Raw genomic sequence first — 143438 nt, 5'->3', positions numbered from 1 at the left:
GGGGCAGTGATCGGGAGAGGGAGGGGCAGTGATCGGGAGAGGGAGGGGGAAGTTATCGGGAGAGGGATGGGCAGAGATCGGGAGAGGGAGGGGGCAGTGATGGGGAGAGGGAGGGGGCAGTGATCGGGAGAGGGAGGGGGCAGTGATCGGGAGAGGGAGGGGCAGTGATCGGGAGAGGGAGGGGGCAGTGATCGGGAGAGGGAGGGGGAAGTTATCGGGAGAGGGATGGGCAGTGATCGGGAGAGGGAGGGGCAGAGATCGGGAGAGGGAGTGGGCAGTGATGGGGAGAGGGAGGGGCAGTGATCGTGAGAGGGAGGGGGCAGTGATCGGGAGAGGGAGGGGGCAGTGATCGGGAGAGGGACGCCAGTGATCGGGAGAGGGAGGGGCAGTGATCGGGAGAGGGAGGGGCAGAGATCGGGAGAGGGAGGGGGCAGTGATCGGGAGAGGGAGGGGCAGTGATCGGGAGAGGGAGGGGGCAGTGTTCGGGAGAGGGAGGGGCAGAGATCGGGAGAGGGAGGGGGCAGTGATCGGGAGAGGGAGGGGGCAGTGATCGGGAGAGGGACGCCAGTGATCGGGAGAGGGAGGGGGCAGTGTTCGGGAGAGGGAGGGGCAGAGATCGGGAGAGGGAGGGGGCAGTGATCGGGAGAGGGAGGGGGCAGTGATCGGGAGAGGGACGCCAGTGATCGGGAGAGGGAGGGGCAGTGATCGGGAGAGGGAGGGGGAAGTTATCGGGAGAGGGATGGGCAGTGATCGGGAGAGGGAGGGGCAGAGATCGGGAGAGGGAGGGGGAAGTTATCGGGAGAGGGATGGGCAGTGATCTGGAGAGGGAGGGGTAGTGATCGGGAGAGGGAGGGGGAAGTTATCGGGAGAGGGATGGGCAGTGATTGGGAGAGGGAGGGGCAGAGATCGGGAGAGGGAGGGGGCAGTGATGGGGAGAGGGAGGGGGCAGTGATCGGGAGAGGGAGGGGGCAGTGATCGTGAGAGGGAGGGGGCAGTGATCGGGAGAGGGAGGGGCAGTGATGGGGAGAGGGAGGGGGCAGTGATCGGGAGAGGGAGGGGCAGTGATCGGGAGAGGGAGGGGGCAGTGATCGGGAGAGGGAGGGGGCAGTGATCGGGAGAGGGAGGGGGCAGTGATCGGGAGAGGGAGGGGCAGTGATCGGGAGAGGGAGGGGGCAGTGATCGAGAGAGGGAGGGGCAGTGATCGGGAGAGAGAGGGGTCACTGATCGGGAGAGGGAGGGGGCCGTGATCGGGAGAGGGAGGGGCAGTGAGCGGGAGAGGCAGTGGCAGTGATCGGGAGAGGGAGGGGGCTGTAATTGGGAGAGGGAGGGGGCAGTGATCTGGAGACGGAGGGGCAGTGATCTAGAGTGGGAGGGGCAGTGATCAGGAGTGGGAGGGGGCAGTGATCGGCAGAGGGAGGGGCAGTGATCGGGAGAGGGAGGGGCAGTGATCGGGAGAGGAAGGGGCAGTGATCGGGAGAGGGAGGGGGCAGTGATCGGGAGAGGGAGGGGGCAGTGATCGGGAGAGGGAGGGGGCAGTTGTCGGGAGAGGGATGGGCAGTGATCGGGAGAGGGAGGGGCAGTGATCGGGAGAGAGAGGGGTCAGTGATCGGGAGAGGGAGGGGGCCGTGATCGGGAGATGGAGGGGGCAATGATCGGGAGAGGGAGGGGCAGTGATCGGGAGAGGGAGGGGGAAGTCATCGGGAGAGAGAAGGGGCAGTGATCGGGAGAGAGGTGGGGCAGTGATCGGGAGAGGGAGGGGGCAGTGATCGGGAGAGGGAGGGGCAGTGATCGGGAGAGGGAGGGGGCAGTGATCGGGAGAGGAAGGGGCAGGGAGAGGGAGAGGGCAGTGATCGCGAGAGGGAGGGGGCAGTGATCGGGAGAGGGAGGGGCAGTGATCGGGAGAGGGTGTGGGCAGTTTTCGGGAGAGGGATGGGCAGTGATCGGGAGAGGGAGGGGCAGTGATCGGGAGAGAGAGGGGTCAGTGATCGGGAGAGGGAGGGGGCCGTGATCGGGAGATGGAGGGGGCAATGATCGGGAGAGGGAGGGGCAGTGATCGGGAGAGGGAGGGGGCAGTCATCGGGAGAGAGAGGGGGCAGTGATCGGGAGAGTGAGGGGGCAGTGATCGGGAGAGTGAGGGGGCAGTGATCGGGAGAGGGAGGGGCAGTGAGTGGTAGAGGGAGGGGCAGTGATCTGGAGAGGGAGGGGCAGTGATCGGGAGAGGGAGGGGGCAGTTATTGGGAGAGGGACGGGCAGTGATCGGGAGCGTGAGGGGCAGTGATCGGGAGAGTGAGGGGCAGAGATCGGGAGCGGGACGGGCCGTGATCGGGAGAGGGAGGGGCAGTGAGTGGGAGAGGGAGGGGCAGTGATCGGGAGAGGGAGGGGGCAGTTATCGGGAGAGGGACGGGCCGTGATCGGGAGAGGGAGGGGCAGTGATCGGGAGAGAGAGGGGTCAGTGATCGGGAGAGGGAGGGGGCAGTGATCGGGAGAGGGAGGGGGCAGTGATCAGGAGATGGAGGGGGCAGTGATCGGGAGAGGGAGGGGGCAGTGATCGGGAGAGGGAGGGGGCAGTGATCAGGAGATGGAGGGGGCAGTGATCGGGAGAGGGAGGGGCAGTGTGCGGGAGAGGGAGGGGACAATGATCGGGAGAGGGAGGGGGCAGTGATCGGGAGAGGGAGGGGGCACTGATCGTGAGAGGGAGGGGGCAGTGATTGGGAGAGGGAGGGGCAGTGATTGGGAGAGGGAGGGGGCAGTGATCGGGAGAGGGAGGGGGCAATGAACGGGAGGGGGAGGGGCAGTGAGCGGGAGAGGGAGTGGCAGTGATCGGGAGAGGGAGGGGGCAGTGATCAGGAGAGGGAGGGGCAGTGTTCAGGAGAAGGAGGGGGCAGTGATCGGGAGAGGGAGGGGGCGGTGATCGGGAGAGGGAGGGGCTGTGATCAGGAGAAGGAGGGGGCAGTGAACGGGAGAGGGAGGGGGCAGTGATTGGGAGAGGGAGGGGGCAGTGTTCACGAGAAGGAGGAGGCAGTGATCGGGAGAGGGAGGGGCAGTGATCTAGAGCGGGAGGGGCAGTGATCGGGAGAGGGAGGGGTTAGTGATTGGGAGAGGGAGGGGGCAGTGATCGCGAGAGGGAGGGGGCAGTGATTGGGAGAGGGAGGTGCAGTGATCCAGAGCAGGAGGGGGCAGTGATCGGGAGAGGGAGGGGTTAGTGATTGGGAGAGGGAGGTGCAGTGATCTAGAGCAGGAGGGGCCAGTGATCGGGAGAGGGAGGGGCAGTGATCGGGAGAGGGAGGGGGCAGTGATCGCGAGAGGGAGGGGGCAGTGATCGGGAGAGGGAGGGGTAGTGATCGGGAGAGGGAAGGGGCAGTGTTCGGGAGAAGGAGGGGCAGTGACCAGGAGAGGGAGGGGGCAGTGATCGGGAGGGGCAGTAATCGGGAGAGGGAGGGGCAGTGATCGGGAGAGGGAGGGGCAGTGTTCGGGAGAGGGAGGGGGCAGTGATCAGGAGAGGGAGGGGCAGTGATCGGGAGAGGGAGGGGGCAGTGATCGGGAGAGGGACGCCAGTGATCGGGAGAGGGAGGGGCAGTGATCTGGAGAGGGAGGGGCAGTGATCGGGAGAGGGAGGGGGCAGTTATCGGGAGAGGGATGGGCAGTGATCGGGAGAGGGAGGGGCAGTGATCGGGAGAGGGAGGGGGCAGTGATGGGGAGAGGGAGGGGGCAGTGATCGAGAGAGGGAGGGGGCAGTGATCGTGAGAGGGAGGGGGCAGTGATTGGGAGAGGGAGGGGGCAGTGATCGGGAGAGGGAGGGGCAGTGATCGGGAGAGGGAGGGGCAGTGATCGGGAGAGGGAGGGGGCAGTGATGGGGAGAGGGAGGGGGCAGTGATCGAGAGAGGGAGGGGGCAGTGATCGTGAGAGGGAGGGGGCAGTGATCGGGAGAGGGACTTGCAGTGATCAGGAGAGGGAGGGGGCAGTGATCGGGAGAGGGAGGAGGCAGTGATCCGGGGAGGGAGGGGCATTGACCGGGAGAGGGAGGGGGCTGTGATTGGGAGAGGGAGGGGGCTGTGATCGGGAGAGGGGGCAGTGATTGGGAGAGGGAGGGGGCAGTGGTCGGGAGAGGGTGGGGGCAGTGATCGGGAGAGGGAGGGGCAGTGATCGGGAGAGGGAGGGGCAGTGATCGGGAGAGGGAGGGGGCAGTGATCGGGAGAGGGAGGGGGCAGTGATCGGGAGAGGGAGGGGGCATTGATCGGGAGAGGGACGGGCAGTGATCGGGAGAGGGAGGGGGCAGTGAGCGGGAGAGGGAGGGGCAGTAATCGGTAGAGGGAGGGGGCAGTGATGGGGAGAGGGAGGGGGCAGTGATCGTGAGAGGGAGGGGGCAGTGATCGGGAGAGGGAGGGGGCAGTGATCGGGAGAGGGAGGGGGCAGTGATCGTGAGAGGGAGGGGGCAGTGATCGGGAGAGGGAGGGGGCAGTGATCGGGAGAGGGACGCCAGTGATCGGGAGAGGGAGGGGCAGTGATCTGGAGAGGGAGGGGCAGTGATCGGGAGAGGGAGGGGGAAGTTATCGGGAGAGGGATGGGCAGTGATCGGGAGAGGGAGGGGCAGAGATCGGGAGAGGGAGGGGGCAGTGATGGGGAGAGGGAGGGGGCAGTGATCGTGAGAGGGAGGGGGCAGTGATCGGGAGAGGGAGGGGGCAGTGATCGGGAGAGGGAGGGGGCAGTGATCGGGAGAGGGAGGGGGCAGTGATCGGGAGAGGGAGGGGCAGTGATCGGGAGAGGGAGGGGGCAGTGATCGGGAGAGGGAGGGGGCAGTGATCGGGAGAGGGACGCCAGTGATCGGGAGAGGGAGGGGCAGTGATCTGGAGAGGGAGGGGCAGTGATCGGGAGAGGGAGGGGGAAGTTATCGGGAGAGGGATGGGCAGTGATCGGGAGAGGGAGGGGCAGAGATCGGGAGAGGGAGGGGGCAGTGATGGGGAGAGGGAGGGGGCAGTGATCGGGAGAGGGAGGGGGCAGTGATCGTGAGAGGGAGGGGGCAGTGATCGGGAGAGGGAGGGGGCAGTGATCGGGAGAGGGAGGGGGCAGTGATCGGGAGAGGGAGGGGGCAGTGATCGGGAGAGGGAGGGGCAGTGATCGGGAGAGGGAGGGGCAGTGATCGGGAGAGGGAGGGGGCAGTGATCGAGAGAGGGAGGGGCAGTGATCGGGAGAGAGAGGGGGCAGTGATCGGGAGAGGGAGGGGGCAGTGATCGGGAGAGGGAGTGGCAGTGATCGGGAGAGGGAGGGGGCAGTGATCGGGAGAGGAAGGGGCAGGGAGAGGGAGAGGGCAGTGATCGCGAGAGGGAGGGGGCAGTGATCGGGAGAGGGAGGGGCAGTGATCGGGAGAGGGAGGGGGCAGTTGTCGGGAGAGGGATGGGCAGTGATCGGGAGAGGGAGGGGCAGTGATCGGGAGAGAGAGGGGTCAGTGATCGGGAGAGGGAGGGGCCGTGATCGGGATATGGAGGGGGAAATGATCGGGAGAGGGAGGGGCAGTGATCGGGAGAGGGAGGGGGCAGTCATCGGGAGAGAGAGGGGGCAGTGATCGGGAGAGTGAGGGGGCAGTGATCGGGAGAGTGAGGGGGCAGTGATCGGGAGAGGGAGGGGCAGTGAGTGGGAGAGGGAGGGGCAGTGATCTGGAGAGGGAGGGGCAGTGATCGGGAGAGGGAGGGGGCAGTTATCGGGAGAGGGACAGGCAGTGATCAGGAGAGTGAGGGGGCAGTGATCGGGAGAGGGAGGGGCAGTGAGTGAGAGAGGGAGGGGCAGTGATCTGGAGAGGGAGGGGCAGTGATCGGGAGAGGGAGGGGGCAGTTATCGGGAGAGGGACGGGCCGTGATCGGGAGAGGGAGGGGCAGTGATCGGGAGAGAGAGGGGTCAGTGATCGGGAGAGGGAGGGGGCAGTGATCGGGAGAGGGAGGGGGCAGTGATCAGGAGATGGAGGGGGCAGTGATCGGGAGAGGGAGGGGGCAGTGATCGGGAGAGGGAGGGGCAGTGTGCGGGAGAGGGAGGGGACAATGATCGGGAGAGGGAGGGGGCAGTGATCGGGAGAGGGAGGGGGCACTGATCGTGAGAGGGAGGGGTAGGGATTGGGAGAGGGAGGGGCAGTGATTGGGAGAGGGAGGGGGCAGTGATCGGGAGAGGGAGGGGGCAATGAACGGGAGGGGGAGGGGCAGTGATCGGGAGAGGGAGGGGCAGTGATCGGGAGAGGGAGGGGGCAGTGATGGGGAGAGGGAGGGGGCAGTGATCGAGAGAGGGAGGGGGCAGTGATCGTGAGAGGGAGGGGGCAGTGATCGGGAGAGGGACTTGCAGTGATCAGGAGAGGGAGGGGGCAGTGATCGGGAGAGGGAGGAGGCAGTGATCCGGGGAGGGAGGGGCATTGACCGGGAGAGGGAGGGGGCTGTGATTGGGAGAGGGAGGGGGCTGTGATCGGGAGAGGGGGCAGTGATTGGGAGAGGGAGGGGGCAGTGGTCGGGAGAGGGTGGGGGCAGTGATCGGGAGAGGGAGGGGCAGTGATCGGGAGAGGGAGGGGCAGTGATCGGGAGAGGGAGGGGGCAGTGATCGGGAGAGGGAGGGGGCAGTGATCGGGAGAGGGAGGGGGCATTGATCGGGAGAGGGACGGGCAGTGATCGGGAGAGGGAGGGGGCAGTGAGCGGGAGAGGGAGGGGCAGTAATCGGTAGAGGGAGGGGGCAGTGATGGGGAGAGGGAGGGGGCAGTGATCGTGAGAGGGAGGGGGCAGTGATCGGGAGAGGGAGGGGGCAGTGATCGGGAGAGGGAGGGGGCAGTGATCGTGAGAGGGAGGGGGCAGTGATCGGGAGAGGGAGGGGGCAGTGATCGGGAGAGGGACGCCAGTGATCGGGAGAGGGAGGGGCAGTGATCTGGAGAGGGAGGGGCAGTGATCGGGAGAGGGAGGGGGAAGTTATCGGGAGAGGGATGGGCAGTGATCGGGAGAGGGAGGGGCAGAGATCGGGAGAGGGAGGGGGCAGTGATGGGGAGAGGGAGGGGGCAGTGATCGTGAGAGGGAGGGGGCAGTGATCGGGAGAGGGAGGGGGCAGTGATCGGGAGAGGGAGGGGGCAGTGATCGGGAGAGGGAGGGGGCAGTGATCGGGAGAGGGAGGGGCAGTGATCGGGAGAGGGAGGGGGCAGTGATCGGGAGAGGGAGGGGGCAGTGATCGGGAGAGGGACGCCAGTGATCGGGAGAGGGAGGGGCAGTGATCTGGAGAGGGAGGGGCAGTGATCGGGAGAGGGAGGGGGAAGTTATCGGGAGAGGGATGGGCAGTGATCGGGAGAGGGAGGGGCAGAGATCGGGAGAGGGAGGGGGCAGTGATGGGGAGAGGGAGGGGGCAGTGATCGGGAGAGGGAGGGGGCAGTGATCGTGAGAGGGAGGGGGCAGTGATCGGCAGAGGGAGGGGGCAGTGATCGGGAGAGGGAGGGGGCAGTGATCGGGAGAGGGAGGGGGCAGTGATCGGGAGAGGGAGGGGCAGTGATCGGGAGAGGGAGGGGCAGTGATCGGGAGAGGGAGGGGGCAGTGATCGAGAGAGGGAGGGGCAGTGATCGGGAGAGAGAGGGGGCAGTGATCGGGAGAGGGAGGGGGCAGTGATCGGGAGAGGGAGTGGCAGTGATCGGGAGAGGGAGGGGGCAGTGATCGGGAGAGGAAGGGGCAGGGAGAGGGAGAGGGCAGTGATCGCGAGAGGGAGGGGGCAGTGATCGGGAGAGGGAGGGGCAGTGATCGGGAGAGGGAGGGGGCAGTTGTCGGGAGAGGGATGGGCAGTGATCGGGAGAGGGAGGGGCAGTGATCGGGAGAGAGAGGGGTCAGTGATCGGGAGAGGGAGGGGCCGTGATCGGGATATGGAGGGGGAAATGATCGGGAGAGGGAGGGGCAGTGATCGGGAGAGGGAGGGGGCAGTCATCGGGAGAGAGAGGGGGCAGTGATCGGGAGAGTGAGGGGGCAGTGATCGGGAGAGTGAGGGGGCAGTGATCGGGAGAGGGAGGGGCAGTGAGTGGGAGAGGGAGGGGCAGTGATCTGGAGAGGGAGGGGCAGTGATCGGGAGAGGGAGGGGGCAGTTATCGGGAGAGGGACAGGCAGTGATCAGGAGAGTGAGGGGGCAGTGATCGGGAGAGGGAGGGGCAGTGAGTGGGAGAGGGAGGGGCAGTGATCTGGAGAGGGAGGGGCAGTGATCGGGAGAGGGAGGGGGCAGTTATCGGGAGAGGGACGGGCCGTGATCGGGAGAGGGAGGGGCAGTGATCGGGAGAGAGAGGGGTCAGTGATCGGGAGAGGGAGGGGGCAGTGATCGGGAGAGGGAGGGGGCAGTGATCAGGAGATGGAGGGGGCAGTGATCGGGAGAGGGAGGGGGCAGTGATCGGGAGAGGGAGGGGCAGTGTGCGGGAGAGGGAGGGGACAATGATCGGGAGAGGGAGGGGGCAGTGATCGGGAGAGGGAGGGGGCACTGATCGTGAGAGGGAGGGGTAGGGATTGGGAGAGGGAGGGGCAGTGATTGGGAGAGGGAGGGGGCAGTGATCGGGAGAGGGAGGGGGCAATGAACGGGAGGGGGAGGGGCAGTGAGCGGGAGAGGGTGTGGCAGTGATCGGGAGAGGGAGGGGGCAGTGATCAGGAGAGGGAGGGGCAGTGTTCAGGAGAAGGAGCGGGCAGTGATCGGGAGAGGGAGGGGGCAGTGATCGGGAGAGGGAGGGGCTGTGATCAGGAGAAGGAGGGGGCAGTGAACGGGAGAGGGAGGGGGCAGTGATCAAGAGCGGGAGGGGCAGTGATCGGGAGAGGGAGGGGGCTGTAATTGGGAGAGGGAGGGGGCAGTGATCTGGAGACGGAGGGGCAGTGATCAAGAGCGGGAGGGGCGGTGATCAGGAGTGGGAGGGGTTAGTGATTGGGAGAGGGAGGTGCAGTGATCTAGAGCAGGAGGGGGCAGTGATCGGGAGAGGGAGGGGCAGTGATCGGGAGAGGGAGGGGGCAGTGATCGCGAGAGGGAGGGGGCAGTGATCGGGAGAGGGAGGGGCAGTGATCGGGAGAGGGAGGGGCAGTGACCAGGAGAGGGAGGGGGCAGTGATCGGGAGGGGCAGTAATCGGGAGAGGGAGGGGCAGTGTTCGGGAGAGGGAGGGGGCAGTGATCAGGAGAGGGAGGGGCAGTGATCGGGAGAGGGAGGGGGCAGTGATCGGGAGAGGGACGCCAGTGATCGGGAGAGGGAGGGGCAGTGATCTGGAGAGGGAGGGGCAGTGATCGGGAGAGGGATGGGCAGTGATCGGGAGAGGGAGGGGCAGTGATCGGGAGAGGGAGGGGGCAGTGATGGGGAGAGGGAGGGGGCAGTGATCGAGAGAGGGAGGGGGCAGTGATCGTGAGAGGGAGGGGGCAGTGATCGGGAGAGGGAGGGGCATTGACCGGGAGAGGGAGGGGGCTGTGATTGGGAGAGGGAGGGGGCAGTGGTCGGGAGAGGGAAGGGGCAGTGATCGGGAGAGGGAGGGGCAGTGATCGGGAGAGGGAGGGGGCAGTGATCGGGAGAGGGGGTGGACAGTGATCGGGAGAGGGAGGGGGCAGTGATCGGGAGAGGGAGGGGGCAGTGATCGGGAGAGGGAGGGGGCAGTGATCGGGAGAGGGAGGGGGCAGTGATCGGGAGAGGGAGGGGGCAGTGATCGGGAGAGGGAGGGGGCAGTGATCGGGAGAGGGACGGGCAGTGATCGGGAGAGGGAGGGGCAGTGATCGGGAGAGGGAGGGGGCAGTGATCGGGAAAGGGAGGGGGAAGTTATCGGGAGAGGGATGGGCAGTGATCGGGAGAGGGAGGGGCAGAGATCGGGAAAGGGAGGGGGCAGTGATGGGGAGAGGGAGGGGGCAGTGATCGTGAGAGGGAGGGGGCAGTGATCGGGAAAGGGAGGGGGAAGTTATCGGGAGAGGGATGGGCAGTGATCGGGAGAGGGAGGGGCAGAGATCGGGAAAGGGAGGGGCGGTGATCGGGAGAGGGAGGGGGCAGTGATCGTGAGAGGGAGGGGGCAGTGATCGGGAGAGGGAGGGGGCAGTGATCGGGAGAGGGACGCCAGTGATCGGGAGAGGGAGGGGCAGTGATCTGGAGAGGGAGGGGTAGTGATCGGGAGAGGGAGGGGGAAGTTATCGGGAGAGGGATGGGCAGTGATCGGGAGAGGGAGGGGCAGAGATCGGGAGAGGGAGGGAGCAGTGATGGGGAGAGGGAGGGGGCAGTGATCGGGAGAGGGAGGGGCAGTGATCGTGAGAGGGAGGGGGCAGTGATCGGGAGAGGGAGGGGCAGTGATGGGGAGAGGGAGGGGGCAGTGATCGGGAGAGGGTGGGGCAGTGATCGGGAGAGGGAGGGGGCAGTGATCAGGAGAGGGAGGGGGCAGTGATCGGGAGAGGGAGGGGGCAGTGATCGGGAGAGAGAGGGGGCAGTGATCGGGAGAGGGAGGGGGCAGTGATCGGGAGAGGGAGGGGCAGTGATCGGGAGAGGGAGGGGGCAGTGATCGAGAGAGGGAGGGGCAGTGATCGGGAGAGAGAGGGGTCAGTGATCGGGAGAGGGAGGGGGCCGTGATCGGGAGAGGGAGGGGCAGTGAGCGGGAGAGGCAGTGGCAGTGATCGGGAGAGGGAGGGGGCTGTAATTGGGAGAGGGAGGGGGCAGTGATCTGGAGACGGAGGGGCAGTGATCTAGAGCGGGAGGGGCAGTGATCAGGAGTGGGAGGGGGCAGTGATCGGCAGAGGGAGGGGCAGTGATCGGGAGAGGGAGGGGCAGTGATCGGGAGAGGAAGGGGCAGTGATCGGGAGAGGGAGGGGGCAGTGATCGGGAGAGGGAGGGGGCAGTGATCGGGAGAGGGAGGGGGCAGTTGTCGGGAGAGGGATGGGCAGTGATCGGGAGAGGGAGGGGCAGTGATCGGGAGAGAGAGGGGTCAGTGATCGGGAGAGGGAGGGGGCCGTCATCGGGAGATGGAGGGGGCAATGATCGGGAGAGGGAGGGCAGTGATCGGGAGAGTGAGGGGGCAGTGATCGGGAGAGTGAGGGGGCAGTGATCGGGAGAGGGAGGGGGCAGTGAGTGGGAAAGGGAGGGGCAGTGATGGGGAGAGGGAGGGGCAGTGAACAGGAGAAGGAGGGGGCAGTGAACGGGAGGGGGAGGGGCAGTGAGTGGGAGAGGGAGGGGCAGTGATCTGGAGAGGGAGGGGCAGTTATCGGGAGAGGGAGGGGGCAGAGATCGGGAGCGGGATGGGCCGTGATCGGGAGAGGGAGGGGCAGTGAGTGGGAGAGGGAGGGGCAGTGATCGGGAGAGGGAGGGGGCAGTTATCGGGAGAGGGACGGGCCGTGATCGGGAGAGGGAGGGGCAGTGATCGGGAGAGAGAGGGGTCAGTGATCGGGAGAGGGAGGGGCAGTGATCGGGAGAGGGAGGGGGCAGTGATCGGGAGAGGGAGGGGGCAGTGATCATGAGATGGAGGGGGCACTGATCGGGAGAGGAAGGGGCAGCGATGGGGAGAGGGAGGGGGCAGTGATCGGGAGAGGGAGGGGCAGTGATTGGGAGAGGGAGGGGCAGTGATTGGGAGAGGGAGGGGGCAGTGATCGCGAGAGGGAGGGGGCAATGAACGGGAGGGGGAGGGGCAGTGAGCGGGAGAGGGAGTGGCAGTGATCGGGAGAGAGAGGGGGCAGTGATCAGGAGAGGGAGGGGCAGTGTTCAGGAGAAGGAGGGGGCAGTGATCGGGAGAGGGAGGGGGCAGTGATCGGTAGAGGGAGGGGCAGTGATCGGGAGAGGGAGGGGCAGTGTTCGGGAGAGGGAGGGGGCAGTGATCGGGAGAGGGAGGGGGCAGTGAACGGGAGAGCGAGGGGGCAGTGATTGGGAGAGGGAGGGGGCAGTGTTCAGGAGAAGGAGGGGGCAGTGATCGGGAGAGGGAGGGGCAGTGATCTAGAGCGGGAGGGGCAGTGATCGGGAGAGGGAGGGGCAGTGATCGGGAGAGGGAGGGGGCAGTGATCGCGAGAGGGAGGGGGCTGTAATTGGGAGAGGGAGGGGGCAGTGATCTAGAGCGGGAGGGGCAGTGATCAGGAGTGGGAGGGGGTAGTGATTGGGAGAGGGAGGGGCAGTGATCGGGAGAGGGAGGGGGCAGTGATCGCGAGAGGGAGGGGGCAGTGATCGGGAGAGGGAGGGGCAGTGATCGAGAGAGGGAGGGGGCAGTGTTCGGGAGAGGGAGGGGGCTGTGATCGGGAGAGGCAGGGGCAGTGACCAGGAGAGGGAGGGGGCAGTGATCGGGAGAGGGAGGGGCAGTGATCGGGAGAGGGAGGGGGCAATGATCGGGAGAGGGAGGGGCAGTAATCGGGAGAGGGAGGGGGCAGTGATCGGGAGAGGGAGGGGGCAGTGATCGGGAGAGGGAGGGGGCAGTGATCGGGAGAGGGAGGGGGCAGTGATCAGGAGAGGGAGGGGCAGTGATCGGGAGAGGGAGGGGCAGTGTTCGGGAGAGGGAGGGGGCAGTGATGGGGAGAGGGAGGGGGCAGTGATCGGGAGAGGCAGGGGCAGTGATCGGGAGAGGGAGGGGCAGTGATCGGGAGAGGGAGGGGGCAGTGATCGTGAGAGGGAGGGGGCAGTGATCGGGGGGGGGGGGCAGTGATCGGGAGAGGGAGGGGGCAGTGATCGGGAGAGGGAGGGGGCAGTGATCGTGAGAGGGAGGGGGCAGTGATCGGGAGAGGGAGGGGCAGTGATCGGCAGAGGGAGGGGCAGTGATCGGGAGAGGGAGGGGGCAGTGATCGGGAGAGGGAGGGGCAGTGATCGTGAGAGGGAGGGGGCAGTGATCGGGAGAGGGAGGGGCATTGACCGGGAGAGGGAGGGGGCTGTGATTGGGAGAGGGAGGGGGCAGTGGTCGGGAGAGGGAGGGGGCAGTGATCGGGAGAGGGAGGGGCAGTGATCGGGAGAGGGAGGGGGCAGTGATCGGGAGAGGGGGTGGACAGTGATCGGGAGAGGGAGGGGGCAGTGATCGGGAGAGGGAGGGGGCAGTGATCGGGAGAGGGAGGGGGCAGTGATCGGGAGAGGGAGGGGGCAGTGATCGGGAGAGGGAGGGGGCAGTGATCGGGAGAGGGAGGGGGCAGTGATCGGGAGAGGGACGGGCAGTGATCGGGAGAGGGAGGGGCAGTGATCGGGAGAGGGAGGGGGCAGTGATCGGGAAAGGGAGGGGGAAGTTATCGGGAGAGGGATGGGCAGTGATCGGGAGAGGGAGGGGCAGAGATCGGGAAAGGGAGGGGGCAGTGATGGGGAGAGGGAGGGGGCAGTGATCGTGAGAGGGAGGGGGCAGTGATCGGGAAAGGGAGGGGGAAGTTATCGGGAGAGGGATGGGCAGTGATCGGGAGAGGGAGGGGCAGAGATCGGGAAAGGGAGGGGCGGTGATCGGGAGAGGGAGGGGGCAGTGATCGTGAGAGGGAGGGGGCAGTGATCGGGAGAGGGAGGGGCAGTGATCGGGAGAGGGACGCCAGTGATCGGGAGAGGGAGGGGCAGTGATCTGGAGAGGGAGGGGTAGTGATCGGGAGAGGGAGGGGGAAGTTATCGGGAGAGGGATGGGCAGTGATCGGGAGAGGGAGGGGCAGAGATCGGGAGAGGGAGGGAGCAGTGATGGGGAGAGGGAGGGGGCAGTGATCGGGAGAGGGAGGGGGCAGTGATCGTGAGAGGGAGGGGGCAGTGATCGGGAGAGGGAGGGGCAGTGATGGGGAGAGGGAGGGGGCAGTGATCGGGAGAGGGAGGGGCAGTGATCGGGAGAGGGAGGGGGCAGTGATCAGGAGAGGGAGGGGGCAGTGATCGGGAGAGGGAGGGGGCAGTGATCGGGAGAGGGAGGGGGCAGTGATCGAGAGAGGGAGGGGCAGTGATCGGGAGAGAGAGGGGTCAGTGATCGGGAGAGGGAGGGGGCCGTGATCGGGAGAGGGAGGGGCAGTGAGCGGGAGAGGCAGTGGCAGTGATCGGGAGAGGGAGGGGGCTGTAATTGGGAGAGGGAGGGGGCAGTGATCTGGAGACGGAGGGGCAGTGATCTAGAGCGGGAGGGGCAGTGATCAGGAGTGGGAGGGGGCAGTGATCGGCAGAGGGAGGGGCAGTGATCGGGAGAGGGAGGGGCAGTGATCGGGAGAGGAAGGGGCAGTGATCGGGAGAGGGAGGGGGCAGTGATCGGGAGAGGGAGGGGGCAGTGATCGGGAGAGGGAGGGGGCAGTTGTCGGGAGAGGGATGGGCAGTGATCGGGAGAGGGAGGGGCAGTGATCGGGAGAGAGAGGGGTCAGTGATCGGGAGAGGGAGGGGGCCGTCATCGGGAGATGGAGGGGGCAATGATCGGGAGAGGGAGGGGCAGTGATCGGGAGAGTGAGGGGGCAGTGATCGGGAGAGTGAGGGGGCAGTGATCGGGAGAGGGAGGGGGCAGTGAGTGGGAGAGGGAGGGGCAGTGATGGGGAGAGGGAGGGGCAGTGAACAGGAGAAGGAGGGGGCAGTGAACGGGAGGGGGAGGGGCAGTGAGTGGGAGAGGGAGGGGCAGTGATCTGGAGAGGGAGGGGCAGTTATCGGGAGAGGGAGGGGGCAGAGATCGGGAGCGGGATGGGCCGTGATCGGGAGAGGGAGGGGCAGTGAGTGGGAGAGGGAGGGGCAGTGATCGGGAGAGGGAGGGGGCAGTTATCGGGAGAGGGACGGGCCGTGATCGGGAGAGGGAGGGGCAGTGATCGGGAGAGAGAGGGGTCAGTGATCGGGAGAGGGAGGGGCAGTGATCGGGAGAGGGAGGGGGCAGTGATCGGGAGAGGGAGGGGGCAGTGATCATGAGATGGAGGGGGCAGTGATCGGGAGAGGAAGGGGCAGCGATGGGGAGAGGGAGGGGGCAGTGATCGGGAGAGGGAGGGGCAGTGATTGGGAGAGGGAGGGGCAGTGATTGGGAGAGGGAGGGGGCAGTGATCGCGAGAGGGAGGGGGCAATGAACGGGAGGGGGAGGGGCAGTGAGCGGGAGAGGGAGTGGCAGTGATCGGGAGAGAGAGGGGGCAGTGATCAGGAGAGGGAGGGGCAGTGTTCAGGAGAAGGAGGGGGCAGTGATCGGGAGAGGGAGGGGGCAGTGATCGGTAGAGGGAGGGGCAGTGATCGGGAGAGGGAGGGGCAGTGTTCGGGAGAGGGAGGGGGCAGTGATCGGGAGAGGGAGGGGGCAGTGAACGGGAGAGCGAGGGGGCAGTGATTGGGAGAGGGAGGGGGCAGTGTTCAGGAGAAGGAGGGGGCAGTGATCGGGAGAGGGAGTGGCAGTGATCTAGAGCGGGAGGGGCAGTGATCGGGAGAGGGAGGGGCAGTGATCGGGAGAGGGAGGGGGCAGTGATCGCGAGAGGGAGGGGGCTGTAATTGGGAGAGGGAGGGGGCAGTGATCTAGAGCGGGAGGGGCAGTGATCAGGAGTGGGAGGGGGTAGTGATTGGGAGAGGGGGGGCAGTGATCGGGAGAGGGAGGGGGCAGTGATCGCGAGAGGGAGGGGGCAGTGATCGGGAGAGGGAGGGGCAGTGATCGAGAGAGGGAGGGGGCAGTGTTCGGGAGAGGGAGGGGGCTGTGATCGGGAGAGGCAGGGGCAGTGACCAGGAGAGGGAGGGGGCAGTGATCGGGAGAGGGAGGGGCAGTGATCGGGAGAGGGAGGGGGCAATGATCGGGAGAGGGAGGGGCAGTAATCGGGAGAGGGAGGGGGCAGTGATCGGGAGAGGGAGGGGGCAGTGATCGGGAGAGGGAGGGGGCAGTGATCGGGAGAGGGAGGGGGCAGTGATCAGGAGAGGGAGGGGCAGTGATCGGGAGAGGGAGGGGCAGTGTTCGGGAGAGGGAGGGGGCAGTGATGGGGAGAGGGAGGGGGCAGTGATCGGGAGAGGCAGGGGCAGTGATCGGGAGAGGGAGGGTCAGTGATCGGGAGAGGGAGGGGGCAGTGATCGTGAGAGGGAGGGGGCAGTGATCGGGAGAGGGAGGGGCAGTGATCGGGAGAGGGAGGGGGCAGTGATCGGGAGAGGGAGGGGGCAGTGATCGTGAGAGGGAGGGGGCAGTGATCGGGAGAGGGAGGGGCAGTGATCGGCAGAGGGAGGGGCAGTGATCGGGAGAGGGAGGGGGCAGTGATCGGGAGAGGGAGGGGCAGTGATCGGGAGAGGGAGGGGGCAGTTATCGGGAGAGGGATGGGCAGTGATCGGGAGAGGGAGGGGCAGTGATCGGGAGAGGGAGGGGGCAGTGATGGGGAGAGGGAGGGGGCAGTGATCGTGAGAGGGAGGGGGCAGTGATCGGGAGAGGGAGGGGGCAGTGATCGGGAGAGGGAGGAGGCAGTGATCCGGAGAGGGAGGGGCATTGACCGGGAGAGGGAGGGGGCAGTGATTGGGAGAGGGAGGGGGCTGTGATCGGGAGAGGGGGCAGTGATTGGGAGAGGGAGGGGGCAGTGGTCGGGAGAGGGAGGGGGCAGTGATCCGGAGAGGGAGGGGCATTGACCGGGAGAGGGAGGGGGCAGTGATTGGGAGAGGGAGGGGGCTGTGATCGGGAGAGGGGGCAATGATTGGGAGAGGGAGGGGGCAGTGATCGGGAGAGGGAGGGGGCAGTGATCGGGAGAGGGAGGGGCAGTGATCGGGAGAGGGAGGGGGCAGTGATCGGGAGAGGGAGGGGGCAGTGATCGGGAGAGGGAGGGGGCAGTGATCGGGAGAGGGAGGGGGCAGTGATCGGGAGAGGGAGGTGCAGTGATCTAGAGCAGGAGGGGGCAGTGATCGGGAGAGGGAGGGGCAGTGATCGGGAGAGGGAGGGGGCAGTGATCGCGAGAGGGAGGGGGCAGTGATCGGGAGAGGGAGGGGCAGTGATCGGGAGAGGGAGGGGGCAGGGTTCGGGAGAGGGAGGGGCAGTGACCAGGAGAGGGAGGGGGCAGTGTTCGGGAGAGGGAGCGGCAGTAATCGGGAGAGGGAGGGGGCAGTGATCGGGAGAGGGAGGGGGCAGTGATCGGGAGAGGGAGGGGCAGTGATCGGGAGAGGGAGGGGGCAGTGTTCGGGAGAGGGAGGGGCAGTGACCAGGAGAGGGAGGGGGCAGTGTTCGGGAGAGGGAGGGGCAGTAATCGGGAGAGGGAGGGGGCAGTGATCGGGAGAGGGAGGGGGCAGCGATCGGGATAGGGAGGGGGCAGTGATCGGGAAATGGACGGGCAGTGATCGGGAGAGGGAGGGGCAGTGATCGGGAGAGGGAGGGGGCAGTGATCGGGAGAGGGACGCCAGTGATCGGGAGAGGGAGGGGGCAGCGATCGGGAGAGGGAGGGGGCAGTGATCGGGAAATGGACGGGCAGTGATCGGGAGAGGGAGGGGCAGTGATCGGGAGAGGGAGGGGGCAGTGATCAGGAGAGGGAGGGGCAGTGATCGGGAGAGGGAGGGGGCAGTGATCGGGAGAGGGACGCCAGTGATCGGGAGAGGGAGGGGCAGTGATCTGGAGAGGGAGGGGCAGTGATCGGGAGAGGGAGGGGGAAGTTATCGGGAGAGGGATGGGCAGTGATCGGGAGAGGGAGGGGCAGAGATCGGGAGAGGGAGGGGGCAGTGATGGGGAGAGGGAGGGGGCAGTGATCAGGAGAGGGAGGGGGCAGTGATCGTGAGAGGGAGAGGGCAGTGATCGGGAGAGGGAGGGGGCAGTGATCGGGAGAGGGAGGGGGCAGTGATCGGGAGAGGGAGGGGGAAGTGATCGGGAGAGGGAGGGGCAGTGATCGGGAGAGGGAGAGGGCAGTGATCGAGAGAGGGAGGGGCAGTGATCGGGAGAGAGAGGGGTCAGTGATCGGGAGATGGAGGGGGCAGTGATCGGGAGAGGGAGGGGCAGTGAGCGGGAGAGGCAGTGGCAGTGATCGGGAGAGGGAGGGGCAGTGAGCGGGAGAGGCAGTGGCAGTGATCGGGAGAGGGAGGGGGCTGTAATTGGGAGAGGGAGGGGGCAGTGATCTGGAGACGGAGGGGCAGTGATCTAGAGCGGGAGGGGCAGTGATCGGGTGAGGGAGGGGGCAGTGATCGGGAGAGGGAGGGGCAGTGATCGTGAGAGAGAGGGGTCAGTGATCGGGAGAGGGAGGGGGCCGTGATCGGGAGATGGAGGGGGCGGTGATCGGGAGAGGGAGGAGCAGTGAGCGGGAGAGGCATTGGCAGTGATCGGGAGAGGGAGGGGGCAGTCACCGGGAGAGAGAGGGGGCAGTGATCGGGAGAGTGAGGGGGCAGTGATCGGGAGAGGGAGAGGCAGTGAACAGGAGAAGGAGGGGGCAGTGAACGGGAGGGGGAGGGGCAGTGAGTGGGAGAGGGAGGGGCAGTGATCTGGAGAGGGAGGGGCAGTGATCTGGAGAGGGACGGGCAGTGATCGGGAGCGTGAGGGGCAGTGATCGGGAGAGGGAGGGGCAGTGAGTGGGAGAGGGAGGGGCAGTGATCGGGAGAGGGAGGGGGCAGTTATCGGGAGAGGGACGGGCCGTGATCGGGAGAGGGAGGGGTCAGTGATCGGGAGAGGGAGGGGGCAGTGATCGGGAGAGAGAGGGGTCAGTGATCGGGAGAGGGAGGGGCAGTGATCGGGAGAGGGAGGGGGCAGTGATCGGGAGAGGGAGGGGTCAGTGATCAGGAGATGGAGGGGGCAGTGATCGGGAGAGGGAGGGGCAGTGTGCGGGAGAGGGAGGGGACAATGATCGGGAGAGGGAGGGGGCAGTGATCGGGAGAGGGAGGGGCAGTGATTGGGAGAGGGAGGGGCAATGATTGGGAGAGGGAGGGGGCAGTGATCGGGAGAGGGAGGTGGCAATGAACGGGAGGGGGAGGGGGCAGTGATCAGGAGAGGGATGGGCAGTGTTCAGGAGAAGAGGGGGCAGTGATCGGGACAGGGAGGGGGCAGTGATCGGTAGAGGGAGGAGCAGTGATCCGGAGAGGGAGGGGCAGTGATCGGGAGAGGGAGGGGAAGTGATCGGGAGAGGGAGGGGCAGTGATCGGGAGAGGGAGGGGGCAGTGATTATGAGAGGGAGGGAGAGTGATCGGGAGAGGGAGGTGCAGTGATCGGGAGAGGGAGGTGCAGTGATCGGGAGAGGGAGGGGCTGTGATCAGGAGAAGGAGTGGGCAGTGAACGGGAAAGGGAGGGGGCAGTGATTGGGAGAGGGAGGGGGCAGTGTTCAGGAGAAGGAGGGGGCAGTGATCGGGAGAGGGAGGGGCAGTGTTCGGGAGAGGGAGGGGGCAGTGATCGGGAGAAGGAGGGGCTGTGATCAGGAGAAGGAGGGGGCAGTGAACGGGAGAGGGAGGGGGCAGTGATTGGGAGAGGGAGGGGGCAGTGTTCAGGAGAAGGAGGGGGCAGTGATCGGGAGAGGGAGGGGCAGTGATCAGGAGTGGGAGGGGGCAGTGATCCGGAGAGGGAGGGGGCTGTAATTGGGAGAGGGAGGGGGCAGTGATCTGGAGACGGAGGGGCAGTGATCTAGAGCGGGAGGGGCAGTGATCAGGAGTGGGAGGGGGCAGTGATCGCGAGAGGGAGGGGCAGTAATCGGGAGAGGGAGGGGGCAGTGATCGGGAGAGGGAGGGGGCAGTGATCGGGAGAGGGAGGGATCGGGAGAGGGAGGGGGCAGTGATCGGGAGAGGGACGGGCAGTGATCGGGAGAGGGAGGGGCAGTGTTCGGGAGAGGGAGGGGGCAGTGATCAGGAGAGGGAGGGGGCAGTGATCGGGAGAGGGAGGGGGCATTGATCGGGAGAGGGACGCCAGTGATCGGGAGAGGGAGGGGCAGTGATCTGGAGAGGGAGGGGCAGTGATCGGGAGAGGGAGGGGGCAGTTATCGGGAGAGGGATGGGCAGTGATCGGGAGAGGGAGGGGCAGTGATTGGGAGAGGGAGGGGGCAGTGATCGGGATTGGGAGGGGCAGTGACCGGGAGAGGGAGGGGCAGTGATCGGTAGAGGGAGGGGGCAGTTATCGGGAGAGGGATGGGCAGTGATCGGGAGAGGGAGGGGCAGTGATCGGGAGAGGGAGGGGGCAGTGATGGGGAGAGGGAGGGGGCAGTGATCGGGAGAGGGAGGGGGCAGTGATCGGGAGAGGGAGGAGGCAGTGATCCGGAGAGGGAGGGGCATTGACCGGGAGAGGGAGGGGGCTGTGATTGGGAGAGGGAGGGGACAGTGATCGGGAGAGGGGGCAGTGATTGGGAGAGGGAGGGGGCAGTGGTCGGGAGAGGGAGGGGGCAGTGATCGGGAGAGGGAGGGGGCAGTGATCGGGAGAGGGGGGGGACAGTGATCGGGAGAGGGAGGGGGCAGTGATCGGGAGAGGGAGGGGGCAGTGATCGGGAGAGGGAGGGGGCAGTGATCGGGAGAGGGAGGGGCAGTGATCTAGAGCGGGAGGGCCAGTGATCAGGAGTGGGAGGGGTCAGTGATCGGGAGAGGGAGGGGGCAGTGATCGAGAGAGGGAGGGGCAGTGATCGGGAGAGAGATGGGTCAGTGATCGGGAGAGGGAGGGGGCCGTAATCGGGAGATGGAGGGGGCAGTGATCGGGAGAGGGAGGGGGCAGTGAGCGGGAGAGGCAGTGGCAGTGATCGGGAGAGGGAGGTGGCTGTAATTGGGAGAGGGAGGGGCAGTGATCTGGAGACGGAGGGGCAGTGATCAGGAGTGGGAGGGGGCAGTGATCGGGAGAGGGAGGGGCAGTGAACGGGAGAGGGAGGGGGCAGTGATCGGGAGAGGAAGGGGCAGGGAGAGGGAGAGGGCAGTGATCGCGAGAGGGAGGGGGCAGTAATCGGGAGAGGGAGGGGCAGTGATCGGGAGAGGGAGGGGGAAAGTGATCGGGAGAGAGACGGGCAGTGATCGGGAGAGGGAGGGGCAGTGATCTGGAGAGGGAGGGGCAGTGATCGGGAGAGGGAGGGGGCAGTTGTCGGGAGAGGGATGGTCAGTGATCGGGAGAGGGAGGGGGCCGTGATCGGGAGATGGAGGGGGCAATGATCTGGAGAGGGAGGGGCACTGAGCGGGAGAGGCATTGGCAGTGATCGGGAGAGGGAGGGGGCAGTCATCGGGAGAGGGAGGGGGCAGTGATCGGGAGAGTGAGGGGGCAGTGATCGGGAGAGGGAGGGAGCAGTGATCGGGAGAGGGAGGGGGCAGTGATCGGGAGAGGGAGGGGGCAGTGAGTGGGAGAGGGAGGGGCAGTGATCTGGAGAGGGAGGGGCAGTGATCGGGAGAGGGAGGGGGCAGTTATCGGGAGAGGGACGGGCAGTGATCGGGAGAGGGAGGGGGCAGTGATCGGGAGAGGGAGGGGCAGTGATCTGGAGAGGGAGGGGCAGTGATCGGGAGAGTGAGGGGCAGGGATCGGGAGCGGGACGGGCCGTGATCGGGAGAGGGAGGGGCAGTGAGTGGGAGAGGGACGGGCCGTGATCGGGAGAGGGAGGGGCAGTTTTCGGGAGAGAGAGGGGTCAGTGATCGGGAGAGGGCGGGGCAGTGATCGGGAGAGGGAGGGGGCAGTGATCGGGAGAGGGAGGGGGCAGTGATCAGGAGATGGAGGGGGCAGTGATCGGGAAAGGGAGGGGCAGTGTGCGGGAGAGGGAGGGGACAATGATCAGGAGAGGGAGGGGGCAGTGATCGGGAGAGGGAGGGGGCACTGATCGTGAGAGGGAGGGGGCAGTGATTGGGAGAGGGAGGGGCAGTGATTGGGAGAGGGAGGGGGCAGTGATCGGGAGAGGGAGGGGGCAATGAACGGGAGGGGTAGGGGCAGTGAGCGGGAGAGGGAGTGGCAGTGATCTGGAGAGGGAGGGGGCAATGATCAGGAGAGGGAGGGGCGGTGTTCAGGAGAAGGAGGGGGCAGTGATCGGGAGAGGGAGGGGGCAGCAATCGGTAGAGGGAGGAGCAGTGATCCGGAGAGGGAGGGGCAGTGATCGGGAGAGGGAGGGGGCAGTGATCGGGAGAGGGAGGGGGCAGTGTTCGGGAGAGGGAGGGGGCAGTGATCGGGAGAGGGAGGGGCTGTGATCAGGAGAAGGAGGGGGCAGTGAACGGGAGAGGGAGGGGGCAGTGATTGGGAGAGGGAGGGGGCAGTGTTCAGGAGAAGGAGGGGGCAGTGATCGGGAGAGGGAGGGGGCAGTGATCGGGAGAGGGAGGAGCCGTGATCCGGAGAGGGAGGGGCAGTGATCGGGAGAGGGAGCGGCAGTGTTCGGGAGAGGGAAGGGGCAGTGATCGGGAGAGGGAGGGGCAGTGATCAGGAGAAGGAGGGGGCAGTGAACGAGAGAGGGAGGGGCAGTGTTCAGGAGAGGGAGGGGGCAGTGATCGGGAGAGGGAGGGGCAGTGATCGGGAGAGGGAGGGGGCAGTGATCGGGAGAGGGAGGGGCAGTGATCAGGAGAAGGAGGGGGCAGTGAACGGGAGAGGGAGGGGCAGTGATCGGTAGAGGGAGGAGCAGTGATCCGGAGAGGGAGGGGCAGTGATCGGGAGAGGGAGGGGGCAGTGATCAGGAGAAGGAGGGGGCAGTGAACGTGAGAGGGAGGGGCAGTGATCGGTAGAGGGAGGAGCAGTGATCCGGAGAGGGAGGGGCAGTGATCAGGAGAGGGAGGGGCAGTGTTCGGGAGAGGGAGGGGGCAGTGATCGGGAGAGGGAGGGCCAGTGATCAGGAGAAGGAGGGGGCAGTGAGCGGGAGAGGGAGGAATCAGTGATTGGGAGAGGGAGGGGGCAGTGATCGGGAGAGGAAGGCATTCAGAGCACCGTGGTATAAGACCTGTGGTTAGGCAGCTTATAGGCCATGACGTAATAATTCGATATCGTTAAAACCTGCTGGTGCCACCGTGAGACCGTGTTAACAGCTGCCGAACATTGGCGCTGGGCCTGCACTAAACTCACCGTGCAACACCATTCTGATAGAGATTATCCCAGCAGAATGTCAGCTGTGGCTCAGTGGGTGGCACTCTCTAGGTGTGAGGGGCTAGGAGTAAACAGGTGCTGCTGGTTGCCTGACTACTGCAGGGAGTTGGAGTGAGCTTGTAAAAAGTTGGTGGTGGTTTTTTTGGGTTTTCTTTCAGGTTTTCGGGCCTTTCTGGACCATAAACATCAGCCACATGGCCGCTGAAAGGCTTGGAGTGCTGGGGAGAAAATGTTGGGGGAAGGAAGTAAAAATGGCCCAAAGATTTGGGCTGGGACCCCAGGAGGTTTGGAAAAGAAAACACGGTGGTGGTTCAGTGCGAGAATAAGGAGATACGAGCTTGGGATATTATCCAAGCGGAACATGAGGACTGTGGCGAGGGAAGCTGCTTTGTCTGCCGGCCAAAGCCGAATGTTGGGTTCGAGGTGACCGTCAGTGACCGAGAGGAGGTGGAAAGACTTTTACTCAGTTTGAAGCTTGGCGATAAGTTCTTCGAGGTATCTCTGCTATATTCGGAAGAGGTGGTGGTCTCATTCTTAAACTTGCCAGTTTATATTGAGGACGATGTGCTAATCAAAAAGTTGGAGTCGTGGGACATTAAAATTTGCTCGGCAATAAAGAGGAGATACTATCCAGGAATACGGGTAGCAGATGGAACTCATTATGTAAAGGTGCAGTTCCCAGAGGAGGTGAAGTCATTGCCATACAGCATGTAATTTGAGACAATGGAAGGAGTGCAGTACTTCCGGTTACTGCATGATAACTGTAGTGTATGTATCTTAAGGGGAGAACTACTTTTTACAGCTTCTGTATACTGTAGTACTGGCAGTGACCACACCTGTATATAAACCCTGAGTAGGGATCTGTACTGTTAGTTTTTAGTGTAACCCTCATCCAGTAAACACCTGTTGATTGTTCCTCTGCAGTCTCTGCCTATTTATTAAAGAACACCTACATCAAGATACACGGCGATGAGCAGATTCGAACCTACCTGCAACTCTGCAGAAGAAGGCCGATTCCAGGGCTACGGGCGTCGACCATCTGGAGAGGACTTGAGCATTGCAGAGGAGGCTGTGGAGAGCTGGGCTTGGTTCTTCAGTCACGACGATCCAGCGCAACGGGCTGGCAACAGGTACGGCGCAGGCCCTTCCCAGACAGCGGCGGCTGGAGCCGACCGACGGCACAGAAAAAGGCCGAGCAGCGTCGACGGGGTAAGAGAGCAGGTAGAGCGCACAGGGCGCGGCCAGGGTTGAAGACTGACCGGCGTCGTCGGAAAGAAAAGAAGGAAAAGAGGGAGAGGGTAAAGCGCATGGGGCGCAGCCGGTGTTCAGGACCGAGAGGTGCGCAGGAAAAATGCGCAGAGCGCGCAGCCGGTGTTCAGGCCCGAGCGGCGTCAGCGAGAGAGGCGCGCAGGAGAAGTGCGCAGAGCGCGCAGCTGGTGTTCAGGGGCTGAGCCGCAGCGGAGAAGAAGGGAGAGCGCGGGAGATGCCATTTTTGAGCCGCAGCGGAGAAGAAGGGAGAGCACGGGAGATGCCATTTTTAGCCAGTCTAACCACATCCAGGGATGCCGAAGAGTGGCAGTGTCACAGCGTTCGACAATGATGTCGAAGATCGGGTGACATATGTAGAACGCATAGAAGTGTACTGCAAGGCGAATTAAGTGCCTGAGGCCAGGAAAGCACTGGTATTGTTGAATTCCATGGGTGCAAAAACATATGGCTTACTGCGAAACCTAGTAACCCCAGAGAAGCCAGTGGAAAAGGATTTTGAAAGCATAGTGGCAATCCCACAGGTCCACTTAAACCCCACACCGCTGCTGATAGCAGAAAGATTTAAGTTTCACAAAAGGAACCAGCATAAAGACGAAAGTAATGCTGAGTATTTAATGGAACTGCGCAAGCTATCGAAACACTGCCAGTTTGGAGTGGGACTAGCAGATACGTTAAGGGACAAGTTTGTGTGTGGGCTTCAAAGTGAAGGAACCCAGAAACGGCTTCTATCAGAAAAGGATCTTACGCTGGACAAGGCTTTCAGCATGGCAGTGTCACATGAAGCAGCCGCACAGGGCGTGGCAGAGATACAACGGAGACCGCAAGAATATGGCACAAATGAAATGCCATATGGAGCAGTGAAGTGTTATAGCTGCGGCAGAACAACACACGACCATAAGGATTGTTGGTTCAAGGACCAAGTGTGCAGACAGTGTGGAAAAGTAGGACACATAGCAAGAGTCTGCAGGTTGGGAAAGAAAACCAGCAGCAAGAAATCTCCACAGGAGAAGTACAAAAAGGTACATAAGGTGCCAGAGAGTAGTTCAGACGAACAGAAAAGTGATACAGACTCCGGAAGCAAGGAGCTGGGTTGTCTGAAACTACATAATGTAATCAAAATGGAGGATCACCAAACTATCTGGGTCACGCTCAAGATAGACGGAGTCCAAGTGAAAATGGAATTGGACACAGGATCAGCCCTAACATGCATAAACCGAAGGGACTACAAGCGGCTATTCCCCCACATACCCTTGAGAGATACAGAGATTGTCTTGAAGACGTACACGGGGCAAAAAGTCTACCCAAAGGAAAAATAAGGGTGAACGTGATATACAACGGCAAGGAAACACAAAAATTGACATATATGTATTGCCAGATGGAGGACCACCACTACTAGGACGTGAATGGATCCGGAAGATACAGTTAGATTGGCATTCCATACAAGCACTGACGGTAGATGCCAAAAAGGATGACGACATCACACCTGGACAACTGTCAAAAATGCTAACTGACGCACAAGAAGTGTTCCAGGAGGGACTCGGAACACTAAAAGGCATAACAGCAACGATCAAAATAGAGGAAAATGCAAGCCCAAAGCTTTTTAAGGCCAGACCGGTGCCTTATGCTATCCGCCCAGCCATCGAAGCAGAGCTAGAAGGTTTGGAACGTTCTGGAGTACTGTCCAAAGTGGACTGGAGCGAGTGGGCTACACCCATCGTTCCTGTAATGAAGAGGTCGTTGAGTAATACGCCTGGGGAACCAAAGAAGGTTCACATCTGTGGGGACTTTAAGGTGACAGTGAATCCAGTCCTTCACATGGTACAATATCCGCTTCCGCGGATTGAAGATATTTTCGCCTCGCTATCTGGAGGAAAACGCTTCACTCAGATCGATCTGGCCCAGGCGTACCTGCAAATGGAGGTAGAAGAAGCCTCAAAACAGTACCTCACGATCAACACTCATAAAGGTCTCTACCAATACAACCGGCTTGTGTTCGGGGTAGCATCAGCTCCGGCTATTTGGCAAACGGCAATGGATCAAGTCCTGCAAGGGATTCCAGGGACCCAGTGTTATTTGGACGACACCCTGGTCACGGGCGAAAATGACAGTGATCACCTCGCCAACCTGGAGCAGGTGCTCACTAGATTGAAGGAATATGGGCTCCGAGCTAACCGCCACAAATGCGACTTTTTCCAAAAGCAGATCTCGTATTGTGGCCACGTTATTGATGAAGAGGGGTTACATAAGTCCCCTGAAAAGATTGAGGCAGTAGTCAAGGCTCCAGCACTGGAAAATGTGTCACAACTGAGGTCGTTCCTCGGGCTGGTGAACTACTACCATAAGTTCTTACCGAATTTGTCTACAGTACTACACCCACTGAACACCCTACTGCAAACGGGGGTACCATGGCAGTGGAATGTCGAATGTAAACGAGCTTTCCAGAAGTGCAAAGAATGATCACATCAAAAGAGGTGTTGGCTCATTTCAATCCAGCACTACCAATTCGGTTGGCGTGTGATGCATCACCCTATGGTATTGGAGTGGTGCTGTCGCACAAATTCCCGGACGGCTTGGAGAGGCCAGTAGCCTTTGCGTCTCGGTCACTAACCTCAGCCGAGCGCAACTACGCCCAGATTGACAGGGAGGCCCTCAGCCTAGTGTGGGGAGTGAAAAAGTTCAACCACTATCTGCACGGGCAGAAGTTCACCTTGCTGACGGACCACCAACCACTTGTCTCCATCTTTAATCCAAAGAAGGGCGTTCGGGTGATGACTGCGCAACGGCTACAAAGATGGTCCCTTTTTCTAGGGGCGAACCAATATGACATAGAGTATAAGGGCACGAAACAGCATGGAAACGCTGAGGGGCTATCACGCCTGCCACTGCCTACTGCGGAGGAAGCACCAGCAGTGGACCCTGTCGAAATATTTTATTCGACTATAATTGAACGCTTGCCAGTAACTAACGCGAATATAGAGAAGGAGACCCGAAATGACCCGACACTGTCTCGGGTATATGATTTGACGGTGAAGGGATGGCCAACACATGGTGACTCACTGTTGCCAGTATTCTCATTCAGAAGAGAACAGCTGTCAGTATGCCAGGGGACCTTGATGTGTGGATCCCGAGTGGTAATTCCACCCAAGTTAAGGGAGAGAGTGCTCAATGAGCTTCACGAAGGCCATCTGGGCGGGGTGAAAATGAAAAGCCTTGCTAGGGCTTATGTGTTGTGGCCGGGGATCGATCAGCAAATCGAGGACCTGGCAAAGAGCTGCTCAGGATGCCAGAAGGTCCAAAATGCACCACCACATGCCCCTTTACACCCATGGGAGTGACCCTCCTCTCCATGGCAACAGGTGCATATTGATTTTGCTGGTCCATTCATGGACTCAATGTAAGAACATTGCCGTGGATGCGCACTTGAAATGGCCTGAGGTGATCAAAATGTCCTCCACCACCACGGAGAAAACGATTGCAGTCCTACGGACCATATTTGCCAGGAACGGCTTGCCAGAGCAGATTTGCTCTGATAACGGACCACAGTTTGTGTCCGAAGAATTTCGGAAGTTTATGAAAAGGAATGGGGTAAGGCATTACACATCCGCCCCGTATCATCCAGCCACAAATGGATTGGCTGAGAGGTTCGTACAAACCTTTAAAAAGGCAGTAAGGGCCATGTGCGATGACAACATTCCACTGCAGCATAAGGTGGACAATTTCCTGTTAGCCTACAGAAATGCGACACATGCAGTTACCAACCAGACCCCGGCCATGATGTTCTTTAACCGAAGGTTGAGATCTCGTCTGGATTTGCTCAGACCAAATGTACGAAGAGATGTTGAGAATAAGCAATTCCAGCACATCAATGAGAAGCCGACAAGGAGCTTCAATGTAGGGCAACCAGTCTTGGCCCGCGACTACCGAACAGAGAAATGGCAACCAGGAACGATATGCACACGGCAGGGGCCACTAATGTACACAGTGGATGTTGGGGAGAACATTGTGAGACGCAATGTCGACCAGATCCTAGCGTCGCAGGAACGAGTCAACCCCATATCTCGCGTACCTGGTGATGAACCCGACATACAGGTAGCATCTACCCCAGAAACAGTAGCATCGGAAGCTGATGAACGAACCGACGACAGGCGGGCAGAATCGCCTCCGCACGAAGAGCAAGACACTCAGGAAAGGCGCTATCCAGAAAGGATCAGGAAGCCGCCCCAAAGACTGAATTTATAAATGGACTATTTTCAGTTAATGTTGCATGTTAAAAGTGTTAATTGTTAAATGAATGTTATGGCACTGTTAATCTAAAAGGGGAGGAATTGTAGTGTATGTACCTTAAGGCGAGAACTACTTTTTACAGCGTCTGTATACTGCAGTACCGGCAGTGACCACACCTGTATATAAACCCTGAGTAGGGATCTGTACTGTTAGTTTTTAGAGTAACCCTACGCTTATCAATTACTTCATAAAAGGTGATGAGTCGAAGAAGAGATGATGAGTCGAAAGAAGAGATGAATAAGGCTTTTATTAGCTAAGAAGAGACCATGCTTCTTCGTGAGTGACTGAACAAGTCTGAACGAAACCCACACAGTGGTGGGTGGAGTCAGCTGAGGCATGCCTCCATACACAGCGCCACCCAGAGGTGGCAATATACAATACAGTGGTTTACCACATTCACCCCTTGTTTAATGTGAAGTCCGGCGGGGTGAAGGGTACTACAAGTTAAGTCTATCAGGAGGCCTTGTCTGACGTCCTGATCGTCGTGGTGGCGGCGGTGGTGTTACAGCATCCGACGTCGGGTCTGGTGTCTGGGTGGTTGGCGAAGATTCCTGGGGCTTTGGCATACCGTCTGCAAGGGTTGGGTTGGGAGGGGTGGTGGGGGATAACAGTGGTAAGGGGGATAACGGTGGTAAGGGGGATAACGGTGGTAATTCAGGGGTACCCGAGGGTGCGAGATCTCGTATGGAGACCGTGTCCTCCCGCCCGTCTGGGTATGTCACCCAGGCATACTGGGGGTTGGCGTGTAGGAGGTGCACCCGCTCGACCAGGGGGTCCGTTTTATGCGTCCTCACGTGCCTCCGCAGTAGGACGGGCCCAGGAGAAGTCAACCATGCCGGTAGCGAGGTTCCCGATGTAGACTTCCGGGGGAAAACGAACATTTTCTCATGAGGGGTCGCATTAGTGGCAGTACAAAGCAGTGACTGAATGGAGTGGAGCGCTGCAGGGAGGACCTCCTGCCAGCGGGAGGTCGGAAGGCCCTTAGATTTTAGTGCTAAGAGGACTGCCTTCCAAACCGTCGCGTTCTCCCTTTCCACCTGGCCGTTCCCCCGGGGGTTGTAACTGGTGGTCCTGCTCGTGGCGATACCTCTTGTTAGCAGGTACTGCCGAAGTTCGTCGCTCATGAACGATGAGCCCCTGTCGCTATGTATATAGCTGGGGAACCCGAACAGAGCGAAGATGTCATTCAGACACTTGATGACCGTGGTACTGGTCATGTCTGGGCAAGGGATGGCAAAGGGGAAACGGGAGTACTCATCAACTATGTTGAGGAAGTACACATTGCGGTCAGCGGAGGGGAGGGGCCCTTTAAAATCGACGCTCAGGCGTTCGAAGGGGCGGGTGGCCTTGATCAGGCTTGCTCTGTCCGGCCTATAGAAGTGCGGTTTGCACTCGGCGCAGATTTGGCAGCTCTTGGTCATGGTCCTGACCTCCTCGATGGAGTAGGGCAGGTTACGGGATTTGATAAAATGGAAAAACCTGGTCACCCCCGGGTGGCAGAGGTCATTGTGGAGGGACTGCAGCCTATCACTCTGCGCGTTGGCGCATGTACCACGTGATAGGGCATCTGGGGGCTCATTGAGTTTCCCTGGCCGATACAAGATATCATAATTGTAGGTGGAGAGTTCGATTCTCCACCTCAAGATCTTGTCGTTCTTGATTTTACCCCTCTGCTTATTATTAAACATAAAAGCTACTGAACGCTGGTCAGTGAGCAGGGTAAATCGTTTCCCGGCCAGGTAATGCCTCCAGTGACGCACCGCTTCTACAATAGCCTGGGCCTCCTTTTCGACGGAGGAGTGTCTCGTCTCGGGGCCCTGGAGGGTCCTTGAGAAAAAGGCCACGGGTCTGCCCGCCTGGTTAAGGGTCGCGGCTAGGGCGAAGTCGGAGGCATCGCTCTCCACTTGGAAGGGGATGGACTCATCCACCGCGTGCATTGCGGCCTTCGCGATATCGTTCTTGATAAGAGTGAAGGCTGCACACGCCTCTGGTGTTAGGGGGAAGGAGGTGGCTTTGATGAGGGGCCTGGCTTTGTCTGCATAGAGGGGCACCCACTGGGCGTAGTAGGAGAAAAACCCCAGGCATCTCTTCAGTGCTTTTTGGCAGTGGGGAAGGGGTAGCTCCATTAGGGGGCGCATTCTGTCGGGGTCGGGCCCGATGACTCCGTTCTCCACCACGCAGCCGAGGATGGCCAGGCGCTTGGTGTGAAACATACATTTTTCCTTATTGTACGTTAGGTTCAGCCGTTGGGCCGTACGGAGGAAATTTGCTAGATTAACGTCGTGGTCCTGCTGGTCGTGGCCGCAGATGGTGACGTTATCCAAATAGGGGAAGGTTGCCCGCAGCGCGTTCTGGTCAACCATTCGGTCCATCTCCCTTTGGAAGACCGAAACCCCGTTGGTGACGCCGAAGGGGACCCTAAGGAAGTGGTAGAGGCGGCCGTTTGCCTCGAAGGCAGTATACTGGCGGTCCTCATGGCGGATGGGCAGCTGGTGGTACGCTGACTTAAGGTCGATGGTGGAGAATACTTTGTATTGCGCAATCTGATTGACCATATCAGATATGCGAGGGAGGGGGTACGCATCCAGCTGGGTGTACCGGTTTATGGTTTGGCTGTAGTCGATTACCATGCGGCGTTTTGCAGTGGTTTTAACGACTACAACCTGGGCTCGCCAGGGGCTAGTGCTACCTTCGATAATGCCCTCCTTCAAGAGCCGCTCCACCTCAGAGCTGATAAAAGCTCTGTCCCCGGCACTGTACCGCCTGCTTTTGGTAGCGATGGGTTTACAGTCGCGGGTGAGGTTAGCGAACAGGGGAGGGGGGGGGACTTTTAATGTGGAAAGGCTGCAGGTGGTTTGCAGCGGGCGATTTAAAAGTTGTTGGTTGCAGACTGTGAGTGGGGGGAGGGGTCCACCGTATGCTAGTGTGACACTCTTAAGGTGGCACTGAAAATCCAACCCTAGCAGGACGGCAGCGCAAAGACGGGGCAGGACTAGCAGTTTAAATTTTTTATATTCAGTGCCCCCTACTGACAGGGTCACCACACAGTAGCCGCTGATGTCCATTGACTGGGACTTGGACGCCATAGAAATGCGATGGTGCGTTGGCAGAATCGTGAGGGAGTGGCTACGTACCGTGTCGGGGTGGACGAAACTCTCTGTGCTCCCGCTGTCGATCAGGCAACTGGTGGCGCGGCCGTTTACCGCGATATCCATCATGGAGCTGGATAGATGGTGAGGGAGGGCTTGATCCAGCGTCACGGAAGCCAGTATGTGGCTTAGTGAGTCACTATAGTCATCCGCCGAGACGGTGGTCGGTTCCGGTGACGAAATGGCGGTTGAGTGCGTTGGATACGATGGCGGCGGATGCCATGCGGCCGGGGGTACACAAAATGGCGGATAAGATGGCTGCACCCACGGCCCGCACGCTGCGCTGCTGGCTGGCTTCCCCTTGCAGGCGTTAGCGTAATGGCCTTTCTTCCCGCAGCCCGAGCAGGTAGCTGTCTTAGCTGGGCAGTGCGCTCTGGGATGTTTTAACTGGCCACAGAAATAGCATTTTTGGGCCTGGTTACTGGGCATCGAAGCAGTTCTTACCGGAGGCTGCTGTCTCGGTTGGGTCGCTGCAGCGGTTGGTGCCGGGGGCGGCGGTCCCGTGTCCCACGGTTTCGATTGCCATGTCTCGGCGCCGTTACGGGGGTATGCCTCGAGGTTTCGGTGGGCCTCCTCTAACGAGAGCGCAAGTGCAATGGCCGTCTTCAGGTCGGGTTCCTTGCTTTCTAGCAGTCTCTGCCGGGTGTGGTCTGACTGGAGGCCCCTGACGAAGGCATCACAGGCGAGTCCCTGCGCGTGCTCCACAGCCGTTACCGCTTTACAATCGCAGTCTCTGCAGAGTGCCAGTAGCGCCCGTGCAAATGCCCCTACCGATTCTCCCGGTTGCTGCCTGCGGGATCCCAAGAGGTGTCGGGCGTAAATTGTGTTCACTGGGCGCGTATATTGCCCTTTTAGTAGCTCGAGGGCCGCCACGTACGTATTAGAGTCCCGGATTAGCATATATACTTGATGGCTCACCTGGGCGTTCAAAATTTTCAGTTTGTGATCCTCCTCTGTAACCTGTGAGATTGCGAGGAAGGATTCAAAGCAGCTCAGCCAGTGTTCAAACTTGGCTGATGCACCCACATCTTGAGGGTCGAGGTCCAGGCGTGGTGGTCTGAGGGCTCTCAGCAATGTCTGCTGTATCCGTTGCTGTTGTTGCTCCTCAGGTGTCGCCATTTAACTTTTAGCTAATAAAATTGATACGCTTATCAATTACTTCATAAAAGGTGATGAGTCGAAGAAGAGATGATGAGTCGAAAGAAGAGATGAATAAGGCTTTTATTAGCTAAGAAGAGACCATGCTTCTTCGTGAGTGACTGAACAAGTCTGAACGAAACCCACACAGTGGTGGGTGGAGTCAGCTGAGGCATGCCTCCATACACAGCGCCACCCAGAGGTGGCAATATACAATACAGTGGTTTACCACACCCTCATCCAGTAAACACCTGTTGATTGTTCCTCTGCAGTCTCTGCCTATGTATTGAAGAACACCTACATCAAGATACATGGATTTAACAATAACCAAGTGAAGGTTTGTTATTATTGTCTTCGACACGACCATCTTTTAAGGCACTGTCCGGACTTGTACTGTTATAATTGCGGCGAATCTGGACACATCACTCGCAGCTGCAAGGTGGCGAGCTGTGGGGTGTGTCACAAAAGCCCCACCCGCTGTGAGTGTGAGGCAGAAGGAAGCCCCTTGAGTGACGAGGAGATGGGAGTAGGAGCAGGAGGTGTGAGTGGAACGTCCGGAGGAGGGGAGCAGTCGGAGGACAGAGCTGGTGAATTGAAGGAGAAAAGAGCGCTGGAAGGGGCAGAAAACTGTGGAGCAGAGAACAGGATGGAGATGGTGGAAAACACACCAAGTACAGTGGAAAATGACAAAGTCAGCAGAGGACAGCACAGTTCGAGGGCAGAGTCGAGCCATAATACGGTTCAGCTCTCCCTAAAGAATCTGGTGTCCGTGGGGGGAGAGGAGGCGGGAGCGGGGTGCGTGGTAAATGTAAGTACTCCAAAGAAAGACGGGGAGTCAAACATCTCGGTGAGCAGGAGGGGGCAAGACAAGGAGAGGGTGCAAGAGGCAGGAGCCTTAAAGGGGCAGCAGGACGGGAGCGGCGAGACAAAGACGCCAGAAGGGAGCAATATAGGTGCGCCATTGTCACAGAGAGGGAAGGATCAGGGAGCAAGGGTCAGCGGTGACGATGAGGCCGAAGGAGGCGGTACTGTTGGAGAAACCGCAATAGCAGGAAGACTCTCTATGGGAGATGATGTATCTGACAGAGAGAAGGATTATGTATCTGACGAGGAGCAGGAACAGAAGGTTACAGAAGAGCTTCAGAGTGGGGAATCAGAGGGGGACAGAGACATGGAAGTGAGGTGGGGTGGCATCATGTGGAAAGGGAAAGGTTAGTGAGGGGCAGAAGGACGGAGAAGGGGCAGCTCCTCGGCCCAAACCTAATGCAAGAAAGAGGCTGAAACAGCAGGGAAGGTTCAAACAGGAGGTGAGAAAGAGTCGGAGGCTGCAGGAAAAAGCAACAGCTGCCCGAAAAGTTGAGAAGGAGCATGAGAGGAGGGAAGAGCCAGAGATTAAATGAAGGGGGAATTATCAGGCATACTTCCCTTATTCGGAGCCATGATTACATTGGTCTCGATTAATGTGAACGGACTGAGGGGTGAGAAGAAATTGCAGCCGTTGTTGCAGGGTTTTAAAGGCACTGACTTGTGTCTGCAAGAAACCTTTTGGGATGAGGATATCCTAGAAAGAGTTCAGAAGGTTTGGAAGGGAGAGTGTTTGCAAGTTGTGCAAACAATAACTGTAGAAAGGTGGCTGTTTTGGTGAGTCCGTCCATAAAAGAGAACCTTGCCTTGGTGGGCAAGAACACTGAGAGGAGATTTTTTTGTCTAAGGGTAAAAATGGAGGAATTTAATTGCGATCTCTTTAATATCTATGCACCGAACGACCATTGCAAGCGGCGCGAGTTTTTTTCGGGGGTTATTCACTGAAGTGGCAGAGGTGGAAAACCCTTATGTAGTGGGGGATTTTAATGTATTTTTCTCTCAGATGGACATTTCAGCCCAGATGACCTTTAAGGATGATAACTCCAGAGGGATAATTGTAAAAATGACGGCAAATCTAAATTTGAGAGACTTATGGAGGGACCGGAACCCCATAAAAAGGGAGTTCTCCAGAGCAGGTTGGGTGGGTGATGTTTTAAAAAAGAGCCAAACAGATTTTGTGTTAATGCGGGATGGGTTAATTTCTGAGGTGATGGAGATTTATCACAAAAAAGTATTTTTTAATGACCACTCGGCTTTGACTCTTAGGGCGCGATCTTGCCAGCCCCGGGGAGGTGGGTATGGAGGCGGGACTGCCAGGAAAATGGCAGAATTTGGGGGTGGGTGCCCAACCCGCCCCGAACCCGCCTCCGTGCCATCTTGTCTCCTGTTAACAGGTAGATAAGAGGATTATCCCCATTTTACCCACACATGTGCAGGCTTCCCGAAGGCTGCGAACCCTGCCAGGGTCACTGAGGTGAGTCGTGGGTCTGCAGGGTTCGGGAGGGGTGCAAAAGTGCGCTGTGAAGGTAAGTGATGGGTGCAAGGGCGGAGAGGTGAGTATATGAGGTAAGTGGAAAGTGTTAGAAAAAGTTTACTTACCTTTGTTTCTTGCTGCAGGCTTCAAGAGTTGGGGATGTGGAGAGTCTCGCACCTCCGTGGCAGAGATGACAGGTGGCTGCTGCATTCTCCAATGCAACAACCATCTAATTTCTGCTGAAGAAAGAGGTTTGATGAGTCTTGAATTCAAGAACTCATCAAACTACAGAGAATGTCAGTGTTTGACAGCTTCACAGAGCTGTCAAACAATGACAATTCGTCTGTCAAAAATTTTTGACAGATGAAACGTCATACGCTGACGTTCTCTGTAACCGGCTTTCCCTTAATCGGCCTGCTAAGCCCACTGGGCGGGCTTAACAAGGTCAATCAAGGGAAAATAGCGCGGGTTGGCCACAAATCGATGGAGGCGGGACATCAACCCGACAAGTGGGAGTCCCGCCTCCAATGGACCCCCATTGGCAAAATCGCCCCCTTAGAATTAGGAACAGCAGAGTTAAGATCGATCCAGGGGTGTGGATTTTAAACAATCAATAGCTGAAAAAATTGCTTATAAAGAAGAGATTTTAAATATAATAAAGAATGCTCAGAAGGAACCTTTGTTCTTGAAAGAAAGAAGAGTTTGGTGGGACAATTTCAAATATGAGGTAAAAGTTTTTTCGGTACGTTATGGGAAAGAGAGAGCGGCAGCTAACCGACGTCAAGAAGAGAATGGCCCATAAATTCAGGTGGGGGCTTCCCGCGGGTGCAAGCCCCCGACCTGCACTTACCTTGCGCGCCGGCCGTTGAGCTGTGGGCCCGCGTGGGATTCCAACCCTGGGCCTCCTCCAACTGCCGGTGCGCAGTGCTTGCGTATCCCAGGGGCGCAGTTAGTTCGATGCATCCCCTGGGATCACGTGGGCCATGGGGAGCCAATCGGAGCAGGGAACGCTTCATTCATAAGTTTGACAGGAAGAGCTGTCAAACCTATAAATACTATAAGCCCCAAAACTTCACTAAAACTTGAAATAATTTTTTTTTACAAATCACATTTTTAAAATAACTATAAATTACATGAAATAACTATTTTAAACAATAATTTAAATTTTTGAAAAAATTAATTACATTTTCTAATGGGGCTAAAAATAAACTTACCTTTCTTTAAAATATTTAAAAATAATAAACCTGTAGAAAAAATGTTTGAATTTCAATTAATTCACCACTTACCTTGTTAAAAGCAGGCCTTGCGACTGCATTTTAAAAGTGTAACTGCTGGAGACTTACCCTCCCGGAAAAACCTGGAAAAAGAACGTAAGTTCAATGCGCACGCGCTGCCTCTCCGGCACACGCATTCCACCTGTCAACCCCTTCTTTCAGGGGAACGGAAGTGCCGGTTTCCCGCGCATGCGCAGTGCATGCACGAAACCAGCACTTTTGTTGGGCCTACACGTGAGTACCCAGTGTGTACTCACGCGTTGGGACCTGAATTTCTTGGCCATTATGAAGAAAAGGTTTATGGATGTCTATAAAGCAGTTGACGGAGGGGATAAGGGAGCTGAGACTCGTTCCGGGTTTTAAAGGAAGAGTGGGAATTATTGCAAGTTGAAAAATGCAAGGGGGCCATTCTCCGTGCAAAGGCTAAAGATGCATTGGAGGGCGAAAGATGTACTAGATATTTTCTAGAGTAAGAGAAGCTGCGACAGAGATTGTCATTAATTGGAGAGTTGAAGGTTGGGGAGATCATTAATGAAAGTGGTGAGATTTTAGAGGCGGCTAGCAGCTTTTATCAAGAGTTATATACAAAAGAAGACATTTCCAATTTGGCGATGGAGAAGGTTAGTGCTTTTATTGAAGGAGGATGAGAAGCAGCATGTGTGACAAAGAAGTAGGATTAGCGGAAATAAAAGTAGCAATAAGTGGAATGAAGGGGGAAAAAGCCCAGGGTCCGATGGACTAAGTGCAGAATTTTATAAAGAATTTTTCGAGATTTTAAGCCCATTGCTCTTAGAGGTTTTTAAGGAGATTAAAATTGAGGGAAGCCTGGCCCCATCTATGAGGAGAGGTGTCATAAGCTTAGCTTATATAAAAATAAAGGGGATAGAAGGGATCTGAAGAATTTGAGGCCCATCAAATTATTAAATGTGGATTATAAGATCTTGGCGAGGGTTATGGCAAATCGTATGAAGGAGGTGTTGCCGCAGATAGTTTTGCCTTCTCAGTCCTATGGAGTCATAGGGGGGAATTTTGCCAGCCCTGGGGAGGCGGGTATGGAGGCAGGACTGCCGGGAAAATGGCCGAATCTGGGGGTGGGTACCCAGCCCACCCCCAACTCGCCTCGGTGCCATCTTCCCAGGAGGCAGGTACCCGACCCGTGCTGGGAGCCGCCTCCTCGAGGCAGGAAGGGGATTAGTGCCAATTAAATGCCTGTTACCAGGTAGTTAACAGGCAGTTTTTTGGATAATCCCTATTTCGCCACCAAAAGTGTGGGCTTCCCGACGGCTCCGAACCTCGCCAGGGTCAGCGAGGCGAGCCGTGGATCTGCGGGGGTCAGAGGGGCCAAGATATCCGGTGTGCAGGTGGGTGATGGGTGCATGTGTGCAGAGGTAAGTGTGTGAGGTGAGTGTTGAGTGTTTTAATAGCTTTACTTACCTTTACTTCTTCCTCCAGGCTTCACCCCTTCAGGTCTTGGGAGTCCCTCAGCTCACCGGCAGAGAAAGCAGAATGGCCGCTGCATTCTCAAATCAGCCTTCTGCATTCTGCTCAGGAAGGCTTTCTAATTGAGTCTTGAGTAAAGACTCAACTTAGAAGACAGATTGTCAGTGTTTGACAGCTTCACAGAGCTGTCAAACGATGACAATTCATCTGTCAAAAACACTTGACAGATGAAACGTCACGCGCTGACGTTACCAATGACCGCCTTTCCCTTAATTGGCCTGCAAAGCCTGCTGGGCGGGCTTAACAAGTTCACTCAAGGGAAAATATCGTGGGTTGGCTGGACATCGATAGAGGCGGGACTAAAACCCGACAAGCAGCAGTCCCACCTCCACCATGTCCCCATTGGCAAAATCACCCCCATAGGCCGGGACATCGCAGACTCTGTGGTCTCAATCTGAGATGCGATAGAGTTCATGGAAGAGAGTGGGAGGGAGGCTTATGTATTAAAGATAGATCAAGAGAAAGCCTTTGATAGTGTCTCTCATGAGTTTTTATTAATGGTTTTGGAAGCATTTGGTTTCGGGGAAAATTTAATTGAGTGGATAAGGATTTTTTATACAAAAAATGTAATGGTTTTTTATCCAAGTATTTTCCGATACAGAGGTCAGTGAGACAGGGTTGTCCCCTGTCGCCATCGTTGTACACATTGGTAACAGAACCATTAGGTTACATGATGCGAAAGAAACAAGGTGTAGTTGGGATTGCGGTTCCCAGTTCCAGGCTGCTGTCGGTGATACACCAATATGCAGATGACACAACCTTAACATTGAGAAATGGGGAGTAATTGAGGAACGCTATGGACGTTGTGAAGGAATATTGTAGAGCTCCAGGAGCCAGAGTGAATTATAGTAAGTCCCAGTGCCTGGTTGCAGGAAGGGTTAGGGGGGAATGGTTGGAGGAAAGTCCCTTTAAGGTGGTGGAGGTTTTGGAAGTTTATGGGGGTGCATATAGGGTGCAAAAAAGACAGGGATGAAGTGGATTGATTAAATTAGGAACCGAAGGTTATGAAAATTAAAAAGATTTTGGGAAGATGGGAAAGAAGGTGGTTGAAAGTGCAAATAAGAGCGACAGTGGTGTCTGCTCTCCTGCTATCTAAGCTATGGTACTTATTGACGGTGGAGGATATTCCTGAGTGGGCAGAAAAATCCATCCGAGAGGCTTGTGTGAGGTTTTTATGGGAAGGGAAACCAGTCTTGGTGGCTTACAATACCATCATTGGATGGAGAAATCAGGAGGACTCAATTTCGCAGATATTGATTTGAAGAAAAAATCCTTTAGAATCAAATGGGTGAAGAGATTTCTTCAGAAGTCAAATACAAGTTTTTGGAAGAGTTGTTTTGAGCATTTTTTTTAATGAAGTGGGTTAGGAGGGCTGGGGATATTATATATGGAATACAATAATATGTTTTTGAAATTGATTAAACTTCTCCCTAGGTTTTATAAGGGGGTTGTAGAGACTTGAGCCCAATTTTTTTAACGTGTGCAGTTCATGCCCAAGGGGGCTGAGGAAATTTTAGAACAGCCCTTATTTTTGAACAGGTGGGTCAACATTGAAAGAGAGGTTTTATTTAATCAAGCTTTCATAAAAGCTGGTATTATATGTGTGAAAGATGTATTATACGAGGTAATTCCAGGTTGGTTGTCGGAAGCGATAGTGAGGGACATGGTGTGGGAGGAGGATCAGGAGGTAGAGGAAAAAGCAATAGGGATCATGTATGAGAAGATTGTGAGGGCAATGCCACAGGATTGGATGGAAGAAATAAATGTGGAAATCTCCAAAGGAAGTAAAATGCATTCCACTTTTCCAAGCTTTCTGTTGGAGAAAGGGGAGAGTTGGTCCAATTTGACAACTGTAATACTCGAGATTTCTATGAGGTATTTAGAGAATGGAGATTCAAGACACCTGCTGGTCAGGAGTTTTGGCAGAGTATATACCCACAGCTGGACTTCAATAGGATTTGGAAGGGAGTGTGGGCGAATTTTAAATGTCCAGAGTGGATTGAACTGGATTTCAAATTGGCTCATAACTGAATTTTTACCATGACGGTCTTGTGCAAGATTGGGCAAGTGGAGGGGGCAACTTGCCCAGTGTGTGTGACACGGGATCAGACTCTGTCCCAATTACTGGTGTTATGTCTGCAGTTAAAGGATTTTAAGTACTATGTTCGACAGTTGTGTGAAGTGTTTTTGCTGGCTGGGGACTGTAGAGCGAGAATGGGAATCCCGTGGGACTCAATTTTGAGATGGGGATGGCAGGAGAGTTTCCCCAAGTCTAGCGGAGCAGTAACTAATTTAATGTTCAGTTTGGCTAGATTCGTGATTGTGCAAAGAAGGAATGCTCTGCTTTTTATGGGGAGGAGAATCAATCTAAAAGAGTATCTTAAATATAAGCTAAAAGATCATTATATGGCTCTGTGGATGTTTAATTCAGAAAGGAATTTAAAGATAGTATTTTACGATCAATTTTAAAGTAAAATCGATTAATATATGTTACGGGAGACAAATTAAACTTCAGGTTTTGATGTTAATATGTGATGGAGGAATGGCTGTGCAGAGCGGCGGAATGGATTTGTATGATACAATGGAATGATCATGATGTTGTAAATGTTCTTAATGTCAGAAGTTTGTGGGTTCAAGTCCCACTCCAGGGACTTGAGCACGTAAACAAGCACATAAGCAAGCTAGACTGACACTCCAGTGCAGTGCAGAGGGATTGCTGCAGTGTTGGAGGTGCCGTCTTTTGGATGACTCCATGGCACTATTTCGAAGAAGAGCAGAGGAGTTCTCCCCAGTGTCTTGGCCAATATTTATCCCTCAACCAACATACTAAAAACAGATTATCCGATAATTATCACATTGCTGTTTGTGGGAGCTTGCTGTGCGCAAATTGGCTGCCATGTTCCCCACATTACAACAGTGACTACACTTCAAAAGTACTTCATTGGCTGTAAAGTGCTTTGGGACGTGTGGAGGTCGTGAAAGGCGCTATATAAATGCAAGTCTTTCTTTTTATAGGCAAAGGCACACTGAAGGCAGGCACTAAGGGAATGCACAAGAAGGATTAGTTTCATTTTGTATGCATTACTTAATGGGTGAATGTATAAAATTGGATTTGAATGTGCATTTTCTGGTGGTTTTTACTTTTGTGTTGTCAGAAAGAGGACAATGTGATGGTCAGTGATAGAGGAAATGTAACAAGTGTGGGACTGTTACATCAGCGGGAGCGACCAACCTGTGAGGGAGCAGGCGAAAGCGGAGTGACTAAATAAAGCCCAAGGCTCGAGGCCCAGACCAAGCTATTGGGAGCAGCAGCGAGTGTGGGCCGACCTGTGAGGGAGCAGGCGAAAGCGGAGTGACTAAATAAAGCCTGAGGCTCGAGGCCCAGACCGAGCTATTGGGAGCAGCGGGAGTGGACCAACCTGTGAGGGAGCAGGCGAAAGCGGAGCGAGTAAATAAAGCCCGAGGCTCGAGGCCCAGACCGAGCTATTGGGAGCAGCAGCGAGTGTGGACCGACCTGTGAGGGAGCAGGCGAAAGCGGAGTGACTAAATAAAGCCTGAGGCTCGAGGCCCAGACCGAGCTATTGGGAGCAGCGGGAGTGGACCAACCTGTGAGGGAGCAGGCGATTTAAAGAATTACATAAAACAAGGAGTGACGCCACAGGAAAGCAGGGAAGTGATTGCTTGGTCAGTATTTCTCCCTTTTTCTTAGGATTTGTTTTAAATTAAGAGCCGGGATTAAAAACTAAACATTCATAACTTAAACACTTAATTAATTAAATACATTAGAGATAGCAGGGCAGGCGATGTGATACTGCTGCAACATGTGGGAGCTGGTGGACACCATTGTGGTCCACAGGGACCACATTTGCAGTAAGTGTTGGTTGCTTGAGGAACTTCGGCTCCGTGTTGATGAGCTGGAGTCCGAGCTTCAAACACTCCGACACATCAGGGAAGGGGAGAGTTACCTGGACGCTGTGTTCCAGGAGGCAGTCACACCCCTTAGATTAATTAATTCAAATTTGGTCCGTGGTCAGGGACAGGTGGGTGTGACTATGAGCAAAGCAGGCATGGGGACCCAGGAGGTCGTGGTGGAGGAGCCTCAGCTCTTGCTCTTGTCCAACAGTTACGAGGTTCTTGCAACCTGTGTGGACGAGAGCAGGGACTGCAGTGAGGATGAGCAAACTGACCACAGCACCATGGTACAGGGAGCTATTCAAGAGGGGGAGCAAAAAGAAATGTGGTAGTGGTAGGGGACAGTATAGTTTGGGGGATAGACACTGTTCTCTGCAGCTAAGAGCGTGAGTCCCGAAGGCTGTGTTGCTTGCCCGGTGCCAGGGTTAAGGACATCTCCTCTGGGCTGTAGCAGAACTTGGAGTGGGAGGGGAAGGAGCCAGTTGTCATGGTCCATGTAGGTACCAACGACATAGGTAGGACTAAGAAAGAGGTTCTGCTGGGAGAGTTTGAGCAGCTAGGGACTAAATTAAAAAGCAGAACCACAAAGGTAATAATCTCTGGATTATTACCTGAGCCACGAGCAAATTGGCATCAGGTCAATAGGGTTAGGGAGATGAATGCATGGCTCAAAGATTGGTGTGGGAGAAGTGGGTTTCGATTCATGGGGCAATGGCACCAGTAATGGGGAAAGAGAGAGCTGGTCTGTTGGGACGGACTACACCTGAACCATGCTGGGACCAGAGTTCTAGCGAATCGAATAACTAGGGAGGTAGATAGGGCTTTAAACTAAATTCCAGTAGATTAGTCAACATACCATTTGCCTTCCGAACTGCTTGCTGCCCCTGCATGTTTGCTTTCAGTGACTGGTGTAGAAGAACACCCAGGTCCCTCTGTACATAAACATGGGTGTTAATTTATAGGCCGAGAAATTGGGTATAGCCCCGCTTGAGGCGTTAGAACTGGCGCTGCGCAAAGTTTATAGCCAGATGAAACTTATCGCCGCCTGGCGCGATATTGGGTTGCATCGCCCCTAAAGGGGATTGAGGCGCGAATTCAGGCGTTACACGGGTCTCCTAAGGTGCTAAACCTCCGGTGCAACCCAATATCGGAGCAGACGGGCGCAGCGCAGGTGCTCTCAATTACCGATGACCACGAGACTTCCAGGCGCCGGCCAGCTCTTAAAGGGGTGGGTCAGTCAGCTTCAGCATCCACACTCTTCGCCTTGCAGGCCTCAGAATCGGCGCAGGCCCTTCTCTGGCGCTAAAAACTTGGACCAGATGGAGAAGGTGAGACAGAGAGCAGAGCGCTTCACCAATGAGGCTCTGGAGCAATTGGTGGCCGCAGTGGAGCGCCGGCGAGATGTTCTCTACCCAAACAATGGCACAAGGCCGAATCATAAGGACTACCGACGAGCTTGGAGGGATGTATGCCAGAGGGTCAACTCCAGCAGCATGGTGACCAGGAGCCCTGTCCAATGCAGAAAGAAATTCAACGACCTCACTCGGGTCGTGAGGGTGAGTGTTGTTTCTGCAAACTTCTGCATCCCTTCATTTGCACCTGACTTTATGGCTACAGGGTGGGCTGTGCCTTATTGGCCATCTGCCAGCAAGCACCCATGGCCCTTTCTGGGCACACACATGCACATTTGACTCAAGGCGTCATGTAAGGGCTCTTGCACCATGGGGGGCATGAGATGATCACTCAGGGCATCATGTAAGGGCTCTTCCACCATGGGGGCATGAGATGATCACTCAGGGCATCATGTAACATAACTTCCCCTCCTTTCCCCTGCAGTCCAAGCTGGCGAGGATTGGCAAAGACCAGCTTCGCACCGGTGGAGGACCTCCACAAGTGGTCACTCTCACGGATCTCGAGGAGAGAGTCCACCAGATTCTTGGAGGACGTCTGAGTGGTCCTGTAACCATTGCAGCTGCCGACCCCATTGTCGACAGCGATGGTAAGGTTCTCACCTTTTACAACTGTCTCCTTCCACTTGTTCCCCCCGCCAGCATGCTTTCTCACTGTGGACCCATGTCATAGCCTTGCCGCAATCTGGCATCCCTTGCTGCCAAGCTGTCCGTTTGCTAAAGCCACTCTTCCACCTCCCTGCTTTCAGATGCTGCATCACCAGCTTGGGAGCCGGGCCCTCAAGCTGCCAGTGCCAGTGCCTCCGAAGGCTCAATGAGAAAATTACTGTGCAACAGAAGGTCAGCAACTCTCTCCAGCAACGATCAGAATGGCCAGCCCAAATGGCTGCAGCTTTTATACTAGTGCTGTCCCCTTTAAATAGCGCCCCCCGAGTCCGAGAAGGGCCTGGGAACGCTCCATCCAACTGTCACTAATAGTGCCAGGCGAAAAGGTTGCGGGCGCCACCGAATATCCGGTCTGGGGCGCCAAAAAGGCGTTGCACACTGAAATGATGTCATGATCTGCCTGCGCTCGCGGGCGAGCGAAAAGAGTAAGCGCCGGCGCTAAAAGGATACTCAATATGGGAGGTGGTGCTATATTCACTGCGCCCGCCCGAAAATTGGGTAACGCCCCAATTCTCGGGCTCTTTAGGCGCTAATCTCTGGCGCTACCAACCGAATTTCTAGGTCATAGAGTTTACCTACATAGTGCTGAATGAATGCAGCTGTAAATGGTGAGGTGCAAACTAATTTTTATGTACTCTTGGATTTCCTCCATAATCTTAGATGACAGACAGAGATTGTGTCATTTTGGGACCACATATGCCTTTATAGTGTGCTATTAATTGCAAGTACCGTGATACAAACCTGATGTACCATCTACAGTTAGCCTTGTTTTGGGTTCTACTTTACACATGATCCATTGTTTTTGTTTTTGAACCAGAGCTCTGATAAAGGGAAATAAATTACTGATACAAAAAAAAAACAGGGAGGATGTTTCCTCTGACTGGGAGGGTCTAAAACGAGAGGTCAGAGTCTCAAGGTACGGGGTAGGACATTTAGGACTGAGATGAGGAGAAATTCTTCACTCAGAGGGTAGTGAACCTGTGGAATTCTCTACCACAGAAGGCTGTGGAGGCCAAGCCACTGAATATATTTAAGAAGGAAATAGATAGATTTCTAGACACAAAGGGCATCAAGGGGTATGGTGAGAGAGCAGGAATATGGTATTGAGATAGAGGATCAGCCCTGATCATATTGAATGGCGGAGCAGGCGCGAAGGGCTGAATGGCCGACTCCTGCTCCTATTTTTCTATGTTTCTACTGCACTCCTTTCATTGTCTCGACTTCACCCCCTCTGGGAGCCGCACCCTAACGTAACAGGTTCCATCTGCTAACCGTGTTCCTGGATAGTATCTCCTCTTTATTGCCGAGCAAATTTTAATGTCCCACAACTCCAACTTTTTGATTAGCACATCGTCCTCAATATAAACCGGCAAGTTTAAGAATGAGACCACCACCTCTTCCGAATATAACCGAGATACCTCGAAGAACTTATCATGAACCTTCAAACTGACTAAAAGTCTTTCCACCTCCTCTCGGTCACTGACCGTCACCTCGAACCCAACATTCGGCGTTGGTCGGCAGGCAAAGCAGCTTCCCTCGCCACAGTCCTCATGTACCGCCTGGATAATATCCCAAGCTCGTATCTCCTTATCCTCGCACTGAACCACCACCGTGTTTTCTTTTCCAAAGCTCCTGGGGTCCCGGTCCAAATCTTAGGGGCCTTTTTCTCTCCCTTCCAACCACAGTTTCTCCCCTGATTGAATTCATTTTGGGAACCCTGTCCTCTCAGGGGCCCGGCACTCTGGGACCCTCAGCAGCCATTTGGCTGCTGTTTATGGGCCAAAAAGGCCCTAAAACCTGAAAGAAAAACCACCACCAACTTTTTACAAGCTCACTCCAACTCCCTGCAGTAGTCAGGCAATGAGCAGCACCTGCTTACTCCTAGCCCCTCACACCAAGAGAGTGCTACCCACTGAGCCACTGGCTGACACATGATCGCGTTGCTGTTTGTGGGAGCTTGCTGAGCTTAAATTGGCTGTTACATTTCCTACATTACAACAGTGACTGCACATCAAAAAGTACTTCATTGACTGTAAAGCGCTTTGGGACGTCCGATGGTTGTGAAAGGCGCTATATAAATGCAAGTCTTTATTTTTTAACACCGTGTTCAACTGTGCGAGGTTAAGACATGGTGTTGGCTGGAGTGAGGAGTTTCAAAATAGCAGAGGTGGCTTCAAATCAGCATTGCACTCTGATTCACGTCATCATCTCGCTGTTCTACGTGCTGCCGGCAGTCGTGTAGGATTCGCAAAATTGGACTTCATATTAATATGGGTCAAATGGCAGAAGAGGCCATGATTTTAAAGACTGTTTTAAAAGAAGCCCAGAAAAAGGGGCATACAAAATGGCCGCCATACCATGTGACCAGCTTATTGGGACACTTTGAAATGGTTCCTGCACAACCTCAGACAGATTTGTGGATTCAACCCACAGTAAGTTCTGGAAGCCGTTTCTGAGAGAACGAAACCAGACCCACACGTATGCATATGGATTAGATGCAGATCTAGTCCGAGATCAGCCTGGAGACAGAGGCCATCAAAATGTTGACCCAGACAAAAGGGGACAATATCATATTCATGAGAACAGCACCCAGGACTAGATAACAAGATCAGCAGGACATTAAAAACAATGAAGGTAATTCCAGACCAGAGATGGGCCTTTTACCAGCCGTTTAAGACATTTTAAAATATAATGACTACCCCACTCTGCTCCCAGCCCGCCAAAATTAAAACAAAGACTAACCTGATTTTGGGCGGGAGACGGAGGTTTCTGGAAGAAAGTATATCTGGAAGACTTTTTCGGCAGTTGGAGGGAGCTTGAGCTGGAACTCAGGGCAAGCAGGCTTGGAGAGCTGGAAACAAACAGCTTGAATCCGGACACCCAGAAGAAGAAGCAGGCAATCGCAGGAGGAAGAAGAAAGTCAACATCGAGAAGGACATCTCGAAACCGGCGTTCCGCCCCGGGGAAGCACATCGGGAGATCATCGGCCATCCCCAGGCCGTTGCCGGAACGAGAGGCCATCGACCCAACTTGGGAGAAGAGACAAAAAAATAAAGGTCCCAAGAGAAGAAACCTTCCAGCCACCCCGGCTCGGGAGAAGAGAAAAGAAACTGAAGAAGCGATGGGAGCCAGCCCAAGGCTCCTCTAACCAGGGTCAAGCCGACGATCCTCGACCCCGCCGACATCCAGACCCGCCGGTGTCCAGCCGCCCCCGACCCCCACCTCAAGAGAGAGGTGTGGCGCAGCTTGCAGGGGCTCCACGATCCACGTGGAGACGAAACGCCTGAAAGGACCAAACACAGACTCGATTTCAAAACCTTGCACTTCCTAGTGGGATTGGTGAGCATGTTTCTGGCCCTTCATAATCAGATCTAGTTAGGTTTAATAAGGGGGTGGATTTAAGGGTACAATTAACATGAGTTGTTGTCCCTCGATGGGTTCCGTGTGTTTCCTTATTTCATGATGATCTTTGTAGAGTATAAGATGCCTGTATTTGCTTTAGTTAGTACTGTGTCATTATGATTTGTTTGTGTGTTTTTCCCTCCCATGTACTCCCTCATCTGCTTGCATTTGATTTGATATTTTTCCTTATGCAATAAAATTTCATTTTGTTTCGTCAAACTTGGTCTACAAGAGTTTTCTCTACATTTAGTTCCTGCGCCTAAGTCCAGAGTATAGAATCTAAGGGGCGAGTGGGTCGAACCACTCAAGGTTTTACTGTGCAAGAGAGAGAGGCCTCTAGAGAGAGAAACCTCAGGGAAATCTCTCGAGGAGAACCCCTTACAGAAAATGGCGACCGCGGCAGGTCTCTGGCAGCAGGATTGCAATGTAGTAGATCCAAGTTTGAATGGTCGAAATGCAATGGGTGAGAGGATAGCGGATTATGTCTTTGGCAACGTAAATCTCACTAAACAGTGGATTTCCGATCTCTTGCTGGATGGGCGTCCGGTGGGCGCAGCCATCAGGTGGACTGAGAGCAAAGAGCATAAGAAGTCAGTGGAAAAGGCAGTGTGGCTGATGTGTTACAAGAAGCAGGTCCAAATCTTGGACCGGGTCATTGCAGCACAGGCAGCCAAGATCACAAACCAGGCAGCAGAGATAGAGGAAAAGGCCATGGGTGGGGAAAAACTCATCACAGCGCTTCACGCGCTGAATCAGGAACGCCAAGTGGTAGCTAGTCAACATCAGGCTAGGATAGAGTACCTGGAGTGCCAGGTTACTGAGGCAAAGATTAATGAAACGAGGATACGGGAGAAAAGCGCCCACCTCGCACAACAGCTAAGAGCGCAGGAGGAGAGAGTAGCGGAGGTTAAGGCAGCTTACAAGCTAGCCCTCGAGCACGGATTTGAGAGCACAGACCACGGACCCTGCCAAAAGACCACAGAGGACCTAAGAACGGCCCTGGTTAAGGCAAGAGGCATGGTGTGTCTCATCAGCCCGAAAGCCAGTCACATGGACTTTTTAAAGGAATCAAAACAGCCGATTCCAGCTGAGGTAATTGTGGTACCAGCCACTGAGCCCTCAGCACTGCCGAGCTATAGTGAGACTTGGTCGGAAGAGGAGGGCGTAGCGAAAGAGGAGGTAGCCGAGGTGGAGTGTGTGGAAGAACCACTGGTAGCGAAGCCGGGACCGGCACCGATGTGTCCCGCTTGGCACCAGACGTTCTGTCCCAACGCTGCCGATGGCAGTGTCGGACCCCACCAGAACCAGCTCGTGGTGCCCTAAGCTGGCCCGCAATTAAGGTCCATGGTGAGCCACCTCACACGACTCACCGTAAAGGGAGATCCCTCGATTCATTTCAGGGAGATAGAGGAAACAGCAGCAATCAATGACTGTGATGATCAGGAACAGGTCAAACTGTTGCTTTTCTCCCTGGATTCCACAATCCTTCAGTGCCTCTCAGAGGATAGTAAGAGGGGACTGAAAGTGTATGCAGATCTCAGGGAGGAAGTTTTAGAAGTAATGGGAGTGGACGACGGTAGTCCGTTCGACCGTGTAGAAGGGACCATGCAGTTATCTGGAGAACCCCCACGGGTTTTCGCAGAGAGGCTGTGGCCAGTATATCGACACAGCTGTCCGGGTATGCCTGAACGGGCTGTAATGAGCAATGAACAGCGGGTTCATTGGCTCCGTTGCTTGGTCACCAACAGCTTGCCACAGATACGGGCCCTAGCCAGATCATGGTTTGATCCCCAAGGTCCCGGTGTCATGGAGGAGACGGTACTCCGTCAGCTAAATGTGGCGTACAAGAATTGCAGAGGTCAGGAAACACCTCCCCAGAAGGGAAAGGGGCATGAGGCAAAACCCGCAGCCCCAAGCCAGAAGGAGTGGCGTCAGGAGGGGAATCGCCCTGTCCAAGCCAAGCTCAATTGCTACGGGTGTGGGAAGGATGGACATTGGCGCAAGGACTGTAGAAATCCGTGGAAGGAAAATAAAGGGAGATTTCCCGCAGCCCAAGCCCAAGCCCAGACCGCCGCCCCAGCACCAGCCAAAACCCAAGCCGTAGCCCCTGCCCCAGCGCAAGGAGCTGGTGCAGTTATGAATCCTGCTGTGATTGAGTCAATCATAGAGACAATGCGGTCTCTGATGACCTCGCAGGGGAAAATAGCTGTCACCACCGGCCTTGTCGCTCCCGAAACTCCGATCGCTGTGCCCAAGTGACTAGAGTCGGCGCAGCCCGTCTACCTGTGTGTGCTGCGATATGATGTATGGAGACGACCCCTCGTGGAGATGGAGGTGGAGGAGGTGAAAGGAACCTATCTATTGGACACGGGAGCATCGTGCACCGTAATCCACGCAGATAACCCCACCACCTCGCCTCTGTCCACCGGGGTCCCATATCTTCTGTCGGGCTTCACGGGCGAAGAGCAGGCTGGCACACATTCCCTTCCCCTCTCCATTCGTTTAGGACCACTCCGCACCACGTGGAAGTGTACCCTAATGAAGTGGGAGGTGGGAGGTGGAACGGGGGTCCTGGGATCTGATTTCTTGGCAGCCCACGGGATCCACGTGGACCTGAGAAATCATTGTCTCTGGGGAGAGGGTACGAGTGTGAAGAAGATAAAGAGTGTTAAGGAAACCCCTACGAAGGCGCGGGTCGGCCGGCGAGAAGTAAAATTCTTGGGTCTAACCCTGTGCGCTGGCGAGAGAACCGTAGACCAGGAGGATGAGCCGGAATCAGTGCAAAATCTGCTGGTCCACGCCACTCGCACAGTGGAGGTGTCCCGACGCAACAAATGGTTTCACATCAATCAGTGTAAACTGTTTAAACCGGGTGCAAGTGCATCAGCAACCGAAGCCAGGTCTGAGGATAAAGATCCTCAGCCTGAGGCGCGCGATGCGTCACAGAGCACACAAGCTGGCGTCGTAGCCTGCTTGGAAGGAGAAGAGGTCCCGTCCACCTGGGACTCGGACGAGGAGGGGCCCGAACAACAAGGTCCCGCCCTCGACACGATTCTGGAAGAGGTGGAGTCGGAGGACGGAGATCCCACCCTCGACTCGAGCGTGGGGGAGGTAGAAATTGGGGGCAGAGATTCTCCACCTGTAGGGACAGGGGAGGAGGAGCCGTCTGCCACAGGCCCAATTCCCGAAGGGGCGGAGCCTGAGGGGAGGGAGCCGAAGCCTACAGTCGTGGAAGAGCCACGGGCTGTGAGAGCTGAGGTCCCACCCGAAGGTCCACTCGCCAAGGGAGCCTGCCCGAATCCCAAAGGGTCAGAGCCTGAGGGGAGGGAGCCGAAGCCTACAGTCGTGGAAGAGCCACGGGCTGTGAGAGCTAAGGTCCCACCCGAAGGTCCACTCGCTAAGGGAGCCACGCCCAAAGTACCTTTTCGCAGGTCGACTCGAACGCCTCAGCCTGTAAAACCTTGGCCCAAGTCCCCCGTTCCCAGTAGGCACCGACTTCAGAAATCCATGAAAAAACACAGTCCCTGATTAACAGCAAAAGGCTGCGGGGAACCAGAGCCACAGGTCACTGCAGCCCCGCCACAGGGAGCGGCGAGCTGCAGTCCAATCAGGGATTAGGCAAGCCGCCCGGGGACGGGCAGCGCTGTACATAAGTTTAGGTTTAAGTTTAAGGTGTGTATATATTAAAATGATTAGAGTTTAAGTAGTTTTAAATCTGCCCAGTATGTGTGTGTTTTGGATCGAGGTCGAAAGACCCGATCATGCCGTCACCTAAGCCAGAATTACTCGGGAGCCTGGCTATATTGTTTGATTTATTGCAGGAACCAGAAGAAAGATGAGAGGGATCCTCATCGCGTACGTGGTAATCGGATGGAGCTGGGCCTATCGGGGCCGCACCAAGGGCTCCACCATATACGGGTGCTCTGGAAATAGAGGCCCCATCACTGTAATGTCCGTGTGTAATTGAGACACGGACTGCAGAAGTTGGTTATAACAGGTGTTTACTGAATGGAGACAAAACTGGAACTACTATACAAAGTGACTACACAGGCTTATATACAGGGGTGGTCACTACTGGTACTGCAGTATACAGGGGCTGCAGAATATAGTTCCTTCTTCAAAGTACATACACTACAATCACGACTGACGGAACCGGCTCACGGGACGCTGAAGAGACTGCTGCCTACTTCCATGAAGGGAGATGGCCAGGCTGGCTGGGGTCGAACTCTACTGAATACTCCAGCCAGACGGGGTTTGCATACAGAGAAACGTCTCTGATGTGCCCCAGGGTGTGGATCATTGCGCCCAGAATCAGTGTCACCGTGGGCAAGAAGATTTGCCTTGTTTGTTTGGGACATGTACCTTTGGACCACTGGTGGTGGCTGCACAAGTTGAGCAGCACCATGAAGAACTCGACGGTGGAATGGGAGAGATTGGGTAATAACACCCATCGGGCAATAACGGGAACACACGGGGGGTTAAGTGTCTGTTGGGACAAATGGTGGGAACCAGATGAGGGGATCTACATCTGTATGTGGGGTTCAGAACGCACTTGCCCCACAGGCGTCTCCATCTTTTTCCAAAGACAGTGGCAGGATGCTGGACAAGGAATGAGGTGGGACGTCAGCTCACGGGCGTGCGGAGTCCCATACTCACAGATCCCAGTAAACGCCACTGAGCTCATCACCCGACCCCGCAAGCCCCTGCCCACAGTTCCGGTAGCTAAAGCCCTCCAAGAAGGGTGCCCCACCACGACAAAGGGACCCGGGAATGGATTGGTATTGGTACCCACAGATCAGGTACTGTACCAAGGGGTCCACTACGCGGTGGCTTCAGTGATTTTAAACCTCACCGACGTACGATTGCCAGCGTGGTGCCCCAAGGAAACGGAGCAATTATACCAGGTCCTGTTAACAAACATGTTTAAACAGTTTTACGAATTCGACTTTGCCGATGTCGACAGAGCCGAATTGTACACCACACCACATGAGGTTTTGGACAGAGTAGGGAGACAAAGAAGGGGTACAGTAAACGATATTTTCACAGCTTTTAACACAGGAAATTCCGTCATCAACACACTGGATGACGTGGAGCTGCAAACCCAGATCAATGGTTTGAAAACACAGCTAAGAAAAATACTGACTGATGAGAATAAGGTAGTGGGTTCTGAGTTACATGAGGACAAGGCCATGACACTACACTTAAAAGAGATAATAGCTGAGCTGGAGAAACACGCCAGAACGGTAAATTCCCTCATTAGGGAGGATCGGAATGCGTCCAATCAAGCTGCGCAGGACGAAGCTTGTGTGCTATACGGGGCATGGTTACTGGGCGAGGGCTGCAGTAATCTGGAGGATTTAAAGCAAGGTTTAGTCCCCTCCTGGATCAGCAACAAGCACCTCGCAGCCCTCCACCCTTTTGAGAATACATTGAGTCCGTACCAACTCAGAATAGCTTCAGAGGCCTACCCAGTCCCAGTGGACTGTGGGCGGTCTAATCATACCATTATGGGTATAGTGGTAAGAATGCCGGTGATGGGAAAGACAGCAAAACCCGCCCCGGTCTACAGGGTGGAGAACATTGGAGTCATTTGGGGGGGTGCGCACATTCACTACACGGGGGTCCCACCTTACGTTATTCGATGGGAGCGTGCAATGACGGGTACCGACCTCTCGGGGTGCCGGAGCCGGGGAGCACACTTCATCCTGTGTCCCCAGCACTTGAATGCCCATTCAAAACCACAGTGCGGGTTCAGAACTGCTGGCGCGAAGCCTATAAATTGCACCATGGAGGCAATGGCACAAGGCCATGTGCCCCCTCAGGTGGCATATATAGGAGGTGGGACATACTGTGTCACCACTGCAGCGCCCCACTACCAACATGGACAGCACGGTTGGTGTCCGGTTAGTGACAGCAGCTTCTGTTTCAAGCCCAGGGCAGAAGTTCAAGTGGCCCAAGAGCGAATTGTCCCCATTCCTGAACCTTCCACTGTTCACATCACTGTGAAAGAGAATTTCACCGATCTGCAGCGATTCATTTCACATTTTGGATATATCATTCCCCCTCTCCCTGAACACCTCACCAAGATATTAAAAGCCGTTGTTGTTTCACAGGAACACTTCTACACACTGGAGCAGAAGACTTTAGAGATACGGGCAGACATATTGGATATAGTGACCCCACCGTGGTGGGACCTGTTCACTAATATAGAAGTCCCTTCCTGGATTAGGATAGCCTCCCACATTCTTGTAGTGTGCCAGGTTGTCATTGTAGTTTATTTACTGTTTGTACACTGTAAAAAGGTCAAACATTCGCAAAAGTATGAGAATAGAGGGGAATGGAGGGAGCATTATGTGCGGGTAGAAGAAGAGACACCCATTTAGATTTAGCTGCTTTGTACAAAGTTAAAAGTTTTCCCTCCCTCCTCTGTATTATTTTTGATATGTATTCATGTGCTTTTGAATTTTTCGTGCATGTACTTTATTTTTATTATTGCATTTGAATTAGATGTGATGTTATTATTAGAAGGTAATGTGTATACACTAGGTGATGTAGGGGTATAGGCCCCCCTCCAAGCCTGGAAGTAAATTGTTGGATTTTTAACTCCAAGTTATTGCCATCTATAGATGCTTAATGTACACTAGATTTTTCTGAAATGGGAAATGCATGTGTCGTGGAGTCATAGATAGGTAAATACTGGGGATGGTCAGATTGTGGAAAGTCAGAAAATTTTGCTCGCCCAGAATTATGATACTTCAAGCGAGTTACAATATCATCAGGGAGGAGTGTAGGATTCGCAAAATTGGACTTTATATTAATAAGGGTCAAATGGCAGAAGAGGCCATGATTTTAAAGACTGTTTTAAAAGAAGCCCAGAAAAAGGGGCATACAAAATGGCCGCCATACCATGTGACCAGCTTATTGGGACACTTTAAAATGGTTCCTGCGCAACCTCAGACAGATTTGTGGATTCAACCCACAGTAAGTTCTGGAAGCCGTTTCTGAGAGAACGAAACCAGACCCACACGTATGCATATAGATTAGATGCAGATCGAGTCGAGATCAGCCTGGAGACAGAGGCCATCAAAATGTTGCCCCAGACAAAATGGGACAATTTCATATTCATGAGAACAGCACCCAGGACTAGATAACAAGATCAGCAGGACATTAAAAACAATGAAGGTAATTCCAGACCAGAGATGGGCCTTTTACCAGCCGTTTAAAACATTAAAAAATATAATGACGACCCCACTGTGCTCCCAGCCCGCCAAAATTAAAACAAAGACTAACCTGATTTTGGGTGGGAGACGGAGGTTTCTGGAAGAAAGTATATCTGGAAGACTTTTTCGGTAGTTGGAGGGAGCTTGAGCTGGAACTCAGGGCAAGCAGGCTTGGAGAGCTGGAAACATACAGCTTGAATCCGGACACCCAGAAGAAGAAGCAGGCAATCGCAGGAGGAAGAAGAAAGCCAACATCGAGAAGGCAGCACGGTGGCATAGTGGTTAGCACTGTTGCCTCACAGCGCCAGGTGACCCGGGTTCGAATCCGGCCTTGGGCGACTGTCTGTGTGGAGTTTGCACATTCTCCCCGTGTTTGCGTGGGTTTTCTCCGGGTGCTCCGGTTTCCTCCCACAGTCCAAAGATGTGCGGGTTAGGTTGATTGGCTATGATAAATTGACCCTTAGTGTTAGGGGGATTAAATATGTGGGGTTACGGGGATCGGGTGGCATATGTGTCGGTGCAGGCTCGATGGGCCGAAATGGCCTCTATCTGCACTGTGGGGTTTCTGTGATTTCTGTGATTTCTGTGAAGGCCGTCTCGAAACCGGCGTTCCGCCCCGGGGAAGCACATCGGGAGATCATCGACCATCCCCGGGTCGTTGCCGGAACGAGAGGCCATCGACCCAACTTGGGAGAAGAGACAAAAAAATAAAGGTCCCAAGAGAAGAAACCTTCCAGCCACCCCGGCTCGGGAGAAGAGAAAAGAAACTGAAGAAGCGATGGGAGCCAGCCCAAGGCTCCTCTAACCAGGGTCGAGCCGACGATCCTCGACCCCGCCGACATCCAGGCCCGCCGGTGTCCAGCCGCCCCCGACCCCCACCTCAAGAGAGAGGTGTGGCGCAGCTCGCAGGGGCTCCACGATCCACATGGAGACGAAACGCCTGAAAGGACCAAACAGAGACTCGATTTCAAAACCTTGCACTTCCTAGTGGGATTGGTGAGCATGTTTCTGGCCCTTCACAATCAGATCTAGTTAGGTTTAATAAGGGGGTGGATTTAAGGGTACAATTAACATGAGTTGTTGTCCCTCGATGTTCCGTGTGTTTCCTTATTTCATGATGATCTTTGTAGAGTATAAGATGCCTGTATTTGCTTTAGTTAGTACTGTGTCGTTATGATTTGTTTGCGTGTTTTTCCCTCCCATGTACTCCCTCATCTGCTTGCATTTGATTTGATATTTTTCCTTATGCAATAAAATTTCATTTTGTTTCATCAAACTTGGTCTACAAGAGTTTTCTCTACATTGTAGTTCCTGCGCCTAAGTCCAGAGTATAGAATCTAAGGGGCGAGTGGGTCGAACCACTCAAGGTTTTACTGTGCAAGAGAGAGGCCTCTAGAGAGAGAAACCTCAGGGAAACCTCTCGAGGAAAATCCCTTACAGTCGTTTGGCGTGCGCACAAACCCCTTTACCAAGATGGCATCCTACGCACTTCCCATCGGAACTGTGTGCACATCTCCGACCCCATTTTCGAGTCTTATGTGGCGGCATAGCAACTAAAAAGCGGGCACTACACGGCCCAATTTAGCCCCCATAGTCTATGTTATACAAATCTTTGATGTTATGCTCCAGTAAAATGAACCTCTTGCCTTATTTATACTGCAGTAATTTCCTTCTCTTGCACTCGCGCCTACTGTGATCAAAAGCCTGTCAGCACAATTTAAATTAATTCTGTCTAGATTAGCTGTTCTGTCTTTGTTCTGTATTAGTGTGATGTAAAACATATCTATATTCTTACAGGAGCTGAGATACATTCAGGCCAGACTGGGAAGGGGTAGCAGGTTCCCTGAACAAAATGAGTGAACCAACCAGCCTGGTTTTTCAAGAATCCATCTGTAGGAATTGACGAATTCCTAACTAATAACTGAGGTCGACTCAGGCGATCAAACAAACAGGTCTTTAATGTGAAACTAAACGAGTTCAAACGGTTTGTTGAGATCGATACAGGAGAACCACGAAAACAGGTCCTTACAAGATGGAGCTCCCACGAGGACTGCCTGGGCAGTCACGTGGTTTGCGACGTGACGTCATCGTGTTTGCCCGCGTTTTCCCCCGCTCTTAAAGGTGCCACGCCCCGTACATAAAAACACTATGTACAACACACAGAAATGTCTAACACAATGGTACAGGCCTAGGCTGGTGTTAGAACATCGTTAAAGGGAATCATATACAGTTGCCCATAGTCATTAAGTGGCTCCGCCACACATCTATATTTATCACTCTTCCCTGCCCTTTTCTGGGTTGTGATTTATAATATTGCAGCAGGAATCAGGAACTGAAAGTGAAAGTGTTTCACTTTCACTTTACACTGTTCACTATTTTACTTGGAGCTCAGTGCAAGGTGACCAGTCCTTCGAGATGGAAGGTGATCTCTCCTGTGCTGTGTGCCATGATCTGTATAAAGACCCTGTCTTACTCGACTGTGATCACAACTTCTGCCGATCCTGTATAACCCGGTACTGGGAGAGCGCTGTCACCGCCGCCTGTCCTGTCTGTAGAAAGGAGACTTCCTCCAGGAACCTGAGACCCAACCGCACCCTCGCCAACATCGTGGAGACATTTGTAAAAAGTGATCAAAGTGCTAAAAGTCAGCAGGAATGCAGCCGCCACAAGGAGAAGCTGAAGGTTTTTTGTAAAACTGACAAACAGCCCATCTGTGTCATTTGTCAGATTTCAAAAGGTCATCAAAACCACGAGGTGCTGCCACTGGAAGAAGCTACCTTAGAGTTTAAGGTGAGACACCGTGTAAAATAAAATACAGACACAGGTAACAGAATCCTGAACAGGGAGCGTTCACAGATTCGGGTTTGAGCGTCTCTCAATACTTAAAGCTCTTTAGATAATGCGTTTGTATTTATTTAATTACTCAGTCCTTACACGGACTGCTATTTGTATCGCTGCTGAAGGAACCAGGGACAGGAAGTGAGAGTTTCACTTTATTCTAAACACCATTTTAATAGATCAGTGTAAATTGATCAGCCCTTGGAATGCAGAGTGAAGTCTCTTGTACAGTATGTTATCAGATCGATACCGATCCTGTCTCCGTGACACGTGATGATCTGTGGAACGTGTCTCCTATTTATATTCCAGATGTGAAGTGTTTAATGTCGACATGAACTTGTTAAACTTCCTCCAAAGCCTCCCGAACAGCGCAAAGTTTCAGCAATCGGGTAAAACAACAGGGACCAGGAAACAGAAGCAGACCAATTACTCTCGGTATTTTATTAAAGAACAGAGGCAGATTTAACAGGAAAGCACTTGAGAAGTTATGGGGAAAGGGATAGAGTGGAGGAGAAGTAAGGTGAAATAAAACCCCTGTGTGAATTAGGTGACACAGCACACCACCAGAGACCAGATACAGCAAAGAAAACCCCAGAGAAGTAAAAGGTGAAAATAGGGATAGTGGACAGAAGGAAAATTAAAAGGGAATGTTTGGAATTAAAAAACTGTATAACCTAAAGGGACAACAGGAGAAATAGAACAAGAAAGGGAAACAGCTAAGAAAATTATAACTAAGATGGAGCCCATGAGGTGTGGCTATTGTGCAATATTCATAAAGGAGAACGAGGGATACAATACAAAGGTGAAGAGATATGAAAATTGTCTGTTAATCAGTAGCTTAAAAGGATTTCTGACCTTCGAGGTGCAGGAACTTGCAGGGAGGGAAGGCAAGAGATTTTCTGAGTCTGAGTGGATAGAATTCGATTCAGTCAGTGATAAGGCCAGGATAGGATCAGACCTGGAGAGGGAACCTTCAGGGATTGTAGCGGGTGACCAGTACAATCAGCAGCAGATTCTCATCATAGAGGGACATGTGCTGAAGGGAGCCAGTGATAGGGGAATGCTGGATGGATTGAAGTTATTGAAAGAAGCAAGAAAGGTCAGAAACTCTGTGAAGATACTCGAGATTATAATTAGTGAGCAGATACCAGGCACTGCCCAGTTTTAAAATAATTCTCAGGATGTGTGCATTGTTGGCAAGGTAGCATTAATTGCCCTGAGAAGGTGGTGGTGGACCTTGTGAGCCTCTGTAGCCTTATTCTTTGTAGCAGTTTTTATACAACTGAGTGGCTCGGCCACTTCAAAGGACAGTTAAGAGTGAACCACATTGGTGTGGGATTAGAGCCACATACAGGCCAGACTGAGTAAGGACCGCAATTAAATTTTTACTACAATCTGACAACTTCACGGCCACTTTTACTGGGACCAGCTTTTTAAACTGAATTCAAATTCTCAAACTGCCATAGTGAGATATGAGTTCAATTTCAAAGAATCAAAAAAAATAGCACACAAGGAAGCCATTCGGCCCATCAATTCTGTGCCAGCTCTTTCGAAGAACAATCTAGTTAGTCCCACTCCCCCGCTCTTTCCCCATATCCCTGTAATTTTTTTCTCCAAGTACTTATCCAATTGCCCATTGAAGGCTACTGTTGAATCTGTTTCCACAACCTTATCAGGCAGTGCATTCCAAATCCTAACCACTGCTTGCAGAAACAGGTTTTTCCTCATCTCACCTCTGGTTCTTTTGCCAATCACCTTAAATCTGTGCCCACTCATTATCGACCCTTCAGTGATTGGAACAGTTTCTCTTTATTTACTCTATCTGAACCCTTTATGATTTTAAACACCTCTATCAAATCTCCTCTTTGCCTTACCTGCTCTAAGGAGAACAACCTCAGCTTCTCCAGTCTATCCATGTAACTGTAATCCTTCAACCGTGGAACCATTCTAGTAAATCTCTTCTGTACCCTCTCCAAAGCCTTCACGCCCTTCCTAAAGTGTGGTGCCCAGAATTGGACACAATACTCCAGCTGGGGCCGAACTAGTGTTTTATATAGGTTCAGCAAAACTTCCTGTCTGTTGTACTCTATGCCTCTGTTTATGAACCCCAGTATCCCATATGCTTTATTATCTACTTGAGGTCATCCAAAACTCAGCTGCCCGTGTCCTAACTCGCACCAAGTCCCGTTCACCCATCATCCCTGTGCTCGTTGACTTACATTGGCTCCTGGTTAAGCAGCTGCAGTATTAGCCCAGTAACATAACCACTAGGCTACTGTAGGTAGAAGTCATAAGATCGTAGAAGGAAAGGCAGATAGAAAACCAGAGACAGCCAAACAAAGATGCAGTTTGCAGGTCACAGTGAGATTGTAGTCGTAGGTGATTTTTCACTAAGAAGGTGGCTGGCCATTCGTGTCTTCAGGACAATACCTGCAGGATGGTGAGCTGCCAACCTGGAACGAGAGCAGTGCATAGAATTACATAGATTTACAGCACAGAAACAGGCCATCGGGCTCAACAAGCGAGAGTCTAACCACCGCCCCTTGACATTCAATGGCATTGCCATCGCCGAATCCCCCACCATCAACATCCTGGGGGTCACCATTGACCAGAAACTTAACTGGACCAGCCACATAAATACTGTGGCAACAAGAGCAGGTCAGAGGCGAGGTATTCTGCGGCAAGTGTCTCACCTCCTGACTCCCCAAAGCCTTTCCACCATCTACAAGGCACAAGTAAGGAGTGTGATGGAATACTCTCCACTTGCCTGGATGAGTGCAGCTCCACCAACACTCAAGAAGCTCGACACCATCCAGGACAAAGCAGTCCACTTGATTGGCACCACATCCACCACCTTAAACTTTCACTCCCTCCACCACCGGCGTACCGTGGCTGCAGTGTGTACCATCTACAAGATGCACTGCAGCAACTCGCCATAGTTTCTTCGGCAGCACTTCCCAAACACGCGACCTCTTCCACCTAGAAGGACAAGGGCAGCAAGCACATGGGAACACCACCACCTCCAAGTTTCCCTCCAAGTCACACACCATCCGGACTTAGAAGCATACCGCCAATCCTTCATTGTCGCTTGGTCAAAATCCTGGAACTCCCTACCTAACAGCACTGTGGGAGTACCTTCACTGCACGGACTGCAGCGGTTCAAGAAGGCGGCTCACAGCCACCTTCTCAAGGGCAATTAGGGATGGGCAATAAATGCTGGCCTTGCCAACGACGCCCACATCCCATAAAACAAATAATAAAAATAAACTGGTCCATGCCAGTTTGTGCTCCACACGGGCCTCCTCTCACCCTGTTGTCGCAACCACTCTCTGTGGTAGCGAGAGCCACACCCCAACCCCTCTCTGGGTAAAGAAGTCACTCCTGAACCCTCCCCATTGGATTTACTAGTGACCATCTTACATATATCAGCTCCAGCCTTGAGCTCTGCCAAGTGGAATCATCCCCTTAATGTAATTATCTTGTAATGTGTGCTTTGGCCTTTTCAAATTGAGAGACACAGTGACCATAAACATTTTACATCAGTAGATTTGGATTTTTCAACAGTCTGGGTCATTTAGATAAAGTGCTTGGATTTTTGAAATGCTTCCCCTTTAACACAGGCTTGTGTTTGTATTGAGGTTGCAGAAGAAAGTGAGAGTTTCACGTTATTCTAAAAACCAGTTTACAGATCAGTACAAGTTGATTGGCCCTTTCACTGCACGGCACACTCTGTAGTGCTGTAAAGATCCTGGTGTAGGTTGTTCACAGGGAGTAACAGGATATATTGTACACTGAGGGAGTGGGATCACAAGATGTGGCAGTGCTGGGCGAAGGATTTGTGGTTTGACAGTGCTGGGTTTAGAGAGCCATTCATGGGGAATACAGTATCGGCCCAGGAGTCCAGCAGCTGAAAACAATGTTGGTGCAACAGGTGAGGACAAAGGCAAAAACTGCCACGGCCACAACAGGAGCATCAATTGTAGATGTGGTCACACCAGATAACCAGAGAATGGCACATCAGGGCACATAGTCATGGCTGCAAAAGGAGCACCAATACTAGCAGAAGCCACACCAGAGGGGAAACCGAGTTACAACTGCACCAAGAGTAGAGATGTGTAAGGGGGGGGCATCTTTTAACTGGTTTATGGTAATTTACCTGGCCAGCAGCCTTTGCCTCTGAGCTCTGACCAATTCCCACCTTTTATCTGGTTTACGGTAATTCACCTGGTCAGCAGCCTTTTGCTGCTGCACTCTAAACCAATTTACAAACAGCGGTTTCGAATCGCTACCTCTCCTTCAGTTCTGAGTGGAGGAACTTATAATTAATGATTTTAAAACGGACAAGTGGTTTGGATGAGAGAAAAATCAAGTTTTATTACCTAAATAAACTACAATCAAAAGAATAAACTATACCACACGAACACAGTAATTACAGTAAAACTATATAACAGGGGATTGCAGACAGCGAAAACGAGGGATAAAATGGCTCCAATGTTACTTAAACAATCTTAGCAATTACCCTTAAATCACCACCCCCCTAACTCCTGCTAGGTTGCCTTGCCAAGGAGTCAGAACACCCTGCTCACCTGTGGTCCCAGGAAGTAAAGAGAGTCATAGCTTCTCAGCAGCTATCATATATACCTTGTGAGCCCCCTCCCCCCTCTGCTGTTTGCCTGTCTGGGAAATTCGTGCCCAAAAAGTTCCAATTCACAAGAGAAAAGCTGTGATTGGCTAACTCAAAGTGGTTGGACTGGGTAGTGTGTCTGCACTGTGGAGCCGAAATGTTCCCGCCCACTTCCGGAGTACACCTGGGCTAAAACAAAAGAGAAATGCAACAGCCCTATAGTCCAATGCTGGGTGATTTAAAAACCCATTCATTGCTTAAACTGTAGCCTTTCAAAACTCCATTCCAGGGTTTTAGTCTCTCATTGTGTGTCTGAGTAGTTCTGAATGGCTGTGTCAACATAGCAGTTTCAAATCGATTGTCTTGCGGTCAATTCTCAAGTGGGCAAATCTCTTATGTAAATAAACAACTTCAAGTGCTTCTGAAGGAAACCTCCCTTTGATTGGCAGGTCTGACTCACAGCCCCTGTATCCACCCACTTTTTCACACAGGCAACATTACAAGCTGTACAGGCTTTCCAAACCCCACGGTTCTGTAGCCATTTTAAAACCTTTTGTGATTGCCCAAACTCCAGGGAATGATATTATTAATAAAGTACTGTCTTCGGATGTGTGAATATTTTCCACAGAGCTCCACGACTCCCGTGTTGTCCACGTTCTTTCCATCTCCGAACAGTCTTTTGCGGTTCTGGCATATTTTTAAAACATTGTAGACAAGTCCCATCACCCAATTCTTCGTCCACGATGTGGACCAATATTTTCAAATCTTCAGGGAAAATAGGGGAAATTTTGCAACCCCTACAATGAGTAAAGCAAAACTCAAACCCAGGCCCCTGAGAGAGGTTACGTGGAGAAAACTTACTGGATTGACATCCAACAGGAGTTGGGCCAATTTATGGGTAAATTTAACTATTGTTTGCTAACTATATCTTCGTGAATTTCAGGTGCACTATGTCACGCATTTAGCTTGTACAGAGAAACTGCACCTCCCCCTCTCCATTAACAACAGAAAATACTTCAACGTAGAATGATGGAACTGATAATAAAAACAGAAAATGCTAGAAATAAACAGCAAGTCAGTCAATATCTGTAAGGAGCAAAGGCAGATTATAATGTTTTGGATAGGTCCCCAAGGTTTCAGACCTCACAGCTAAATCTATCTTGCTTACAACCATAGGGTCGTGTGGGCTTGATGCCTACATCTATAAAACTGTAGCAGGGAAAAGTAGTATTGGTAAAGAAGCTGTCCTGTGCTTCAGTGGCCAATATGGCAATAAGCGGATTTTTTAGAGCAAAGCTACTTGACAATCAGGCTGCTTCAGTCTCTCTTTTGTTCTGTGCCTGATTCAGAACAAACATTTGATTATTTTTAATCCTGTTGGAGAAGTGAGTTGAATTATTCTGGGTTCGATTGACATTTGTATATCAACCAAGCTTCGCACTTGCTGTTCAATTCAGGAGAAATGTGGAACTTGTTACCACAATGAGTTGTTGAGGCAAATAGCATCGATGCCTTTAAGGGGAAGCTAGATAAGTACATGAGGGAGGAAGGAATAGATGGTTATGCTGATGGGGGTAGATGAAGAGGGGTGGGGGGAGGCTCCTGTGGGGCATAAACACCAGCATGGACCAGTTGGGCCGAAAGGCCTGTTTCTGTGCTGTACAATCTATGTAATTGTATCAGTTTCTATATGCTTGTTATATTATCTACTAGCTGGAGTACCCGGCATTGCCGAGGGAACTGAAGAACTCTCTGCCATGTTTATAAAACTGTTTATAAAACTGTTGGGATTGAAGAACTCTTGCTAAGCACCCAGGAGGTGGTTCTTTAAGTTTGTTTTCTGTTAATGGGGATCACCAGTAGCCATATACTCCAGGTTTTACAGTTTTCCTTCTATGTGAATTTGGAGGTAGCAAGCAGAATTATAATTTTGCAATGTTATCATTGACATTAATGAGAGAGAGAGAGGGGGGGAAGGAGAGAGAGAGAGGGGGGGAAGGAGAGAGAGAGAGAGAGGTGGGGAAGGAGAGAGAGAGAGGGGGAAGGAGAGAGAGAGAGAGAGGGAAGGAGAGAGAGAGGGAAGGAGAGATAGAGGGAAGGAGAGAGAGAGGGAAGGAAGAGAGAGAGAGGGAAGGAGAGAGAGGGGGAAAGAGAGAGAGAGAGGGAAGGAGAGAGAGAGAGGGGGGAACGAGAGAGAGAGGGGGAAGGGGAGAGAGAGAGGGGGAAGGAGAGAGAGCGAGGGGGAAGGAGAGAGAGAGAGGGAAGGAGAGAGAGAGGGAAGGAGAGAGAGAGAGGGGGAAGGAGAGAGAGAGGGGAAGGAGAGAGAGAGGGGGAAGGAGAGAGAGAGGGAAGGGGAGAGAGAGAGGGAAGGGGAGAGAGAGAGGGAAGGAGAGAGAGAGGGAAGGAGAGAGAGAGGGGGGAAGGAGAGAGAGAGGGGGGAAGGAGGGAGGGGGAAGGAGAGAGAGAGGGGGGAAGGAGAGAGAGAGGGGGAAGGAGAGAGAGAGAGGGGGAAGGAGAGAGAGAGAGAGGGGGAAGGAGAGAGAGAGAGGGGGGAAGAGTAGAGAGGGGAAGGAGAGAGAGAGGGGGAAGGATAGAGAGAGGGGGGAAGGAGAGAGAAAGGGGAAGGAGAGAGAGAGAGGGGGAAGGAGAGAGAGAGAGGGAAGGAGAGAGAGAGGGAAGAAGAGAGAGAGGGGGAAGGAGAGAGAGAGAGAGGGGGAAGGAGAGAGAGAGAGGGGGGGAGGAGAGAGAGAGAGAGGGGGAAGGAGAGAGAGAGAGGGGGAAGGAGAGAGAGAGGGAAGGAGAGAGAGAGAGAGAGGGAAGGAGAGAGAGAGGGAAGGAGAGAGAGAGAGAGGGGGAAGGAGAGAGAGAGAGAGTGAAGGAGAAAGAGAGAGAGGGAAGGAGAGAGAGAGAGGGAAGGAGAGAGAGAGAGAGAGGGAAGGAGAGAGAGAGGGAAGGAGAGAGAGAGAAAAAGAGAGAGAGAGGGGAAGAAGAGAGAGAGAGAGGGGGAAGGAGAAAGAGAGGGAGAGGGGGAAGGAGAGAGAGAGAGGGGGAAGGAGAGAGAGAGAGAGAGGGAAGGAGAGAGAGAGAGAGAGGGAAGGAGAGAGTGAGGGAAGGAGATAGAGAAGAGAGGAAGACACCCCAGGGAAGGGGTTGGACTCAGAGCCCGGCCGCAGTGAGCCGGAGCCCCCGTGCGTGGCCTAGCGCCTCAGGCCCGGCCCGACTCACCTCAGCTCAGCTCCCGCACCGGCCCGCCGCCGCCGCTCCCCCGCTCGCTTTCTCTCGGGCTCTCGGGCCACGCGGTTCTCTCTGTCTCTGTCTCTGTATCTCTTTTCCCAGTCCCGCACTCACGGCAGGCCGCAGGCTTAGGCCCCGCCCACACACGCCATGAAACGCCCCCCGTGACGCATCATACCGCGGTTCCCCCGTAGGATTGGTCAACCATCACGTCACTCAATGCTAATGCGGCCTGTCGATTGGTCCATCCACTCGTCAGTCGCGCTGAAGAAGCTTTGTTAAAATGAGCGGACTTTGTCCGTTTTTTGTAAACTGTCTGAACAATTTTTGTCTGACCAAAAAATAAACATGCCTGTGACACTCCCCTAATCATAAGCTTTCTTTTGATATAACGTATGTGTAGGTACGCTCTATACCTTTTGAGTTTACCGCGCGCATACACACAGACAGACAGACAAACTCATTTATATATATAGATATATTACTAAAAATCTTGTGGAGGATACATAGTGGCTGTCCTCAAACCTACTTCCTATTATCACCATTTTTGGTTATATTTTTGTGTCAACATTTCGCATTGTAAAGTGCCCTGTCAGCATTGCTGTGATGTAGTTGCAGACTCTGCACTCTAGGAGGCTCTGTGGGTGAGTTTCTGAATTCTTTCTCCCAATTCCATCACCAGCTTCTGAATGGAAAACACCGATATCTTCAACCAGCTCTCGGCAATGCTATGGGGAATTTACTAGTAACATGTATTTTAAGCTGTATCTATTGGGGAAGCTGAGGAAACAACCTGGCAGTGAAAATACATCAGTAAAGAAAGATTTGAGTAACTTTTATTGGTCATTTTGTTGCAATTTCTGAGTCCTGATTGGTAGGATTGAGAAAAAGCCAAACAACCTCATTGGTTGGTTCTAGGTGGATTCGTAGTTCCTGATTGGGCAAATCTCCGACCTGTCTCTACCCGTGCAAATCAACATGGTTAATAACAGTGTATTTATTTCAGCCAATCGGTAGGAGTATGATGGACATTTTGAGATTTGACCCTTTCGACTGTGACACATGTAACACTTTGAGATATGACCGACTCACTAGATTAACATTGTATTATAAAGCAGTGGAACTCCTGTGGCATTTACTCATGGGTGTAATGGCGTCTACGGCACGGTTGTTTATTAGTAAGAAGAGAAATGGTTTCAACAGCATGGGCTCAACAAGAGTGAGTACAGTAATAGTCGAGTTAATTTCTGGCCAGTCCTTCAAATCAGCTTAAAATAAACCAAAGCCTCTCATTCTCTATTAACTTCATATCTCGGTCCACATGTTCATGATTCGTGTCAGCCAGTGGCTCAGTGTGTAGCAGTCTCTAGGTGGGAGGGACCAGGAGTGAACCAGGTGTTACTGGTTGCCTGATCGCTGCCGGGAGTTGGAGTGAGTTTGTAAAAAGTTGGTGGTGGGTTTTGGAGTTTTTGTTTTCAGGTTTTAGGGCCTTTTTGGCCCATAAACAACAGCCAGATGGCTGCTGAGGGTTCCGGAGTGCCGGGACCCTCAGAGGACAGTGTTCCCAAGATTAATTTAATTAGGGGAGAAACTGTGGTTGGAAGGGTAAGAAAAAGGCCCAAAGATTTGGGCCGGGACCCCAGGAGGTTTGGAAAAGAAAACGTGGTGGTGGTTCAGTGCGAGAATAAGGAGATACGAGCTTGGGATATTATCCAAGCGGTACATGAGGACTGTGGCGAGGGAAGCTGCTTTGCCTGCCGACCAAAGCCGAATGTTGGGTTCGAGGTGACGGTCAGTGGCCGAGAGGAGGTGGAAAGACTTTTACTCAGTCTGAAAGTTGGCGATAAGTTCTTGGAGGTATGTCTGCTATATTCGGAAGAGGTGGTGGTCTCATTCTTAAACTTGCCAGTTTATATTGAGGACGATGTGCTAATCAAAAAGTTGGAGTCGTGGGACATTAAAATTTGCTCAGCAATAAAGCGGAGGTACTATCCAGAAACACAGGTAGCAGATGGAACCAGTTATGTAAAGGTGCAGTTCCCAGAGGGGGTGAAGTCATTACCATACAGCATGAAATTCGAGACAATGGAAGGAGTGCAGTACTTCTGAGTACTGCATGATAACCGAGTGATGGTTTGTGATTATTGACTTGGACAGGACCATCTTGCAAGAAACTGTCCAGACTTGTACTGTTATAACTGTGGCGAGTCTAGACACATCGTTCGGAGCTGCAAGGCGGAGAGCTGTGGGGTGTATCACAAAGGCCCCACCCGCTGTGAGTGTGAGGCAGACGGAAGCTCTATGAGTGATGAGGAGATGGGAGAAGGAGCAGGAGGTGTGAGTGGAACGGCCGGAGGAGTGGAGCAGTCACAGGACACAGCTGGTAAATTGAAGGAGAAAAGAGCGCAGGAAGTGGCAGAAAATTGTGGAGCAGAGAACAGGATGGAGATGGTGAAAAACACACCAAGTACAGTGGAAAAGAACAAAAACAGCAGAAGGCATCAAGGGTCAAGTGCAGACTCGAGCCTTAATACAGTTCAGCTCTCCCTAAAGAATCTGGTGTCCACGGGGGAAGAGGAGGCGGGAGCGGGGTGCATGGTAAATGTAAGTACTCCAAAGAAAGACGAGGAGTCAGACATCTCGGTGAGCAGGGGGGGCAAGACAAGGAGAGGGTGCAAGAGGCAGGAGCCTTTAAGGGGCAGCAAGATGGGAGCGGTGAGACAAAGACGCCAGAAGGGAGCAATATAGGTATGCCATTGTCCCAGAGAGAGAAGGATCAGGGAGCAAGGGTCAGCGGTGGAGATGAGGTTGAAAGGAACGGCACTGTTGGAGAAACCTCGATAGCAGGAAGACTCTCTATGGGAGATGATGTATCTGACGGGGAGCAGGATTATGTATCTGACGGGGAGCAGGCACAGAGGGTTACAGAAGAGCTTGAGAGTGGGGAATTAGAGGGGGACAGAGACATGGAAGTGGGGGGTAGGATGGCATCATGTAAAAGGGAAAGGTTAGTGAGGGGCAGAAGGAGGGAGAAAGGGCAGCTCCCGGGCCCAAACTTAATGCAAGGAAGAGGCTGAAACAGCAGGGAAGGTTCAAACAGGAGGTGAAAAAGAGTTGGAGGCTGCAGGAAAAAGCAACAGCTGCCTGAAAAGTTGAGAAGGAGCATGTGAGGAGGGAAGAGCCAGAGATTAAATGATGGGGAGATTATTGGGCATACTTCCCTTCTTTGGAGCCATGATTACATTGGTCTCGGTTAATGAGAACGGACTGAGGGGTGAGAAGAAATTGCAGCAGTTGTTGCAGGTTTTAAAGGCACGGACTTGTTGTGTCTGCAAGAAACCTTTTGGGATGAGGATATCCTAGAAAGAGTTCAGAAGGTTTGGAAGGGAGAGGTGTTTGCAAGTTGTACAAACAATAACTGTAGAGAGTGGCTGTTTTCGTGAGTCCGTCCATAAAAGAGAATGTTGCCTTGGTGGACAAGGACACTGAGGGGAGATTTTTACGGCTAAGGGTAAAAATGGAGGAATTTAATTGCGATCTCTTTAATATCTATGCACCGAACGACCATTGCAAGCGACCTGAGTTTTTTCGGAGGTTATTCACTGAAGTGGCCGAGGTGGAAAATCCTTGTATAGTGGGGGATTTTAATGTATTTTTATTTCGGATGGACATTTCAGCCCAGATGACCTTTAAGAATGATAACTCCAGAGGGATGATTTTAAAAATGATGGCAAATTTAAATTTGAGAGACTTATGGAGGGACCGGAACCCCATAAAAAGGGAGTTCTCTAGAGCAGGTTGGGTGGTTGATGTTTTAAAACAGAGCCGAATAGATTTTGTGTTCATGCGGGAAGGGTTAAGTTCTGAGGTGATGGAGATTTATTATAAAAAAATATTTTTTAGTGATCACAGCAGAGTTAAGATCGGTTCAGGGCTGTGGATTTTAAACAATCAATACCTGAAAGAAATTGCTTATAAAGAAGGGAGTTTAAATATAATAAAGAATGCTCGGAAGGAACCTTTGTTCTTGAAAGAAAGAAGAGTTTGGTGGGACAATTTCAAATATGAGGTAAAAACTTTTTGGTATGTTATGGAAAAAGAGAGCGGCAGCTAACCGGTGTCGAGAAGAGAATATAAACAAAAGGTTTACGGATGTCTGTAAAGCAGTTGATGGAGGGGATAAGGGAGCTGAGGCCAAGATCCAGGTGCTAAAGGAAGAGTGGGAATTTTTGCAAGCTGAATAATGCAAGGGGGCCATTCTCCGTGCAAAGGCTAGAGATGCATTGGAGGGCGAAAGATGCACTAGATATTTTCTAGAGTAAGAGAAGCTGCAACAGAGATTATCGTTAATTGGAGTGTTGGTTGGGGAGAAGATCATTCATGAAAGTGGGGAAATTTAGAGGCGGCTAGCAGCTTTTATCAAGAGTTATATACAAAAGAAGACATTTCCAATTTGGCGATGGAGAAGGTTAGTGCTTTTATTGAAGAGGGTTTAAAGGAGGATGAGAGAAGCATGTGTGACAAAGAAGTAGGATTAGCGGAAATAAAAGTAGCAATGAGTGGAATGAAGGGGGGGAAAAGCCCAGGGTCCGATGGACTAAGTGCAGAATTTTATAAAGAATTTTGCGAGATTTTAAGTCCATTGCTCTTAGAAGTTTTTAAGGAAATTAAAATTGAGGGAAGCCTGGCCCCACATATGAGGAGAGGTGTCATAAGCTTAGCTTATAAAAATAAAGGGGATAGAAGGGATCTGAACAATTGGAGGCCCATCACATTATTAAATGTGGATTATAAGATCTTGGCGAGGGTTATGGCAAATCGTATGAAGGAGGAGTTGCCACAGATAGTTTTGCCCTCTCAGTCCTATGGAGTCATAGGCTGGGACATCGCAGACTCTGTGGTCTCAATCCGAGATGCGATAGATCTCATGGAAGAGAGTGGAAGGGAGGCTTATGTATTAAAGATAGATCAAGAGAAAGCCTTTGATAGGGTCTCTCATGAGTTTTTATTGAAGGTTTTGGAAGCATTTGGTTTCGGGGAAAATTTCATTGAGCGGATAAGGATTTTTTATTCAAACATATTTAGCTGTGTTAAATGTAATGGTTTTTTATCCAAGTATTTTCCGATAGAGATCAGCGAGACAGGGTTGTCCCCTGTCCCCATTGTTGTACACATTGGTAACAGAACCATTAGGTTACATGATGCAAAAGAAACAAGGTGTAGTTGTGGTTGCGGTTCCTAGTTCTGGGCTGGTGTCGGTGATACACCAATATGCAGATGACACAACCTTAACATTGAGAAATGGGGTGTCAGTGAGGAAAGCTATGGATGTAGTGGAAGAATATTGTAGAGCTTCAGGAGCCAGAGTGAATTATAGTAAGTCCCAATGCCTGGTTGCAGGAAGGGGTAGGGGGGAATGGTTGAGGGAAAGTCCCTTTAAGGTGGTGGAGGTTTTGGAAGTTCTCGGGGTGCATATGGGGTGCAAGAAAGACAGGGATGAAGTGGATCGATTAAATTGGGAACCGAAGGTTATGAAAATTAAAAAGATTTTGAGAAGATGGGAAAGAAGGTGGTTGAAAGTGCAAGGAAGAGCGACAGTGGTGTCTGCTCTCCTGCTATCTAAGCTATAGTACTTATTGACGGTGCAGGATATTCCTGAGTGGGCGGAAAAGTCCATCCGAGAGGCTTGTGTGAGATTTTTATGGGAAGGGAAACCAGCCTTGTTGTCTTACAATACCATAATTGGATGGAGAAATCAGGGAGGACTCAATTTCCCAGATATTGATTTGAAGAAAAAATCCTTTAGAATCAAATGGGTGAAGAGATTTCTTCAGAAGTAAAGTACAAGTCTTTGGAAGAGTTGTTTTGAGCATTTTTTAAAACAAAGTGGGATAGGAGAGCTGGGGATATTGTATATGGAATACAATAATGTCCCAGAAATTCGGATCGGGGGCTTCCCACGGGTGCAAGCCTCCGACCTGCACTTACCTTGCGCGCCAGCCGTTGATCTGTGGGCCCCCATGGAATTCCGATCCTGTGCCTGCTCCAACTGCTGGTGCGCAGTGCTTGCGTATCCCAGGGGTGCAGTTAGTTCGATGCGTCCCCTGGGATCACGTGGGCCATGGAGAGCCAATCGGAGCAGGGAATGCTTCATTCATAAGTTTGACAGGAAGGGCTGTCAAACTTATAAATACTACGAGCCCGAAAACATCACTAAATCTTCAAATAATTTTTTTTTTAATCACATTTTTTAAATAAACTATAAATGACATGAAATAACTATTTTAAACAATAATTTAAATTTGTGAAAAAAAAATTTAAATTTTCTAATGGGGTTAAAAATAAACTTACCTTTCTTTAAAGTATTTAAAAATAATAAACCTGTGGAAAAAATGTTTTAATTTTAATTAATTCACCACTTACTTTATAAAAAGCAGACTTTGCGACTGCTTTTTAAAAGTGTAACTTGTGGAGACTTACCCTCCCGGGAAAAGCTGCAAAAAAAACGAAGTTCGATGCGCACGCGCAGCCTCTCCTGCGCACGCGTTCGACCTCTGAACCCCTTCTTTCAGGGGAACGGAAGTGCTGGTTTCCCGCGCATGCGCAGTGCATGCAGGAAACCGGCACTTCCATTGGGCTTACGGGTGAATACCCCGTGCGTACTCACCCGTGGAGACCCAAATTTCTGGGCCAATATGTTTTTGAAATTGATTAAACTTCTCCCTAGATTTTATAAGGGGGTTATAGAGACTTGGGCCCAATTTTTAAAAAGTGTGCAGTTTATGCCCAAGGGGACTGAGGAATTTTTAGAACAGCCCTTATTTTTGAACAGGTGGGTCAACATCGAAGGAGAGGCTTTATTTAATCAAGCTTTTATAAAAGCTGGTATTATATGTGTGAAAGATGGATTATACGAGGTAATTCCAGGTTGGTTGCCAGAAGCGACAGTGAGGGACATGGTGTGGGAGGAGGATGAGGAGGTAGAGGAAAAAGCAATAGGGATCATGTATGAGAAGATTGTGAGGGCAATGCCACAGGATTGGATGGAAGAAATAAATGCGGAAATCTCCAAAGGAAGTAAAATGCGTCCCGCTTTTCCAAGCTTTCGGCTGGAGAAAGGGGGAGAGTTGGTCCAAATAGACAACTGTAATATTCGAGATTTCTATGAGTTATTTAGAGAATGGAGATTCAAGACACCTGCTGGCCAGGAGTTTTGGCAGAGTATATACCCACAGCTGGACTTCAATAGGATTTGGAAGGGAGTGTGGGCGAATTTTAAATGTCCAGAATGGATTGAACTAGATTTCAAATTGGCTCATAACCGGATTTTTACCATGACGGTCTTGTGCAAGATTGGACGAGTGGAGGCGGCAACTTGCCCAGTGTGTGGGACACGGGTGAGACTCTGTCCCATTTACTGGTGTTATGTCCACAGTTAAATGATTTTAAGTACTAAGTTCAACAGTTGTGTGAAGCTGTTTTGCTGGGTGGGGACCGAAGAGCGAGAATGGGAATCCCGTGGGACTCAATTTTGAGATGGGGATGGCAGGAGAGTCTGCCCGAGTCTAGAGAAGCGGCAATTAATTTAATGTCAGTTTGGCTAGATTCGTGATTGTGCAAAGAAGGAATGCTCTGCTTTTTAAGGGGAGGAGAATCAATCTAAAAGAGTATTTTAAATATAAGCTAAAAGATCATTATATGGCTCTGTGGATGTTTTATTTAGAAAGGACTTTAAAGATAGTATTTTACAATCAATTTTTAAAGTACAATCGATTAATATATGTTACAGGAGAAAATTTAAACTTCAGGTTTTGATGTTAAAATATGGTGGCGGAATGGCTGTGCAGAGCGGCAGAATTGATTCGTATGATACAATGAAATGATCACGATGTTGTAAATGTTCCTAATGTTCAATAAAGTATATTTTTTAAAAAGTTGGTAGCACACTCGCCTCTGAGCCAGAAGGTTGTGGGTTCAAGTCCCACTCCAGGGACTTGAGCACATAAATCTAGGCAGACACTCCAGTGCAGTATTGAGGGAGTGCTGCACTGTCGGAGGTGCCGTCTTTTGGATGAGCTGTTAAACTGAGGCCCCGTCTGCTCTCTCAGTTGGACGTAAAAGATCCCAAAGTACTATTTCGAAGAAGAGCAGGGGAGTTACCCCGGTGTCCTGGTCAATATTTACCCCTCAAACAACATAACAAAAACAGGTTATCTGGTCATTATCACATTGCTGTTTGTGGGAGCTTGCTGTGCGCAAATTGGCTGCTGCATTTTCCACATTCCAACAATGACTACATTCCAAAAAGTACTTCCTTGTCTGTAAAGCACTTTGAGACATCCGGTGGTCGTGAAAGGCGCTATATAAATGCAAGTCTTTCTTTTTTCAAAGGAAATGGAATCAGGTGGTTCCTGTAGCGGGCGGCCGATCCCTAACACCAGTTTTATGCCACACAGCAAGCTGAAAATCTATCTCAGAAACTGCTGAATGTGAAGAAAAAGGGGTCCCATAAAAGTCTGAGCTGTACATAGGAGCAGGAATAGGTCGTTCAGCCCATTGAGCCTGTTTTGCCGGTCAGTTAGATCATGGCTGACCTGTATCTTAACTCCATCTAGCTGCCTTGGTTCTGTAACCCTTAATATCCTTGCTAACAAAAATCCTTCAGTCTCAGTTTTGAATTTTTCAATTGACCCCCAGCCTTACAGCATTTTGGGGGGGAGAGTTCCAGATTTCCACTTCCCTTTGTGTGAAGAAGTGCTTCCTGACATCACCCCTGAACGGCCTGGCTTTCATTTTAAGGTTCTGCCCCCCTGTGGACTCTCCCACCAGAGGAAATAGTTTCTCTCTATCTCCCCTCGCAACTCCTTTAATCACCTTAAACACCTCAGTTAGATCACTCCTTAATCTTCTATATTCGAGGGAATGAATGCTCTGAGAATTTTCATTGATTAAATTAGATGGTATTTAATTTTCAGCTGTTTATGGCACAAAAGTGTACAAATTAACTGATCTTTGTTCAGGAGGAGCTGCGAACCTTACTGAAGCCGGTCCAGGACAAGAAGAAGGAATGTGACTCTGTAAAACGTGATTATGTGAAAACATTAACCCACATTCAGGTACATTTGATGTCACTTTGTTGTATATTTTCCAATCATGATTTGTTTTTCTTTGAACTGTTGAATGTCCATTACCAAAGTAAAACCTCAATTTAGCAAATCATTGAATTAGCTCAGACACTTCCCTTGTGCTGGTGAAATCGGAATTAAAGAAAATACAGCAGCTCGATCCACAGTTAGAGCTCCCTCTACTGAATAAATTATCATCTGGTCCCCATTAACTGGATTTCACTGCAGCAGAGAATGTTTTTCTCTAAAAGATTCTTGTATGAAGAGAACTGCACAGGCTGCACAACCTTTTTAAAATGCTCATTTGTTTTTTCAATCTCACTATTCTTTTCCAAAGGACCAAGGCGTAAAGACAGAGAAACAGATTAAAGCAGAATTTGAAAAACTTCACCAGTTTCTCCGTGAGGAAAAGAGGATTGTGTTGGAAGATCTGAAACTGGAGAAAGAGAAAAACAGTCGGGAGATGAAGGAGAGGATTGAGAAGATAACGGAGGAAATCTCATCGCTTTCAGTCGCTGTTCAGGATATTGAACAAGAGCTGAGTGAACAGGACAGCATGAAGTTTTTAACGGTAGCTGTTTATTTATTTGTTTTTGGTTTCCTTTGTCCCTCTTTGACACAGTCTTCAAGATCGTGCAGGGTGTGCCATCAAAACCTAGAATATTACATTGAATTACAGAGTATTTACAGCACAGAAACAGGCCTTTCGGCCCAACAGGGCCATGCTGGTGTTTGTGCTCCACACGAGCCTCCTCCCACCCTTCGTAGACTAAGCCCATCAACATATTCTATTCCTTTCTCCCTCGTGTTTATCTAGCTTCCCCTTAAATGCATTTATACTATTCACCTCAACCACTCCATGTGGTAGCGCGTTCCACGTTCTCACCACTCTCTGGGTAAAGAAGTTTTATTACGTTAAAGGCACTATATAAATGTAAGTTTTTGTTGAATTCACTATTGGATTTAGAAACATAGAAACATAGAAGAGAGGAGCATGAGTAGGCCACTCGGCCCTGTAAGGGTTTTTCTTAGAGATCTTGCAGAGGTTTCTCTCTCTAGAGGCCTCTCTTTCTTTTGCACAGTAAAACCTTGAGTGGTTCGACCCACTCGCCCCTTAGGCTCTAGACACTGGACTTTGAGGCAGGAACTACAATGCAGAGAATATTCTATAGGCCAGGTTTAATGAAAACAAAATGAAACTTTATTGCATAAAGGAACAAATCAAACTGCAAACCAATAAGGTACATGGGAGGGAAAAACAAATCATAATACAGTACTGGCTAGGATATATACAGGCATATTATTCTTTACAACAGTCATCACGAAATGGGGAAACACACGGAACATCGAGGGACAACAACTCATTGTTAAAATTACCCCTTAACTGCCCACCCCCCTAAGCCTATCTAGATCAGATTGTGAGGGGCCAGAAACATGCTCACCAATCCAGTTGGAAAGTATAGAGTTTTGAAACAGGCCTGCGTTTTGATCCTTTCAGGCGTCCTGTCTCCACGTGGTCAGCGCTGCGGGCTGCGACACTCTCTCTTCTTCCTTGAGGTGAAGGTCACGGACAGGCTGGACACTGGCAGGCCTGGACGTCGGTGGGGACGGAGACCATCTGTTTGACCACGGTTAGAGGTCTCTAGCTGGTTACCATTTTCAGCTAGATTTCTTCTGTAGGGCTGCTGCCCTTTTGTCTCGTCAACGGCCCGGGGTTTGTTGATGATCTCCTGATGGTTACCCCGGGGCGGGACGCAGACTCGAATCACCTTCTTGGTCTCTGGATTGACGTTTCTCTATGGCTCTCAAAAGGACAAGCTCAAAAGTGCGTCTGGCTGATCGCTGGTGGCTGGTTCCCTAATGGCTCCTCCTTCCCATGGCTAACCCGGTGTTGAGTCTGTGTGTTCCAGATATACTTATTTTAATTAACTGGACACTGACAACAGGAAAAACTTAAACAGGTCTTTACTACTTGAAGGTCAGGGCTGAACTGCTTTACAAATTACTACACAGAGCTTATATACCGGTGTGGTCACCACCGGTACTACAATACACAGCAGCAAGAGAAAGTAGTCCATCTTCTTAAGGTAGTCTCTTAAGGTGGTACAGGTTACATACACCACAATTCCTCCCTTTTTAGCTTAACAGTGTACACCCCAATTTAAACATAACATGGATAACATATATTCAACTTTCATGCAAACTGTTCAAAGATTCAGTCTCTGAGGAGGCCTCCTGATCCGAGTTGGATAACGCCTTTCAGGGGTCTCTGATTCTGGTTGCTGGGGTGACTCCTCTAACTGATCTCTTATGGATTGAACATCATCATGTACGTTCGCGTTTGAGGTAGATGCTACAGGTTCAATAATTTCTTCCACTGGTGTCTCTGCCATAGCCATGGGTTCGACCCTTGTTCTCGATTCTACAAGTTGGTCAGCATGACGTCGTATTACGTTTTCACCAATCTCTACCGTGTACATCAGGGGTCCTTGTCTGGCACGAATTGTTCCAGATTGCCATTTCTCATTCTTATAGTCCCGGGCTAACACTGGTTGTCCTATTTCGAAACTCCGAGTGGTCTTGTTATTTACATGATGGAACTGCTTGTTTTCGACTTCCCTACGCACATTTGGTTTTAACAAATCCAACCTGGACCGCAACCTCCTGTTATAAAACATCATGGCAGGGCTTTGATTTGTCACTGCATGTGTGGCGTTTCGATATGCCATTAGGAAATTGTCCACCTTGTGTTGTAGTGGAATATGGTCTTCGCTCATGGCCTTTATCGCCTTTTTGAACGTTTGTACAAATCTCTCGGCCAACCCATTTGTAGCCGGATGATATGGGGCAGATGTATAGTGTTTCACCCCATTCTTCTTCATGAATTTCTGGAATTCTTCTGACACGAACTGCGGTCCGTTGTCTGAACATATTTGTTCTGGCAATCCATTTCTTGCAAATATGGTTCTTAGAACTGCGATCATCTTTTCCGAGGTAGTGGTCGCCATCTTAATTACTTCTGGCCATTTAGAATGTGCGTCTACCGCTATCAAAAACATGGAATCCATGAATGGACCTGCAAAGTCGATATGTACACGTTGCCATGGGGTTGAAGGCCATTCCCATGGATGCAGCGGTGCAATTGGAGGTGCATTTTGAACTTTTTGGCACCCTGAGCAGCTTTTAGTCAGATCCTCTATTTGTTTGTCGATACCTGGCCACCACACATAAGCCCTAGCAAGGCTTTTCATCTTGACTCCCCCCAGATGACCTTCATGCAGTTCCTTCAGAACTCTCTCCCTTAATTTAGGAGGAATAATCACCCTTGTTCCATACATCAATGTTCCTTGACAAATGGACAGCTGTTCTCGTCTGGCTGAGAATGCCGGTAACAGTGGTTCGCCATGTGCTGGTCATCCCTTCACTGTCAATTTGTAGGCCCGAGACAGTGTCGGGTCGTTCCTGGTCTCTCTCTCAATACTCGCATTGGTGACTGGTAAACATTCGATGATGGTCGAGTGAAATAACTCAACAGGGTCAACTGTCGGTGCCTCTTCCGCTGTAGGTAGTGGCAGGCATGACAGCCCATCAGCATTACCATGTTGCTTTGTACCTTTGAATTCGATCTCATATTGATGTGCCCCTAGGAAAAGGGACCATCTCTGGAGCCTCTGCGCTGTCATCACCGAAACACCCTTCTTAGGGTTAAAAATGGAAACCAACGGCTGGTGGTCTGTCAGCAGCGTGAACCTTTGGCCTTGCAGGTAATGATTAAATTTTTTTACTCCCCACACGAGGCTGAGAGCCTCCCTATCTATCTGAGCATAGTTGCGCTCAGCGGAGGTCAATAATCTGGATGCGAATGTGACTGGTCTTTCCAAGCCATTTGGCAACTTATGTGATAGCACTGCCCCAATACCATATGGAGAAGCATCACAAGCTAAACGAATAGGCAGCATTGGGTTAAAGTGAGCCAACACTTCCTTAGAGGTGATCAATGCCTTGCTTTTGTGAAAGGCCCGCTTACAGTCCTCGCTCCACTTCCATGGCACTCCCTTTTGTAAAAGAGCGTTCAGCGGGTGTAGTACCTTGGATAAATTTGGCAGAAACTTGTGGTAATAGTTAATCAACCCTAGGAACGACCTCAACTGGGATACATTTTCTGGAGCGGGAGCCTTCACAACAGCTTTGATCTTGTCAGGTGACTTATGAAGCCCCTCCTGGTCAATGACGTGACCACAGTACGAGATTCGCTTCTGAAAGAACTCACATTTCTGGCGATTAACTCGAAGTCCATACTCTTTCAATCTGGTGAGCACCTGTTCCAAATTTTTCCGAAATGGCGGCTTCCCGCGCTTGGCGGCTTTTCCCGCACTTGTCTTCTTCCTGCGCCTACTAAAATGGCGGCTTCCCGCGCTTGGCTTCTTCCCCCGCTGGCTACAATGGCGATTACCGCGCTGTTGCCGTTCTCGCCTCCCAGCGGTCCTTAATTTCCCCCGATGCTGCTGCTTTTACTCCCCGCTGTCCTCGTGGGCATTAGCGCTTCCTTTCTTGCTGCGCGTCTGTTCCGATTGCAGCCCGGCCCTTTACACCGGCTGCGGTCGAGTTCTCCACCCTTTTTCCTCCGGTCTCACCCCCCTTCTCCACTGACAACGCGGCCGACTTTCTGCCCGTGTCGCTAGATCGGCTTACCCACTGCCGTGGAAGAAGGATGATCACTGCCTGTTGCTGATGGTGGACTTCGTGGTCAGCAATTCCAACCCGGGTTCTCGATGCCTCCCGTGCGAATGCGGTGCTCAGCAGGATGATGAGGGCGGATGCCTCTTCTCGACGTCCGTTCTGGGGACGAAGCTGCCTTGGATGCAATTGCCGCTGGGTAAGATCGACTCGTCGCCACTGTTGAGTCTGTGTGTTCCAGATATACTTATTTTAAATAACTGGACACAGACAACAGGAAAAACTTAAACAGGTCTTTACTACTTGAAGGTCAGGGCTGAACTGCTTTACAAATTACTACACAGAGCTTATATACCGGTGTGGTCACCATCGGTACTACAATATACAGTAGCAAGAGAAAGTAGTCCATCTTCTTAAGGTAGTCTCTTAAGGTGGTACAGGTTACATACACCACACCCGGGAACCCAAATATACTTCTCAAGAGAAGCCTTTATCTCCCGCCAAATCAAGGTTAGTCTTTGTTTAACTTTTGGCGGGCTTGTAGCACAGCGGGGTAGTTATTATATTTAAACTGCTTTCGGGATGGCCGATGATGGCCATCTCTGGTCTGGAATGACCTTGTATTGTTTTGAATGCCTTCTTGATGTTTTTAATGGGCCTTTGATGCTCCCCTTATGAATATAAAACTGTTTCCCTTTGTCTGGGTAAACATTTAGATGGCCTTTTTATCTACAGGCCGATCTGATTGGATCTGCATCCAATCCATATGTATGTGTTCTGTCTGGTTTCTTTTTCTCCGAAACGGCCTTCCAGAACTTACTGTGGGCTGAATCCACAAAGGCTGTCTGGGGACTGCAGGAACCATTTTAAAGAGTCCCAAATGGTTGGTCACGGGGTCTGGCGGACATTTTAAATGTACCTTTTTCTGGGCTTCTTTTAAAACAGTCTTTAAAAACAAGGCCTCTTCTGCCAATAGACCCTTATGTAATAATATTCATAAGAACATAAGAAATAGGAGCAGGAGTAGGCCAATCGGCCCCGTGAGCCTGCTCTGCCATTCAATAAGATCATGGCTGATCTGATCCTAACCGCCAATCTACTATCACAGAACCATCTCCTGAATCTAACAGAATTAGACACACGAAATAGGAGCAGGATCAGGCTACACGGCCCCTGGGCCCGCTCCGCTACCCACAGGGCCATGACCGATCCGAACCTAGACTCATGTCCAAATTCCTGCCCGCTCCCCGTAACCCTTAATTCCCTTTACTTCTAGGAAACTGTCTATTTCTGTTTTAAATTTATGTAATGATGTAGCTTCTACAGCTTTTTGGGGCAGCATATTCCATGGACCTACCACCCTTTGAGTGAAGTAGTTCCTCCTCATCTCAGTTTTGAAAGAGCAGCCCCTTATTCTAAGGCTATGCCCCCTAGTTCTAGTTTCACCCATCATCAGGAACATCCTCCCCGCATCCACCCGATCCAACCCCTTCACAATCTTATATGTTTCAATAAGATCGCCTCTCATTCTTCTGAACTCCAATGAGTAGAGTCCCAATCTATTCAACCTCTCCTCATATGTCCATCCCCTCATCCCCGGGATTAACCGAGTGAACCTTCTTTGTACTGACTCGAGAGCAAGTGTGTCTTTTCTTAAGTATGGACACCAAAACTGTATGCAGTATTCCAGGTGCGGTCTCACCAATACCTTGTACAACTGAAGCAATACCTCCCTATTTTTATATTCTATCCCCCTAGCAATGAAAGCCAACATTCCATTGGCCTTCTTAATCACTTGCTGCACCTGCACACTAACCTTTTGAGTTTCGTGCACCAGGACCCCCAGATCCCTTTGTACTTCAGTACTTTCCAGTTTCTTGCCATTAAGATAATAACTTGCTCTACGATTTTTCCTGTCAAAGTGCATAACCTCACACTTTCCAGTATTGTATTCCATCTGCCAAATCTCTGCCCACTTACTTAGCCTGTCTATGTCCCTTTGCAGGTTTTTTATGTCCCCCTCACTCACTACTTTCCCTCCCATCTTAGTATCATCTGCAAACTTTGATATGTTACACTCGGTCCCCTCCTCCAAATCGTTAATATAGATTGTAAAGAGTTGGGGACCCAGCACTGACCCCTGCGGAACACCACTAGTTACTGATTGCCAGTCTGAGAATGAACCATTTATCCCAACTCTCTGCCTTCTGTTAGATAGCCAATCCTCTATCCATGCCAGAATATTACCCCCAATCCCGTGATTTTTTATCTTAAGCAATAATCTTTTGTGTGGCAGCTTGTCAAATGCCTTTTGGAAGTCTAAATACACTACGTCCACTTGTTCCCCTTTATCCACCCTATATGTTACTTCCTCAAAGAACTCCAGCAAATTTGTCAAACATGACTTCCCCTTCATAAAACCATGCTGACTTTTTCCTATTAAATTATGATTATCCAAATGTCCTGTTATTGTCTCCTTAATAATGGACTCCAAAATTTTACCTACCACAGATGTTAGGCTAACCGGTCTATAGTTTCCAGCCTTCTCTCTACTGCCCTTTTTAAATAAGGGTGTTACATTAGCAGTTTTCCAGTCTGCCGGGACCTTTGCTGAGTCCAGGGAGTTTTGGAAAATTATTACCAATGCATCCACAATCCCTACCACCACTTCCCTCAAGACCCTAGGATGTAAGCCATCAGGTCCAGGTGATTTACCCGCCTTGAGTCCCATTATTTTACCGAGTACCACTTCCTTAGTGATTTTGATTGTGTTTAGCTCCTCCCCCCCTATAGCCCCCTGTTTGTCCAGTGTTGGGATATTCTTAGTGTCCTCTACTGTAAAGACTGATACAAAATATTCATTCAGTATTTTTGCCATCTCCATATTTCCCACCATTAATTTCCCGGTCTCATCCTCCAAGGGACCAACATTTACTTTAGCCACCCTTTTCCTTTTTATATAACTATAAAAACTCTTACTATCTGTTTTTATTTTTTTTGCTAATTTACTTTCATAATCTATCTTCCCTTTCTTAATCAATCTTTTTGTTACTTTTTGCTGTCTTTTAAAGTTTTCCCAATCCTCTATCCTCCCACTAGATTTGGCTACCTTATATGCCCTTGTTTTTAGTCGAATACTATCCTTAATTTCTTTACTTAGCCACGGATGGCTGTCTTTTCTTTTACACCCTTTTCTTCTCAGTGGAATATATATTTTTTGGAAGTTGTAAAATAACTCCTTAAATGTACACCACTGATCATGTATCGTCTTACCCTTTAATCTATTTTCCCAATCCACTCTACTCAATTCCGCTCTCATACCTTCATAGTCTCCTTTATTCAAGCTTAGCATGCTTGTTTGAGATCCAACCTTCTCACCCTCTAATTGAATATGGAATTCAACTATGTTATGGTCACTCATTCCAAGGGGATCCTTTACTAGGACATTATTAATTAATCCTGTCTCGTTACACAGGACCAGATCTAAGTTTGCTTGCCCCCTGGTCAGTTAAGTTACATACTGCTCAAGCAACCCATCCCTAATACACTCAATGAACTCATCCTCAAGGCAGCCCTGCCCAATTTGATTTGTCCAATTAATATGACAGTTAAAATCCCCCATAATTATAGATGTTCCCTTATTACAAGCCTCAACTATTTCCTGATTGATACTCCATCCAACAGAGTTGCAGCTGTTCGGAGGCCTATAGACTACGCCCACGAGTGTTTTTTTTCCCCTTATTATTCCTTACCTCCACCCAAACTGTTTCATTATCCTGATCTTTTGACCCAATATCATTTCTCTGTATTACAGTGATTCCTTCCTTTATTAACATAGCCACCCCACCTCCCCTTCCTTCCTGCCTGTCCTTCCTGATCGTTAAATAACCTGGTATGTTTAATTCCCAGGCATTGTCACCCTGCAGCCATGTTTCTGTAATGTCCACAAGATCATACCCATATGTAGTTATTTGTGCCATTAACTCGTCTATTTTGTTACAAATGCTACGTCCATTCAGATAGAGAACTTTCAAATATGTTTTGTGACACTTAGTTCCTGCTTTTGCCCTTTTTATTACTTTACCTTTTACTCCATACCTTCTGCCCCTTCCTGACATGCTCTGGTTTTTAATTTCCCCACTGCTACCTAAATCTATGACCTTCTCTGTTGTCATTTTTATTATTTGCTCTCTAGGAAACTCCCCCCCTCAATTTTGCGAATCTTACAGCCCCTTGAGCCGGCTCTGCCATTTAATGAGATCATGGCTGATCATCCAAATTCAGCACCCTGTCCCTGCTTTCTCCCCATATCCCTTGATCCCTTTCGCCTTAAGAAATATATCTAACTCCTTCTTGAATATATTTAATGAATTGGCCTCAACTGCCTTTTGTGGTAGAGATATCCACAGATTCAGCACTCTCTAGGTGAAGAAATTCCTCCTCATCTCTGTCCTACATGGATTACCCCTTCTCTTTAGACTGTAACCCCTGCTTCTGGACTCTCCCGCCATTGGGAACATACTTCCTGCATCTAGTCTGTCTAGTCCTGTTAGAATTTTATGTTTCAATGAGATCCCCTCTCATTCTTCTAAACTCCAGCGAATATAAGCTCAGTCAACCCAATCTCTCCTCATACGTCATTCCTGCCACCCCAGGTATCAGTCTGGTGAATCTTCGCTGCACTCCCTCCACGGCAAGAACATCCTTTCTCAGATAAGGCGACCAAAACTGCACACAATACTCAAGGCGTAGTCTCACCTAGGCCCTGTACAACTGCAGCAGGACATCCTTACTCCTGTCCTCGAATCTTCTCGCTATGAAGGCCAACATACCATTTGCCTTCTTAACAGCCTGCTGCACCTGCATGCTTACCTTCAGCGACTGGTGCACAAGGACGCCCAGGTCTCGTTGCACTTCCCCTTTTCCCAATCTATTGCCGTTCCAATAATAATCTGCCTTCCTGTTTTTGCCACCAAAGTGGATAACCTCGCATTTATCCACATTATACTGCATCTGCAATGCCTCTGCCCAATCACCCAGCCTGTCCAAATCATACTGGAGTTTCTCGGCATCCTCCTCACAGCGCACATGCCCACCCAGCTTTATGTCATCTGCAAACTTGGAGATATTACATCTAGTTCTATCGTATAGAGCATTAATATATATTGTGAATAGCTGGGGTCCCAGCACCGATCCCTGCGGTACCCCACTAGTCACTGCCTGTCACTCGGAAAAAGACCCGTTTATTCCAACTCTTTGCTTCCTGTCTGCCAACCAGTTCTCTATCGAAGTCGATACCTTACCCCCAATCCCATGTGCTTTAACTTTACACGCTAATCTCTTATGCGGGACCTTATCGAAAGCCTTCTGAAAGTCCAAATACATCACATCCACTGGTTCTCCCTTATCTATTCTACCAGTTACATCCTCAAAAAATTCCAGTAGATTAGTCAAGCAAGATTTACCTTTTGTAAATCCATGTTGACTTTGTCCGATCCTGTCACTGTTTTCCAAGTGCTCGGCTATTACATCTTTTATAATGGACTTTAGCATTTTCCCCACTACTGATGTCAGACTTACTAGTCAATAATTCCCCGTTTTCTCTCTACCGCCTTTTTTAAATAGTGGGGTTACATTAGCTATCCTCCAATCCATGGGATCTGTTCCAGAGTCTATATAATTTTGGAAGATGACCAGCAATGCATCTACTATTTCTAGGGCCACATCCTTAAGTACCCTAGGATGTAGATTATCAGGCCCTGGGGATTTATCGGCCTTTAATCCCGTCAATTTCCCTAACACCATTTCCCTACAAATACTGATTTCATTCAATTCCTCCTTCTCATTAGACCCTATGTTCCCCGACATCTCTGGAAGGTTATTTGTGTCCTCCTTTGTGAAGACAGAACCAAAGTATGTATTTAATTGGTCAGCCATTTCTTTGTTACCCATTATAAATTCCCCTGATTCTGACTGCAAGGGACCTACACTTGACATCACCAATCTTTTTCTCTTCACATATCTATAGAAGCTTTTACAGTCAGTTTTTATGTTACCTGCAAGCTTACTCTCATACTCTATTTTCCTCCTCTTAATTAATCCTTTTGTCCTCCTTTGCTGAATCCTAAACTGTTCCCAATCCTCAGGTTTGCTGCTTTTTCTTGCCAATTTATATGTCCTCCCCTTGGATCTTATGCTATCCCTAATTTCCCTTGTTAGCCACGCTTGTGCCACCTTTTTTGTTTTATTTTTATGCCAGACTGTGATGAACAAATTCTGTAGTTCCTCTATGCGATCTTTAAATGTTTGCCGTTGCCTATCCACTGTCAACCCTTTAAGTAATGTTCCCCAATCCAGCCTAGCCAACTCGCGCCTCATACCATCGTACTTTCCTTTATTTAAATTCATTCATGTCCCTAGTCTCTGAGTCAACTACTTCACTCTCCATCTTCATGAAGAATTCTATCATATTATGGTCACTTCTCCCCAAGGGGCCTCGCACAACAAGATTGCTAATCAATCCTTTCTCAGTATATAATACCCAGTCTAAGATGGCCTGATCTCTAGTTGGTTCCTCGACATATTGGTCCAGGAAACCATCCCGTATACACTCCAGGAATTCCTCCTCCACAGTATTGTTACTAATTTGGTTAGCCCAATCTATATGTAGATTAAAGTCACCCATGATAACTGCTGTGCCCTTATTGCACGCATCTCTAATTTCCTGTTTAATGCCATCCCCAACCTCAGCATTACTGTTTGGGGGTCTGTATACCACTCCCACTAACGTTTTCTGCCCCTTGGTATTTCTCAGCTCTATGCATACAGATTCCACATCATCAGAACTAATATCCTTCCTTACTATTGTGTTAATCTCCACTTTAACCAGCAATGCTATACCTCCTCCTTTTCCTTTTTGCCTGTCCTTCCTGAATATTGAATACCCCTGGATGTTGAATCCCCAGCCTTGGTCACCCTGGAGTCATGTCTCCGTAATCCCAATTATATCATATCCGTTTACCTCTATTTGAACAGCTAATTCATCCACCTTATTAAGAATGCTCCTCGCATTAAAACACAAAGCCTTCAGGCTTGTTTTTTTAACACTCTTAGTCCTTTTAGAATTAATATTTACTGTGGCCCTGTTTGATTTACACACTTGATTTCTCTGCCTTCCACTTTTGCTTTTCTCCTTCCTGTCTTTTGCTTCTATCCTTGCTTCCCTTTCCTCTGTCTCCCTGCACAGGTTCCCAACCCCCTGCCATTTTAGTTTAAACGCTCCCCAACAGCACTAGCAAACACTCCCCCTCGGACATCGGTCCTGGCCCTGCACATTTATTAGTGACTTTCTTGTATTTATGGCCCCTAGTTCTGGTCTCCCCTGCAAGTTGAAACATCTTCTCTACGTCTATCAAACCCTTTCATAATCTTAAAGACCTCCATCAGGTGACCCCTCAGTCTTCTCATTTCTAGAGCCTGTTCACTCTTTCCTGATTGGTGCAACCTCTCAGTTCTGGTATCATTCTAGTAAATCTTATATGCACCTTCTCCAGTGCCTCTATCTTTTTTTTATAATATGGAAACCAGAACTGTTCCCAGTACTCCAAGTGTGGTCTAACCAAGGTTCTATACAAGTTTAAGATAACGTCTCGGCTTCGCAATTCACTAGAAATGAGCCCCAGTGCTTTGTTTGTTTTTATGGCCTTATTAACCTGTGTCACTACTTCTAGTGATTTGTGTATCTGGTATCCCCAGATCCCTCTGTTCCTCTGCCCCATTTAGACTTATTTTCCAAGGAGTATGTGGCCTCCTTTTCTTCCTACCAAAATGTACCACCTCACACTTGCCTATATTGAAGTTAATTTGCCAATTACACGCCCATTCTGCAAGTTTATTAATATCTTTCTGTATTTTATCGCAGTCCTCCTCAGTATTAACTATATCCCCCAACATAACAAAAACAGATTATCTGGTCATTATCACATTGCTGTTTGTGGGACCTTGCTGTGCGTAAATTGGCTGCCGCGTTTCCCACATTCCAACAGTGAATCCACTTCAAATAGTACGTCATTGGCTGTAAAGCACTTTGTGACGTCCGGTGGTCGTGAAAGGTGCTATATAAATGCAAGACTTTTTTTTTAGGTGTCATCCTCAAATTTTGGAATTGTACTTCCAATTCCCGAGTCCAAAGGGTTTCTGTAAATGGTGAACAACAGTGGTCCCAGCACCGATCCTTGTGGAACACAACTTTACACCTTTTGTCAATCTGAGTAACTATTTTGAACCCCTATTCTGTGTTTTCTGTTCTGTAGCCAGCTTGCTATCCATTCTGCTACTTGTCCCCTGACTCCACATGTTCTGACCTTAGTCATGAGTCTACTATCAAAGGCCTTTGGAAATCCAAATATGTTACGTCTACTGAATTCCCCTTGTCTACCCTTTCTGTTACTTCAAAGAATTCAATGAGGTTGGTCAAGCATGACCTTCCTGTCCTGTTTTGCACACTTTGTACAAAAATAATAAATTGCAGGACAACGGATTATTACAATTTAAACTCTTTTAATGAAACATCAGGTCTGATCTGACTCACAGCAGTACAGCACCATGTGGACAAGATGGAGTCAGGACCCCCACTGGGTCATCTAAACAATAGCAGTCCTTACAGATGCCTGCAGGCCAACGACAACTCAGCATGTGATCACATGTGAATATAATAGGTATTCCTTACAGATGCCTGCGGGCCAATGATAAATCAATATGCATATGTTACATCCCCTTTCTTTTAAAAGAAAAATGTTATGCATTACTTTTGAACCTTTCTTCTACATAATGTTCTCAGTAGCATCAACATATAAGTAAACACAACATTTAACTAGCACTGAAAACATCTCAACATTTCAATAACAATGTACAGTTTTTTTTAGGGCAGCGATCCGCCTACACCCTTTCGACAGTTCACAAGTCAAGGATAACTCTAGGCTTGACCTCTCGTTGGAATGACGGTGTTGTTCCTTGGTGTTCAGGAGGTGCCTGCGATTGCGGCGGTACACCTGTCCTTCTGGGGTGCGGACGTGATACGATCGCTCAGTGTCAGCTGGCTGGATGACGACTGCTGGCTTCCAGTAGTCATGCTCTTGGATTCTGACAGATTCTCCATTGTGCAGCGGCGGCAGTAGTCTAGCTGACCTGTCATAGTAACTCTTTTGGTGTTGCTGTCTCTGTACATGTTTTGCATGCACTTGCTTGCAGCCGACGACCTCTGGCTGCAGCTGCTGGTTGGTGCTTGGAAGGATTGAGCGAAGTCTGCGGCTCATCAATAGCTGTGCTGGTGACTTGAAGTTGTCAACCGGAGTGTTGTGGTACTCAAGGAGACTGATGCAGGGGTCTCTTTTGTCCGCTTTGGCTTTGTCCATGAGTGTTTTTGCAATCTGGACAGTTTTTTCAGCAAGACCATTACTTTGAGGGTAATGTGGGCTTGATGTGACATGTGTGAAATCCCATGCCTTGTACTGTCTCTAGCTCTGCGCGGTTCTTCGGCGGCTCCATCTTCTTGATGGCGGAGATTTTCTCTGGAGCCGGCTTAATGCCATCAGTTGTGAGGCGATGCCCGAAATAACTGATCTCGGTGGATCCGATTATGCTTTTCTCGGGGTTGAGCCGGATACCTTTCTCCCGTGATCTTTGTAGCATCGCACGGAGGTTCCTGTCATGTTCCTCTCTATTCCTGCCATAGATGAGGATGTCGTCTACGATTGCGACTACTCCGTCGAGGCCTTCATAGGTTTCATCGATCTTCCGCTGGAATTCATCCTGAGCTGAGATAAGACCAAATGGTAAACGCAGAAATCGGTAGCGTCCAAATGGTGTGTTGAACATTGTTAGCTTAGATGACTCTTCCGTGAGCTTGATATTCCAGTATCCTGATCGTGCGTCCATTGCACTGAAGTAACGTGCTCCCACTAGCTTGGGTGTGATGTCATCTAGCGTTGGTAAAGGGTAGTGAGGGCATTTGATAGCCTTGTTCAAATCTCTGGGGTCGAGACAGACTCTGAGCTTGCCTGTACGTGGTTTCTCAACCACTACTAATGCATTGACCCACTCTGTTGGTTCTGTTTCCCAGACGATGATTTCTGTATTCTCCATGCTCTGCAGCTCCTCCTTCAGGCGACTACGTAGAGCAAGGGGTATCTTTCTCGGTGGGCAAACCACAGGGGTTGCTGCTGGGTCAAGGTGAATAGTGCATTCACCTGGGAATAGTCTGATTCCTTTGAAAACATCAGCAAACTCCTCCATGACTGTCTGCTTCTCAACTGGTGCTGTCAATGATAGCACTAGCTTGACGAGGTCCATATCTAAACATGCCTTTAGACCTAGCACTGGCGGTGCTCGAGTGTCAATAATGTAAAAATCCAACATCATGTCGCTTTCTTTGTACTTGCATTTCATCACGCATGTGCCTTTTACAATGAGCTGCTCACCCCCATAGCTGGTCAGTCTGCGTGAGGTGGGCTGTAGCTCACACTCATCCTTCAAGCTGTGATACTCACTCAGAGGAATTACATTAACCTGAGATCCAGTGTCTAGTTTAAACTTAAGCTCTTTGCCCTGTTTTCCTATCTCAATATCGGCATAGGCTTGCTCAGTCTCTGAAATCTGTTTTTTCCGTGACACAGAATCAATAAACAGTTCCTCTGCATTTGGCTCTCTATCTGGCATTTGGCTGTCACTCACTGTGTGTACTGCTTTTCCGAAAACAGTCTTGCAAACTTTAGCAAAGTGGTTCCGTTTACCACATTTAGTACATTGCCTTCCTTTGGCAGGGCAGTACTCCTTTTTTCCATGCCAGTTGTTTCCACAACATCCACAGTTTTTTAAGCGTTTTATGTCTGTGTCGCCCATTTTTAGAACTCTCGCTGTTCTTTCTGTTCTGAAACACGCTCTCTGGGCAGTGTTCTTTGGTGTGTATCTATTAACTACGTGCACTGTCTGTTCACTCGAGCTGCTCATGGCGCCGGTTATGGTTTTCAACTGTGCTTGGGCTATCTCGTGCGATCTAGCTATGTCTTTTGCTTTGTCCAGCGTTAGCCCGGACCCAACATTCAAAAGGTTCTCTCTCACTTTAGCTGAATGTATTCCAAACACGATGCGGTCTCTGACCATCTCATCTTTATCTGCATATGCACAGTCTTTTACCAGCAGTTTTAACTCAGTCACAAACTATTCAAATGACTCACTAGCTCCTTGTACTTTCTCCTGAAACTTGTACCTAGTGAATATCGTATTTGTCTTGGGCATCACATATGCTTCAAAACGGTCAAAATAACTTTTCAGTACCTTTGCTTCATCCGCAGTGAGAGACCATGTGTTAAAAATATCTCTCCCTTTTTCTTCGATTCACAGGAGTAGGTAGCTGCATTTTTCTTCCTCTCCTTTTCTTTTCAGTGGACCTGAAAACATTAACTCCACGTGTTGCTTGAACTTGCACCATTCTCTAGGTACGTTCAAAGATTCCCAATTCATTCGAGGTAAGGGAGCTCCAACGATGTCCATTTCAAATCCCACTTCTGACACCATGTCTTCTTTTGCACACTTTGTACAAAAATAATAAATTGCAGGACAACGGAGTATTACAATTTAAACTCTTTTAATGAAGCATCAGGTCTGATCTGACTCACAGCAGTACAGCACCGTGTGGACAAGATGGAGTCAGGACCCCCACTGGGTCTTCTAAACAATAGCAGTCCTTACAGATGCCTGCAGGCCAATGACAACTCAGCATGTGATCACATGTGACTATAATAGGTATTCCTTACAGATGCCTGCGGGCCAATGATAAATCAATATGCAAATGTTACACTTCCCTTTTGAAATCAGTGCTGCCTATTCTTCATTATATTTTCAGATTCTAGATGTTTTTCTATTACATCTTTGAGTAAGGATTCCATTATCTTTCCTACTACCGACGTTCAGCTAATTGGTCTATAGTTTGCTGGACTTGTTCTATCTCACTCACTAATATAAAACTTACTCACTAACCAAAATAAGACCAATCACCTGTGACATTTGGTTTTCTGTCTCACACCCAAGAGCACTAACAGTTGTCTTTAACATGGAAGTTCCTAAATCGGGAGCTTGTTTGCTGTGAAATATTATTATTGACATTGTTTCATCAAATCAAACATTGAGGAAAATAAACTTCATACAGAGTAAGAAACCACTCCGAACGGTCAGACCATTCTCCCCCGAGAGTGCATTTACACTGCAGCTGCTAGTCAGAGAGCGGTAACTACAGTCCGGGATCAGCCAGGCAGGACCGTGTTTTTGGGCAAAGGACACATGCAAGTTACAACTTGAATAGATTAAAGTGACTCTCTTTAAATAATATTTTAATTCTAAGAATTTGAGACTTCAGGATTTTACAATTGGATTGTAGCTCTGTGAGTTGTGTTGTACAGTCAGATCGAGTCAGTTGTAATGTTGTGGAGTAACTCACAGTACAGTGAGGACAGGAAGAGGCAGTCCAATAACTTTCCATGTTTAGAATGTACTTTTCGGTGGAATCCAGTCTGTTACTTTCTTTGTGATAAAATGTTCTCCAAACACAAATAGTAATAATTGTTCTTGTTCCGCAGAAATTTCCGGAAACTGAGAAAAGGTATAATTGACACCCTTGATTTGAGTCGATATTTTAATTTCTAACATCTCTCGCCCCCCCCGGAATGATCCAACACTGACCTTTATCTCCTGTTCCAGAGCGAAGCGAACTCTCCCAGAGCCGCAGAAGGTTTACCCTTTAATAAATGTGGGGAAGTACATTGGGTCACTGCAGTACAGAGTGTGGAGAAAGATGCTGACGGTGATTAATACAGGTGGGTGTGAGCTTCCTGACACCAGCTATTAAACAGCTCTCACTATTAGTAGAATGGACCTGTCTTTTTATAATAAATATCTCATTGTATTTGTAACTGACTAGATGTGGGCTGTGCTGGGATTCGAGTACAAGAGTAAGGAAATCTTACTACAATTGTACAGGGCCTTGGTGAGACCACACCTGGAGCACTGTGCACAGTTCTGGTCTCCTTTATCTGAGAAAGGACATACATGCCTTAGAGGCGGTGCAACGAAGGTTCACTTGATTGATCCCTGGGATGTGAGGGTTGTCCGATGAGGAGAGATTGAGTAGATTGGGACTATAGTCTCTGGAGTTTAGAAGAATGAGAGGTGATCTCATTGAAACATATAAGATTCTGAGGGGGATTGACAGGGTAGATGCTGAGAGGTTGTTTCCCCTGGCTGGAGAGTCTCGAACTAGGGGGCATAGTCTCAGGATATGTAGTCGGCCATTTAAGACCATTTCTTCACTCAGAGTGTTGTGAATCTTTGGAATTCTCTACCCGAAAGGGCTGTGGATGCTGAGTCGTTGAGTATATTCAAGGCTGAGATAGAATGATTTTTGGACTCTAGGGGAATCAAGTGATATGGGGATCAGGCGGGAAAGTGGAGTTGAGGTCGAAGATCAGCCATGATCTTATTGAATGGCGGAGCAGGCTCGAAGGGCTGTATGGCCGACTCCTGCTCCTATTTCTTATGTTATTATTACATTTGGGAATTTAGCCTTTTACATGTTAAATACCCCCCATGTCTTCAGCAACACTGGATACCACGGAGAGGGGAAACAGAATCAGTAAATTCTTTAAAAGGAAATTAGATAATTGCTTGAAAAGAAGCATATTAAAGTGCAGGGGGAGTGAGTGGGACAGTGGAATTTGTTTGTCTGGATTGGCCTATAATTTAATAATGGTCAATAACCATAGGTCATAGATTTAAATTCATTGGCAAAAAATCTAGATGAGAGATGAAAATTTGATGATTCACCTCCCATTGTGGGGCGATAATCTGAGTTAAACAGGCAATAAGTGCGACTGCCTCAACTCTGCCGGTTTAAAATTACACCACAATTGTCCTCAACACCAAGCGGCCTTTCCTGAATGTCCACCCAGAGCCTGCTCCACCACAATGTGGGTGGTCAACCCTTCCACTCTATTATCCCCAACTTAAGCCCCAAACTCAACCCTAATTAATCCCACCACCATTATATTGGGGTGGGGAGATACTCGCTCACCAGGGTTGATCACCAAGAAGGCCATTCCTAGATTTCTCAGTGCCTCTCCTCCCACAAAGATGCAGCCCTCCCCCAGAGGCTTTTGGGTAGATTCATCCACTGCTTGCTGATGACCTGCAGCTCACATCCACTTGGACAGTAGCTCTGTCTGGCAGTAAAAGTCACTGCGTTCTTGAATTTTATTGCATCTGGACCGGGATCCTTCCAGGCAGCATCTGCTGACCTTCACCACATTGGCCTGCACCACTGCATAAAGAAGGTGACTGATGCTCTCTTCATGCACAAGAACTAACCGTGCCTCAGTCCAAGCTGTTCCAGTACAGCTACAACACTGGCACCTATCCGACAATGTGGAAAACTGCCCAGGTATGTCCTGTCCACAAAGAGCAGGACAAATCCAATCTAGCCAATTACCACCCATCAGTCTACTCTCAATCATTAGCCAAGTGATAGAAGGTGTCATCGACAGTGCTATCAAGTGGCACTTGCTCACCAATAACCTGCTCACTGATGCCCAGTTTGTGTTCCACCAAGACCACTCAGCTCCAGACCTCATTACAGCCTTGGTCCAAACATGGACAAAGGAGCTGAATTCCAAAGGTGAGAGTGATTGCCGTTGACATCAAGGCAGCATTTGACCGAGTGTGGCATCAAGGAACCCTAGTACAAAGGAAGGTGGTTGTGGTGACCAAACATCAATCATCACAGCCCCAGGACATCGCTGCAGGAGTTCCTCATGGCAGTGTCCTAGGCACATCCATCTTCAGTTGCTTCATCAATGACCTTCCCTCCAACATAAGGTCAGAAATGGGGATGTTCGCTGATGATTGCACAGTGTTCAGTGCCATTCACAACTCCTCAGATAATGAAGCAGTCCATTCCTGCATGCAACAAGACCTGGACAACGTTCAGGCTTGGGCTGATAAATGGCAGGTAACATTCACGCCACACACGTGCCAGGCAATGACTATCTCCAACAAGTGAAGTCTAACCACCGCCCCTTGAAATTCAACAGCATTACCATCGCTGAATCCCCCACCATCAACATCCTGGGGGGGTCACCATTGACCAGAAACTTAACTGGGCCAACCACATAAGTACTGTGGCAACAAGAGCAGGTCAGAGGCTAGGTATTCTGTGGCGAGTTTCTCACCTCCTGACTTCCGAAAGCCTTTCCACTATCTACAAGGCACAAGTCAGGAGTGTGATGGAATACTCTCCACTTGCCTGGATCAGTGCAGCTCCAACAACACTCAAGAAGCTCGACACCATCCAGGACAAAGCAGCCCGATTGATTGGCACCCCATCCACCACCTTAAACATTCACTCCCTCCACCACCGGCGTACCGTGGCTACAGTGTGCACCATCTAAAAGTTGCACTGCAGCAACTTGCCAAGGCTTCTTCGGCAGCACCTCCCAAACCCGCGACATCTACCAGCTAGAAGGACAAGGGCAGCAGGCACATGGGAACACCACCACCTCCAAGCTCCCCTCCAAGTCACACACCATCCTGACTTAGAAGTATTTTGGCATTCCTTCATCGTCACTGGGTCAAAATCCTGGAACACCCTCCCTAAGAGCACTGTGGGAGCACCTTCACCACACGGACTGCAGCGGTTCAAAAAAGGCGGCTCACCACCACCTTCTCGAGGGCAATTAGGGATGGGCAATAAATGCTGGCCTTGCCAGCGACACCCACATCGCATGAACGAATAAAAGAACTGTGGGCCATTCACTTCATTTTCTTCCCAATGGAACCAGCAAAACAATGAGGACGAGCTGTCCAGTGCTACAGACTGGCAGGGTTCCCACAGTTACAAGGAGCAACTGAATGAATACATATCAAAGCCCCGTATGAAAACCTGCTCAGTATCATGAACAAGTAATGCTTTAATTTGATTCATGTGGAGCTAGTGTGTGATGTCCCATATCTAATATTGAACATTAAGCCCACTATCTGGGAAGCTGTCTTGATGCTTTCTTCATGTGTTAATCTACCACACCAGCTCCTGTGGCTCAAACCAAGTATCAAGATGGTTGATTGGTGATCAGGGTTATCTCCAGCAGTCATGGCTTACACTGCAGTAAGGTTTCTACAGACAGAGGGGGACACCAGACATAATGAGGCCTATGTCAGTGCAAGAAGGGCGATAGAGAAGACTATAGGGGTGAAAAATTGGGTATCGCCCATTTTGGGGCGTTAATATCGGCGGCGCGAGGCCCCTGGCGGTGATTTGAGCGCTAAATCAGGCGCTACACACCTCTCTTAAGGCACTAACGTCCGGGAGCGAGGCGCTACCTCAGAACGCTACCGAAGCTCAGGCGATGACCGTTACCATGGAAGCCAGACAGACTGGCGCCATCCAGTTCTTAAAGGGGAGGGGCCATCTTGCTGGCCAGCCACACCCGGCTTATTGCAGCCTTGAATCTTGGCCTGGAAAGACCTTAAAGCAATTGTGTTGGAAGCACTAACGGATAGGCCCAGGGAAAGAATTCAGCGCTTAGGAACCTCAAAAGTCATGCTGAGGGCCAAAACTCCTTAGGACAGTGATAAATCTCTCCAGACGTCTCTCTCCTGCTCAACCTGCACCAAACACTTTGCTGGCAGGAAAAGGCAGGAAGCGCCCGCCTTTAAATAGCGCCCCCCCCCAGCCCCTTCCTCCCCCAGCCCCTTCCTGACTTGAAAATGTTCCCCTCTATCTGTTGTTCCAAGCGGCAGGCGCTAAGGCAGGGGGCGCGACTCAATTTCCGGTCCGTGGTGCTACTGGGGCGTTGCACGCTCGACTGACGTCACAAGCTGCGGGCGCAGGAGAACGTGGCGGGAGTGATTAGCGGTGCCACAAAACGACTGGTCAATTTTGCGAACGGCGCTAAGATTGCCGCGGTCGGGCGCGAAGTTCTGAGTGCCCTGTTAGCGCCCCCCAGAGGCGCCAACGGCAGGTGCTAACCAACCGAATTTTTGCCGCTAGGGATTTTGAAGCCCGGTTTCTCGATGCTGGCATGAATCTTGTACAGCCCTGCAATACAGTCTGTCGAGAGTCTCCAGAATCACTGCAGCTTGCTACGTATGACATAATATTGCAGTGAAGACAAGCTTGCTGCTACTGGAAGGGGATGATGATGAAGATGGGGGAAGAATATCCATTCACAAAGCATGAGGAGGGTGCACAGGAAGGGGAGAATGTGGTACAAAACCAGTCGCCAGAGACAGGAGGACACCAATTATAGCGCAGTGCTTTCAATGAATAAAAGCTGACACACTTCCATCAATGTATCAAAGATTCAGGGCGTCCTTCCTGCTACTCCTTCAGACCTCTTGCCACTTGTGTTTCCTGCTGTTTAAGAAGTCACCTGTCCTTTAATTAACAGGCTGCAACAGCGCTCTATTCCCTCCCTGCTAACTCAGTCTCTCAATGAGGAGCACCATCACTGTTCCTAACTCGCCCTGTTTGAATAATTAGGGCCCCAGGACATCAGTGGGTTAGTGGCAGAGACACGTGGACTAAACCAGCAACTGGCGAGAATCCAGCCCCTCACATCGAAATAAAAGACACAGGCACGGACATGGCCTGATTCTGTCATTGAGCATTCTGGGATTCCTTGACTTCTCTATCAATTTTCTCCATGACTCTTTTCCCAATAAGCAAATCTTTGTGTAGCTTTTCCTTCAAAAAGCTACATCTCTCCCTTCTCAGGGTCTCCTGGTGTACCCCCAACATCTCTAGTGTTGTGCTGTAGATTGAAATCCATGTCCAGCTGAGAGGGCAGACGGGACCTCGGTTTAATGTCTTGTCCGACACTGCAGCACTCCCTCAGTACTGCACTGGAGTGTCAGCCTGGATTTTGTGCTCAAGTCTCTGGAGTTGGGACTTGAACCCATGACCTTCTGACTCAGACGTGAGAGTGCTACCACTTTTTAAAAATAAATTTATACTTTATTGAACATTAAGAACATTTACAACATCGTGATCATTTCATTGTATGATTCAAATCAATTCCGCTGCTCTACACAGCCATTCCGCCACCACATTTTAACATCAAAACCTGAAGTTTAATTTGTCTCCTGTAACATATATTAATCGATTGTACTTTAAAAATTGGTTGTAAAATACTATCCCTAAATTCCTTTCTGAATAAAACATCCACAGAGCCTTATTATGAACTTTTAGCTTATATTTAAAATACTCTTTTAGATTGATTCTCCTCCCCTTAAAAAGTAGAGCATTCCTTCTTTGCACAATCACGAATCTAGCCAAACTGAACATTAAATTAATTGCCGCTCCGCTAGACTCTGGCAGACTCTCCTGCAATCCCCATCTCAAAATTGAGTCCCACGGGATTCCCATTCTCGCTCTTCGGTCCCCACCCAGCAAAAAAGCTTCACACAACTGTCGAACATAGTACTTAAAGTCATTTAACTGTGGACATAACACCAGTAAATGGGACAGAGTCTCATCCCGTGTCCCACACACTGGGCAAGTTGCCGCCTCCACTCGCCCAATCTTGCACAAGACCGTCATGGTAAAAATTTGGTTGTGAGCCAATTTGAAATCCAGTTCAACCCACTCTGGACATTTAAAATTCGCCCACACTCCCTTCCAAATCCTGTTGAAGTCCAGCTGTGGGTATATACTCTGCCAAAACTCCTGACCAGCAGGTGTCTTGTGTAATGATATCAGCAAATAGTGATGATATTTGTCTGTGTTTGATTACTTATGCCTTACAGCATATTTGTCTGTGTTTTTGATTACTTGTGCCTGACCAGCAGAGGTCATGTGAGAGACAAGCAGTCCAGAGGAGTTTTACTTTCAGTTTCATTCTAGATGCATCACAGCATAGTGTGTTCTGTAAAAAGCTGTAGAAAGTCTTGAACAAGACTTTAGATTAAACAACGTTCTCTTTCAGAAATGAGTCTTTATTGAACCCAAAAACAAAACAAAACATCTTGAATCTCCATTCTCTGAATACCTCATAGAAATCTCGAGTATACCAGTTATCAAATTGGACAAACTCTCCCCCTTTCTCCAGTATAAAGCTTGGAAAAGCAGGACACATTTTACTTCCTTTGGAGATTTCCGCATTTATTTCTTCCATCCAATCCTGTGGCATTGCCCTCACAATCTTCTGATACATAATTCCTATTACTTTTTCCTCTACCTCCTGATCCTCCTCCCACACCATGTCCCTCACTATCGTTTCCGGCAACCAACCTGGAATCACCTCGTATAATACATCTTTCACAGATATAATCCCAGCTTTTATAAAAGCTTGATTAAATAAAACCTCTCCTTCGATGTTGACCCACCTGTTCAAAAATAAGGGCTGTTCTAAAAATTCCTCAGCCCCCTTGGGCATAAACTGCACACCTTTTAAAAATTGGTCCCATGTCTCTACAATTTTTTTTTTACAATTTAAATCGCTTTATTGGCATGATAAGTTACATCTTATGTTGCCAAAGCATCAAAATACATTTATGGTTCAGCACATAAACGCAGTTCTATTCATACAGTGTATAAACAGGTATATCCCTGAGTGTATAAATATACATTCGCATTGTTTATATATATTTTTTTCTTAGCTTACAACCCCCTTATAAAACCTAGGGAGAAGTTTAATCGGTTTCAAAAACATATTATTGTATTCCATATATAATATCCCCTGCCCTCCTATCCCACTTCATTTAAAATAATGCTCAAAACAACTCTTCCAAAAACTTGTATTAGACTTCTGAAGAAATCTCTTCACCCATTTGATTCTAAAGAATTTTTTCTACAAATCAATATCTGGGAAATTGAGTCCTCCCTGATTTCTCCGTCCAATGATGGTATTGTAAGCCACCAAGACTGGTTTCCCTTCCCATAAAAACCTCACACAAGCCTCTCGGATGGACTTTTCCGCCCACTCAGGAATATCCTCCACTGTCAATAAGCACCATAGCTTAGATAGCAGGAGAGCAGACACCACTGTCGCTCTTCCTTGCACTTTCAAACACCTTCTTTCCCATCTTCTCAAAATCTTTTAAATTTTCATAACCTTTGGTTCCCAATTTAATCGATCCACTTCATCCCTGTCTTTCTTGCACCCCATATGCACCCCCAGAACTTCCAAAACCTCCACCACCTTAAAGGGCCATTCCCCCCTACCCCTCCCTGCAACCAGGCATTGTGACTTACTATAATTCACTCTGGTTCCTGAAGCTCGACAATATTCCTCCACTACATCCATAGCTTTCCTCACTGACTCCCCATTTCTCAATGTTAAGGTTGTGTCATCTGCATATTGGTGTATCACCGACACCAGCCCAGAACTGGGGACCACAATCCCAACTACACCTTGTTTCTTTCGCATCATGTAACCTAATGGTTCTGCTACCAATGTGTACAACAATGGGGACAGGGGACAACCCTGTCTCACTGATCTCTGTATCGGAAAATACTTGGATAAAAAACCATTACATTTAACACAGCTAAATATGTTTGAATAAAAAATCCTTATCCACTGAATGAAATTTTCCGTGAAACCAAATGCTTCCAAAACCTTCAATAAAAACTCATGAGAGACCCTATCAAAGGCTTTCTCTTGATCTATCTTTAATACATAAGCCTCCCTCCCACTCTCTCCCATGAGCTCTATCGCATCTCGGATTGAGACCACAGAGTCTGCGATGTCCCGGCCTATGACTCCATAGGACTGAGAGAGCCAAACTACCTGCGGTAACACCTTCTTCAAACGATTTGCCATATCCCTCGCCGAGATCTTATAATCCACATTTGTGATGGGCCTCCAATTCTTCAGATCCCGTCTATCCCCTTTATTTTTATAAGCTAAGCTTATGATCCCTCTCCTCATAGGTGGGGCCAGGCTTCCCTCAATTTTAATTTCCTTAAAAACTTCTAAGAGCAATGGACTTAAAATCTCGCAAAATTCTTTATAAAATTCTGCACTTAGTCCATCGGACCCTGGGCTTTCCCCCCACCTTCATTCCACTTATTGCTATTTTTATTTCCGCTAATCCTACTTCTTTGTCACACATGCTTCTCTCATCCTCCTTTAAACCCTCTTCAATAAAAGCAGTAACCTTCTCCATCGCCAAATTGGAAATGTCTTCTTTAGTATATAACTCTTGATAAAAGCTGCTAGCCGCCTCTAAAATCTTCCCACTTTCATGAATAATCTTCTCCCCTACCTTCAACTCTTCAATTAACAATAATCTCTGTCGCAGCTTTTCTTGCTCTAGAAAATATCTAGTGCATCTTTCGCCCTCCAATGCATCTCTAGCCTTTGCATGGAGAATGACCCCCTTGCATTTTTCAGCTTGCAATAATTCACACTCTTCCTTTAGCACCCGGAACTTTGTCTCAGCTCCCTTATCCCCTCCGTCAACTGCTTTACAGACATCTGTAAACCTTTTGTTTATATTCTCTTCTCGACGCTGGTTAGCTGCCGCCCTCTTTTTCCCATAACGTACCGAAAAAACTTTTACCTCATATTTGAAATTATCCCACCAAACTCTTCTTTCTTTCAAGAACAAAGGTTCCTTCCGAGCATCCTGTATTATATTTATAATCCCTTCTTTATAAGCAATTTCTTTCAGGTATTGATTGTTTAAAATCCACAGCCCTGAACCGAACTTAACTCTGCTGTTCCTAATTCTAAGAACCAAAGCCGAGTGATCACTACTTTTTTAATAATAAATCTCCATCACCTCAGAACTTAACCCTTCCCGCATTAACACAAAATCTATTCGGCTCTGTTTTAAAACATCACCCACCCAACCTGATCTGGAGAACTCCCTTTTTATGGGGTTCCGGTCCCTCCATAAGTCTCTCAAATTTAAATTTGCCATCATTTTGACAATCATCCCTCTGCATTAAGTTTGGGCCCAGGAGCTGCCCTTTCTCCCTCCTTCTGCTCCTCAGTAACCTTTCCCTTTTCACATGATGCCACCCCACCCCCGACTTCTATGTCACTGTCCCCCTCTAATTCCTCACACTCAAGCTCCTCTGCAACCCTCTGTGCCTGCTCCCCGTCCGATACATAATCCTGCTCCCCATCAGATACTTCATCTCCCACAGAGAGTCTTCCTGCTATCACAGTTTCTCCCACTGTGCCGCTCCCTTCGACCACATCTCCACCTCTGACCCTTGCACCCTGTTCCCTCTCTCCATGGGACAATGGTGCACCTAAATTGTTCCCTTCTGACGTCTCCATCTCGCCGATCCCATTCTGCTGTCCCTTTAAGGCTCCTGCCTCTTGCTCCCTCTCCCCGTCCTGCCCCCTCCCACTCACCAAGATATCCAACCCCCCGCCTCTCCCCGGAGCACCCACATCCACCACACACCCCGCTCCCGCCTGCTCTCCCCCCGCAGCCACCAGACTCCCCAGGGGGAGCCGAACCGCACTAAGGCTCAAGTCTGCACTCGACCCTCGCTGCCCGCTGCTGTCTTTGTTCCCCTCCATAGCACTCGGCGTGTTTTCCGCCATCTCCATCCCGTCCTCCGCTCCGCCATCCTCTGCCTCTTCCTGTGCTCCTTTCTCCTTCATTTTACCGGCTGTGTCCTCTGACTGCACCGCTCCTCCGGCCATTCCACTCTCATCTCCTTCTCCTTCTCCCCTCTCCTCATCACTCATATCACTCCCTTCTGCCACATACTCACAGCGGGTGGGGCCTTTGTGACACACCACACAGCTCTCCGCCTTGCAGCTCCGAGCGATATGTCCCAACTCACCGCAATTGTAACAATACAAATCTGGACAGTTTCTTACAAGATGGTCATGTCCCAGACAATAGTAACACACCTTTACTTGGTTATCGTGCAGCACACGAAAGTACTGCACTCCTTCCAGTGTCTTGCACTTCATACTGTACGGCAGAGACCTCACCCCCTCTGGGAACCGCACCTTTACATTCCAGGTTCCGTCTGCTACCCGTGTTCCCGGATAGTACCTCCTCTTTATTTCGGAACAGATTTTAATGTCCCATGACTCCAACTTTTTGCTCAGCACTTCGTCCTCAATGTACACTGGCAAGTTCAAAAATGAAACCACCACCTCCTCTGAATATAGCAGAGTCAGCTCCAAGAATTTCTCACCAACTTTCAGACTGAGTAGCAGTTTTTCCACCTCCTCATGGCCACTGACCGTCACCTCAAATCCCACATTCGGCTTTGGTCGGCAGGCAAAGCAGCTTCCCTCGCCACAGTCCTCATGAACCGCCTGGATTATATCCCAGGCTTGAATCTCCTTATCTTCACACTGCACCACCACCGTATTTTCTTTACCAAACCTCCTGAGGTCCCAGCCCAAATCTTTGGGCCTTTTTTTCCCCCCTTCCCACCACAGTTTCTTCCCCAATTAAATTCCTCGCGGGAATATTATCCTCTGAGGGGCCCGGCACTCCGGACCCCTCAGCAGCCATCAGGCTGTTTTTCGTGGGCCAAAAAGGCCCTAAAACCTGAAAACAACACCCCAAAACCCACCACCAACTTTTTACAAAACTCTCTGCAGCTGGGAGTTGGAATCAGGCAACCAGTAACACTTGGCTCACTCCTAGCCCCTCCCACCTAGAGAGTGCTACCACTGAGCCACAGCTGATACCTGGTCTGAGTCCTAGAAGTCTCTGATATCTGCACAGAACACAGAGTTTGCTTATGGAAACTGCAATTTGATGTTCACACCAATAAAGAGGGTAACGGAAAGCACAAACTATAACTAGCACAAGAACATTCACCAAAAGAATGGTTTAAAAAGTTACCTGTAAGGATGATGAAACATTCCTCTCAATGTCAGTAAATCAAATCAAATCAAATCAAATCAAATCAACTTTTATTGTCATTGTTAGTGCACAAGTGCAGTACAACGAAATGTAGGCTTGTGGCTCCCGAGAGTGTACATTTGGATTAAGACATTTAAACATTCAACATACATTTGGCTTGTAGTATATTAACATAAATATAACCATAATAAAGTGCATTGGCAGATGTGCAGGCTTCAGAGTTTATTTGTGGAGTTCAGTAGGATGACAGCCCTGGGAAAGAAGCTGTTCCTAAATCTGGTCGTACGGGTGCGAATGCATCTGTAGCGTCTCCCAGATGGCAGGAGGGCGAACAGACTGTGGCTGGGGTGGGTAGGGTCTTTGATGATGGACCGTGACCTCCTTAGACAGCGTTTATGGTATATGTGCTCTATGGGACAAATAAAAGAGAAAATAAACTGTGTGTTGGAATTCTGAAATATATGTATTTATAGAATGTTATGCTTTTATCAGTCTGCATTCAAAAAACAGACTCGTGTTTTAGTTATATCCTACTTCGGAACTGAAGACTGGAAGATAAGTAAAACTCTTTGCAGGGCGGAATAAAGAGACAAACAAACCACAGATAGTTTAATCAGAGCGAAAGTTCATGCATTCAATGAACTGAAAACTGCTCCGTAGTAAACAACATAAGAACATAAGAAGTAAGAGCAAGAGTAGGCCATATGGCCCCTCGAGCCTGCTCTGCCATTCAATAAGATCATGGCTGATCATCGACCTCAACTCCACTTTCCCGCCCGCTCTCCATGTCCCTCGATTCCCCAGAGTCCAAAAATCTATCTATCTCAGCCTTGAATATACTCAACGACTCAGCATTCACAGCCCTCTGGGGCAGAGAATTCCAAAGATTCACAACCCTCTGAGTGAAGAAACTCTTCCTCATCTCAGTCTTAAATGGCCTACCCCTTATCCTGAGACTATGCCCCCTAGTTCTAGACACTCCAGCCAAGGGGAAACAACCTCTCAGCATCTACCCTGTCAATCCCCTTCAGAATCTTGTATGTTTCAATGAGATCACCTCTCATTCTTCTAAACTCCAGAGAGTATAGGCCCATTCTACACAATCTCTCATCATAGGACAGCCCTCTCATCCCAGGAATCAATCTAGTGAACCTTTGTTGCACCGCCTCCAAGGCAAGTATATCCTTCCTTAGATAAGGAGACCAGAACTGTGCACAGTACTCCAGGTGTGGTCTCACCAAGGCCCTGTACAGTTGTAACAAGACTTCCTGACTCTTATACTCCAACCCCCTTGCAATAAAGGCCAACATGCCATTTGCCTTCCTTATTGCTTGCTGTACCTGCACGCTAGCTTTCTGTGTTTCTTGCACGAGGACATCCAAATCACTCTGAACACCAACATTTGAAAGTTTCTCACCATTTAAAAAATATTCTGTTTTTCTATTCTTCCTACCAAAGTGAATAACCTCACATTTCCCTACATTATCCTCCATCTGCCACCTTACTGCCCACTCACTGAGTCTATCTATATCCCATTGCAGACTCTGTGTGTTCTCCTCACAGCTTACTGTCCCACCTAGCTTTGTATCATCAGCAAACTTGGATAAATTACACTCGGTCCCTTCATCTAGATCATTAATATAGATTGTAAATTGTAAAGGGAGAACCTGTTAGATTGTACAAGATCCTGTCAGTGAGGCAATGAAAGGACATTAAGAGAAGCAAAGAGTGTGGAGCCAGCTAAGATAGGGAGAATGCATGGGAAAGATTCTCATAAGGAAAAGAGGCAAGATTTGGTAGAAAATGGAAAGAAATTAATAAAAGACTGCAGTGAGAGGTGACATGAAATGTGGGTGAGGTCTGTGTTTGCAGCATATTCTGTTTACATTTCAGACTTCATAAGAACATAACAAATAGGAGCTGGAATAGGCCATTTGGCACTTCGAGCCTGCTCTGCCATTCAACTAGATCATGGCTGATCTTCTACCTCAACTCCACCTTCCCGCACTATCCCCATCTCCCTTAATATCCTTAGTTCCCAAAAATGTATCGACCTCTCTCTTGAATATACTCAACGACTGAGCATCCACAGCTCTCTGGGGTAGAGAATTCCAAAGATTCACAACCCTCTGAGTGAAGAAATTTCTCCTCATCTCAGTCCTAAATGGCCGACCCCTTATTCTCTGACTGTGACCCCGTGTTCTAGATTCCCCAGCCAGGGGAAACATTTTCTCAACATTAACCCTGTCAAGCCCCTTAAGAATTTTATATGTTTCAATGAGATCACCTCTCATTCTTCTAAACTCTAGGGAATATAGGCCTAGTCTACTCAGTCTCTCCTTATAGGGCAATCCCCTCATCCCAGGAACCAGTCTGGTGAACCTTTGTTGCACTCCCTCTAAGGCAAGTCTGTCTTTCCTCAGGTAAGGAGACCAGAACCGTACACAGTACTCCAGGTGTGGCCCCACCAATGCCCTGTATAATTGTAGTAAGACTTCTTTACTCTTATACTCCAATCCCTTTGTAACAAAAACTAACATACCATTTGTTTTCCTAATTACTTGCTGTACCTGCATGTTAACTTTCTGTGATTCATGTACAAGGACACCCAGGTCCCTCTGAATGCAAACATTTCCCAGCCTCTCACCATTCAACAATATTCTACATTTTTGTTTTTCCTACCAAAGTGGATAACTTCACACGTCCCCACATTGTATTCCCTTTGCCATGTTCTTGCCCACTCAGTCAACCTGTCTGTATCTCTCTGCAGCCTCTTTGTGTCCTCCTCACAGCTTACTTTACAACCTAACTTTGTTTCATCAGCAAACTTGGATACGTTACACTCAGTCCCTTCATCTAAGTCATTAATATAGACTGTAAATAGCTGAGACCCAAGCACTGATCCTCGCGGTCAAACACGATGTCCCTTTCATAAAACCAGGTTGACTCTGCCTAATCACATTATGATTTTCTAAGTGCCCTGTTACCACGTCCCTAATAATAGATTCTAGCATTTTGCCTACTACTGATGTCAGGCTAATTGGCCTATATTTCCCCATTTTTTCTCTTCCTCCTTTCTTAAATAGCCGGGTTATGTTTACTACCTTCCAATCCTTGGGGACTGTTTGGAAGATTAATACCAGTGCATCCACTATCTCTGCAGCTACCTCTTTTAAAATCCTAGGATGCAGGTCGTCGGGTCCAGGGGATTTGACACCACTTAGTCCCACTTCCTGAAGTTAGCAGGTCATTCAGCCCATTAATGTTCTCTCTGTGATTGGAGTATCTGCTATTTCTTCTCCCCCTTTTCTTTCTCCCCCTCTACTCAGGGATTTACTTATATTTCAGTTTTCAGTTCTGATGAAGGGTTTACACCCAAGATGTTAACTTGTTTCAGATGCTTTTTGTTGTGCGGCATATTTCCAGCATTTTCTGTTTTTATAATAAATACGATAACTGTTGAAGTTAAATGTTGCTACCTGAGAATCATTTTGTGCACAGATCAATCTTTACAAAAGCGGAGTCTGTAAATGTAGAATTGTAATAATTTCATGGGATCCTATTCTAAGGATATCGACCCCATCAATCAGAGTGACTGGCACAGTTATACCACACCACACGCAGGATTACATTCTATGTTTTTAACCAGAATGATTTAAATTTTACCCAATCTATTTGTTCATCAGGTAGAAATGCATTCAATGGCATCAAACTGATATTGACCAGTTCTGCATGTGTAACTGCTGGAAGCTGTTGATTACATTTTCTCGTTCAGTTCACTGACCTGGTCCTTTACTTCCTCTGTCTTGGTTTCTTTCAATCCTCCTGACTGTTTATCCCTTTTCCATTTCCTATCTGATAACTAGCTGTATATACTTTCTCTCCTGTTGTGTGAAGGGGATAATTTGTTTGGCACACTTATTCAAGAATTTGGAGCATATAATTAACTTGAAATGTGAATATTTGTAATTTTATTTATTTAGCAAACCTCGGCTGCTGGTCAATTCCAGACACCGTCACTAGAGAGGATTACAGTGTGTTTAGATATAAAAGTGTTAATGTTCAGTGTGACCAAAACTGGATTGACCTTGTGTGAAAGTCTACACAAACATCCTTTAGTCAATAATGAATTTCTGTTCATGTTATACTTCACTTCAATGTCTTGTTGACCACATCTGAGCTCTCTCTTTCTCTCCCTCTCTCTCTCTGTCCGCCTCTCTCTTTGTCACTCTGCCTGTCTCTCCCTGTTTCTCTCTCTCTGTGTCTGTCCCTGTCTTTGTTTCTTTCTCTGTCTCTCTCTCCATGTCTGTGTCTCTCTCCCTGTCTCTGTCTCTCTCTGTGCATCTCTCTCTGTCCCTGTCTCTCTCCCTGTCTCTCTATGCCTATCTCTCTGTGCCTGTCTTTCTCCCTGCCTGTCCCTCTATGTGTCTCTCTCCCTGTCAATCCCTCCCCGTCTCTCTCTCTCTCACCCCCCCCCTCTGTGTCTCTCTCTTGTCTGTGTCTCTGCCTGTCTCTCTCTCGGTGCTTGACCCTCCCTCTCTCTTTCCCTGTCTCTATGTCTGTCTCTCTGTGCCTGTCTCTCTCCCTGTCTGTCTGTCTCTCTCTCCTTTTCTCTCTCTCCGTCTCCCTCTCTCTCTCTCTCTCTTTCTCTGTGCCTTTCTCTCTCTCATTCTGTCACTCACTCTCTCTCTTGCTGTCTCTGTCTCTCTCCCTCTCTCTCTCTGTGCCTGTCTGCCTCTCTCTCTCTGTCCCTGTCTCTCTGTCTGTCTCTCTCTTTGTGCCTGTCCCCCTCTCAGTCTGTCTTTCTCACTGTCACTCTCTCTCTCTGTCTCTCTCTCCCTTTCCCTCTCTCACCCCCTCTCCGTCTCTGTGCCTGTCTCCCTCTCTGTGCCTGTCCCTCTCTCCTTTGTCTCTCTCTCTCTGTGCCTGTCCCTCTCTCTGTCTGTCTTTCTCACTCTGTCACTCTCTCTCTCTCTCTCTGTCTCTCTCTCTCTCTCTCTCTCTCTCTCACTGCAGGGTGTGTCTGCCCGGTAAAACCTTTCCCTGACAGTGTCCTCCCGTTTCCCCTGTGCGCTGCTGAATTAATTTCTAATTCTGGATCATTGCCGATTTTACCAATCACTAACCAACTGTGAAAGTTGCAGTGAGCGACTAACTTTTTATCTGTGTCCCTCTATCGCCAGCTCCAGTCACCTTGGACCCTAATACAGCCCATCCTAAACTTCTCCTGTCTGAGGACCTGAGCACCGTGAGACACACCGGGAAACGGCAGCAGATCCCCGACAATCCGGAGAGATTTGATTACTGTCCCTGTGTCCTGGGATCGGAGGGATTCACATCAGGGAAACATTCCTGGGAGGTGGAGGTGGGGAACAAGACTAAGTGGGATTTGGGTGTGGCGAAGGAGTCCATCAACAGGAACGGGAAAATCACCCTGACTCCAGGTAACGGATTTTGGGCAGTGATGCTAAGAGATGGGAATAAATACTGGGCTTGTGGTGTATCATGGAAACCCTTAGCGTTGAGTGTGAACCTGAGAAAGATTCGAGTCTGCCTGGATTATGAGGGAGGGAAGGTGTCCTTTTATAACTCAGATAACAAGTCCCATATCTGCACTTTCACTGATACATTCACTGAGAAACTCTATCCTTACTTTGATCCATGTCTCACTGATGGGGATAAAAACACAGACCTGCTGAAAATCTGTCCCCGGACAGTAATAATCCAGGAGGATGACAGTTTTATCCCTTTATAAAAATAAAACAGCTTCGATACCAGGCACAATATTCCCAGACTCGGCACCTCCGGTGAGACCGCGCAGGCAGCCTGAAGCTTATTGGAAACCCGCGGTGCACTGGCCCAATACTCCACCCATTGACGCACCCGGTGAGTGCCAGGTCCCGGTAGTGGAGCAGAAGTCTGGGAAAATCACACACGATAACACCGATAAATACCCGCAGGGTCTGGGACAATCCCACCCAAATAATCACCGATAAATACCCGCAGGGACTGGGAAAATCCCACCCCGATAACACCAATAATCACCGATAAATACCTGTAGGGTCTGGGAAAATCCCACCCGATAACACCAATAGTCACCGATAAATACCCGCAGGGTTTGGGAAAATCCCAACACCAATAATCACCGATAAATACCCGCAGGGTCTGGGAAAATCACACTCCCTTTATTAACTTTTTTTGAAAATAATTCATTCATGGGACCTGGGCGTCGCTGGCAAAGCCAGCATTTATTGTCCATCCCTAAATAACTGCAGTAATCGGGATACCTACCCTTTGCCATCACCAAGTGCCTCAGCGATTGAGAAAACAGTTTAATTTTAGGATCCCAGCTTCTGTTTATAACAGTAAATTGTATGAGTATCAGTAAACAATGAACTGAACCATAGTGATAGAATAGGCTCACACACGCTAACACATTGCTTTAAGAATAATGTCCTGTGTAAGATGTTGGAAACTGCTGAATTGATGGCGTATCGGGTCTGTATAATTATTCCATTCCCTGTGGTCCTGAATGTATTTCTCTACATGTATTTAGTGCTCTGCTCTATATCTCTGGAGGTGATCTTTATGTGAGGTCCCTCAGCTTCACTGACTGTGTTTGACATGTGATGTAAGGTCACTGCAATATACATCCAATACTTTGTAGAAATACTTGCGATGCAATCTGATCACGGGTTTACTTGTTGGTCATTTAAAGCAACTCTCTATTTACAACATGTGTGTGATTCCTGTGATGAGTGTGTAATGTCAGAGTTTGGGATCTATAACAAAGTTCCTTACAATCATTCCCGTCTCACAGAGTGACCGCGACAGTCTGATAGGTGATCAGACTCCAGTTAACATCGGATGAATGTAACAGACCAGGGATGGAAAGGGTTAATCAGGGACTCCTGCAGCTAAGCTGAAGTGAATTCATGAAGTTTGTTAGTGTAGTAATGAAGCAGAGGGGAGATGAGGAGCTATTTGATGCAGCGAGTTGTTATGATCTGGAATGCACTGCCTGAAAGCGGGGTGGAAGCAGATTCAATAGTAACTTTCAAAAGGGAATTGGATAAATATTTGAAGGGGAGGAATGTGCAGGGCTATGGGGAAAGAGCGGGGAGTGAGACTGATTGGATAGCTCTTTCAAAGAGGCTCGATGGGCCGAATGGCCTCCTTCTGTGCTGTAAGATTCTATGAATGTCAATGAGTGGTGTCAATTCTCAGCTTTAGTCTGTCACGTATGATAATATAATCTCCAAACCATGGTGTCTTAGAACATATAATCAATGTTAGCATTGTGTGTCCAGGGGAATTACTTGCTGTTTATTGACTTGACACAGGAGGGACACAGGAATGTTAATTGGTCAAGGTAAAGCCAGCATGGGAATGTAGAAAGGGTGCCAGGGACAGACAAACCGGTGCCTAAAGAGACACAATTCAGAATCAAGCTTGGGGGTGACCAGGATCCCAGTGAGGACGGACTGAGCAGCTACACGAAAGAGTGGGTGGGATGAGAAGGTGCTGTTACCCATTGACAGGAGCTACAAGGACTTGGGTGCTCAGTCCTGCAGGAAGAGAAACATCTGTGTTGACACTTTCTGATAATCAAAGAGTGGGAAGGAGCAGGGAACGCAGCTGCTGAGACACGCTGACAATCACAGGACAATGATAAGAGAGGGTATAAAAATAGAGAGCCTGAACCGAGGAGGAGAGCTACGGTGAATCCTCCACAGAAGAAGCCTTGGTTGGCGTAGTTCCCAGGACAGAGACAATCATTGTGATCACTGTGCCCTGTTAGGTGAGGCTGTCTTATGGCGGGAATGTTGTACGATGTCCTCTACCTGCTGTGACATGTTGCTGCTTTGCTGGTATGTTTCAAGTCTCTCGCAAATAAAGCTTCAATTGATTTTAATCAACATATATGTAGTCGTGTCTGATTCAACAGGCCTGAACTCAGATTATATTTAGGGACACAGTACATCATTTGGCTAACAGGTGTTATCAGTTCCTGTTGCCTGGTTCCATTCTTATCTGTTGAGTCATGGCCAGAGAATCACTTGCAATGGATTCTCTTCCTGGTGTCCCCCAAGGTCCTATTCTTGGCCTCCTCCTATTGCTCATCTACATGTTGCCCCTCGGGGACATCATCCGAAAACACAATGTCAGATTCCACATGTACGCTGACGACTCCCAGCTCTACCTCACCACCACCTTTCTTGACCCCTCCACTGTCTCTGATTTGTCACACTGTTTGTCTGACATCCAGTACTGGATGAGCAGAACTTCCTCCAACTAAACATTGAGAAGACCGAAGCCACTGTCTTCGGTCCCCACCACGAACACCGTTCCCGAGCCACTGACTCCAGCCCTCTCCCCGGCAACTGTCTGAGGCTGAAACAGACCGTTCGCAGCCTTGGGGTCGTATTTGACCCTGAAATGAGCTTCCGACCACACATCCGCTCCATCACCAAGACTGCGTACTTCCACCTCCGTAATATTGCCTGAATCCACCACATCCTCAGCTCATCTGCTGCTGAAACCCTCCTCCATGCCTTTGTTACCTCGAGACTTGACTATTCCAATGCTCTCCTGGCCGGCCTCCCATCTTCCACCCTACATAAACTTCAGCTCATCCAAAACTCAGCAGCCCGTCTCCTAACTCGCACCAAGTCCTGTTCACCCATTGCCCCCTGTGCTCACTGACCTACATTGGCTCCCTGTACAGCAATGTCTCAATTATAAAATTTTCATCCTTGTTTTCAAATCCCTCCATGGCCTTTCCCCTTACCCAACAAAAATTTAGCGATCTCAGCCTTGAAAATATCAATTGATCGGCATCCAAGGTCATTTGGGGAAGTGAATTCCAGATTTCTACTGCCCTTTGTGTGAGAAAGGGCTTCCTGATTTCCCTCCTAAATGGCCTGGCTCTAATTTAAGGTTATATCTCATTCTTCTTGCTTCCCCCACCAGCAGAAATAGTTTCTCTGCTGGATTTTGCCAATGGGGAGCTTTTGGAGGCGGGACTCCCACTTGTCGGGTTTTAGTCCCGCCTCCATCGACTTCTGGCCAACCCACGCTATTTTCCCATGATTGACCTTGTTAAGCCCGCCCAGTGGGCTTAGCAGGCCAATTAAGGGAAAGCCGGTTACAGAGAATGTCAACGTATGACGTTTCATCTGTCAAAAATTTTTGACAGCTGAATTGTCATCGTTTGACAGCTCTGTGAAGCTGTCAAACACTGACATTCTCTGTAGTTTGATGAGTCCTTGAATTCAAGACTCATCAAACCTCTTTATTTAGCAGAAATTAGACAGTTGCTACATTGGAGAATGCAACAGCCATCTGTCATCTCTGCCGCGGAGGTGCGAGACTCTCCGCATACACAACTCTTGAAGACTGCAGGAAGAAACAAAGGTAAGTAAACTTATACTAACACTTTCCACTTACCTCACATACTCACCTCTCCACACTTGCACCCATCACTTACCCTCACAGTGCACTTTTGCACCCTCCGACCCCCGCAGACCCACTACTCGCCTCGGTGACCCTGGCGGGGTTTGCCATTTTCCCGGCAGTCCATCCTCCCCAGGATTGACAAAATCGCGCCCTCTAATTATACAACATTGAATCATTTTAATATTTTAATCACCTCGATCAGATCACCCCTCAATCTTCTATATCCATGGAATACAAGCCAACCTGCCCTCGTAATTAACCCTTTACACCCCGGTATCATTCTGGTGAATCATTGCTGCACCCCCTCCATCCTGAGATGTGATGCCCAAAACAGGCCCCAGTTCTCCAGATGGGGTCTGACGAACGCTCTATATAACTGCAGCATCATTTCCTCCCCTTTGTAATCCACCCCCCTTGAGATAAAGGCCAACACTCCACCAGACTCTTTGATTGCTTTTTGTACCTGTCTACTCGCTGTAAATGATTTGTGAACTTGGTCTCCCAAATCCCTTTGTTCCTCTACGGCCCCTCGTTTCTCACCATTCAGATTTATCTTTTCTTGTGTCCAAAGTGGATGACCTCACACTTGCCCACATTAAACTCCATCTGCCATAGTCTTTCCCACTCATTTAATCTGTTTCTATCCTTTAGCAACTTCCTGCTCCCATCTGCACTACTTACTGTCCCTCCTACTGTCATCTGCACACTTGGAGATACAACTTTCATCACCAAGTCATTAATAAATATGGTGAAAAGTTGAGGCCCCAGATCAGATCCCTGGGGAGCACCACTTGTCACATCCTGCCAATCTGAGTACCTCCCCTTTATCCCCACTCCCTGTCTCCGACCTCCCAACAATTTCCAACCCAAGTCAAGAGGCTACCTCCAATTCTGTACACTCTGATTTTTACCAATAATCTTTAGTGTGGAACTTTATCGAATGCCTTCTGAAAATCCATAAAGATAACACCCACAGACATTCCCTTGTCTATCTTATTAGTGATCTCCACAAACAATTCAACGAGATTAGTCAGACATGACAAGCCATCCTGGCTCCTCCTGATCAGCTCGGGTTTGTTCAAGTACTCAGTCACTCGATCCTTAATGACAGAATCTAGTAGCTTTCTCACAACTGACGTTAAACGGACAGGCCTGTAGATACCTGGTTTGTCTACGAGGCACTTTACAGCTCTCTAGCCTTAATATTGACTTCAATCTTTAACTATACCTCCCACTTTCTCTCTGGTAGGAGCTGCTAGCAATACAGGATGGATGTGCCAGTGATTCTGGAGACTGGGGGAGGGAGAGGTACTTGGGGTGGGGATCCTCCCAGTCGGAACACTGTGCTGCCGAGGTGGTCTGCACCCACGGTGCCCACCTGTTTTTATCTTGCCCAAAACATCAACTTGTCTGTTGCCTCTACTGATGTTGCCTGACCCGCTGCGCGTCCACCATTTTCTGTCTCTGGTTCAGGTTTCCAGCATTTGCAGTATTTGTGATTTTTTGTTGTAGAAATGTTCTATGCCGTACTGATGATTCGCCAACAGGTGGGCACAGTTGCTCTTCCTAACCTGTCAGTGCACCTTGGGCGACTTCACAGGATATTTAAGGATCAGGACGGGCATTCGGCCCATCTTACTTCATCCATCCAGGAGGACTCCACTGTTCCCCCTTCATTGCAGCATTCCAGTTTCTATTAGATAATTTCAGTGTTTCTGCTTCCACGATATTGAGGAGCCCATTCCAAGTGTTAATCGCTCTTTGTGTGGAGAAGAACTTCCTATTTTCAGTCACGAGCTTGTAGGGTTCTCAAAATTCCCACATTCCCCAAAAGTTATCAATAAAAGGGACCCTCAATGGACAAGTTACTAAAAAGGGTACCCAAAGGAAAATGGCTTCTGAAACCTCGTGACAGAAGCCTGCAGGATTTTATAAAGCAAGGCCCTGCAAAAGCAGGCCCATTCAAGGCTTTGAAGAGAAACCTGGCATGCATGGACCTGTGAAAGACTTTGTCATTTCTAAAGCCAGACAGCTAGATAAACACAGAATATGCATTCTTCATCTTGAAACAGATCGACTCAGGATAGACCTAATCTTGAGGCCATTAACTTTCTGCATAAATAATCGGTAACAGCTCAAAGTAGCTACCAAGCCAGGAAAAACCGATTAAACTTCATAAATGACAAACAGTCAGGACATTGAAGCCATTAAGTAAGGAGACAACCGCCCCAAAAGCAGTTAAGGTGAATGACTGTAATCACCTTAGACAAGCACGCCAAAATTAAACAAAGAACTCGACCTGATTTGGCGCGCAGATAAGGGGTGAAGAACCAGTATAATTGTAGGCCCACCGGTAGCCAATCTCGCTCTTCTTCTCTTCTCGTCCCGTGCTGACACCGAGGATGCCCACCATAACACCAGGGGCCAAACGCGCCGCAGAAGAGAGCCAGCCATCGGGACACGGTGAGGAATAGAGCCAAACAGCAAGATCAAGGCAGGCTTGACCGAAGACAACTAGGCCGCAACCACAGCCTTACATGACTGAGCCGACACTGAAGGCCACCAACCGAGCCCAGCCGCAACGAAACTCGACGACCAAACCACCGCAAGAAGAACAAAACCCGAGGTTTCCACTCGACAACCTAAGGTATCCAACAAAAGACTTTACTGTCCCTATTTCTACCAAAAGAAAAGGGGACTTACCGGACAAATCCATAACCGCGCCCTTATCGCATCAGCGGACTCAACCCAACTGAGGGACCTTCGCAGTTCCCAAGACTGAGACCACGTGGGGACGGCAGGCCCCAAAGGACACAGAAAGCGAACCCCAAAAACCGCAACCGGCTTGATCGACAGGTGTCAAACTGTCAAGGAAACCCCATTGGTGAGCATAAATCGCTGGCCCTTCTTAGCTCAATCTAGTTAGGTATTGGGGGTGGGACAAGGGTAGGGGGATTATTAATGTGATTGTTCCCTCGTTGTGCCGTGTGTTATTCCATTCCCAACTAAGTTTACTTTTATATGTCTGTAATTATCCTAGTAATTTCCAGTGTTGTTATATTGTTGTGCCTTTAATAAAATTGCGGTTTTCTTGTACCAAACCAGTTGTCTACTCTAATTCTGTATCGCCGCTGTACCTAAGTCCGCTGTCTAGAACCCAGGGGTGTGGGAGCGATTCGAACCACTCAGAGACAGTCAGGGGCAGAGCTGACTGGGCACACGCCACCCCCTACACCTGGCATTTTACTATATTGATCCTGTGTCCCCTTGTCCTTCTCTAAATTCATTCTTGGGATATGGGGGTCTCTGGCAGGGACAGCATTTATTGCCCATCCCTGGTTGCCCTTGATTGGATAGCTCTTTCAATGAGCCGGTACAGGCACGATGGGCCGAATGGCCTGCTTCTGTGCTGCATGATTCCGTGATTACTCAATGTTTATTCAAAATGAGAATTGCATTTAACAAACCCACCATGAACGGGGTAGAATAAATGAACCACTTCTCAGTGCTACCAGCAGATGGCAGAATTGTTCCAGGTATTTGCTCTGACGCTTTGCTTTCACACAGTGCAGAGAACGTGCCCAGCAGATACTGAATACACGCTGAGAGATCACTCCTGTCCAGCAAGTACTCCGGATAAATATTTCACTCAACAACCTCTTGAGATATTTTTCCGTATTCTTATCAGACAGGATGCATCAGCAGACAAAGCAACAAGGACTGATCACAAACAGCAGGAAGTGCTGGAAACACACAGCAGGTCAGGCAGCAACTATGGACAGAGCAGACAACAACAACAACAACTTGCATTTATATAGCTGCTTTAACATTATATAAAACATTCCAGGAGTGATTATCAAACACAATTTTAAACCGAACAACATAATGAGATATTAGGGCATGGGAGATAGAGAGAAACTATTTCCGCTGGTTGGGGAATCTGGGACCGGGGACACAGCCTAAAAATTGGAGCCAGACCTTTCAGGAGTGAAATAACAACAGAAAATGCTGGGAACACTCAGCAGGTCAGGCAGCGTCCGGGGAGAGAGAAACAGAGTTAACGTTTCAGCTCTGGGACCCTTCATCAGAACTGGAAAAAGCTGGAGATCTAACAAATTTTAAGCTTTCTGGACTCAACATTGAGTTCAACAATTTTAGACTATAGCCCCTGCTCCCATTTTTCATGCTGTATGATTTTGCCATCCCCATTGGCAACATTTTATCTTTCCCGACTTACCTTAGGACAGACTGTTCCTTCAATTCGTTCCTCCACTCCCACCACCGCCGCCCCCCATCTCCCTGTCTCTGCACCTGCTTAATATCTGTTACAGCTCCAGCTTTTTCCAGTTCTGATGAAGGGTCCCAGACCTGAAACGTTAAATCTGTTTCTCTATCCACAGATGCTGCCTGGCCTGCTGAGTGTTTCCAGTATTTTCTGTTGTTCATTCAGGAGTGAAATTAGGAAACACTTCTACACACAAAGGGTGGTAGAAGTTTGGAACTATCTTCCGCAAACGGCAATTGATGCTAGATCAATTGTTCATTTTAAATCTGAGAATGGTAGATTTTTGTTAACCAAAGGTATTAAGCAATATGGGGCAAAGGCGGGTGTGTGGAGTTAGGTCACAGATCAGCCATGATCTCATTGAATGGTGGAACAGGCTCGAGGGGCAGAATGGCCTCCTCCTGTTCCTATGTGACCAAACGCTTGGTGAGAGAGGTAGGTTTGAGGGAGCGTTTTAAAGGAGGATAGAGAGGTGGAGAGGTTTAGGGAGGGAATTCCAGAGCTTTGGGCCTAGGCAGCTGCAGGCGCAATAGTGGAGCGAAGGAAATTGGGGATGTGCAAGAAAACAGAATTGGAGGTGCGCTGAGATCTTGAAGTGTTGGTGGGGTTGGAGGAGGCCACAGAGATGGGGAGGGGCGAGGCCATGGTGAGATTTGAACACAAGGATGATAATTTTACAATCGAGGCGTTGCTGGACCGGAAGCCAATGTAGGTCAGTGAGCACAGGGCCGATGTGTGACCGGGACTTGGTGCGAGTTAGGAGACGGGCAGCTGAATTTTGGATAAGCTCAGGTTTACGGAGTGTGCAAGGTGTGAGGTCGGCCAGGAGAGCAGTGAAATAGTCAAGTCTCGAGGTAACAGAGGCATGGAGGAGGGTTTCAGCTCGATGTCTGAGCAGTGGAGCCTTTGTCAGAACACCCTCAGATGTTGCTGTTTGTTGGTATTGTTTAATTCACTGCCACTTCTCCAGGAATGTCCACTGCGAGGAAGTTCTGCTCCTCTCTGTGACATAGAAACATAGAAGATAGGAGCAGGAGTAGGCCATTCGGCCCCTCGAGCCTGTTCCACCATTTAATGAGATCATGGCTGATCATCCAAATTCAGTACCCGGTCCCTGCCTTCTCCCCATATCCCTTGATCCCTTTAGCCTTAAGAAATATATCTAACTCCTTCTTGAATATATTTAATGAATTGGCCTCAACTGCCTTTTGTGGTAGAGAATCCACAGGGTCACCACTCTCTGGGTGAAGAAAATCACAGACATTCACTTTTGTTTTTTCTCTCCACCCGCTTTTCCCCTTTTACACTGGTTTATAAACTATTACATTTCTAATTTCTTTCAGTTCTGATGAAAGGTCATCGACCTGAAACGTTAACTCTGTTTCTCTGTCCACAGGTGCTGCCTGACCTGCTGAGTATTTCCAGCATTTTCTGTAGCTTGGATAGAAAGTTAGTTGACAGACGGGAAACAAATGGATGTTGCTCCGATTGGGGTAGATTGGAAGTGGTGTCCCCGAGAGGTCAGTGCTGGGTCCACTTTTGTTCTTGGTATAAATACATGTCTTAGACTGGGGCATAGGGAGCACATCAGGTTTCAATAAAGAGTTTGGAATTCGTCTTTGGATTACGATACCTCAACTTTTCTAGTATGTATGAGCTCATATTCCTCCTGCTCCCACCTGGGTAGAAACCAGATGGACCGCACCTGAAGTCTGTCCCACCTGACCTGAACTCTGTAGGGGGTGGTGTGTGCCCAGTCAGCTCTGCCCCTGACTGTCTCTGAGCGGTTCGAATCGCTCCCACACCCCTGGGTTCTAGACATCGGACTTAGGTACAGGCAGCGATACAGAAATAGTGCAGACAATTGGTTTGGTACAAGAAAACCGCAATTTTATTAAAAGGCACAACAATATTACAATACTGGAAAAATCACTAGAATAATTGCAGGCATACAAAGTTGCACTTAGTTGGGAATGGGGAACACACGGCACAACGAGGGAACAATCACGTTAATAATCCCCCTACCCTTGTCCCACCCCCAACACCTAACTAGATTGAGCTAAGAGGGGCCAGGGATTTATGCTCACCAATGGGGTTTCCTTGACAGTTCGAAACCTGTCGATTAAGCCCGTTATGGTTTTGGGGTTCGCTCTTTGTGTCCTTTGGGGCCTACCGTCGTCACGTGGTCCCTGGGCGCGGCAGTGGCGTTGTCCGGGTAAAGTATCCCCTTTTTCCTCAGTTTGCAGAGTAAAGTCTTTATTGGGTACTTTACCTTGCAGGATGGTTGTTCTTCTGGTGGTGGTCGTTGGATTTTGTTGCGGCTGGGCTCGGTTGGTGGCCTTCAGGGTCGGCTCAGTCGTGTAAGGCTGCGGTTGCGGCCTAATTGTCCTCAGTTATTGCCTCGAACTTGCTATTTGGCTCTATTCCTCAATGTACCCCGATGGCTGGCCCTCTTCTGCCGTGCTGAGCCTCGATCTTGCTGTTTGGCTCTAATCCTCAACGTACCCCGATGGCTGGCCCTCTTCTCCCATGCTGGTCGTGTGTGTCTGCGTACCTACATAGCTACCGGTGGGCCTATAATTATACAGGTTCTCCATTTCCTTATCTGCGCACCAAATCAGGTCAGTTCTTTGTTTAATTTTTGGCGGGCTCGTCTAAAGTGTTTACAATCATTCACCTTAACGGCTTTTGGGGCGGTTGTCTCCTGGTTTTAACGGCTTCAATATCCTGGCTGTTTGTCATTTATGAATGTTTAATCGTCTTTTCCTGGCTTGGTGGCTCCTTTGAGCAGTTACCGATTATGTATGCAAAAAGTTAATGGCCTCAAGATTACGTCTATCCTGAGTTAACTGTTTCGAGATGAAAGATGCATATTCTGTGTTTACCTAGCTGTCTGGCTTTAGAAAAATGACAAAGTCTTCCACACAGATCCATGCATATTAGGTTTCGTTTCAGGATTTGATTGGGCCTGCCTTTTGCAGGGCCTTGCTTTCTAAAATCCTGCTGGCCTCGGTCACGAGGTTTCAGAAGCCATTTTCTTTCGGGTACCCCTTTTAATAACTTGTCCAAACAGGGTCCCTTTATCCATAACTTTTGGGGAATGTGGGAATTTTGAGAACCCTACACTCCCCCCTGTTGATACTAAACTTGCTTAGAGTATCATACATTTCAAGGTGAGCAAAATTCCCGACCCTCCATAGTCAATCTTCCCTTGTAATTACCTCTCTATGATCCCACGACACATGCATTTCCCATTCTTTAAAATGTAGTGTACATAAGCATACATAGACAGAATACAGTCATTTACACACATCCAAGCATGGAGAGGGCCCAACACCCCTGCACCACTTGGTACACGTACATCTTTATTAAGATAACACATTGAAAATCTTTATTAAAAATAACAAAAACAGGAAAATCAATCTTTATTCAGCAACACACAAAAAAAATCAAACAGGTGTATCTCCCTCCACCTTGACAGAATGTTCCTTCCAGGTCCTTTAGTTTCAGAATTCTAGTATTTGGCCTTTTCCCTTGCACTGAGTGCACACTAGGTACAACAGTATTCCCAGCTGGCAAACCACGAGGATGTGGGAAGCCAGTCTAATCCATGAAGGGACCTCTATATTTTCGCAAATGTCCCACCAGGGTGGAACCACAATATCCAATATTTTGGCCCCTATCTCTACTGTCTTCTGCTCCAGAGTGTAGAAATGTTTCTGTGAGACTATTACTGCTTTGAGTATTTTGGTAAGGTGTTCTGGGAGAGGGGGGATTTCGTAGCCGAAATGCGCTACATACTTTTGTAGGTTGGTGAAATTCTCTTTTACAGTGAGGTGAACAGTGGAGGGTTCAGGAATGGGGCAATCCGTTCCTGGGCCACTTGAACTTCTGCCTCGGGTTTAAAGCAGAAACTGCTGTCACTTACCGGACACCAGCTATGCTGTCCAAGCTAGTAGTGGGGCGCACCTGTGGTGACACAATATGTCCCACCTCCTATATATACTACCTGTGGGGGAACATGGTCTTGTGCCATTACCTCCATGGTACAGTTTATAGGTTTTGCGCCAGCAGCTCTAAACCTGCACTGTGGTCTAGAATAGGCATTCAAGTGCTGGGGACACAGTATTATGTGTGCTCCCCGGCTCCGGCACCCTGAGAGGTCAGTACCTGTCATAGCGTGCTCCCACTTTATGACATAAGGTGGGACTGCTGTAAAACGGATGTGTGCACCCCCTTGAATGACTCCAATGTTCTCTACCCTGTATACCAGCGCGGGTCGGGGTGTCCCACACATGACCGGCATCCTTACTACTATACCCATGATAGTATGGTTTGAATGTCCACAATCTACTGGGACTGGGTAGGCCTCAGAAGCTAGCCGGAGTTGACACGGGCTTAATGCATTCTCAAATGGAGGGTATTTACAGTCTTTGTGTGCTTCCCCAGCTCAGCTATTATTTCTTTTAAATGGACCGTCATGGCCTGGTCCTCATGTAACTCTGAGCCTACTACCTTATTTTCAGCCATTAGGATTTTCTTCAATTGTGTTTTTAGACCGTTTATCTGTGTTTGCAATTCTATGTCATCCAAGCTGTTTATGACAGAGGATCCTGTGTTAAACGCAGTGAAAACATCATTCCAAGCACCCCTTCTTTGTCTCCCCGCATTACCAAAATGCTCATGGTGTGTAGTGTACAGTTCTGTTTTGTCTACATTGGCAAAATCGAACTCGTAGAATTTCCTAAACATCTCTTTTAACAGGGCCTGGTATAGCTGTTCTGTCTCTTTGGGGCACCACTCCGGTAGGTGCACCTCGGTGAGGTTTAAAATCATGGAGGCTACCGCGTAGTGTACCCCCGGTATAGCACCTGATCCGTCGGCACTAGTACCAGCCCATTCCCTGGTCCCTTGTGGTGGCAGGGCACCCCTCCCTGTGTGTCCTTGCTGCCTGGGTCATGGGCAGGGGCTTTCGTGGGCGGGTTACAAGATCAGTGGCATTCACTTGGATCGGGGAGCCTTCAGGCTGGAATCCCACTTCACCCCCTCCCTGGCATCTTGCCACTGCCGGTGGAAAATGATGGATATGCCTGTGGGGCAGACCTTCTCTGACCCCCACATACAGACATAAATCCCCTGATCCGGTTCCCACCACTTGTCCCAGCACACACTCAATCCCCCGTGAGTCCCTGCAGCGTCCAATGGGTATTGTTCCCCAACCGTTCCCACTTGACTGCGGGGTTTCCCATATCCTTGCTCAGTTTTCTGAGCCCCACCACCAAAGGAAGCTGTCCCTTGTGTAAGGGGTTTTCCTTGCGAGATTTCCCTGACGTTTCTCTCTCTAGAGGCCTCTCTCTCTTGCACAGTAAAACCTTGAGTAGTTCGACCCACTCACCCCTTAGATTCTATACTCTGGACTTAGGCGCAGGAACTACAATGTAGAGAAGACTCGTGTAGACCAAGTTTGATGAATCAAAATGAAATTTTATTGCAAATGGAAAAATACCAAAATCAAATGCAACACAGATAAGAGAGTACATGGGAGGGAAAAACAAACACAAACAAATCAAAATGACATTATACTAACTAAGGCAAATACAGGCATCTTATATTCTACAAAGATCATCATGAAATAAGGAAACACACGGAACATCGAGGGACAACAACTCATGTTAATTGTACCCTTAAATCCACCCCCTTATTAAACCTATCTAGATGTGATTGTGACATGCTCACCAATCCCACTAGGAAGTGCAAGGTTTTGAAATCGAGTCTGTGTTTGGTCCTTTCAGGCGTTTCGTCCCCACGTGGATCGTGGAGCCCCTGCGAGCTGCGCCACACCTCTCTCCTGAGGTGGGGGTCGGGGGCAGCTGGACACCGGCGGGCCTGGATGTCGACGGGGTCGAGGATCGTCGGCTCGACCCTGGTCAGGGGAGCCTTGGGCTGGTATGGCCCCTTCTACTTTCAGCTGCGGCCCGGGGATGGTCGATGATCTCCCGATGGTTTTCCCCGGGGCAGGACGCTGGTTCCGAGTGACTTTTTATACAGTCATAATTATCCTTCTTTCGATGGTGGAGAGGAGTCCGCTGATCTTTCCCCAAGCCAGCTCCTCTTTACCCAGCTCAAAAGCTGGACCGGCTGCTGTGGCTGCAACGACTGTCCGACTGCAAACTGCCTTTTAGCTCGACTCTCCTTGTGACTGTTCAAGCTTGCCGATTCAAGCTTCCTCCAGCGTCTTCTCCCAAGCTGTGTCCTGAGTCGTGGCTAACTGCCGAAAAGTCTCTTCAGATATACCTTTCTTCCCGAGGCCTCACTTCCCGCCCAAAATCAGGTTAGTCTTTGTTTTAACTTTGGCGGGCTTGGAGCACAGCGGGGCAGTTATATTTAAAATCATTTTAAGCGGCTGGTAACAGGCCCATCTCTGGTTTGAAATGGCTTTCATTGTTTTTAATGTCCTGCTGATCCGTTACCGAGCCCTTGGTGTTGTTCTCATGAATATGATATTGTCCCCTTTCGTCTGGGTCAACATTTAGATGGCCTCTGTCTCCAGGCCGATCTTGAGTGGATCTGCATCTAATCCATATGCATGCCTGTGGGTCTGGTTTCATTCTCTCAGAAACGGCTTCCAGAACTTACTATGGGTTCAATCCACATAGCTGTCTGAGGCTGCGCAGGAACCATTTTAAAGTGTCCCAATAAGCTGGTCACATGATACGGTGGCCATTTTGTATGCCCCTTTTTCTGGGCTTCTTTTAAAACAGTCTTTAAAACATGGCCTCTCCTGCCTATTGACCCTTATTAATATGAAATCCAATTTTGCGAATCCTACACTTGCATGTTAAACATACACGTTTCCCTACAGTGACGCTGACCGTTGTGGCCACGGCCTGTACCCTGGGGCACAGGAGGGAGGCCTCCCCATACGTGAACCCAGGCTGGCTGGAGTACTGCGTTGAATTGGACCCCAACCACCCTGGCCACCTTCCCTCGTGAAAGTTGATGGCGAGCTCCTCCACATCCTGTTCGCCACCTCCATTGGTAACTATAGGTGCTCTCTCTCCTGAGCACCCATAGACGTGGGAGTCCTCCACGTCACCTCGCTTTCCAATGCTCATTCCTATTAGGGTGAGTAGAAGTATGCCCCCCTTCATCCTGAAACCCTCTCCTGCAAAGAGACACAAGAGCACACAGCCAGGTCCCGAGGAGATTCTCTGGCTTGGGTGAAGCATAGTCGAGTCTTGCGACCTCGACTTAATACAAACACTCTTAACAATACTACTACTAATATAAAACTACCAATCACCTCGTTTGAACTTAAACTAAACACCCAAACTTAACAATATCACACTTAAATTACCTAAACTATGCACATCCGCCGCCTGTCTCCGGGCGGCCAGCCTAATTCCTGTTCGGGCTGCGACACAGCGCTCCCTTCAGTGTGGCCGCACTGGCCTGTACTTTCGGTCCTTCGCAGTCTGTGGCTGCTGGCTGGGGACCTCTGCCCTCAGTCCGATCCCTGACTCGAGAGGCTGCCCTTTTAAAATGGGGAGCTGGTGACCACGGTTTCCTTGGCTGGGGCGTCCGTGGGGACCTTCTGGGGACTTTGGCGGGTGGGGTTTTTCTGGCTGGTGGTTCTTTAGCCCGAGCCACTGCCCCCTCCGGTGCGGTCTGTGGACTTACCACTGGGGATCTTCTTCCTCAGGCTTTACCTCTCCTGAACCTGGGCTAGGGGCAGGTAACTCTTCGCAGCCTGGTGCTGCAGGCTGAAGGTCCTCGCCCTCAAGTCCCAAACCTGGTTCAGGGGCGGGGTCTTCGCCCTCAGGTCCCTCCTCATCTAAACCTGGGTCAGGGGTGGGGTCTTCGCCCTCGGGTCCCTCCTCATCTGAATCCCAGAAGAGTGGGGGAGTGTCCCAATCGGTGGGTGGGATGGCCCCTGTAAAGTCTGTAGGTTGTGCAGTAAATAACTTCAGAGACTTTAGAAGTACAAACAAAACAGGTCTTTACTATTCAGAGGTCTGGGCGATTTCTGCCCTAGTTAACGTATCACAACCCTTATATACTGGTGTGGTCACTATCGGTATTACAGTATACATGAGCCAATAAATAGTGCCACCCTGAAGTAGTGCTCTTAAAGGCGAACGGTCACATTCTATAGTTCCCTTAAAGGTAAACGGTTACATACACAACACTCCTCCCTTCCTAGCTTATTACTTACAGAATCCCGTTAAACATACAATCTTCAATTTTATATAAACAGGTTGCAGATATACTCTCGATGGAGTCAACGTCATATAACAATTTACAGATATACTCTCGATGGAGTCAACGTCATATAACTTCATGTTTAACATAACATAATAACATATATAACTTCATGTCAAAACAGATCACAGATTCAGTCTCTGTGGTGTAGTCGGTTCACATTGCTGGAGTGACTCATTCAATAGTCCTTCCATGGGTTTAACAGTTTGAACTTCCGAACTGAATTGGCTCCGTTCGGAGGGACCACGTGTGTGATCTGGTAGAGGTAATCATGGTTCAGATGGGTCATCTTCTGTTTCGACTTTTCCTTTTCTGCTTCTTGGAGACTCTCTGGGCTCCACTGTCAGCTGCCAGCTGCATGCGCAGTTCCTCCTTCTCTTCCTCCTTTTTCCGTAGCAGAGCCACCTTCTCCCGATGTTCCATAGACTTTCGGTGCTCCTCCATGATTTCTGTATGGTGGGAGTCGAAGTTACAAGTTGGGCAGGACAGGACATAGTAATATTCGGAGTCGTCCTGAGCTAGGCCAGCGAGAGGGTCTTCTATGTCCTCCCTACCCAGCTGGACGTCAGCCAGCTTTTGTTCCAAATCCAGACATCTTTCCTGAAGAGACTTCTTCACGTGTTCCGCTTCCTCTAACTTTTTCTGGGCTTTCAGCAAGTTGTTTACTAATGACCTCATTTGTGATTTTAATACTTCAACTTCCTTTGGAGATTGATTGATCGGACTATTCAATCCCTCTACCGGAGCAGTTGTTTCAGCGTTCTGTTGTTCAACCTTGACATGAGTCAGCGTACTTTTGGTATCTAAGGGTTGCTCTGCTGCCATCTTCTCAGTCTGTGTTGCAACCTCGGCTATTTCAATAACTTTTGAGAGCTCCAAACCCTTCTCCTCTGACGATTTAAGCTCATGTTCATGGCCCATTCTTACGGTCTCTGTGTTTCTTACAGTTCCCTTTTCTTCCACTGAGAAGATTTCCAGTTGCATCTGTTCTTCAAGTCGTTGGACCTCGGCCATTGCCGCTTCATATTTATTTTGTGTTTCCTTTAATAATTTAACGAGTTCTTGGACATCCTGTATTCCCTGTTCTGGTATGTCTTCCACCACTAATTTTTTTCCTATGGATTGAATCCCTAACGATGAGTCAGCCTTGGCCTGAAGCTCATCAAACATTTCCTGCAGACTTTGTAATTCTTGCTTATGGTCAACCTTTAGTCGTTCATGTTCTTTCACGAACACGAGCTTTTCGGAAGTTGCCAAGTTAACCCCTTCCAGGATTGTAGTCCGAGCCTGTTCATACTGTTCTTTCAACTCGTTACACTCTGCTTGCAACAAGTCGTAGAGGTGAACTGGAATACCATCCTGACTTCCTGAAGATTCCTCTTCCTTTGGATCGTTCTGTGTATATTCTAGTTCCTGAACAGCCTCAGGGAGATGTGATTGGTACTTGGCCACGATGGCTCTATGGTCGCTCTCTGCTTGAGCGAGCTGTCTCTGTTGTCTTTCCAGGGACTCCCATTCGGTGTCCCAGAACTTTTTCACCTTTTCCATCTCTTGTAGGAGACGGGCACTCAACTGTTCTAATTGTCGTTGTACTTTGACATAACGTTGAGTTCTAGCCCGGTGTTCCTCCGTAATGCATCTGTCTGTAGCTTGAACAGACTCAGAATTCTCTGTCTTTATGCACGCCATCGATTTCCCAACCTTAGTCCGTGAGTTCATGTTAATCTTGTTTTTCATACATAAGCTGGACTTATCGTCTTCCGGCTCGGAGTCTGAGCTGCTTGTCTGCACCGAGTCCTCACTCGTCATTGCTTGTCGGTAGTGCCATTCCATGTCTATTTTCTTGATCCACTCCCGTCCCAGAAGTGGTGGTCCTCCCTCAGGTAGTACGTACAGATACATTCGTGGGTGTTCTTTACCCCTATCTCTCACCTTGACTCATATTTTTCCCAGGGGGTATACATGATGCCCCGTGTATGTCTGTAATACGAATTTGGTATTTCTTAAGGGTATGTGAGAGAATAGCCGGTGATAGTCCTTTTGGTTGATGACGGATACAGCTGATCCCGTGTCCAGCTCCATTCGTACTTGGACTCCCGCTATTTTTAGTGTGACCCAGATCAACTGTAGATCAGTTACTTTACCCACATGGTGGATTCTCAGACTATCCAGCTCCTGGCTGTTTGGGTCTGAGTCTGAATTTTGTTCGTCTGAACTCTTTTCAGCCACCTGATGCACCTTGTTGTACTTTCCTTGTGGTGGTGGCTTCCTTTGCTTGTTGGTCTTCTTTCCGGATCTGCATACCTTCGCGATGTGACCCAGTTTGCCACATTTCCTGCACTCTTGGTTCTTAAACCAGCACTGATTCTGGTCGTGCGTTGTCTTTCCACAACGGTAGCATTTGGGAGTGCTTGTTGTAATTTGGTCCACCCCGAGTGCCGCCGCCTTTAGCTGCATTTCCGCCGTCCCTTTCGCTGCGGCTTCGTGCGATGAAGCTATGAGGACAGCCCTGTCCAGTGTGAGGTCGTTTTCTTCCAGAAGTCGCTTCTGCGTTCCTTCTTTGGCCAAGCCGCATACGAACTTGTCCCGCAGCGCCTCTGTCAAATTCCCTCCAAACTGGCAGTATTTCGCTAGCTTACGCAGTTCGACTAAGTATTCCGCATTGCTTTCATCTTGCCTCTGGGTTCTGGCGTAAAATTTAAATCGTTCAGCCAGCATCAACGGTGTGGGGTTCAAGTGATCCTTCAACACTGTTACGATCTCTTCGAAGGTCTGGTCCACTGGTTTAACTGGTGCTATTAGATGTTTCAAAAGCCCGTATGTTTTTGCTCCCATCGAATTTAACAAAGTTATTGCCTTGTTGTCATCCTCAATTTCGTTGGCTACGCAATATATTTCTATGCGTTCCACATACGTGGCCCAGTCTTCTATTTCTGCATTAAAGTCATTAATATTTCCTCGCTTAGGCATCTTCTTCTCTTTTTGAGAACAGTACAAGTATTACTTTACTTATTATTAATTTTCTTCTCTCTTCTTGAGAACACACCAGCCTTTCTGAAAAATCTTATTACTTTTCTGAAATTCTTAATAATTTCCAAGATGGCGGTTTCCCGCTTCTTCCTTCTTCTTCAGCGGTTTTCCCCGAAAAATGGCGGCTTTCCCGCGCTTCTCGCTCTCCCCGCCCACTTCAATGGCGGTTTTCCCGCGCTTGGCGGTCTTCACCCGGTCCCCCGACGCCGTCTGTCAGCCCGAGTGCGGTCCTTATCTATAATGCGATCGCTGGATCGCGAAGCGGCTGCCGGCCCTTATCTGTAGATCCGATCGCTCTCGCAGCTCTCGGCCCTTATCTGGAGATGCGATCGCTGGCTTGCAACGCCTCCCGCTCGGCTCTGGCTCCCCCGCTCGCGCGGCTCTCGGCTCTGACACTCCCGCGCCTACTCGCAGGCTCAGCGCTTCGTGGCAGCGGTTGCTGCACGGCTTCTCACATTGCCCGCGGTCCGGCTGTCACCCGACGCCGTTGGACCCGAATGCTTTGCCCTTCTCCTCCAAATACTTCTACCCCGTTTTTTTTTTAAATTTATTTGTTTTAACTACTCACAGTCTCTTCGGCCGCCTTGTTTTAGGCTGATTGGCTCGCTCAAGATGTGGTAGCAGGGTAATCTGTGCCTGTTGCTGCCGCAGCTTTGCTGTTAATCTTCCAGCTTCCAGTAAGTACTATACTTTTAGTAGACGGAGCCTCGTGTTTTCTTTTTGAAGCTCTCTGCTACTGGTTAGTCTTGCCGCAGGGTACGATCGGACTCGTCGCCACTGTAAAGTCTGTAGGTTGTGCAGTAAATAACTTCAGAGACTTTAGAAGTACAAACAAAACAGGTCTTTACTATTCAGAGGTCTGGGCGATTTCTGCCCTAGTTAACGTATCACAACCCTTATATACTGGTGTGGTCACTATCGGTATTACAGTATACATGAGCCAATAAATAGTGCCACCCTGAAGTAGTGCTCTTAAAGGCGAACGGTCACATTCTATAGTTCCCTTAAAGGTAAACGGTTACATACACAACAGCCCCTCCCCTTAAACAAGCCACAGCGCCTGCCTATGCAGTCTGTGAACTTGTTCCCGCTGTAGGCCAAGGATTTCTATCCTCAGACCTTACCCCAACTGACTGTTCTCTCTTCTCGGGCTTAAACAGTTTACACTGATTAATATGGAACCATTTGGTGCGCCGAGGCATCTTAATGGCGTATACCATGGGGCTGGCCTTGTCTACAATGCTGTAGGGCCCCATGTATAACGGTTCTAGACTTCCTACCCGAGCAAAATTCCTCACCATAACCTGATCCCCTACCTCCCACTCGTGGTGTTTTCGAGGTTCTAACAGCAATCGGTTACTCCAATGCTGCTTCCCCATGTTCCCAGCCGCCTGCCCGTGGACCTGTTTAAGGTGCTCGAAGAGGTTTCGGGCGAACCTGTCCCGGTTTACCTCCCTGAGCTGACCTTCTGTGAGCACCGGGGCTAGTACATGGGTGGGGGTCCGCATAACCCTGCCAGTCATCAGCTCATGCGGGGAGTACTCTGTGCTTTTCGACTGGCTGGCCCGGATCCAAATCAGGACCAACGGTAGGACCTCTGCCCATTTTCGAGGCGAGTCCACCGTCTCTTTCCTCAACCTTTCCTTTAAGGTCCTGTTCATCCTCTCCACAATCTCTGATGTCTGTCGGTTGTGGGCAACGTGCCACTTCCCCTCGATGCCAAGCAGCATAAGGGTATTCCGCATTACCTGCCCGGTAAAGTGACTCCCTTGGTCGGACTCCACATACTGTGGTAGCCCCCATCGCGAGAACACTTCCTGGACCAGGATCCTGGCCGTACCCAGAGCTGTGGCTGTTCTGCAGGGGAAGGCTTCTACCCATTTCGTGAACACATCTACCAGGACTAGGCAGTACTTATAGCCTCCCTGGACGGTGGGTAGGGGCCCGATGTAGTCGACCTGTATCGACTGCCATGGTCCCTCTACCCTCCTGATGTGTCACATAGGTACCTTCCTTTTGTGGGGGTCAGGGTTATTAGCAGCGCACACCAGACAGCCGGCGCACAACTCGCGGACATCTTCCCTGAGTCCTGGCCACCATCCCGCCTGTTCCACCCGCTGCCAGGTGGTCTCAGGCTCAGGGTGCCCTGCTCCTGGACCCTCATGGGCCAGTTGAAGGAATTCCCTCTGGTGCTGCTGTGGTACAACCCACTGTTCTCCCCTAAACAGCATACCTTCTTTCACAGAGAGGGCTGCTGTGCCGTAAGGGCCCTCTACCCTTTTTCCCTCAGTCACTGCGCTGAGGACTGCCTTAAGGACGGGGTCTTGGGTTTGGACCGTCTTGAGGTCCGGGGCTAAAGCTAACCCTGCACTCCCTTGTGTCCCATCCCTACCCCTGACTGCTGCTATGGGTCTGGATCCATATGGGTCCCAGAAAGTGCCTGTGCGGGAACCCCCCTTAGCTAGCTTGTCAGCCTGCTGGTTGCCCTGACTACGGGGTTCTGTGGCGGAATGGGCTTTCACCTTATGGATGAAAATCTCCCCTTCCCCCACTGCTGCTAAGATTTTCTCCAGCAGTGGTTTCACTGTGAGGGGCCTCCCGTCAGCGGAGGTGTATCCGCGGCGGGACCAGATGGCCAGGTACTCTGTACACGAATTGCACGTAAACATGCTGTCCGAGCAAATCGTGTACGGGGTGGGGAAGATTTCGGGGTGTGTTACGATGTACACAACCGCGGACAGTTCAGCCTGCTGGGCGCTCATGGTGCTGGGGAACTTAATTGCCAGGGCAATGTTTGCCGCTGGGTCATAAACTCCACACCCCGTGTGCCGCTCGCCAGCAGATACCGTGCTAGATCTCGCGGCCCGTGGGGTGTATCCCGGCTCGCAAACCTATGTCCACTTCCCAATCCCCTTCTATGGAACACCGGTGGGCTGTTCCAGGATATACCAGGTTGGCTGTGAGCTTTGGCTCGCAGAGACCCTTCACCTTTAGGTCCATCTGTGAGAGGAGCAGGGTCCAGTGAGCAATGCGGGCACTGTTCACCGTCCCATCCTTGATCCTCCCATCCAGGAGCATCTGGGTGGGTGTGTGATGGGTGAGGAGGGTGATGGGAGAGGTGCCTGTGAAGATCAGCGATCTTTTCACAGCCCAATGTGTGGCTAAGAGGGGCTTCTCACAATTGGAGTAGCTCCTCTCCACATCCGTGAGTATCCTGGAGGAGTAGACCACCGGCCTCAGCCGGCCATGCCGCTCTTGGAGCAGCACAGCACTCAGGCTATGCCCGCTGGCTGCTACCTCCAGGAAGAACTCTTTCCCCCATCTATGGCCCCTAGAGCTGGTGCGGTCTGCAAGTCCTCCTTGAGCCTAACAAATGCTGCCTGGCAACCCTCATCCCAAGCCCACTCCACTCCCTTGTGTAGGAGTTGGAGCAGAGGGGCTGCTGTGGCTGCATAGTCCTCAATTAAGTCTCTGCAGTACCCGGTTAGCCCTAGAAACGACCTCACACCCGTGACTGCGTTGGGGACTGGTAACTCCTGTATCGCTTCCCTCCTAGCCTTATCTATGGCCCTTTCCCCAGCGCGTACGCTCAGGCCCAGGAATTTCACCTCCTGCTGGCCGATCTGCGCTTTCTTTGGGTTTACTTTAAAACCCTCCTGCCTGAGCAGCTCCAGCAGTTCGGCCAGTAGTGGGCCATGCTCCTCTCTCGAATCGGTGAAGAGGAGCAGGTCATCCACATACTGTACCAACTGTCTGGGCTGGCTGAAACCCTTTAAACTGTTTGCCATGCACTGGTGGAAAATGCTGGGGCTGTTGTGGAAGCCCTGAGGCAAACAGTTCCAGGTGTACTGTTGCCCTTTAAACCTCGTGCGTACTCACCCGTAAGCCCAACGGAAGTGCCGGTTTCGTGCATGCACTACGCATGCGCAGGAAACCGGCACTTCCATTCCCCTGAAAGAAGGGGTTCAGAAGTCGAATGCGTGCGCAGGAGAGGCCGCACGTGCGCATCGAACTTACCTTTTTTTTGCAGGTTTTCCCGGGAGGGTAAGTCTCCAGAAGTCGCAAGGCCTGCTTTTTACAAGGTAAGTGGTGAATTCATTAAAATTAAAATATTTTTTCCACAGGTTTATTATTTTTAAATACTTTAAAAAAAGGTAAGATTATTTTTAGCCCCGTTAGAAAATAAAATTATTTTTTTCAAAAATTTAATTTATTGTTTAAAATAGTTATTTCATGTAATTTATAGTTTATTTAAAGAACGTGATGTTTTTTAAAATTTATTTGAAGATTTAGTGATGTTTTGGGGCTTATAGTATTGATAAGTTTGACAGCCCTTCCTGTCAAACTTATGAATGAAGCATACCCTGCTCCAATTGGCTCCCCATGGCCCACGTGATCCTAGGGGACGCATCGAACTAAGAACTAACTGCGCCCCTGGGATACGCCATCACTGCGCGCCGGCAGTTGGAGGAGGCCCAGGATTGAAATTCCACGGGGACCCACAGCTCAACGGCAAGGTAAGTGCATGTCGGGGGCTTGCAACCGCAGGAAGCCCCCGACCCGAATTTCTGGGCCAATAAAAATATGTGCTTGGCAAAAATTCAAACTGTAACTGTATTTCTCCAAAGCTGCTTTTTACCCTTCTGTAAAAAAAACCTTTGTGTATTTTAGCAGTGGTATCTTTTCATCAAAATAAATCCATACCACATGTCCAATTAAATATTGGGAAGACCGAAGCCATTGTTTTTGATCACCGCCACAAACTCTGTTCCCCAGCCACTGAATCCATCCCTCTCCCTAACATCTGTCTGAGGCTGAACCACACTGTTCACAACCTTGGTGTCATATTTGACCCTGAAATGAGCTTCCGACCACATATCCACAGCATAACAAAGACCGCCTACTTCCACCTCCATAACATCACCCGTCTCCGCCCTTACCTCAGCTCATCCGCTACTGAATCCCTCATCCATGCCTTTGTTACCTCTAGACTTGACTATTCCAACGCACTCCTGGCTGGCCTCCCACATTCCACCCTACGTAAACTTGAGGTCATCCAAAACTCTGCTGCCCGTGTCCTAACTCGCACCAAGTCCCGTTCACCCATCACCACTGTGCTCGCTGACCTACATTGGCTCCCGGATAAGCAGCGCCTCGATTTCAAAATTCTCATCCTTGTTTACAAATCCCTCCATGGCCTCGCCCCTCCCTATCTCTGTAATCTCCTTCAGCCCCACAACCCCCCGAGATATCTGTGCTCCTCTAATTCTGCTCTGTTGAGCATCCCTGATTGTAATCGCTCAACCTTTGGTGGCCGTGCCTTCTATTGCCTGGGCCCTAAGCTCTGGAATTCCCTGCCTAAACCTTTCCGCCTCGCTACCTCTCTTTCCTCCTTTAAGACGCCCTTTAAAACCTACCTCTTTGACCAAGCTTTTGGTCATCTGCCCTAATTTATCTTTATGTGGATCGGTGTCAAATCTTTTGTCTTAAAATACTCCTGTGCAGCGCCTTGGGACATTTTACTACATTAAAGGTGCTATATAAATACAAGTTGTTGTTGTTAGAACATAAGAACATAAGAAATAGGAGCAGGAGTCGGCCATTTGGCCCCTCGAGCCTGCTCCGCCATTTAATGAGATCATGGCTGATCTGATCTTGGGCTCAGCTCCATTTCCTTGCCCGCTCCCCATAACCCTTCACTGTGTTATTGTTCAAAAATCTATCTCCACCTTAAATATATTCAATGACCCAGCCTCCCCAGCTCTCTGGGGCAGAGAATTCCACAGATTTACGACCCTCTGAGAGAAGAAATTCCTCCTCATCTCAGTTTTAAATGGGCGACCCCTTCTTCTTCTTAGGCAGTCCCTCGGAACCGAGGATGACTTGCTTCCACATTAAAAATGAGTTCACAGGTGACTGATGAGTCCAATGCGGGACCTAAAGTCTCTGTCACAGGTGGGGCAGATGGTGGTTGAAGGGGCGGTTGGGTGGCGTGCTTGGGTTGACGTGCGCTCCTTGCGCTGCCTGCGCTTGGTTTCCGCTTGCTCCCGGCGAAGAGACTCGAGGTGTTCGGCGCCTTCACGGATGCTTCTCCTCCACTTTGTGCGGTCTTGGGCCAGGGATTCCCAGGTGTCGGTGGGAATGTTATACTTTTTCAAGGAGGCTTTAAGGTTGTCCTTGAAGCGTTTCCTCTGCCCACCTGGGGCTCTCTTGCCATGTCGGAGCTCCGAATAGAGCGCTTGTTTTGGGAGTCTCGTATTGGGCATGCGGACAATGTGACCCGTCCATCGGAGCTGATTGAGCGTGGTCAAAGCTTCGATGCTGGGGATGTTGGCCTGAGCAAGAACACTGACGTTGGTGCGCCTATCCTGCCAATGGATTTGCAGGATCTTGTGGAGGCAGCGTTGGTGGTACTTCTCCAGTGTTTTGAGGTGCCTGCAGTACATGGTCCATGTCTCTGAGGCATACAGCAGGGCAGGTATCACTGCTGCCCTGTAGACCATGAGCTTAGTGCCGGGTTTGAGGTCCTGGTCTTCAAACACTCTCTTCCTCAGGCGACCGAAGGCTGCACTGGCACACTGAAGGCGGTGTTGGACTTCGTCGTCGACGTCTGCCCTTGTTGACAATAGGCTCCCAAGGTATGGAAAGTGGTCCACGTTGTTCAAGGCCTTGTTGTGGATTTTGATAATCGGGGGGCAGCACTGTGTGGCGGGGGCAGGTTGGTAGAGGACCTTTGTCTTACGGATGTTTAGTGTAAAGCCCATGCTCTCGTATGCTTCAGTGAAGGTATTTACGATGGTTTGGAGTTCGACCTCCGAGTGAGCACAGATGCAAGCATCGTCTGCATACTGTAATTCGACGACAGAGGATGGGACGACCTTGGATCTGGACTGGAGGCGACGGAGGTTGAACAGTTTCCCGTTTGTTCTGTAAATTAGCTCCACTCCAGTGGTGAGCTTACTGAGGGTGAGATGGAGCATTGCAGCAAGGAAGATTGAGAAGAGCATTGGTGCGATGACACAGCCTTGCTTGACCCCGGTTCATACGTGAATTGGGTCTGTGGTGGAACCGTTGGTCAGGATCACGGCTTGCATGTCGTCGGGAAGCAGGCGGAGGGTAGTGACAAACTTTTGAGGGCAGCCGAATTTGAGGAGGACACTCCATAATCCCTCACGGTTGACAGTGTCGAAGGCCTTTGTGAGATCAAAGAAGGCCATGTACAGTGGTTGGTGCTGTTCCCTGCATTTCTCTTGTAATTGACGTGCGGTGAAGATCATGTCCATTGTGCCCCTTAGTGGGCGGAATCCGCATTGCGACTCTGGGAGGAGCTCTTTGGCCACTGGGAGAAGGCGATTGAGGAGGATTCTTGCGATGACTTTTCCTGTGGCAGATAGCAGGGAAACTCCTCTGTAATTACCGCAATCGGACTTGTCACCTTTCTTGAAGATGGTCACAATTACGGCGTCTCTGAGATCCCCTGGCATGCTCTCCTCCTTCCAGATAAGAGAAATGAGTTCATGAATTCGCCAGTAGTGCTTCTCCGCCATGCTTTATTGCCTCGGCGGGGATTCCATCTGTTCCTGAGGCCTTGTTGTTCTTCAGTTGTCGGATGGCCTTTTCAACCTCATGCTGGGCTGGGGTTGTGCTGAGATGGCGGCGGGTAGCATGCTGTGGGATGGAGTTGAGGACACTCGTGTCGAAGACAGAGTTGTGGTTAAGGAGATCTTCGAAGTGCTCCTTCCAGTGGGCACTGACTGCTTCCCTGTCCTTGATGAGTACCTCTCCGTTCTTGGCCCGCAGTGGGGAAGGGCCTTGGGTGCTTGGGCCGTAGATGGTCTTGACTGCGCTAAAGAATCCACGCACGTCGTGGTTTTTGGCTAGCTGCTGGATCTCCTGCGCTTTCTCCACCCACCATCTGTTCTTTAGGTCGCGAGTTTTTTGTTGGACCTCGGCCTTCAGGCTTCTGTAGAGCTGCTTTCTTGCTCTCGAGTTCTGTTTCTGTTTCCAGATCAGAAATGCCTTGCGCTTGCGGCTTATTAGCTCCTGGATCTCCTGGTCATTCTCGTCGAACCAGTCTTGGTGTTTCCTGGTTGAGTGACCGAGCGTCTCTTCACAGGTGCTGATTATGAAGGCCTTGAGTGCAGACCGGGCGCTGTGGACACTCTGGCCTAGAAATTGAGTGGGCTTAGCGCCCATTTTGAGGCGCTAGAGGGCCTTGCGCTGGAAGTATAGCTGGTTTGGAAATTCAGTCGGGCCTTACCATCGGCGGTAGCCGGTAGCGCTGTGCCGGCACCGATGACGCCATCGGTGTGCGCAGCGTCCCGGTTGCCGTGGTAACGCGCCCGAACGCCGAAATTCAGTTGCGGCCGCCTCGCCCGTGGCAGCCGCAACCAACGATTTTTAAAAAGCTCGCAACGGGTGTTTGCGCCGGCGCATTAATGTCGCGCGGCGGCCGGCCGCTTTCCCGGCGGCCGCCTGCCCGCACCTCCCTCCCGGACTCCTCCAACACCCCCCCGCGGCACAGATGCGTGTGGGCCGCGAGCCCGGCACTTCTCCGAGGTGCCGGGCTCATTTTTCTCAATTGATCACCGGCCAGCGATCGGGTGAAGGCAGCTCCTCCTTAACGGAAGGAGGAGGCCTGCACTTCCCCAGCCTGCCGCACCACATCGGGTGCCACAGCGGCGGATTAGCACCGCAATGCGGCAGTCAGCGCCCATTGCGAGGCGCTGACACCCTCCAGTAGCGCCGGCAGCCGTCTGGGCGCGGCGCTACTGAATTTTTGGCGCGCGCAGGGGGTATTTAGCGCCGGCGCTAAATTTCCGGCGCTAAAGCCCTGGCGAGGCGCCAACTCAATTTCTAGGCCTCTGTGTCTCTGCATCGCTGGGAGTCATCAGGTTGTATGTGAGGCGCAGGCTGAATAGGGCTTTCTTAGCGGGGTCTTTGAATGCTCCAGCGTTAATTTTCCTGCAGCATTGTTTCTGTTGCCGCCGCTGTTTTGGGGCTGCATTGATGGAGATGACATCAGCGAGGTCGGGAGGACCACAATGCATCCTACGGGTGCCCCCTTATTCTGAAACTATGTCCCCTAGTTCTAGATTCCCCCATGAGAGGAAACATCTTCTCTGCATCTACCTTGTCGAGCCCCCTCAGTATCTTATATGTTTCAGTAAGATCACCTCTCATTCTTCTAAACTCCAATGAATATAGGCCCAACCTGCTCAACCTTTCTTCATAAGTCAACCCCTTCATCTCAGGAATCAACCTCGTGAACCTTCTCTGAACTGTCTCCAATGCAAGTATATCTCTCCTTAAATAAGGAGACCAAAACTGTACGCAGTACTCCAGGTGTGGTCTCACCAATGCCCTGTACAGCTGTAGCAGGACTTCCCTGCTTTTATACTCCATTCCCTTTGCAATAAAGGCCAACATTCCATTTGCCTTCCTGATTACTTGCTGTACCTGCATGCTAACTTTTTGGGTTTCATGCACAAGGACCCCCAGGTCTCTCTGTACTGCAGCATTTTGTAATCTCTCTCCGTTTAAATAATAATTTGTTTTTTTATTTTTCCTACCAAAGTGGATAACCTCACACTTTCCCACATTATACTCCATCTGCCAAATGTTTGCCCACTCACTTAGCCTGTCTATATCCCTTTGCAAATTCTTTGGGCAGAAAATTGGGTTGCTTTGTGCCTCCCGTTAGTGCCCTAAGGCGGTGCTAATGGGGCACAAAGCAACTAGCGCCCGAGCGTGGTGCCGCCAATGCCTCCCGTGAAATTCAGCACGAGTTTAGCGGCAGCACTAACCTTTAGCTGGTTAGCCGGTCATCGCCGTGCACAGCGCCCCGGCCGCGATCTTCGGGAGCACCCCCATACTTACCGCCGGATGCAATGTCCGATGGGCTCAGGGGGGCCTACCTGTGGCCAGGGTGGCACTATTTGAAGGCGAGGTGTGGGGCGGTCATTTTTGTTGCTGGCTGCCTTCCAGCACCTGCCTGTGCTCCCGTCCTCGGCCTCCTGAACCGCATTCCCGCCGCGAAGTGCCGGCTGCGCTCCAAGAGCCCCGCACTTCTCTTGGGTGCCGGGCTCTTTTGCCGGCACTCCCGATCCCCGGGGGCCCAGCTGGGCCCCGGGTCATGCTGCGCAAGGCCCCTCCGCTTTAAGAAGGGGAGGAAGGTCTGCAATACCGTAGTGTGATGTGCCGCAGCACGTGGCGCAGCGGCACACAGCGCCGCAATATTCCCTCGCAGCACCTCAAGAGGGATGCAGGGCGCTTCCAGCTTCCCTCTTGCGGTGCTACCACTCAATTTACGTCATGCGGGGGTGCTAATTGTTCTGGGGAGCTAAATGTAGCGCCCCGGCGAAGTTAGTGCCCCAAAGTGGCGCTACTCAATTTGTAGCCCTTTTTGTGTCTTCTTCAAAACTTGCTTTCCCACCTATCTTTGTATCATCAGCAAATTTGGCTACATTACACTCGGGCCTAGAAATTGGGTTGGCGCCGCGCCAGGGCTTTAGCGCCGGAAATTTAGCGCCGGCGCTAAGTCCCCCTGCGCGCGCCAAAAATTCAGTAGCGCCGCGCCCAGACGGCTGCCGGCGCTACTGGCGGGCGTGAGCGCCTCCCAATGGGCGCTGAGTGCCGCATTGCGGCGCTAATCCGGCGCTGCGGGACCCGATGCGGTGCGGCAGGCTGGGGAAGTGCAGGCCTCCTCCTCCCGTTAAGGAGGCGCTGCCTTCACCCGATCGCTGGCCGTTCAAATGTTCCGAAAAATGAGCCCGGCACCTCGGACAAGTGCCGGGCTTGCAGGCCAGACACATCTGTTCCGCGGGGGGAGGTGGAGGAGTCCGGGGAGGGAGGTGCGGGCAGGCGGTCGGCGGGAAAGCGGCCGGCCGCCGCGCGACCTTAATGCGCCGGCGCTAACTCCTGCAAGACTCGGTTGCCAAAGTCTTAGTTGCGGCTGCCACGGGCGAGGTGGCCGCAACTGAATTTCGGCGTTCGGGCGCGTTGCCACGGCAACCGGGACGCTGCGCACACCGATGACGTCATCGGTGCCGGCGCAGCGCAACCGGCTAACGCTGATGGCAGCGCCGAAGTGAATTTTTGAAACGGCTATCTTTGCGGCGCTAGGCCCTCTAGCGCCGCAAAATGGGCGCTAACCCCACTCAATTTCTAGGCCTCGGTACCTTCATCCATGTCTTTAATAATATGTTGTTGTTGTCAAATTTAAGATAACACTTTCATAAAGCAAAAATGTTTTCCTTAATTCTCCTAACTTCTGGGGGAATAATCCTAAATTGAAATAAACATGTTGTTGTTGGAGTCGACAGAAATCAACAGGCTGAGACTTTTCTAAAGGCAAGCAAAAACGTGTCTTGCTTTAATCACATCTCCACGAGGTCTGAAGACCCAGCCCCGTGCAGGGGCTATGATGTCATCATGCAACCGACGTCATGACGTCATCACGTTCCCGACGCTCTTAAAGGGACCCTGCACCAATAACCCAACACAGCATGTACATACCACAACATTGCTATACAAAGTGAATTGTGTTTAAGTACATATAACAGCATTGGGTACACATTATGTTATTGTCCCTTTGTGGTCTCTGCCACATACGTCCCCCCAAAATTCACAAGTACTGGCAATGTCAGTCGTCGGGGGGGGCCGGATCACTCGGTTGGAACGGCTCCTCGATTCCGGGGTGGAGACCGGGGGGTTTGTCGGAGGGACCTCGGGCACTCGGTGGTGGACGGAGGGTGTGGAAACCAGAGGTCGGCCCCGTCTCGGGGGCTGTGCTAACTCAACGGGTCGGTCCAGATCCAGGTAGGCCGGCTTTAGACGGTCTACGGAAATGCAGTCCGGCTTACCGCCGACATCCACGACGAAGGTCTTGTCCCCGGTTTCCAGGATGCGGAATGGTCCATCGTAGGGTGGCTGAAGAGGTCCCCGGTGGGCATCGTGGCGGATGAAAACGTACTCCGCCGCACGAAGGTCGAGTGGAACGTGGGACTGCAGGAGGCCGTGCTGCGACGTGGGCACCGGAGCGAAAACCTTGGCGTTGTCCAGAAGGTCGGACCACTGACGGGATGCGGACCAAGGTTCCGTTGCGTTGGGGACGAAATCCCCGGGAACCCGCAGCAGCTGTCCTTAGACGAGCTCGGCGGACGAGGATTGGAGGTCCTCCTTGGGAGCGGTCCTGAGTCCCAGCATGACCCACGGGCGTCTGTCGATCCAACTGTCATCCCGGAGGCTGGCTCGGAGCGCGGCCTTCATGGAGCGATGAAACCGTTCGCACAGCCCGTTAGCCTGAGGGTGGTAAGCTGTGGTGCGGTGGAGTTTCAACCCGAGGCCTCGAGCGACAGCGTTCCAGAGCTCTGACGTGAACTGGGGCCCCCGGTCAGAGGAAATGTCAGATGGGGTGCCGAACCGGGCGACCCAAGTGCTGATGAACGCCCGAGCTACATCGGCGGCCGTCGTCGAAGACAGCGGGATGGCTTCCGGCCATCGGGTGGTTCTGTCGACCATTGTGAGGAGGTGGGTGAACCCGCGGGAGGGCGGCAGGGGCCCTACCAGGTCCACGTTAACGTGGTCGAACCGCCTCTCGGGCACGGCGAAAGGCGATGTACTTTGGAGCATTGGCATACCACGCAGGTGCTGGCCCAGTCGCGAACGTCTTTCCTGAGCCCGTGCCAGACGAACTTGGCCGCCACCAGTTTCTGCGATGGCTTCCTGCCCGGGTGGGAAAGATTATGGATGGCATTGAAGACTTGCCGTCTCCACCCTTCGGGCACGACGGGACGTAGCTGCCCAATGGAGACGTCGCACAGGAGTGTGGTGCCGGCAGCGTCGAACGCGACGTCTGCGAGTTGAAGGCCCATGACCGCCGTCCTGTAGGCCTGGATGTCCGGGTCAGAGGCCTGGTCGGCTGCCATGCGGGTGTAGTCGACGCCGAGGTGCACGGCGCTGGCGACGGCTCGGGAGAGACAGTCGGCGACGGGGTTGTCTTTCCCAGCCACATGCTGGATGTCCGTCGTAAATTCCGAAATGAAGGCCAAGTGGCGTTGCTGACGGGCCGACCACAGCTCGGAGGCTTTGGCCATGGCGAAAGTCAACGGCTTGTGGTCCACGAACGCTGTGAAGGGGCGGGCCTCCAACAGGAAACAGAAGTGTCGGACGGCGAGGTAGAGGCCGAGCAGCTCGCGATCAAATGTGCTGTACTTCCGCTCATTGGAGCGGAGCTGCCTAGCACAAAGGAAGTTGGCTGTGGTTGTTGGAGGTCATTCATCTCAATCACATGACATCACTGCAGGAGTTCCTCAGGGCAGTGTCCTAGGCCCAACCATCTTCAGCTGTTTCATCAATGGCCTTCCCTCCATCATAAGGTCAGAAGTGGGGATGTTCGCTGATGATTGCACACTGTTCAGCATCATTCGAGACTCGTCAGATACTGACGCAGTCCGTGTCCATATGCAGCAAGACCTGGACAACATTCAGACTTGGGCTGACAAGTGGCAAGTAACATTCGCACCACACAAGGGCCAGGCAATGACCATCTCCAACAAGTGAGACTCTAACCATCTCCCCTTGACATTCAATGGCATTACCATCACTGAATCCCCCACTATCAACATCCTGGGGGTTACCATTGATCAGAAACTGAACTGGACCAGCCATATAAATACTGTGGCTACAAGAGCAGGCCAGAGGCTGGGAATTCTGCGGCGAGTGTCTCACCTCCTGACTCCCTAAAGCCTTTCCACCATCTACAAGGCACAAGTCAGGAGTGTGATGGAATACTCTCCACTTGCCTGGATGAGTGCAGCTCCAACAACACTCAAGAAGCTCGACACCATTCAGGATAAAGCAGCCTGCTTGATAAAACAAAAACGTGTCTTGCTTTAATCACATCTCCACGAGGTCTGAAGACCCAGCCCCGTGCAGGGGCTATGACATCATCACGCAACCGACGTCATGACGTTCCCGACGCTCTTAAAGGGACCCTGCACCAATAACCCAACCCAGCATGTACATACCACAACATTGCTATACAAAGTGAATTGTGTTTAAGTACCTATAACAGCATTGGGTACACATTGTGTTATTGTCCCTTTGTGGTCTCTGCCACATAGTTAACAAGCACACTCACGCTCTCATAACAACGCCAGGTACCCAATCACACTCTATTATTCAAGCCTCATTAGCTCTCATTCATCTTAAATTATTGATTCCTTGATTAACTCAAAAGTGAAAAAGTTTGTGGCCCATAAACTCGGGTCGGAGGCTTCCCGCGGGTGCAAGCCTCCGACCTGCACTTACCTTGCGCGTTGGCCGTTGTGCTGTGGGCCCGCGTGGGATTCTGATCCTGGGCCTCCTCCAACTGCCGGCGTGCAGTGCTTGAGTATCCCAGGGGCGCAGTTAGTTCGAAGCATCCCCTGGGATCACTTGGGCCATGGAGAGCCAATGGTAGCAGGGAATCTGTATTCATAGATTTGACAGGAAGAACTGTCAAATCTATAAATACAGTTCAGTCCCAAAACATCACTAAAACTTCAAATATTTTTTTTTTAATCACTTTTTTAAAATAACTATAAATTACATAAAATAACTATTTAAAAAAATAATGAAAATTTTTGAAAAAATTAATTACAGTTTCTAATGGGGCTTTAAATAAACTTACCTTTCTTCAAAGTATTTACAAATAATAAACCTGTGGAAAAAATGTTTTATTTTACTTAATTCGCCACTTACCTTGTTAAAAGCACAGCCTTGCGACTGCTTTTCACAAGCGTAGCTCCTGGAGACTTACCCTCCCGGAGAAACCTGCAAAAAAAATGGAAGTTCCAGGCGTACACACTGCCTCTCCGGCGCACGCGTTCGACCTGTGAACCCCTTCCTTTAAGGGAACGGAAGTTTCAGTTTCCCGTGCATGCGCAGTGCATGCACGTAACCGGCACCTTCGTTGGGCCTACGCGTGAGTACCCAGCGCGTACTCACCCGTGGGGACCCGAAGTTCTGGCGGTGTGATAACCCCGAATTGTGAGCTAGCGGTTGTTCACATAATTTGCATAACCAGTTGTCTAAAGTGGCCACCAATAGAAAAGCAGTATTCATAATTTTAAGGAGCACCTTAATGGGGACTTGCATTGTGACTGCTGGAATTGGTGTCAGGAAGTAAATTGATTTTGTCAAGATGACTCGACCTGCGAGAGAGTGTGCAGCAAGGTTTTCTGATAGTTGACTGGAGGCCTTGGTGCAAAACGTGGAGAGAAGGAGAGACATCTTGTATCCACAGGGGGGCAGGAGGCCCTCCAGACATACGTTCAGGGGGCGGTGGGAAGAAGTACTCGACCATTGAGTTCACATGCTTTACCAAACCCTCACACACTTAGCACTGTTACAAGCCTCACACCTCTTTCTTGCAGGATAAGGTGGCGCATAACAGGTGGCAGCAGGAAGGAGCTGGAGGAGGACAAGCGCACCTGCATGTTTTAACCCCATGGAGGAGACAGTGCTGGCCATCATTGAATGGGCATCGATGAGGCATACCTAATCCTCCTCCTCTCTTCAGATGAGGACGTCAGTGGCCTAGAAAAGAAAGACTTGCATTTATATAGCACTTTCCATGACAACCGGACGCCCCAAAGCGCTTTACAGCCGATGAAATACTTTTTCAA

At 50.7% G+C, this 143438-nt stretch overlaps 1 protein-coding gene across 1 annotated transcript; it reads left to right on the top strand.

The window, feature by feature from the left end:
* The first annotated feature begins 56716 nt into the window (after positions 1–56716).
* Positions 56717–110650, top strand: LOC147096201 (zinc-binding protein A33-like). The gene is made up of 6 exons (XM_085975069.1): positions 56717–57125; positions 74052–74147; positions 74494–74727; positions 91466–91488; positions 91587–91702; positions 107915–110650. The coding sequence occupies exons 1-6, from the start codon at positions 56751–56753 to the stop codon at positions 108484–108486; spliced, it is 1416 nt and encodes a 471-aa protein (XP_085831195.1). The 5' UTR covers positions 56717–56750; the 3' UTR covers positions 108487–110650.
* The last annotated feature ends 32788 nt before the right edge of the window (positions 110651–143438 follow it).

The sequence above is a fragment of the Somniosus microcephalus genome, unplaced genomic scaffold (assembly GCF_052327205.1).
Source record: "Somniosus microcephalus isolate GS21.2 unplaced genomic scaffold, FLI_Smic_1.0 unresolved_chr1, whole genome shotgun sequence".
Taxonomy (NCBI): domain Eukaryota; kingdom Metazoa; phylum Chordata; class Chondrichthyes; order Squaliformes; family Somniosidae; genus Somniosus; species Somniosus microcephalus.
Note: the sequence above shows the minus strand (reverse complement) of the source record. Positions and strands in the feature narration are given on the sequence as shown.

Bases quoted from the DNA above. Each gene is read 5' to 3' on its own strand.
- LOC147096201 (XM_085975069.1), top strand. From the start codon at position 56,751: ATGGAAGGTGATCTCTCCTGTGCTGTGTGCCATGATCTGTATAAAGAC. The intron at 57,126-74,051 runs GTGAGACACCGT...ATCTTTGTTCAG, and splicing joins AAGCTACCTTAGAGTTTAAG to GAGGAGCTGCGAACCTTACT. The intron at 91,489-91,586 runs GTATAATTGACA...CTCCTGTTCCAG, and splicing joins TTTCCGGAAACTGAGAAAAG to AGCGAAGCGAACTCTCCCAG.